General features: G+C 29.0%; 2 protein-coding genes and 1 long non-coding RNA gene across 7 annotated transcripts; all 3 read right to left on the bottom strand.

Moving 5' to 3' along the window:
- Positions 1-10,732: 10,732 nt before the first annotated feature.
- On the bottom strand, positions 10,733-11,168 carry LOC136078833 (52 kDa repressor of the inhibitor of the protein kinase-like). The gene is made up of 2 exons (XM_065794648.1): positions 10,839-11,168; positions 10,733-10,750 (listed from the first exon to the last, which is right to left on the bottom strand). The coding sequence occupies exons 1-2, from the start codon at positions 11,166-11,168 to the stop codon at positions 10,733-10,735; spliced, it is 348 nt and encodes a 115-aa protein (XP_065650720.1).
- A 16,670-nt stretch (positions 11,169-27,838) lies between these two features.
- LOC136078340 (uncharacterized) lies at positions 27,839-30,796 on the bottom strand. Its single transcript, XR_010637731.1, has 2 exons — positions 28,622-30,796; positions 27,839-28,301 (listed from the first exon to the last, which is right to left on the bottom strand). It is a non-coding gene; the product is annotated as an uncharacterized LOC136078340 (long non-coding RNA).
- Positions 30,797-51,859: 21,063 nt separating this feature from the next.
- Positions 51,860-141,288, bottom strand: LOC105846404 (uncharacterized). 5 transcript variants are annotated; one of them, XM_065793976.1, is made up of 11 exons: positions 141,201-141,285; positions 109,182-109,400; positions 108,965-109,064; positions 105,945-105,985; positions 105,728-105,827; positions 90,453-90,491; positions 89,829-90,048; positions 85,200-85,298; positions 66,407-67,076; positions 57,399-58,778; positions 51,860-52,334 (listed from the first exon to the last, which is right to left on the bottom strand). In XM_065793976.1, exons 2-11 carry the CDS (start codon positions 109,206-109,208, stop codon positions 52,314-52,316), a joined length of 2,697 nt encoding a protein of 898 aa, XP_065650048.1. In that variant the 5' UTR covers positions 109,209-109,400; positions 141,201-141,285; the 3' UTR covers positions 51,860-52,313. The 5 variants fall into 5 exon arrangements, with proteins under 5 accessions (XP_065650048.1, XP_065650047.1, XP_065650050.1 ...); XM_065793975.1 differs by having other exon boundaries at positions 109,182-109,222; positions 141,201-141,283; XM_065793978.1 differs by lacking the exon at positions 90,453-90,491 and having other exon boundaries at positions 141,201-141,288.
- Between the last annotated feature and the right edge of the window lie 2,891 nt (positions 141,289-144,179).

The raw sequence follows: 144,179 nt of genomic DNA, 5'->3' as shown, positions 1-144,179 counted from the left end.
GATTTCTCTCCAGCCATCATTATGTCGGATTTTGAACGAGGACTACAGAATGCTCTAAGAACAATTTGGAGTTAAAGCTTGGTGAATGGTTGCAGGTATAAGTTATTAATTTGTTATTACTTTGTCCCAGTTTCCAACATATCAAAGTTTCTTATAGTTTGTTATCAATTAATGATCTCCTTTAAATCCTTATTTTTAGGTTTCATTTTGAAAATGCAATCACCAAGCAATTAGCAATTCTTGGTCTTCAGAGGGAATACCGCCACCAAATTCAAGTAAAGAAGTGGGCACGAAAAGTTATGGCACTTTGTCTCCTTCCTGCAAACAAGATCTTGGTTGCTTGGGGATCTCGAGTTATTGAGATTGCAACATTCAGTGGCGAAATCAAAAGTAAACTACTTAGTTTTAAAAGGTATTTTGAGTGGTATTGGCTCAATATAGTGACCCCACAAGGGTTCAGTGTTTATGGCTTGAATCAAAAAACCAATAACAATGCAGAAGGCCTCAACAGACGTCTGAAAACAAACATGGGTAATCGGCATAGAGGATTTTGGCAGTTTATGGAATTGCTTAATCAGCATGCAATAGTGCATACAATTCAAGAGCTTCAACAGCTTGCTTGCAATCAGCCAATCCACCGTGACCAACGCGACTATAGTGCAATTGAAAAAATGCGTTGTTTTGAGAAAAACCTTCGAGACGGAGTTCGGACAACTGAGAGATTCGTATCAACAGTATCATATCTTTTTCAAAACTTCAAAGCTATGTAAGATAATTTTCCAAGTTTTTGTATAACGCTTCTTATTTATCAACCTTTTTTAACCTTTTTACTAAACCATTTAACTTAACTTTATTTGATAACCTGTCTTTTTCAATGAAATATGGAAAATTGTATTTGAAGTATTTAAACAATTTTAGTGCTTTGGATGAAAACTTAATGGACGAGCTTGGTGAGAGTCTTCCTTTGCCAACTTCCACTTCAACAGAGTCACCAAAGTGCATTGTTTGCACCGTCAATGAACGAAAGCTTAGATAATGCCTTGCAGACATTATTTTTTTTTGTCAGCCATGCATTCAACAAGTCCAGGAAAGCAACACACCTCATTGTCCCACTTGCCGAGGACCAATATCATATATATAATTGAACCTTTTCAATGATTCAGTAAAAGTTTCCCCTTTACCTACATTTCGAACACTAGAATGACACACAATTGTTCAAATTTATTAGAATAAATTTATTATATAAAAACGGTATTAAATTATTTCCAATTACTCTTACTCCGCCTGGGATAAAAAACAATCAATAACGTAATTTCGTTAGTTAACACAAATGCATTTTTTATCCGTTTAAATGGTATATAAAATTTAAGTGACGCAGTTACAAACAATGTTGTTTATCTTGTCTTTCTGGTTAAAATTTTTTAGTACTCGTGTTTTAGTAACTCTGGCTTCAGAACTTGGTTATTTTTGACAAATTTAATTAATAAAACTTAATTAAACTTAAAACAAATTTAATTTAAGAAAACTTAACAAAACTTCTAACAGCATCATTGGAGCTAATGACACTACCAGTGAAGTGAATTGTAAAAGTTATATAATAACTATGTATTCGCGATGTAAAAGCCATATATACAAAAATATAATTAGGTTTATATTTCGACAATCTGAACGAGTTTTCACTAATTCATACTTTCGTCTCAAAGTTTTTTAATAAGATATTTCATGTCAATTTTTCATTTAAAAATTTGCAAGAAAAGAAAAATTAGAAATTGTGATCTTCAAACGTCATTGGTATTAAACAAAGATAAAATTTGACAATAATGTTGACAATATATCATAAAGTACTGTAAAAAAAACTTCCGATAATATATAAAAGTTAGTGAAGATGACACAGTTCTTACAAAAGCTGATACATGCGGACATACAGCATTAAATTAAAACTTTTATTTGGAAAGCACATGAATCAGTCTATAAATAAACTTTATTTAGAAAGCTCATTAAAACAACACCCCCTACGTATGAATGAAGTTCGGACCAGAAAAGATAATTTTGTTACTTCTAATATTGATACCGTGAGCAATTTAAAGGTAGTTACTGAAAACTGTATTTTATTTAAGGTTGCTAGATTTTAACTATCTTTGATAAATTAAGTAGGCTGACATTAAAATAAATAGGTGAACAAACGTCAAAATATGCAAACATACTTCATAGAACTAAAATTAAACAAAAATTTTTTTTGCATTTTGAGGGAAGTTTTGTAAAACATTTCGTCGTATGAGAATTATAGGGTTCTATCTGCATTTTTTTATGTTGTGAGAACTTAACTTTCGATATTTAATTTTAAAATGTTTTAATGCTATTATTCTTTATAGTTATAAATTACAAGTTGTTTATGTTATTATGGTTTCATTATTAAAAATATATTATTATTCATAATATTTTTAAAGTTGTTTGTTTTTATTATTAATTATTAATTAAAACTTTAATTATTAGATTCTTTGAAAATAAAAAAATGCAGATAGAACCCTATAATTCTCATGCGACGATTTGTCACTGAACATTTATCACGAAAAATCAAACTAAAAAATTTTTCAATTTTTTTTATACATTTATTTATTAACTAATTGCTTTTAATAGAAAACTCATATCAATGACAACTCTTCAAACAAAATGAATTATAAATATACGGCCAATTTAGGATGAAAGAACCATTTTTATAGCTTTTTTCAGCTTTTTGGTCTGTAAAATCTGGGTCTGTGTTTTATATAATCTATAAAATGTTATACTTGTGAAGGAAACATTTTCAGCATATGGTTTTTGCATATTTTTTGTTCCGCTTGACGAGCTCTTTCTGATTATATAGGTTTTTATTTAGTTTCCTAATTTTTTTTTTGCTGGCTCTACTAAGTTTGACGTCATGGGTCCTGGCCCCAAATGTGAAAAATTTTTCTTCTTAGTTTTAACCTAATAATAAAATTAAAATCAAAAATTTGCCCTAACACGCTTGCACACACAAAGTACACAGTGACCCTCACTATTATCCGTAACCTTACATGTTTTATATTATTTTTTTTCAGCGAAAGTACAATGTTTAGAGCGCAATATGTTAATCCAATTCTTTTCTATGTTTATAAAATATTCTCTCCTAGTATTATTACTGAATAATTTTGTGTTATTAGCACTATTATTCCGAAACACTTGTTGAAGCTTGATTATCGAATGCCTTTAGTTCTAGGCGAATGGCTTCGGGATTGAATTCCCGTGGTGTTTATCTTTTATTTTTGAAATGAGTATGTGGTCACTGCCCCTTCTCTTTTCTTTTCAGTCCTTAACTCTCATCTATGTATCACATGCTCAGCACAAAGTAAGTTTTTATTACGCAAAATAAATTCAAAACAAACTGAGCAGCTGTTCAGAATGACAAATCAGTATTGATAATAACATTAAAAGTAAAGTCTAAAATTGAAAAAGATTTACAAACATAAATTGTTAATATATTGTTTATCTGTTAACATTTACTAACCGTTTGTGAACATTTTCCTTTTAACCTGTGATATGGAAGATGACTTCTCTAATACTTCTTATTGGTAAATTTTTAAAGAGGATAACTGGAGTCAAAAATTTGTTGAATTTATATATTAAATTGTTAATTTATTTAAAACCGTCATTCTTTAAATAAAAATTTGGTAACTCACAACGAAACATCTTTTAAGTAACCAAAAGTTAATGCCACTCATCTATTGACACTGACCTAAATTATCGACACAGTTATAATCGTAACTCAAATGACCTTTAAATAAGAAGTACTATTTCACAACTGCAAAGGAGCACACAGATTTGTATTAGATTTTTATCCTCAATGCACAATATAGCTGTTTAAAATTTTGGTTTTTATCATTTTATTTAAATTTTCCTGGATTCAATACTTTATTTGCAAGTTTTGAGATTTTATATAAATCTGCTGTCAAAATACTTGCCTGTTTAACTGTAACATCATCTTTGAACAAAGTATACTCAAATAGGGAAAGTCTGGACAGTTTATTGCTTATCGTTTATAGATTAAAGTAAATCAACAAATCCATAAAATAAACTTTTTTAAAGTTATTTTTATCTTCTGATAGCAATCTATCAAATCTTTTAAAATTACTTGCATGATTGCAAAATTATGCTAGTAATTTTAAAAGATAGTCACAGTTTTAATGGTTTCATTTCTCAATAAATTACTATAAATTTTTACAACTGAGGCAGTTTTTATAATCGACGGAATGTTCCTATTATTTAATGAATGTTCTTAACAATTTTCTATCATATACCCTTTTTGAAAAGTCCAGACTTAAGTTTTTTTAGTTCAAAGCTCAGAGTATTCTGTATATTTCTGTAAATAAATTTCATTAAATATTAAACAGATATTTTGCAACATTTTGGGCCAATTTGGAGTAATGATTTTGCATATTATATTGTGTTAATATTACCAGAATGTGCTTTCGATAAAGAAAGCAAAGGAAAATTTTTCCAAATAATTTTTAATGGTGTTATAATGTATGCTTTAAATACATGGAAGTATACACTATAATATTGCATACATATTAGTATTTTGTAATTTCTACTTTATTTATTTTTAAGTTCTTCAAAAACCAAACCAAAAAGATTCTGCATGATTTTGTAATTAAGTAGGAAAGTGTTCAAACATACATATCGTCGAGGATAGTGCAAAACCGCGTAACTAGCATTGGATAATACCGTGTATCTACAGTACATTTTTTTTACTGGAAAAGTTTAAAATTCATATTTTTTTTTATTTTAACACATTTTGGTTTCATTTTAGTATAAAGAGCGTTTTTTGTAATGTCAACAATAGATATTTGTTGTTAAAATTATTAATATCCAAATATATTAGCCAATGCTAGTTACGCGGATTTGCACTATCCCCGACAATATGTAGGGCATTTTTATGACTATTACAAAACATTATGTAAAGATAATAGACAACTCTTGTAAAAAAACTTCATATAGGCTCTCAGCAACTTGTATAATAGCCTCAATAACTTCTAGTATGAAAATTTTATTAAATAGCATCTTGTAAAATAAAATATAATTAATTTTTAACATTTGGTAGCTACATATCGTAGCAGCAATGTATTTAAAGTTGTGTGCTCAATATTTTTTTAGTATTTACAATGTTAAACATTCTGAAACAGAATGACCAGATGACTACTTGTAATAGTAATTTTTCCATGACAATTGGAGGAAGAGTGGGTGATGCTTATAATCTTTTATTAAAAAAGATCTTTCAGCATGCTCTTCTTGCTTAATTAATCAGGGTTTTTTAGCCTGCTTTACTTGAATTGTAACAAGGGGTTTTGTACCAATAAAGAAGTTTTATATCATAAAATTTCAAGAATAAAATTCTTTAAAACAAGGCTTGTTTTAAAGTATTTTTTTCTTGAAACTTTTGTGCACATATAACAGATGACTTAGTTGGCATATAGTTTTGAGTATTTACAAATATCTTTATCCTTTAAACATTTTATGACATTAGCTGTAAATAAATCAATACATCTTGTTTTAAATCATTTTATAAATAGCCAACAATACAGCATTTATACAACATTAATATACAATATTTTTTGTTCTACTAATCGAACTTTAATTTCATATTGTATAAATTATACAATTATACAGTATAATTACTACTCTTTAATTCACAACCGCAAAAAACTGGCCTTTCTACTTATTCTGCTTTTGGAATTTTTAAATCCATTCCTTTTTTTCACATTTTCAATATTATTGCGGAGAGTCCCTTTTCGATTTTATTCCGTTTTTCACAATTTCGATATTATTCCGGAAAGTCCCTTTTCGATATTGTTCCTTTTTTCACAATTTCGATCTAATTTCGTTTTTTAAATTTTCGATACTATTCTTTTTTTCACAATTTCGATATTATTCCGTAAGTCCCTTTTCGATACTATTCTCTTTTGAGCTACTTCGAGATTATTCTGTTTTTCGGATTTTCGATACTATTCCTTTATTTACAATTTCGATGTTATTCTTAATTTCGATGTAATTCCAGAAAGTAGCTTTTCGAGATTAATCAGTTTGACTATTTTTGATACTGTTACTGCTAGCCTAAAAAAGTAACGCTGTTAAAAGAACGCGGGAAACTTGCAGAAGACCATGTGGTCTTGTCATCAAGAAACCGCTTTTAGTTGCGATATTTTTGTATACTTAATTTATTAAAAAACTTCAGTTTAGCAAAATCTCATGATGCCATTAGAGTCATACATAAAAAGCTATTAGCTAATCAAAAACAGAAAAGAGTTGAATTTGATACACATAAATATATAACTATATGGCTTGTTAAACTTAATATATTGACAGACCTATACGAAATATAAATAAAATCTAACATATACTTTTTATTTTACGTTGTTATTTTTTTTTTTAGTTACTTGTTTTTATTTTTTAATATACGTTTGTAAAACTGTTTATGTTTATAACAAGTTTTTTTAATAGTATTTTCAGAGAATTTGGGTAATGCAATTTTGTAATTGTAGTATTTTTAGATATTAGTTTGTTGTAGAGGTAAGGGCCGCGATACGAAATAGAGACCCATGATGGTCTTTTTTTTTTTATATGGTACATTAAAATCTCCTACTCCTCGAGTGTCTTATCTATTTTTATTACATTTAAAAACTCTTTTAAAATGTGATAGGGGAATTTCAAGTTTATATTTAAGCACGAGCAATAAATTTTCATATATGTTAATTTTACAGACGTTTAGTGCATTAAGAAGTTTTAACAAAGATTTATCATAAGTAAACATATTTTATTAAATACTATTCTTGCGGTATATATTTAATGTCAATAGAGTATCTAGGTCGGATATATGGGTACTTGCCCATGCTATATTACCATACGTTTAATATGTTTGAATGAAAGAAAAATAAAGTTGCTTTAAATTTTTTGGGGTAACATCACCAAGCTTTGTAAAACATACAAATGTTGTTTCTTATTTTAATATTTAAAAGCTTATGTGGGCTTTCCATGAACTACTCTCGTCAATAAGTATTGCTATAAAATTTTGTTGCTTTGGTTCTCTTGATAATTTTATTTTATATTTTTAGAAATGGTAATACATTTGGTATAGATTTTTTTCTTTGATTAGAATGGAATTGAATGTAGTTGGTTTTTTCTGTCTTCAATGATAATTTGTTAGATTTAAACCAAGTATTAGGTTTTTCAAGTTCAGTACTTGAAGTTTCAGAGAGTTCTGTGATAAAAGTAGATGAAAAAAATAAATTAATATCATCTTCGAACATTATGGCATTGAGTTTGAGACTTTTAGAAGATAATTGATGTATAGCAAGAAGAGTAAAGGAGCTAGAAATGGAACCTTAAGGAATTAGAACGGAACCTTAAGGAATTAGAATGGAACCTTAACGAATTAGAATGGAACCTTAAGGAATTAGGCATTTAATTTTAAGCAACTTTGAATGAATATTTTTATCCATAATAACACATTGCTGTCTGTTTATAAAAAAGCTCTTTGTTTATAAAAAATGTTGTTTTTGAAATCCGAATTGTTTTTTATTCAAAATATTGTTATTAGTTAGGTATTTATATAGTTTATTGTAAACTATTCGTTCTTGAAGTTTAAAAAAGACAGGAAGGATTGAGATGGGTCTGTAGTTAATAAAGGAAAATGGCTCCCGGTTTTAAATATTGGTACGCCGTTTGCAACTTGTCTGGAACAGTCCCTGTTGTAATTGAAAATTTAAAAAGTTCGAATATATGTTTGCTTACCACCGAGAAAACACAATGTTGTTACAAACCTCATCGAACCCTAATGTTTTGTTAATTTTTAGAAAGTTTTTTGCAACTTCCAGTTCATCATAACTTAGTCCATTGAACTTTAGTTTGCTATGTAGATCTTTAATGCTTCAAAAATAGGTAAGGTTTGTAAAATCCGTAGGTTTCAAAACAGGTATTTGGGTATAGAGTTTTGGACGCCATGTTAGGGTCGATGTTTGCAAAAAAACTGTTGAAATGTTCGGCGTTTATTTTTTTTATATATAATATTGTATTACAAAATTTATATACTTTTAATATTAAATTTAAATTTGTAATGGAAAGTTAATGTAATGGAAAGGTGGTCTTCTGTTTTATCTTATTTATATAGTAGACTTTTATTTTTTTTATCGTATTTAACTTTTATCTTAAATTAATAAAATTTCATTACAAACTTTATATACTTTTAATACTAAACTTAATTTTGTAATAAAAATATATATATTATTTTTTATATAAACATATAAAAAATAATAACAGCAGTAACATTGAAAAAATAGTAAGACAATATATACAAAAAATGAAAATAAAAAGATAAAAATAAATGGATGCATGTAAATGAATGCATGTATATCGTCAAATATATGTGTGTATGCTACTCTTCAAGGTGAATTATCAATTGGCAGTGGTTTGGCATTCTTGTCGGCGAAAACATAAATGCACCAACGTTTGGTAACTATCGTATTGCTCATTAGTTTGTTCTATACAACCTTTTTAGATTTTTTTTCTGTACAACCTTTTTAGATTTTTTAGATTAGATTTGAAAAATAAAATTCAATTTATTTATAAGAGTCAGGGTTTTGAAGGCTCAGTAGTTCGATTCATGCATGCAAATACCCTAACAAAAGGAAAGTTTAATTTTTTTAATGTTATAATTTCTTGAATAACGGTTTTCTGTAACAAGACCTAATGGTCTTCTTTGAGTATCTTTGTTCTTTATTTTTAACAACATCTTCACTTAAAATATTTCTTTTTTATGTATTTTTAATTTTAACTTAATTATTGTAATAAAGAACAAAAATAAAAGCATAAATTTAAGGGGTTATAAATTAGTATAGTTACCAGGGGGGCGGATCTAGCTTTTTTTTTTGAGGGGTGCTGAGCAAATATGTACTGCGAAGATATGTTCATTACCCACCCCGCGGGCTTTTCGAAGGGTTGGGGTTATAAAAAAGGGCGGGGGTCATAAAAAAAGGTTTTTATAAAGTACGGGGGAGGGAGTCACCAAAAAGCGTACAAGTTTGTTCAAGAGGTGTTCAAGGCAACGAATACGTACGTAGTTTGACTATACTTTTCATCAACTTTTTAAATTTTCAACTTCTTTTTTAACAAAAGAAAAGGCTATATCCCTCTGGGTCTTTTACCTGTCTGCCCATCTTTTTATACCCTTTAAACCCGTATTTTGATTAAATAATCAGATAAGAAAGGTTACAATTCTTATAAACATATCTATTTTATTTCCATAATAGTATTTTGTATGCAAAATAATGCAGCAACTTAATTTTATTAGCAGTAATTGAAATTTATATCATTAACAATTCAATAACAGAGTTACCGCTAATAAAAATGATAATAAAAATAATTACTCTCGCCTGCCGAATAAACGGGGTTTAATTTCATGAACCCAAACATTAAATACACAATTATTTTTATGACATATAACATAAACTAGGAATTGCATAAAAATTGAACAATAAAACCCAGTTTTGAAATGTTAAAAGTAAACAAATTTCTTACCATAACTGTGCTAAATTTCTTTTTCTAAACTGTTAGCTTATGACTAATATAGTAAATTTCAAACCATGAAACTTTACTAAATTAAAACCATATTTCAACAGTAGGAAAACTAAAATAAACTAGTAGAATAGTTACAAAACGTAGAACTGATAAAAGAAACTGCTAAAAAAAATCTAGTTTCAATGGAACTATTTAAATTTTGCTTCTAATATGATTTTTAAATAGAAACTTAGAAATATATAAAGTAACCATCTAGTTTAACTTCTAAAAACACCTGCGTCATGCACATTATATTGCAATTATAACACAATTGTATTACAACTCACTATTAAAAATAATTATTAATACTATGATATAATAAATTTATGCACATAATATACTTAAAATATATAATTATGCACAATAATTATTTATAAATTGTAATAACAATAATAATAAACTTTTACACAAATACATAAATATTAGTGAAAAGATTTAATAACATTACATAACACTGTTTATAAACAAAATTATGTAACTGTAATAAAATATAAGTTTCATGATGTTCTGGGACCATTTATTTTCCAAGAATATTCCCTAAAAATATATATATAAAAATGTAATAACAGACTTATTTGTAAATCCAGTTATAATTAAACTTTAATAATAATTAAACTAATTATTACTATCAATAAATTAGTATAATGAAAACTTTATAATTAAGTCTGATAAGTCAAACTTTTACTAAGTAAGATTTTCAATTGCCATTGAACTTTCTATACATACTCTGACATTCGCTAAGTCTGACTATTTATCTATTCCCCTTGTCTGACTATTTATCTATTCCCCTTGTCTGACTATTTATCTATTCCCCTTGTCTGACTATTTATCTATTCCCCTTGTCTGACTATTTATCTATTCCCCTTGTCTGACTATTTATCTATTCCCCTTGTCTGACTATTTATCTATTCCCCTTGTCTGACTATTTATCTATTCCCCTTGAGAGTCAGACTTAACAAGATTCTACTGCATATATTTTTTGAACTATAACTTTATAATTAAAAAATACAAAAAAAAACTGCAGAACTTTCTAGGACCACTATTTAAATTACAGCATTAAAAAAAGTTCACTTTTTAACTAAAGTCATGCATCACATTAGTACGTCATTTAATACGCCATAACACTCTATTAAATATATAAAACAGTAAACAATATATTTATATTATATTATTAAATAAAACAGTTTAAATTGGATAAGAATTTAAATATATACAAATTTCATTCTATAAGGATTTTTCCTAGCAAAACAATCAATCACTTCATTTGCATCAATGCTGATATCTTGGTGAACGTGCATTAAAGCAAGACTATTAAATCTATTCTGTGACATTGTGTTACGTAGATAGGTTTTTAAACGACGAATAACAGAGATTGATCTTTCGCAAGTGCATGTTGTTACTGGAATGGTTGCAAGAATTTGAATTAAGGTGAATATATTAGGAAAAGTTATTCTATCAATAAGAGGAAGGAGTTTGGTTAGAGTAGTTGGAAGAGAATTTTTAAAACTACGCCAATAATCTTCCCACATGTTCAATTCGGTCATGATATAGCGTAGTTCCGAAAGTTCATCCTCATACTCATTTAAAAAAAAGAAGAAAGTTGCTTCTCCATTCAGCAACATTTAAAACGTTAGTTGGCATTGCAAAGAATTCATTATAAACAGCAATGTTTCTATTAAAAAAAAGTAATTGAATCTGGGATGATAAATGGTCAAGAAAAGGAATTGTAATAACATTCTTGTAATACTCATTAATAGATTCACTAGGACAATTATTTTGATTTAGCTGTTTTCCTATTGTACGAGGCTTGTGCTCATAAACACCAACACTAGCTGCCAATACAACTGCCTCACTATACCAAGCATCGTGACTGTGTTCAATTTCTGATCTTAGTCGCTGTAAAGCAAGATATAACAAATTTACTTTTTCACGTGATGCAAAAACACCAAAGTTTGGAGATTGAAATTGTTTTGTAATTGGTCTTGTTACTTCTAAACAGCAAGACACCACTACTAAAGTAACAAGAAACTGGAAAGATCTAGTAGCAAAGAAATAACTATTTGCATCACACACTGAGTCATGATTCCAAGACTTTTCATCGTTATTAATCATTAGCTCAAAGCATTTAATTATATCCGGAAGTACCTCTATAAACACATCTAAACCATCAATTCTGGCAATCCATCTTGTACGACATATATCTATTAGACGAGAGTGATGAGCTTTTGGAAACATTTCTTCAATTTTTTTTTCAGAACATCAAAACGCTTTGGACTAAAATTAAAGAACTGAGATATAACTCGAACATTTGACATCATATTGCTAACTATTTGTATGTTACAGGCATCTGCAACACAAAGATTGAGGACATGAGATCCACAATCAACATACAAAGCTTTGGTATAAATAGTTTTTATTCTTTTTGCAGCACCGGAACAGTTCCCAGCCATGTTTCCAGCACCGTCATAACCTTGACCAACACAAAATTTCATTTCTAATCCCATATCTTTAATACTATTCAAAATTTGGCTGGCTATAGCTTCTCCAGACAAGCCTGAGTCGCATGGAATAAAGCCAAAAAATAGTTCACAAATTTCACAATTATCATTTACAAAGCGTAATACAAGTGGCATTTGTTCCATATTGCTAACATCAGATGCTTCATCTGCTAATATTGAAAAAAAGTTAGCTTTTTTAACTTCACATTTCAATTTAGAAACTATAATGTCATTACAAATATTAATCAACTCAATTTTTAATAGTTTTAGAGCGATATGTTGCATTTTTTGGAGTAGCAATTCGCCCATTCACCAAATTGTTTTCTGCACAATTAGATATTAATTTCAAAATTGATTGAAGAATGCCAGAGTTACTATATTCATTCTCATAGTAAAATGAATCATCTTGTGACCTCGGAAAGGTATGTGTTGTTTTCCACACATAATAATTGCCAGAACTATTGGTTTTAATATTTCTCTATTTTTCTTGACTTGTTCATCAACTACTTTGTTGAGATTTAAGTCAATAAAATTTATCTTTTGCTCCATACATTGGCGAAAATGAGTTGCAGTTTGGTGAATTGGTGAACTTTCAGCATGTTTATTAAACTTATTAATGGCCTTTGAATATGCCACAAATGGAGATATATAAAGCTGAACAAGTTTACTTGCATTATGACTTGATTCCTCCGATTCAAAAAAAACACAATTAACACAATAAGCACCTTTTTTAATTTCTGAATATGCAAGCCAAGAGTATAATGATAGCCAAAAAAATTGAAAGGAACGACCTGATTATTGGATTCAAAATGAAAACTAGAGCTTGGTTTACAAACATTTTTTAATAAGTCATACTTATTTTCATTGCCTAGTTTATTAATTCCATAAGATTCATAGAGCCCGATATTGTATTTGTTTACAAAGGATAGTTCACATTTATTTCCAAAAGCAGAAGGACTACTTTTAGAGTTTAAATTTGCCTTACTCGGTGAATGGATAAATTTTGAAGAACATTCTGCAATTGATAGTGTGAAAGAACTTTTTGATTTGATTGGCGAAGATACAACACAAATTTTTTTGTCTGTAGGAAAAGGTGACTTAATAGTAAATTGATCAATTGTGAGTTGTTTTCTTTTTTTTAAAGTGGAAAGGATTTTAACTGAATCTAGAATATCTGTTTCCTGAGTAGAATCAGGAAACAGGATATTAGATTTTGAAGAAGTAAGTTGATTAATTTCAGGTAATTTTACTACTTTAGGTGCAAAAATATTATGAACTTGGTATTTTTTAGGAATACATTTTAAAGATATTAAAGGAATAAAGAGATCTTTGTTTACAAATATATTAGAGGTCTGTTTAAAACCTGCAATAACTGAAGAGCAACAAAGTATGTGTATTTTTTTTACAGATGTGTTTAAAGAATGTTCAACACGTGGTCAAACAGTGCAATTGAAAAATATTTCATAAACAGATTTTTCTATTTCTTTTCTATCCAATTCTATAGGATAATATGATTCGATTGGTATTCCAACAACACTTGAGAGAGCACACAAAGTAAGAAACGAAGAATAAGAATAATTTGTTGCAACATTGATAGACTCTGATATGACACTTAGCGTTCTATTATTTTTACAAAAAGAATTATATGCTTTTTGGGAAATAATAATAGAAAAAGCTGTGTTTTCATCAATTCTTCGAGATTTGGTAACATCAGTTTCAGAAAAAATATGGCTTGAATAAAAATCTGCATTTGTATATAATTCGATACCGGTCAAACATCTAAAGTATTCTGACAAAGATTCGTTTCCAATTAATGATATCGAACAAGCATTAAATAAACAGTTTCCGTTTGGAGAAGTTCTAATAAAAAAAAACAAAAAATTAACATGAGCGAGGTAACATAATTTAATAATGTTATGCCACAAAATAATTATTACACAATTTAAGTCATAAAATAACTTACTGGTAAATCATTTACTAAATGTAATTTTTGTATTATTCAAACATAAAATAAATTATAACATAATTGATTATTTTCTTCTTGAAATATGATATAAATATATTATACTTAAGCATGAACACAATTTTACTAGAAAAATATGTTTTTTAAATTTTAAGCACCTAGGACAAAATTTTACACATCTTTCAGCTTAAAATAAAAATAAGTTTGTAGTAAAATGTTTAAGCAAAAAAAGTTATATATGATTTCTTTATTTGCTATTATTTGAACCATTAATCAACACACACACACACAAACACACACACACACACATATAAATATTTCGTTTGTTTTTTTATTTTTATATTAATATAATTATTTAAGAAACAAATTATTACCTCACTGGTTGAAAATCGCTTTCTGCTCGAAATGATTGAGGTAAGGAAAACTGTATATTTGAAACTTTGCATATTTTATGCAATACACTTAGTTTAGATTTTTCATTAAACAAAAATTTTTCTCTAATAGTATTATGAGCTTCGACAATAACATTAGATAAAAACGATTCCTTTTCTGATTGAACCCTATTTTCATCTAAAATACATTTTAAAATGATTTGAAGCATTGAATCCACCATGTTTAGAACTACCACTTAACCTACGAGTAAACCAAATGTTTAGAACTTACCACTTAACCTACGAGTAAACCAAAAGCTTAGTGAAAACCCTTTTTTCTGATTTATGCGTGATTGGCTTGTACCCTTCAGAGATCTTTCTGATTGGGTCAGCACCCCTCAGAACCAGTTTTGATTAGCTTAAGAAACCAAGCCAATCAAAAATAGCTTCTGAGGGGTGCAGGCCAATCAAAAATAATTCTGAGGGAAGCAGGCGAATCAGAAAGCGACTATACTGGAGTTTCCTAGTCGAAACATAAATATATATAAAATACGCTAGCGCTAACACAACAACAAAGATAATTATTTTCGACATCCTTCACAAAAAATTAAATAGCAAATTTTGAGTTGAATAAAATATTTTAACAATTTAATTTTTATATATAAAAAAATGCAACAAAATAGTAAACTTTGCTTGTTGAAAGTTGACGGGTGCTGGAGCACTCTTTGAACCCCTCTAGATCCCTTCCTGGCTACCAATTTACAACAACTGTATATTGTGCAGTGAATCTGTTGTTTTAAGGTGATTGAGTGCAATTAATATAAATTCATTTTACTTCGACCAAATTTTGTCTTCACTTTAGCTATTTATTTTGTTGAGTCTGTCTCAAGATTAATGTACATGAAGTGAGTAATATTTAAAATGCTTCTATTAAAATGATTAAATCAAATAAAGCAGTAGAGCTTGACAATGTAACACAAACATTTTTATAAATTTATACAACTTTATTAAAAACATTTCTTTTTAAACTTTTTGACTTTAGTTTAACAAGGAATCTTCTCAGATTTAAAATTGCCAAAGTGATGGCGATATTCAAAGGAGAATATGCAATTAATGTAAATAACTATTGCCAAATGTCTTTTCTTCCCGTATTTACAAAAATCTTAGAGAGAATTTTATATAACCAAATCAGCACTCATCTTTCTATAAATATTTTATTGTTAAGTAATCAATATGGTTAAAAAAGAAAACTCAACCGAAGATGCAAAACTTCAAATTACACATAGTATTAACGAGTTATTAAAAGTCTAAATATACATTAGACATTTTTACTGATTTATTAAAAGTTTTTTTATACTCTTGACCATCAAATTCTTATAAAAAATTCCAATTATATGAAATCACAGGAATCTTTTTAAATGGATGAAAAGTTTAGTTCATGACCTCTTCATATCAAGAGATCTGAAGAGGTTTTAACCAGAATCATGCATTGAAGATGCATAGAACAAATTAAAAGTAATTATTTACAGATTTATAAACTTTTTTAACAAAAAAGGCAAGGAAAAAAAGCTATTAAATATCCTTTGACACCATATTAATTTGCAATTCTGGTTCATTACCTAAGTCAAACAATAAAAAAACCGCCCTGAAAATTTAATATAAAAGTTAATATAATGGTCTCAACCTGAAAATATCGTGTTTTAAAATTGACATATTTGCTAAAAATGGCGTTTTGAGAAAAATACAAGAAAAAAAAAAAAGTTTGTTACATTACAAAAAGAAGCATGAGCCAATTATAAACCATCACTAAACATAAAGCACATAATAAAGAAGAAGCTGTAGTATAAATAAGATAATGTAGTTTAGAAGTTTAAACAAGTTGGAATTTTTCTTTTTAATAATGCGTTGCTAATTACCTCAAAATTTTATATAGCCAAAGTACACACATTTTTAAGTACTTATTTATTTTATTAAAAAAAAAAAAAAATCATAAATATGTTCTATTAACTAAAAATATAAATATTTAAAAAATTACTTTTTTTGAAAAAATTTCAAAATTAATGGCGGTGTACCACCTTAAATAATTGTGCTCAATATCTGCTCATTGACGCTAAATAACCAAAGACTTTACTCGTGGCTTGTCACAAGGTTCTATACTCGGATTGCTTATTTTTCTAATATATGTCGATGATCTCTATAAACTATCCAGAATGGGGACAAGAGCGGATCCAGCTTTTTTTACTGTTAAAGCTAAACTTCAGACATGGAGCGAATTCCCAAAAAGTTTGATTGTCTACTTTTCAATATTTTTCATTTCAATTGATCGGTGTTGATCGGCAACCTTTAAGTAACCCGATCTCTAGCGCTGATGGAGAGTTTGCATCAAAAATATAAACAATAAAATTTTAAAATGATTTGGAATATTATAAAAATCAAAAATTTTTTTTTATTGTCTATAACAAGACAAAAAAATTTAAACGAGTTACAAAATGATGATATTTAGATGCAGTCATTTCGAAAACTTAGTCAAATTTGCATATCATTTCATGGAGCTTTGATGATAACACGTATATATGTTAGACGTCATTTTGCAACAGTTCACCTCAACAAGATTTTACGGCCTTCCACGAACTTCCACGTTCTTCTTTTTTTATAGTACCAATCAATAAGACCGTTATTAAGACTATATATATTTTCAGATATTACAAATAAAAAGAAAACTCATGATCGATTTAAAAAAGAATCTAAATGGTTGTTCTTATTTATGGATTTCACTATTCAAAATTTTTTTAAAAAAGTAAAGCTCTAATAAAAAATTAAGATAACTTAAAAAAAAAATATTTTAAAAGAATGTTATTATCACAATCCGCCATAACAAAGTTTATTAATGAACTCTCGCAAAAAAATATATATGTATATTCTCTCGCAAACTCTCGCAAATTCTCTCGCAAACTCTCGCAATAAAAATATATATGTATATTCTCTTTTTTTCATCTTTTTTTTTAATTCAAGTATATAATCGATTTTTTAGAACTGCAGCTGTCTTCTTTTTTCTTTGCAACTGCAGATAATGTAAGTATTTTAGCAGTTACTAATTACTACTTTGTATATTTACGCCAATATAAATATGATATTTATTAATCACGATTTTATAAAAGTGGGGCTCCGTGATAAAAGTGAATTATGTCTTTTTCTTGTTCCAGTCATTACTTATTTTATTGTATCTATATATATATATATATATATATATATATATATATATATATATATATATATATATATATATATATATATATATATATATATATATATATATATATATATATATATATATATATATATATATATATATATATCAAAATTGTATTTATTGTAGAAGACAAAATAAACATATTAAAAAAAACAAAAACCAATTAAGACCGTCATTAATTCTCAAAAGAAAAGTAAATCAAGAAATGTTCAAAACTTTTTTGATTTAAGTTCTTCTAATGTTTATAAACTTAATATACACTAAGTTTTGCTGTTCATGTTTAAAAGAAAATATCGTATATCTTCTAATATCTTTTATTCTTACATTAGCAAAATTATATCTTGCACCAAGATCTTATTTAAAAAATAGTTCTTTCCAAATACAGTATGCATTTTTTAAATACAGTATGAACCATTTCTTTTGAAAAAGTTTTTAAAAGACAAAAACATTTTAAAATATGATAAACTAACAAGTTCATCTTTGATTACTTGTGGAGTGCTCCAGGGATCTTTTCTTGGGCCGCTTCTTTTCCTTATATATGTGAATGATCTCTGGAAAGCGTCAAATATATATCAACATTTATTTTTGCTGGCAAACTTGGATTTCCAAAAAAACGCATTTATATAAAATCGCAGTTTCGGTTTTAATTTAAAAAAAACCGGTTAACCGCGGTTTTCAGTTTTTCTTGTTAAATAATAAAACTTATGTAAGTTTATCTTGCATTATTTATTAAAAGAGTTATTTAAACTATGTGTTTTAACATTATGTTTATATTTCGAAATAAAACTTATAATGATTTATTTTATTGCAAAATAGTTTTAAGAAAACAAAAAACTTTAACAATTCATCAGATAACCGTGATTTTTGTTCTGGAACTAGTGCAGCTCAAATAAATGCGACACCTGTTAATATGGGCTTTATAGAGAGAATTGCATTCTAATTTTTTTCAAGGTTTACTGCTCTTTTGCCCGTGTTTCGCTACAAAAAAAACTCTTGCTTAATCCATTTGAATTATTCAGTAGATTTGAGCAGGTGTGTAATGCTTTATTGAAAAGTGCGTTTAATTTATCTTTATGAAAAACAAGTGAACTTTCCAATGTTATAGATGGTGCTTCAGCTAGTAATGGTTCTTCATCGTAAGTAAATCTAAAAAACCTAAACGCATGTTTTCCAGACAAATTTTAATGGAACAACTGAAGGATCTTCTATGCACCATAACAACTGCATAATATTTCCGTTAATTCTTTCATTAACTTTATTAAATCTAAACGTAATAAAGATGCGATTTCTGTATTCATAGCCAATAGTTTTGCAAGCATGAATTCAAGAACAGTATCTGCTCTCGATAACGTTGCATCTTCTCTGCTAAGTTTTGATGACTTTAAAGCGGCATGTAATGAAGCTAATGACTCAAAATCTAGCTTACTGATTACATCAACAAGAGTATTTAATTCAGTAAGAGTCTGGAAAAAACATTTCTTAGTTTTTAACAAAGGTGCAGTTATTGACAAAAAGTGAATTGACGATGACGAATATCCAGATGCAGTTCGATTTCTTTACCAAATTCCTCAGTAACTTTCTTCTAAAAAATTTAATTACGTGAAAAAATTTAATTACGTAAAAAATTTGATGACATTTTTATGAATTTTATTACTTTTTGTGCATTCGTCAAAATTTCAGAGTAGCCAACATTAATCTCCTTGTTTACTGATTCAAAACTAAAATTATCATCGTAAATTCCATGCTAATCCTCTTCTGAATCATTGTCCGTTTCCTTGGGAACTGGTACGTTTGTGTCCATTTTTCTTGTATAACGTGTTGCATACCAATATGAATTGCATGATTAAAGCAAAACTGATCAACAATGTCCGTTAATTGCATAAACTTCTTGTTGATTGCTGCACCATCTTGAGAAGAAACTACTACATCTCTTTCCCTACAGACACCAAATGAATTCAAATGTTCTTTAATATTTTGTATTAAACTTTCAACTGAACCATAAATCCTGATGAAACCAGTTTTATAGGTTTTCTTATATTCGCTTTCATTCATGCAGGTTGACACCGATATACCTAATGTGCCTCAAAGATGTGTATTCATCATGCGTTAGGCTTAGCTTATGTCTCATTTGAATTTTTGCAATAATTTCTTGTTTCATCACTTCCTTTTATATCAGAAAAATCTTGATAGATTAAATTCATCACAGTTTTTTGAACTTTTGGGAAATTGATTCACCTCTTTGTCGAATTCATGGTTTTAGTATTTTTTTTCGGTGGTGGATTTGAGCTGCTGCTTGATTCTTCAGTCGAAGGACTATTGGTAGTAATTCCATAACGCAAAATATGATTTTGCAAAATTGTGAATCCACCAAAGCATGTTACAACAGAACTGCATCTATTACAGATTGAAAACCCTTCAGACAACAGTAACTTTTTTATCTCAGGAAAAGATATACCTCAACTCTTTCTTCAAACGAACAATGAGTAAGAAAATATTTTAATATGGTTTAGAGCAAACAAAATTTCTATTAATTCTAAAAACAAAACTATTAGTTCTAAAAAAAAAAAAATTCCTATTTCTTTTCCAAAACTAATTATTGAAAACACAGAAATTAGTAGTGAAAGCGTAATAAAATTTCTTGGTGTTCTCATCGACTAAAAAATATTACCAGGAATAAACATATTGCCTATATTGGCAATAAAATATCAAAAAGTATTGGAATTCTATACCAATCAAGAGATCTACTTAACAAACATTATCTGAAACAAATATATTTCAGTTTTATACTAAGTGACTTAAATTACGCAAATACCGCATGGAGTAGTAATTCTAAAGGCAAACTAGAAACATCAAATATGTTTAGCTCATATATTGTATAGATTTTTTATACAAAAGTATGAATATTTATACAATATATGAGCCAAACATATTTAAAATTTTATGTCTCATATAGAAAAGTAAATTTCAAAAATGTTCTTCAATTTTTCACAGTCTCTATGAAGTTAAACCCTAAATATTTTAAATATACTTTGCGCATAACAAACACCTTAAACGAACCTTTATGCAAAACTAAACGGGAACAATTTAAAATTACATATCGTGCTCTATTTGGAATAAAATCTGAGCAAAAGATAATATAATAACACGTGTAGAAAATATAAATTGTTTTCAAAAATTAATCAAAAATTTTAGAATATACAAATCTTATTAATGATTTCTTAAAAATTACTTTTTGTATTTTTATTACAACTTTGAGAGCTTTTTTATTTTTATACTATTTATTTATTTTATATACATTTGTTAAACACCCACTTAACAAGTAAGGTAAATTAAAGTTTTGTTTAGGATAAACAAAAAATCTAGAAATTTCCACCCCTCAACTGCACATTTTAGAATTTGAAGATCCGTTTCAGTAATTACATTTTTTAAGCCAATGATTTTTTTTTTAACTTTGCATTATTTTCTCTAGATTTAGTTCATTACTATTGCATAAACTCTTGACACAATCTAAAAAAAGTTGTTATGCTGTTTTTTTTCCAGCTGTGACTTAACAATATCATTTTTTTTTCAGGCAAATAAATAAGTTTAACTTGTTTTGTTGTGCAATTATTGATATACTCTCAATAAAAAATATGTTTCGAAACGTTGAGGAAACGTTGAGAAATGACTTCAATGCGTTTCTTCCAACTATATCAAGCTTTTGCATTATTATTTTTTTATGTTCAAAGAGCTCAAGACTATAAGTTAGTGTTTAAACAGCCAAAGTTTTATATAACTGGACAATAGAGTATGGGTGAGTGAAACGGATTCCTAATTGAATTAAAGTTTGAATTACTGTCCGGAAATAGGTTATTCGGCAATCAATATTTAAGCAATTAAGTGAGGCTAAAGGTGAACTTTTTGTATCTCGTGTAAAGCCTATATAACTAAGTTCATCGTAAAGTTTTATTTGTTGATTGTTGAGTGTAATTGTGCAGTTTTTAATTTGCTTTTTTCCGGTGAGCAAGAACTCGGTTTTGTCACAATTCAACTTTATGCATTTTTTTTTTTATGTATATACTATTTATTGATGTTCTTACAATGCATTCATTTGATAAGGTTTCTAGTTGGTTTTGAGTGTAAATGTTATACAAATGAAACGAGAGAAAAGATTCCTGTCTCACTCCTTGCATTATACAGAATGGACATGATTTACAACCTAGATAAGAAACGGAAGCACTGTCACATTGTACCGTCTCTCAAACTGAGTGTCCCACTTGCAGCTTTCAAACTCTTATATAGCATCTAGGGAGCAGAGATAGACAGGTGAGCTGCTATTTTTGTTGTAGTGTTTGATTGTTTAGCTAATAATAAATTTAGCCTGTAGGGTTGAGCTGTTTTTAGTAAAACCGAATTAAAGAGAATGAGCTCTTTTTATTTCCGGGCAGATTAATAGGATTAGATATTCTATTACTTATGTAAAAATGGAAAGATGCTAATCCAGCGATAGATATGTGGATCAATTAAGGATTTTTTATACAATTTAGCGAGTAGTTTAGTAAGTGATGTGGACATCAATTTTGAGGTCTGTCCATAATTAATAAAAAAGTTAAAAAATTTTCTGTTAGTGCTTCACAGCTCGCATTCTTTAAACGTTTAGCATAGATTTCAAAGGCGTCCTTGGATTTATTTAATTTTAGCCGAGAAATAACCATTTTCATATTTTCATGTGATTTTATTACCTCGTCGAATTTTGTACATAGTGAAATTTTAAAATTTGTAGAAGTAAATGTGATTTCTTTAGTGGTTAAGCAATTTTATAAACTGTTAGCAAATTCTTTTGTGATTGAGTCTTTATCTTTTTTATTGTTCTTTGTGTACAATTTTGAGTTTGTATCGTTTTTTATTTTTTTGAAAGTATTCCAAAAACTTTTTGGATTTGTATTTTTTAACTTTTCGATTTTTATGTATTATTTGTACAGATTTTTGTTTTGAGCATTTTTAACAGCGTGGCGGAAACTTTTACCGGTATCGATTGAAAATTATCGAGTTTAAATCTTTTATCAAAATAAAATGCAAGAATTTTTTTACTACGGCTTAACTCGGGTGTCCACCAAGATTTCGAATGTAAAGACGGATTTTTCTTGGATAAATATTGTGCCTCAGATGCAGATTTTGTAATAATAGTGCATACTTTGATAAGTTCTTCATTGTAATTTTCATTCGTAAAATTGTGTTTAAAATTAGTACTTAAGCTTTCATTATATAAATGTAACAAATCAATGTTATTCCAGGCATAGTTTGAAATGCTGTACTTGCATGTTATTTAATGAATGTTTTTTTTTGAGGAGAGTGTCCAATTATTCCAATTTCAATCAATACTGGTAAATGATCACTTATATATTGAGATATAAAAAGGGAATTACAAAGCAAATGGATACAGAAAAACGTATTCCTTGAGAAAACTATGTCACCTATGTAAGACGCGTTAGGTAATGTATTAAGGTGGTACGTTATCTCAGGTCCAAAGCCTTTTGTTAAGTGAGGAAAAAAATGAAAGTCACCAAGTGCGATAACTTCAGCAACACCCTCGTACCCCCAAAATTATATCTAACTGACTCTTGTGTTCCTCCAGCGATGTTTGATTATTACGCAAAGATGAGAGAAAAATGCCAAAAATGGTAATGCTAGTCTGATTTTTTTTAAGATTTGTTGCGAAGATATTATCATCTTTATAAAGAATACTAATGTTTTGAAACAAATGTTTTTGAATAAAATCCAAAAAACGGTTGACCTTGTTCACGTTTTTTAGCCTGATGGAAGAATAAAGATAGGGTAATTTTACAGATATTTTTTACAATGAAATGTTCTAGCTTTGATAACCAGTGTTTGCATATAAAAGTTGTCATGAGTTGTCAACGATATTCAATGTTTGACTTAACCCCGTGGCTGTTAAAAGTACATAAATTAAATATTGTTGGAAGTTTTTCTCCATTTAAAATGTTCCCTAAACCCATTTTTATTGATGAAAATTTTTCTGTTTTCCGTTGGTTTACAGATTTTGTGATATGTTTGTATAAAAACTTTTTTTTCGGTATGGTTTAACTATTATATTGTGATTCCATAAAGCAGGGTTAAATATTATATTTTTTTCTTTACTGAAACTTTGTATGATCTGTTGTATTTATTTTTTTATTTAATGTTACAGTTAAGGGAGTGGTTCCTAATTCTGTTTCTAGATAATTTCTAAAAAGGTCTTAATTAATTTGATTGCTCACCTCTCCGATAAAAGTGTCAAATTTACAAATTATTCTTTCTCATGTAGTTGTTTTATTTTTAGAAATTTTTGTTCCGAAAATGGAGGAGGCTGAATAAGTGCGAATTTCATAACTGCGAATCTGTATAAGTGCGAAGCAGTTGCAAAGACTGGCACAAGCGCGAACTGGCATAAGTGCGCCGAAAGAATTTGCAAACATTGGCATAAATGCGAACTGGCATAAGTGCGAATCAATGTGCGAACTGGCATAAGTGCCAATGTTTGCAAATTCTTTTGGCGCACTTATGCCAGTTCGCGCTTGTGCCAGTTCGCACTTATGCCAGTTTTTGCAATTGATTCACACTTATGCCAGTTTGCACTTATGCTAGTTCGCACTTATGCCAATGTTTGCAAATTCTTTCGGCGCACTTATGCCAGTTCGCGCTTGTGCCAGTTCGCACTTATGCCAGTTTTTGCAATTGATTTGCACTTATGACAGTTCGCACTTATGCCAATGTTTGCAAATTCTTTTGGCGCACTTATGCCAGTTCGCGCTTGTGCTAGTTCGCACTTATGCCAGTTTTTGCAAGTGATTCGCACTTATGCCAGTTCGCACTTGTGCCAGTTCGCACTTATGCCAGTTCGCACTTATGCAGATTCGCAGTTATGAAATTCGCACTTATTCAGTCGCCCCCCGAAAATGTGCTCTAGTATTCTATGTTTTTTTCACTAATAGACGATATTGTGTTAACTATATTTACACTCGAGGTCACAAATTCAAATTACGCAAACTATAGTGTAAACTCGATGAATGTAAACATTATTTATCCCTCAGGGTTGTTAATATTTGAATAACTTGCCGTCTGACTTCGCCAAAAACATCAAGAGCTTTAAAACGAAAATTAACTTCATCAACTTCGTAAAATACTTTTTCTGCTAACTAATTTTTGTTTTATAATTGTGGTATAAATTATATATATACATATATATATATATATATATATATATATATATATATATATATACATATATACATATATATATATACATATATATATATATATATATATATATATATATATATATATATATATATATATATATATATATATATATATATATATATATATATATATATATATATATATACATATATATATATATATATATTTTTTTTTTTTTTTTTTTTTTTTGTTATTTAACCTCCTCAAGGCCCAGAAGGCCACTACAGATAAGGAGGCTACTTAATTGTGGTTATAACCCTCTCTCAACTCTATAACTCCGAAACACGAACCTTAACGAACAAGGCCGCTGCGCGGAAAAACAAGTTGAGCGCGGTACTACCAGGGACGTGGTGGGGATCGAACTCGGAACCTCTCGCTTATGAAGCGAGCGCTCAACCACTACACCACTACCGCAATAATACCGCAATAATATATATTATAATATATTATAATTATATGTAATATATATTTTTTTGTAATTTATTGATAAATAACTGCTACCCAGTGGGCACGCGTTGTCCGGAGTACGTCCGCTTGACGTCCCATGGATGTCCAGACATCCGTAAGACGTCCGGCGGACGTTCTTCGGATAATGCATGCCCACTGGGTATTAAGCGCTAATTAATCAAAAGTTATGTTAATAAAAATAAAAGATTATAAGTGAAAGAGAAGTGCAAAAAAAAAAAGGTAGTTCTTATCAACTGTAGTGCGAATAAAATAAATAAAGTAAATAGGGCTTTGTGGTTATTAACTCCACAACACTCTTAGACTTATATTAAGAAGTTTATTGGTTGAATTTTAAATTTAAAGTACCATTTAAATAAATAGTCACAGCACTTAAGGTTAATGTTTATTAAAAACTTCTTTTGAGATACCCGGTGCCGGGTACTGCAACATAATGGCTGATTCCGGGTACCCAGGAAAAAAGCCGGATTACCGGGTCCCCGAGTCCGAACCGGGTCACTAACTAAAAGTATTTTTTGAGAAGATGAGTATCAGAAGTTTTTATCAAATGATGTTTTTGAAGATCTTAATTCTGTTACAGTTGCTGATTCACCAAATGAATATTCATTTTCAAAATTTAATAATTGCGTAGTGTTCCATAAAATTGTTTAAAATGAACTACATATACCTGAAGTTGCTGAATGTATTTTTTATTCACAAAAATCTTCATGTCAAACTTTTTATAAAAAAGCAGCAAAAATAAATAACAAAGTTGTCTATTCTGGAAACTACAAGCAAAATGTCACTGTTGCTTAAGGCATCTTCCATGAAAGCCTTTAGGTATCTTCCATGAAACTACAGGCGCAGCAATAAAAGCATATTTTCCTAACCATTAAAAATTAATACTTTATAATAGATAAAGGTATTTTTCAATAAACGTTCCACAATTACAAATTCAAAAATTAGTTTTCTAATAACTGCTATTACTAATAATAAAAAAATTTTTCAAGCTTTTGCCGACTGGTTAAGTAAATGGAAAAACACTATCATTCCAAATTTTGAGAAATGTACATTATCTCCTGAAACATAATTAGTACTACAAAGAACTGTACTATGTCAAGACTTATTAATAGAAGATCTGTTGGAAGAAAGTTATAAATTTATATTGATTTTTTAAAGTGACCAATTAAAAAGAAGATTGGGACAAATGAGTGGTGGCAGGTGAGGATTAGGACAAATGGTCGCAGGTTCCTAGTCAGTTTGAAAGATATTATTTATAGTAAGAAGATAATCCAAATAAAAATAATAAAGAAAGGAATTTAAATTTTTTGAATATGATGTTAATGCTTTTAAAGATACACAACATGCTAGATCCTTGATGCATCAGATTGAAAAAAGAGATTCAGGTTGTGTGACTTTTTCAGATGATTCTCATTAAGTTGCCAGTTATATTGCTTGCTTAATTGCCAGAAAACTGATTAAGAAGTTTGAAATGTTGCATGTTGCTTTGTACTCAACATTGTCAACAGGAGTCAAATGGTTATAATTATTAAAATAAATTGTTCAGAGGCGGGCTAACAACTCCATCATAACCGCTTTTAGAACGTCTGTGACAGTTTTGCTATTCACAATCACAGATGTAATCACCTTTAAAAAACATAATTATATACAATCTATACGGCCAACAAGTGCGGAGTCCGAACAAGCATTCTAAGCCGCTGGTTTTTATGTTTAAAAAATTGAATAAGATTAAGCGACGAAATGATTGACGCTTTGATTTTTAGGGTGGTACTTTCAAAAATAAATATATTTCATGTATAATCATGTATATTTATATTATTTTTAGTTATTATTTTAATTTATACTGTTTTATCATTTTATGGTATTTTTTTATAATTCAAATTAGTTAGGTTCATTAATGAATGAATTATTTTAGTTACAGGTATACGTACCGCAAAAACAAACATACCGCAAAAACCACAATGTTGGCTTAAGTGACTTAGCATGAAGAAAAAGATTCAGGATTCAAAAAACTTGATATATTATGATAGCTAATATGTCAGCCTATAAATTAAAGCAGATTTAGTGGGTTTTTTATTTGTTAATTTAGTGGTTTTTTTATTTGCACGAGAGTAAAAATTTTAATTATAAAAGTGTATATTTTTTTGTTTTGTCGAAGCCTAGAAGCCGAGAGAATAAGTTAGCAAAATATAGTTTTTCTATTACCTATGGATTATAACTAGATACTGAAAAAAGTTTTTTTTTCTCAATTAGTTATAAACCTTTATAACACCCTCATAAAGAAAGGAAATATTATTGTTGTTTTTGGGGTACATTTTATAGAATTCACTTTATAGACTTAATTAAACATATTATATGTTTTGAAAGAAAATAATATATATTTTTCATAAAAACAGTATTTGAACACAGCAGTAATAACATAGACATCTAAAATGGCTGCAGACTTTATTAAATTATTATAACAATAGGTTACTACAACAATGTTAAGATAACATAGATAAATAAAATAGTAACTTTAACTGATTACTTTAATTCAAAAAAGATTATTGGTTGTCGTTGCATTCGTTATAATGGTCGTATATCAGTCTTTTAGATGTGGAGAAGTGCTGGTTTGCTGGTAAAAGCATAACCGGTTTAACACCATCAACTCTGCAACTCACTTTGCTGCAAATTGAATGGAGAACATCAAAACAATTAGGACATTGCTTTAGGCCAAAAGCTTGACATTTCTTTTTTTTGCAAAAACATTCAACTTTACATTTAATAAATTTTTCTTTAGTTTCTTCTTTCTTTCTTTTGGCTTCCTTCTTTTGCTGTATCTTTCGTCGCTTCTCTTCTTTTATATCTTTCACTTTTGCTGCAACATCTTTTGCACGCATTGAACCATAGACCTGAATAATACGAGTAGATATTTTTTCAAGGTTTGATTTGATTGATACTAAAAAACAACTTTCAAGTAAAAAATTAGATTTTGCTCTAGGTTCAAACACAAAGTAAATTTTAATAGATTCTTGCAATCATTATGTTCTAAAAACGTTATTGATTTTTAATACGTAAAAAACGCGATGCAAATTTTGTTTAAAACACTGCAATGACATCTTTAGAATCAAAAGGTTACTTAGAATCAAATATAATCATAGTAAAAAACGAGAACACATGTATAGCCTATAAAATGTTATTTTAAAAACAACAATGTTGTTTTTAGGTATACCTATCTTGTGGTTTTTGTGGTGCAACGGGTATTTTCTCCAAGATTAAGTTATTAGTAACTGGTTTTATTTAAAGCAGATCAAATAATATTAGGACACGCCAAATTTCAGCTTCTTAGGTTCACTAGCTGCAGAGATACAATCGATAAATTGAATGCGGTTTTTGGGGTAAACATACAAAAAACAACAAAAGTTCAGTTAACAATAACAACAAAACTATTTCTTAAAAATTAATCAAACTAGCTGGGAAGAACTAAGTTTAAGCAACTCTAAACACAATCAAAACAGTTTTTCTCGAAAGCAAATAATAAAAAAGTTATTGAGATGTGCTTTTTTTGGTGTTTTTGCGGTACGCATACCTGTATATTATCATTAAATTAATCATTTTTAAATGTTTGATGAGTACTAAAAAAGTTAGTTCTACTTATGCTTTACCTGTTATAATTACGTTTTTTTCTATTCAATCCCAGGATTTCCGGGATTTCGCGGCGACATACTTTTGAATCCCAAAATCCGGGATTGAAAATGTCCGGGATTTTTGCCATTCCTAAATATATTTCAATTAAAGCTATTTTGATCAGATTCGCTAAAAAAATTTGGAATATTTTGTTTGGAACCTGTAAAAATAAAAGTTTTACTTTTTGATTTTTACCGTATTTTTACCGTCAGGGTATATTTTACCGTATTTTTACCGTATTTTTATCGTATTTTCACTGCATTTTTACCGTAATTTCGTACTTTTCAGGTCTGTCTATAAGTACATTGAGAAGACTCCGTGTCTTCATCTTGTTCTAGCCATTTATATATATAAACAATTATTATATATTATAAATTTATATGTAAACAGTTACTATATTTTATAAATTTAAACGAAATATAATATAAAAAAAAGATTTTATAGCAACTATTGTTACATGACAAAAGAATAGATATAAAAAGAAAAGATAAAAAAAAAGACTCAACTTGTAATTGTTTATACTTTATATTTTAGTGATTGTGATTATTATGAAATATTAACAAAATGTTTTTAAATATTAAAAAACATACAAAGACAACAACAAAAAATAAATTTTCAATGTTGTAGCTTATTTTGAAGCATGAATAAATGTTTTAATAATAAAAGAAAAATGCTAATTAATAAACGTTATATAATGTAAATATATATTATAAACGTCAGCTATTTACACAAAACGCAAAAATGTAAAACCTGTATAACATGTAAACTCCATAATAAAAAAATATAAACTTTGTAATATATAAATTCAACTTCTATAAAAAAATTTCAAGAAATGAGCTCACAAGATTTTGCAAACTATTTGCCATAACCTCAGCCATGATGATGTTCGTGGTGACAATCGTGATTGTGGCCATGACAGCGATGGTGATCGTGGCATAAATGATGATGTTTTCCACATTCATCCTGGTGGTGCTCAGTAACATGACAATGTTCGTTACCATGGCAATCAATAGAAGTATCGTAATCACAATGATGATGATGACCTAAATCATCTTTCCAATGGTGATGGTCATGCAAATGCTTTCCTCCATGACAATCGTGGTGTTCACTATGATGGTGATGGTCATGATGATGCTTTTTAATAACCTCTAAGTGTGAGTTGTTTGTAACAAATTGTGTTACATTTTTTGCCGAAACTCCTAACCCCATTTGGTTTGTTACGATTATCCTTTGTCCGTTTACATTAGATATTATCTGATTTGTTGCAACAAACTTTTGTTGGTTCTCATATGGTGCCATCTGATTGGTCACATTATTCTTTTGTTGACTTACATTTGATGCCACCTGATTGGTCACATTAATCTTTTGTTGACTTACATTTGATGCCACCTGATTGGTCACATTAATCTTTTGTTGACTTACATTTAATGCCACCTGATTGGTCACATTAATCTTTTGTTGACTTTCATGTGATGCCACCTGATTGGTCACATTAGTCTTTAATCCTTTTAATTTAGACTTTACTTTTGTGTTTTCAACATTTGTGGATTTTTTCAGTTTCTTTTTGGTCGGTTTACACAATGTCGTAGATACAACTAGCACAAAAATGAATGCAATCAAAATAAATCTACTTTTCATTGTTTCAAGAATATTTAAACAAAAAATAGTGAAATATAAAAAGAAGTTCTCAAAATAATGTTCAAGACTTCTTAAATTTTAAATTACAAACTAAACCTAAAGTGTTATTAATATTAATGCCTCATTGGTTTTGTTTACGTGTTAAGTGCAGTTAAGTGCAGTAAACAATGTGTTGAATGATAAATATTTATTTAAGCGTTTACCCAGTGAGCACGGGATGTAAAAAAGACGTCTTTTTAACGTTTTGTACGTTTTTTGTACGTTTTGGACGTCTTTTGAACGTTCAACAGATGTCTTTTTTAGGTCTCGTGCCCACTGGGTAATTATCTTCATTCTTAAATATAAAAAATTATGTATTCACTTTTACATGCTCCTATATCATCTTTATAAGTATTCAAATTAATACTATGTAATTTTTTCAATTAAATGTGGAGGGTAGCTTGTAGAGTATCTTGAAAAGATTTATAACTCCTATAAGGAGATGCTATTCCATTGGTGGGATTATTTCCGAAATTAGAACATTGTCAAGCCCACTGATTATGGTATTCAAATGACATTGCTAAACAACTTTGCACGAAAAATATTCAAATTATATAGTAGTTTGTAAATTCTATATAATAACTTTATTTCTGGCCTATAATAGATTATAGCCTATTATAGACCAGAATAAAAGTTAATATATTTTGTGCTAGTATATAGATGTGCTATAGCACATTTGCTGGCTAATTATATAAATTTTGACGGCCATCTTGAACGTATCGAAAATGTATTATATTAATATAAAGAAACCTTATTAGTTAACAAATGTTAAACAATTTGTTTCATAATTACGTAAATTTTAAATTGAGAGGGGTGTAAACTTTATAAGGTCATAAAAGCCGAACAATAAGAGATTATTGAATAAAATTTGAAATTTGTCGATGAATATAAATTAAGTTTAAGATTGAAAAAAAAATAACAAACTTGACTCATTACCCTCCTATTTGGGGTTGGAGGGCCAACGTTTTGGGTTTCTTGTTATTACCAGTCTCTAATCACCGCAATTTTATGCATAACATCCTCATTCCTCATATATATATGGAGTTTTTTTCATGTTTCAAAGTTGCTTAGCTCAAACATCAAAAAAAGTTGTCTACGGCCTTGAAATTATATACTATTTTTGTTTCTTGTACTATGTATTTTGTTGGTTGTAAATTGAAATTTTGTCGATAACTATTAATCATATGTACTCAATGGCGGTTTAGGCAAAAGCTAACATAGGTTGCAGCGTATGGATGACACGAGGACATGGGGCGCCATGAGAAAAAAGAAATAAAAAAAAGAAAAAGTAGAAAAAAAAGTAAAATCATCTTTTTTTTTTTAATTTTATTTTGCTTACATTAAAATTTCACAGCACAGTTATTGGTTGTCGTATATATGGTGTTATAATTAAAAAAATTCCAAATCCAGGATAATTAAAATTAGAAAAACTCTCACATATAAAAATATAAGCATGTATACACTTACAAATCTATAAATGCGCACATACATAAACTGCTAATAATTAAACATAAGCTATGATCTGAAAGAAGATTACAAGATCTTATTGTCCTTATAAAAATCCAAGTAAGCGAAATAAAGACAAGTATAACATACTAAAAAATAAAGACAAGTATAACATACTAAAAAATAAAGACAAGTATAACATACTAAAAATAAAGACAAGTATAACATACTAAAAAATAAGACAAGTATAACATACTAAAAATAAAGACAAGTATAACATACTAAAAATAAAGACAGGTACTAAAAAATAAAGTAAAAACTAAAATAAAGAAAGAAAAGTTGAATAAAATAAAATTTAAATTCAATTCAATTGAATAAAATCCAAGTTGAATAACAATTTTCAAAATATTAGAAGTATCTGAGTATATTATCAAGTGAAAAAATACATTTTTTTAGATTGAGCTTGAAAAGTTAAAAAGAAGTTTGTTGATTGAAATTCCCCAAAACAATATTATTTTATAGGTGGGGTCCACGATAAGCAATGCGAAATTGATTAAATTTTGTGTGACAAAACAGCTCATTTAAAAAATTTATGTTTCTCATATCGTATTTGTTGTTAAGTTTGAGTTTGAAAATATTATCAAAGGTGGTAAGGGATAAACTATTTCTCCATAAATATACAAAGCATAAAACTTTAAATACATTAAGTTCAAACAAATTTAATAATCTCATTTCAGTAAAAATAAGTTTTGTATCTGTAAAGCGATCAGCATAGTTAATTATGTGGATCGCATGTTTTTGACGACAATAAAGATGTTTTAACTTTTTACAGTACTTCCCCAAGCAGTGTTTGCATAATTTATGTAACTGTGGATAAAGAGTTATAAATTTGGCTCAAGCAATTTTCATTAAGGTAGTTACAAGGTTTATATAGAATCCCAATGTTTTTTGAAATTTTAATAGATACATAATTAATGTGTTGGTTCCAGGAAATGTTTTCATCGAGATAAACGCCTAAGAATTTTGTAACAGAATCGTTTTTTATTTCAATTTCGTCTCTATAAAATTGCGGCAAGTTTGTTGGTAAAAATCGCTTTTTTGCATACAAATGGAATAGAGTCCAATTGGTTTTATTAATATTTAAAGTTTATCAATGATAAATAAATTTATCTAAAGTAACTTAACATAACTTTAGCTTTACGAATCTAACGTTAAACACTCATAACGTTAAATTCTTTATGATTTAGTTTGCCTCAAAAACAAAGGATCCATAGTTCAAACCCCATCTCTGGGAAAGTTTTGCGACATTGGTTAGAAAAGAGGCGTGAACTTCCAATTAAATGCTCATCCACGGTGCTCTGTGATAAGACCGTGAGAACTTATTGAGGCACTTAAAATAAAAAAAAGAACAGCAGTTTAAATGAGTATTTAATTTGCGGGCGCAATCGAATGGAAATTAATTCGATTGTGATTTTCTCATATTAGACTACCGTACGGAACATACTAATTCGCTACATCATCCCACCTGTTGATATCAACAGTCTCTAGTATCAGTAAATTAAGTATTTGTTCTTTGTTGCATCTAAACACAAAAGCGCTAGTTGTTTAAAGCGCTAGTTGTTTCTCCCCCTGACACCTGAGCATCTATACTTTGTTCTTCTACTTCATAAAATTTTTGCCACTCCTTTTATACTTTTTTATGATTTTTATTTTTTATTCAAGAATACCATCTGTAATCTGTTTTTATTATCACATTTCCCAGGTCTACGTACTGGACGGCTTTGTTAATTACCTATATGCGATCTTTGTTTTGCATAAATAATTATCAATGTATTTTTTGTGGCTGGTAAGCCCCAATCTTTTCTAATGTATACCACAACAACAAAACGAACATTAGGTTATTCCACTGGATTTGGTTACGGCGCCTAATAACTTAATGACTACGCTGACAATCACGTACACGTTCATTTGGAAGCTCCACAACTCATATCGGATCAGCACTTGCTGACTATGTGCTTGATTTAAAATCTCACTTTATAACACATCATTCTACACCAGTATAGGGTCGTAGCTTTTTTCGCTAAGAGTGATGGCTTGTGGTCTACGATGACTGATGTGTGCTTTCGATCAATTGAAATTCATTCTGTAGATCTTACTTTTGGCTTTGATTTGTTTGCCCATAAGTGAAAGAAGTGAGTGTGTTTAAGTTTCTATTTACCGTATTTGAATCGGACAAAAACATATCAAGACATACTAGACGACCGAACGAAACATACTAATGCACTACACCATCACACCTTTTGACATCAACAGTTGAGGATATGCAACTATTCTAATTTTAAGGCTAAAAATTATCAAAAACTAATAACAATGCAATCATTGATGTTTTGGCATTGACTAGTTAAATAATGAAAAAGTTGCTATACTAGTCAATAGTAAGCAGCGATTAGCTATTTTTAGACTCCAACTTACAGCAGTGTTTTAGAAATATTTATTTTTTATCAATATTTAGGCTGGGAAGTTTAAAAGTTCTTTTTTATACATAAAATAACAGTAAATACTAAAAAAGACACCTATAAATAAAAAAGTTCTTCACTGATAATATAAATAAATTTAGAAAAGTAAGGGCGCCACTCAGGGTTGTTGCCCCAGACGGCGTGAAGGCTTTCGGCGCCCCTGTATATTATATTAGTTACTATATTAAATATATGAAACATAAGATGAAGTGAGCCGCCATGACCAAATTTCTCGAGTCGTTTTTTCAAGCCAGTCCAACCCTGCTTGTCATACTTATTGACAATTTAGATAAGAGTTTGATTACACACTCCTACAAAAGTGACACACTCCTACAAAAGTGACACACTCCTACAAAAGTGACACACTCCTACAAAAGTGACACACTCCTACAAAAGTGACACACTCCTACAAAAAATTTTTACTGCTCTTCAAAGGACTATTCTCCATTTCGCAAGAATTTCCTTTGACTGCCCCCTCCCCCTAAACTTTTTATTTGTCAACTATTTGAGTTATCTTATATAAAAATTTATACTTTATTTACGTAGGTTTCTTTATAAAAGCTTTTTAACCATTTTTTTAACATTTTTATGGATTTTGACAGTAGTTTATACCTTGGAAAATGCTGATTCTTTTACGCATTGCATAAGTTAATTCAAGTCACACTTTAAATAGCAAATCAATATTTGCTTTATAAATTGAAAATGGCAGTTGTAGCAATAAAACAATTGTAAGAAAAATTGTTGGTACTGCATAGTAGAAAACTCATGTAAACATTATTTTAAAAATAGTGATCTAATATCACAGTAATCACATTTTGAGGTATAAGTAGCAAAAAACTAGCAAAACTTAAATTAAAACTGCCATAAATTTTTAACCAATGAATCAATCCAACTAAAAGTTTATCCAGAGTTTGGTGCGACCATTTGCTACATTTGCACTAATTTTTATCAACTATATAAAGTATTTCTTATTTTACAATGTGTTTTTATTGTCGCACCATAAAGTCAACTTACTTAGTTTGAACAATTTACTTAGTTTGAACATTCAAATGAAATCATTTTCCTCGGAAAAAATAAAAAGATTTCAAAATTTGCATTACAGGGTACCTTGATGTGTACGCTATCACCTCATAAAAGTGGCGTTTTTGGGTCAGCTAGGTTGGTTTTATCAGGGTCCGTGCTGTTTGACACGGAACTAACCGCAGCCATTATATCTGAGTTAATGACGAGAAAGTGTCGCAACACTTTTTTTGATAAGAAAATGTGAACTACAGCCTATGCAAGTATCTAAATCATGCAAACTTTCGTAATATTGAAAATTATATAAAATTTTACAAATTTACTTTAAAATTGTATAGGCGACATCTCCTTTTTTTTAATTTATAGCATTTAATTGCTGTTTTATAAAGTCTTTTGTTTATTAAATAGTTTAAAAAAAACCTAAAATATTTATAAACATCAAAACATCTGTAGAAACTATTTGCGCATATGTCGCATTATGAGATATGTTATTAATCTACATAGATAAATTTGAAAAAAGTAAAAGTTTGAATGAAAAATTATTTTCTAATAAAAAAAAGTTTCAATTTAATGTGTGTTAAACACGCAGACTTGACTAAATCAAGTCTGCGCGTTTAGGTGAGTGTAGGTTAGGTGAGCGTTAAATAGGTGACTCTATTTCTATTTCAGGCAAGATTTACTTATTAGAAATTTTAAACTTATCAGATAAAATACTTTTTAGGCAAGAGATAAAAAATATTTAAAAAGTAAATGCCAAACTTATTCTAGGCTAGTTAAAAGCAACAAAAATTTTTACATAAAAAATGGAGCCCAAAGCCAAACCCTCAGCCGCTACATGTTCTGAACCCTGTAGTATTAGCCATCACGGAAAGACATCATTAAAATCACGTGATATAAATTTTCATTTATAAGCAATATAACAGCAGGAACTTTTCTAATTCAGGCAAGAGTTACAAATTTGAAAAGTCAAACTCATCAGATAAAATACTTTAAAGGCAAAAGATAAGAAAACTATCAAAAAAGAAATGCCAATCTTATTCTAGGCTCATCGGAGTAAAAAGTCAAGAAAGGGAAGTGCTGTAAAAGACAGTCATTAGGTGGATTCGTACCCGGATTCATTGGATTTTATAAAATGACCTAATTGCTTGGGCAATAAATAAGCACTTCAACATTTTTTTTAAAAATGTAAAACAAAAACAAAACAAACTCCATAAGTTAGAGCTAAACATTACCAGTTAAAAAATGACAAACATCGTTATATTATTATCAGTCGATAACTTACGCAACTTTTAAACCACAAAATTAAAATTTTTTTTTTTGTAAGACTTTTGAGGTTTTTAGCGATTTAACGTTTGTAAGTACCACATCAACGTTTCCGTTCTTTTACAAAAGTAACAATAAACAAGACCGTTATTATTCAAAACTAAGAACATACCAATAAAAACTATAGTAAATGGAATTTTAATGACTAGGAAACAATCCACCTTTGACATAATAAATCTGTGACAATACTTTTTTTTTTTAATTTAATTTAATGGTAATGCGAAAAGGGTTTTCCACAACAATAAACTGATTTTAAAAACTAAATTTCCGTTTTAAAAACTGACGAGTTGAGTCTTGAAAATTGACCAGTGTTAAAAAAAACTTTTTTTTAAATTTAACTTTGTGGTGGGAGGCATATTTTTATTATTTTAACTTTGTGGTGGGAGATATATATATATATATATATATATATATATATATATATATATATATATATATATATATATATATATATATATATATATATATATATATATATATATATATATATATATATATATATATATATATATATGAAGGGCTCGTTGTGAAACAATGACAAGCCACAAAAACAAATATTTGAGAAAAATGACTTTTACGTTTTATTTAAATCTATAAAAGCAGTGCTTACTTATTATTCTCTCAAATTTATACATCATAAAAATACTTATGGATAATAAATATTGTAAAAAAAAAATAAATAAAAATTGCGTATACTATTTATGATAATAAAAATGATAATGACTCATTTTTGAAAAAAGTGTGGCTTGTCATTGTTTCACAATAAGCCCTTTATATATATATATATCTATATATATATATATATATATATATATATATATATATATATATATATATAGATATATATGTAATATATATATATATATATATATTTATATATATATATATATATATATATATATATATATATATATATATATATATATATTTGATGATTAAATTTTAGTTTAATTTCTATGGAGTAGCTAAGTGTTTACCCAAACATTTATTAGTTGTATAATCTTTATTATATAAAAACATTGCTGTCCGTATAAACATGAATATTAAAAGAGACAGCCGTGAAAAAAAAGTGAATTTCGAGTGAAAATGTTTTAGTTAGCAGACTTAAACATTTGCGTTAGCTTGGTTTATAATAGAACATGTTGCTTTTTTCATTTAAATTGCAATGAGTGTAATCTATTAATATTTTGAATAGACTATTTAAAGTTGATTTTTAACCGAATTATTCATATATAACAACAGAAAACAATCATAAAAGTCAAAATATTTTTACTATAAATAATTTTTTGACATGTCATTCGTTTCTATTGTTTAATATAGGTTGCAAACACGAACATTTGAAAGTATGGCAAGGCAAAGACCTTTAAGGCCCATTGAGTTTTCGCGTTCTTTATTTATACTTAATTTCTATCATTATTTTAACATGATCTTCAATCGTAAACTTTTTAACTTTCTATATATTTGTATAAAAATTTTAATGAAATAAAGAACAAAAAAAAAAAAAAAACTTTTTCCTCGTGAAGCGAAATAGACAAACACGAACGTTTTTAACAACATCCCGCGTAACTTAAATTATTTTAAAAATTTAATTTATTTAAATTTTTACTAGCGCAATATAATTTATAATTTATAAATTTATAAAATATAATTTAATCGGATTCGTTGAAAAATTTAAAGCTTTATATATGAAACCTGGCAAAATATAAGTTCCACTTTTTATTTTCAAGCTTATGAGAGTGGCGTATTTTATTGTCTTTAAGTAGATAGAGAAGTCCTGAGGGAGAAAATCCTGAATTGTATCAAAACAGAAAAAGGTATTTTTCTTTGAACTGCCACATAATTAAAGGCCCTTCAAAAGAAATTTTGTCTGCTTGTACTCAATGGGCTAAATGTGTTCAACGATCGCAAGTTTTTACCAATTCAGCCATAAAACAGGTTTTATATGCTCATCAGCACGCCCATGTTACATGTTCATGTGACAACGTCCCATATTATTAGCACAAGTGTGACAGTGGAATATTGTTTGAGAACTTCAAAAAAAGGTTTGTTTGGATTATTACAAAAAAAACCAAAAGATTTTTCAAAAGTTATTGTATCTTGCTTTGCTTCGCAACATTGCCTTTCTATAAAATGATCTTTGGGTATACGATAAAATGTAAAATTATGAGGTAAAATATTTCCGAAGCATCTACGAAAGGTTTTGTCTGAGAAACAAAAATAAATTAAAATAATGACTTGATTCTTTGTGTAAATATTTAACATATCAAAAAATAAAATCATAAATAATCGAAAAGTATCAACAAAGAAATCTTTTTTTATTGATAAAGTAAAAAAAGAACTCAATCTGAAAAAAAAAAGTATTAGTATATATATATATATATATATATATATATATATATATATATATATATATATATATATATATATATATATATATATATATATATATATATATATATATATATATTATATATATATATATATATATATATATATATATATATATATATATGTATATATATTTATAATATCTTGTGAAATAAAAATAACATTCAAAAGCATAGAAATGCTCTAACAAAGTAATCCTTAAAATTGTGTTTATTAAAATCGGTGTATTAACATGTAACATTGCCAATACTTTTTGGAAACTTTCATTTTAGTATCATGTTGTGATAATGTAAATGCTATATGTAAAAAGCTAAATAAAATTGCTTAGTTTAATTTGTATTAACAGTTGTATCCTCAAAATGTATTTATAAAATAACCTTTAAGTTTTTTGAAAATTTAATAAAAATTCTATAATCGCATTATCCCCATAAAATTCTAAAATAGAATAAAATGATTTTGTAGCAATATTTGCAGAATGTCTCTTGTTATGATATTAGAGTTTGATTAGGCCAGTTTCGCTAGTCTTCTTTTCTCTTTTTTACAAAAATTAGATAAGTAGATATATTTATATAGCTAAATTCAATTGTTTACAATATATGCCTAATAAATGCGAACATTTTTTCTCTAATTCATATATTGAACCAATAGACCACACTCTTCCTGTCACTCAATGATAAAAGGCAGCTCTAATTAAGAGGCAAGTTTTTTTAAGGCGTTCTTATTTGACAGTATATACTTATTGACAGTATATACTTATTTGAAGTATAACCATATAAATCTTTAGAGTTTGCTCCGCGTGTGAAGGTTATCTAGCTCAAAGACTAAAAAATGCCGGATCTGCCCCTGATCTATACAGATTTTTGAATCTATCTTTCTACTGCAGACTTGCTAACCGTTATAACAAAAAGGTTTTGTCGTACATTCGATGAAATCTAACTTGTGTTAACCCTTTTCTTATTACTGATTTTGTTCTGTAGCTCTATACCCAGTAAGCACAGGATGTTTTTAAAACGTTTTAATTCCGTTCAATTTTCGGTCGGACGTTTAAAGAACCAATACAAACGTTTTTTAAACGTTTTTTTTTTCAAACGTTTTTTAATGAAAATTTCAAACGTTTTTTAAGCGTTTTATTTTTAATTATTTACTGAATATCCAAGTAAGCATTTGAACGTTTTTAAAACTTTTTTTTTAATGTAAAAAAAAAATGTTTTTAAAATGTACAATATCTAAAAATGGGGATATCTAAAGAATTAAGCAAATGATGCACATGATGGCGCGAACTTCGTTTAGGCGAATTGATATTTTAACAGTTAAAATTATATGAATCAATATGGTATCTTTTGTTCGACCAACAGTATTATTTTAAACTGTTAAAATTAAATTTTTTATTATATTGGAGTATTTTTAGTTTAAACCTGTTTACCTAAATGCTGTTTAACACTAAAAGTTTCTTAAAATTTTGAAGCTTCTACTAGAAGCTTTAAAATTTAACTCGCCTCAACTAGAACTAGAAGTTCCAGTTCTAGAAATTTTAAGTTTTACTAGTTCCAGTCCTAGAACTAGTTTAACTTAAACTTAGAACTAGAAGTTCTAGTTCTAGTTTCTTATAAACTCGTTTTATATTTAAAAAAAAAACTTGTATTCTAGGTATTGTTGTAGTCATTATCATTATTATCAATTTTTTTTTTTTTAAATAGATATGTAAAAGATTATAATATTTGTTTGTATGTTTTTATATTGCTGTTATTATATTTTATTTGTTTTGGCAACTCTCCTTTGCAGTACTTTTTCTTTATTTAGTTTTTTTTATGTTAATTATTAAAAACTTATCAATTTTTTCTGTTTATTTTTAGCTAACTGGTTTCATTTAATCGTATACTTATATATTAATATTATATTAACATTATATTAAATATAATACTCAATATATTATTTATTGTGGTTATGGTACTGTCATTATCAGAGGCGTAGAAAGAATTTTTTGGTGTTCGAGATAGGTAACTTCCAGACATGGAGCAAACTCCAAACATTTATATGTTTATACTTATGTCAAATAATGAGGGTTTGCAAAAAATTGCGATGATTGGAGGCTGGGAACAAAAAAGCCCCAAAATTTTTGCCCCCCCTGCCTTAAACGTAAGAGCAACAAGTTGATGAAGTATTTTTTGTACTATTCTTAACTAGACTTACATTCATCGATAAATTTTAAGTTTCATAGTATTATCTAATAGCGTTTAAAAATTATTACCATATAAAATTTGCAACCCCCTCAAATTGAGGGGGGTTTAAACTTTATATAGTCATAATTTTTGAACGCTAAAATATTTTAAAATGAAATCTAAAATTTATCGATGAATATAAGTCTAGATAAGAATAATACAAAAATACTTCATCAACTTGTTGCTCTCACGTTTGGGGCAGGGGGGGCGAAAATTTTAGGGCTTTTTTGTTTCCAGCCTCCAATCATCGCAATTTTTTGCAAACCCTCATTATTTGACATAAGTATAAGCATATAAATGTTTGGAGTTTGCTCCATGTCTGGAAGTTACCTTTCTCCAAACCCAAAAAATTCTTTCTACGCCTCTGGTCATTATTATATTAATTTAAGATCTTTGTTATTTTTTTTGCAGTAATTGTTTTTATTTCATGATTGTCAGTATTTGTCAACTACTTGTAACTTTTAATATCTGTGTATTAATACTCAATTTTTGTTTTAAATAATATTTAATATTACATAATTATCTTATTTTTATTATTATTGTCCTGTTAATTTATTCTGGTTTTGTTATCATTATTAGTGTTAATAATATTTATGTCAATAAAGGGGCGTTTACTTAACATTAGTTTTTTAACTATCTGAAAATGACGGTGGATGTAATAACATTTTCCAAAATATATTGAGTGATTGATTAATACCTTCATTGAAAGTAGGTTGAGTTTGTAATTTAATTTGATAATCTAGAACAATTAAAAATTCTGTCTCGTGTCTTTAGTAAATAAGTTTAATTAATCATCAACTTGGTTACTAAAGTTAAATCTAATCAGCTAGTGGTAGACTATTTAACTTATGAACTTTAACTACATCATAAAAACTTTATTATGTTTGCTTTTATTATAGTTTATTTTAGAAAATTATGTCAATTATTTTAGAAAATTATGTCAATTATGTGTTGAAAATTATGTCAATTATGTGTGGAAAAGAATAAATAGACAAGTTTTATATTTTATTGCACAGAATGTTGATGAAGTTGAAAATAATGAAGATCATATTAACTTTGAAGACCCACACATATAAAAATCTGATACGGTATTAAGTGATACAGATAACTTTAATAAAAAATCTGATACGGTATTAAGTGATACTGATAACTTTGAAGGTGAAGTTTTTTCTTGTAATTCTGATGATACCAGAGGAAGTTATTCAGATATAAAGGATATTGACGAGACTGTTGAAGAGTTTGATCTCTGCAAAGAATTAGCGTCTTGTGTGGTTAAAAACCAATGGTCTCATTCTTCTGTTGATGAATTATTAACAATCTTACAAAAGTCAGGGTTGAATTTGCCGAATGATGTCCATACACTGATTAAAACACCAAGGAAAGTCTCTACCTATAAAAAGTGTGGTGGTGAGTATGTTTACTTTGGATTGCTTGATGGTATTTTGGAAGTATTCAACGGAACACCTGAAACCAAAATTACTAAGACTTTACGTCTATCTATTAATATAGATGGAATTCCTCTTTTTAAGTCATCCAGTACTCAGTTATGGCCAACCCTTTGTTCTTTTGATGGTCATGATATATTTACTGTTGCAATTTTTTGTGGATTAGGGAAGCCTGATTCTTTGGATGACTACTTGGATGACTTTATTAAGGAATACAGAGAATTAAACCAATATGGTATTTTTATAGATGATCAAAGGAGAGCTGTAGAAGTTTTATGTTTTATTTGTGACACTCCTGCTAGGTGTTTTTTAAAGCGTATTATCGGACATTGTGGATATAGCTCATGTAAAAGATGCATTATTAATGGATCTTATAATGGTCGGGTTGTTTTTAACGAGAATGATCTCTTTTCATCTAGAACTGAAACAGTTTTTAGAGATAATGGTTATGATTCTCATCAACAAGGCATCACCCCTTTGTTAACTATTGGTATACCATGCATAAAATCTTTTATTTTAGATTATATGCACTTGGTACGCTTAGGTGTTGTTCGGAGGATTCTTAACTATATGAAAAAGGTCCTTCTGTTAAGCTTTCTTATCTTCAAAGAACGGAAGTTTCAAATACTTTGGTTAAACTTAATGGATGTTTGCCCTCTCAATTTTCAAGACAACCAAGATCATTAAGCGAATTAGACAGGTGGAAAGCCTCTAAATTTTGACTATTTTTGCTTTACTTAGGACCTGTTGTGCTGCAAAATATTATTTCTGAAAATGCCTATATCCATTTTCTTTCGCTGGTTATTGCAATTAGTATTCTACTTGCTTTAGACGGAAAAAAACGAAATATATTTTTAGATTATGCAAGAGGTTTGCTAGTTTATTTTGAACAAAATAGCAAAATATTTTATGGTAATACTTTCACTGTTTATAATGTGCATAATCTCATACACATTTGTGATGATGTCGAGAATTTTAACTGTTCATTGAATGACATCTGATGCTTTCCGTTTGAAAATCATTTACAGCGCTTAAAGTGTTTTGTAAGACGTTCTAAGAATCCTAATAATCAAATTGCCAAGAGAGAATCAGAAGATGGATTTTGCTTTACAAAACTAGCTCATAAAACTTTATGCACCAAGGTTTCTGCTAACAAAAAAGACGTTGTGTTTTCATCTGAAAAATGGATTAATAGCTTTCATATTGCAAAAAATTACAAATGACATTTATAAGTGTGATGTTTTAAGTCAGTGCTATTTAGATAATGTGTTTGTGAACCATGTTGAGTCAAAAACATTTAATATTTTCCTGTTAAGAACAGTGAATGTCCAGAAAGGTCGAAGTAAACAAATAGGAGTTCATCAGAAAGTGTGTATGTTTACCAGAAGATATATATATATATATATATATATATATATATATATATATATATATATATATATATATTTGAAGGGTGCAAGGGAAAAACTATATATATATATATATATATATATATATATATATATATATATATATATATATATATATATATATATATATATATATATATATATATATATATATATATATATATATATATATATATATATATATATATATATATATATATATATATATATTTGAAGGGTGCAAGGGAAAAACAGGGAATGTCAATTTTTCGCAAACTGAGAAAACTAAAAATTAAGTTTTGAAGACTTCTGCTACCTGTCAGTGAAGCGTACAGTATTTTTTTTTGTTTGTTTGTCCGTAATCAGTATCCAGACAAGGTTTGAAAAAAGTTTTTAATGCATTGTTTAGATTTTAGAGAGCGTTATGTCACCCATGTCCAAAAATGACATTCCCTGTTTTTGCGTTGCACAAAATTTTCTTCTCTAATAAGACTAAAGTATTTAGTGGACACTCATAAATGACAAAGAGACTTAACCAAACATGCAACATTGTCAGAAATAACAAGTATGCTACATTTACAGTCTACAATTACAAAAAAACTGAACATAAAATAGAATAAAAAATTAAAACATAAATTAAAACATATTAAACTCATTTGACTACAGAAATATTTTTAAATCAAAATATAAAAGGAAAATACGAAATAAAATACAAGGAATAAACAGGCCTTGAAAACAGGCAGCAGCTATTCATAATTAATCTTCCTCTTCATTGTCTATGTCAGAGGCATCAATCTTATCATTGTTGGCGGTTAATTGTCCATGATGTGAAAGACTGCTATAGAAATCTTGTGCCTCCTGTGGGCAAAAACGCTTTATTTTCTGCAGGTCTTTGAACTTAGCGGCTGAAATAAGTAGAGGTAACCTGTTGGATGGTTGAAGGGCTGCCTGTAAACTTCTACTTTTACCAACAGGCTTTTACATGACAGCTGTGGTAAATAACCTATTCCAGCTTTCACGAAACTGCATCAGACGCGGGTGGTATTGTGACAAGATCAATTCACGCAGAGGTTGTGTCTTGACAGGACAAGATGCTAAGTAGAAGTTGGAAATGTGATTTTCCACATTCAGTAGCATAGTGTTGGTTACTGTGACAACCTTAAACGGGGATGGGTTTTTTCTTGTTTCCCTGAAATGCTGGTACCATTCCCCTGGTGTGTTCACTGGTAGTTTTTGATTGATGACAACCATGTCCCTGTCACACTCCATGAAGGAATGTCCGCGAATAGGAAAGGTTAGTTTCACATTGGTGAAACGTCTTTTGTGGTGAACCATGAAAGGCAGGAATCGTATGATGGTCCAGTTTTTGTTTTGACCAGGGCACGAATCACAGAACAGTTCCAGCTTTGTAACTTCACCAGGTAGCAGCTCTGTGAAAAAATAAAGTAGTATAGAAGCCACGTCATTAGAGCCTTTCCTCCCCACAGTTTCATCATAGGAGAAAAGATTGACGTCACCACTCCCTAAATTGTGTACATTAAAAGTATACGTTGATAATTGTCGCATGTAGTAAATATCATTCGTTGTTATATTAGGCATTGGTAGATTTTTCCAGAAGTCAAACGCAACTGCAGCAGAATCTGGAAGTATCTGGGCTTTCCGCAATGCTGTAGTTTTTCGGTCATAGAAAACTTTACCCTTCCTCAAATGTAGCTCATTTTCTGTTGTCAGTCGCCTCAACTCCTCTTCTGAGTGATCTTTGGCAACTTCTGTTTTAAAATGGTTGCAAGTCAAGCAAGTATCCTTGCGTGGATACCCAAATCAAATGTTGAACTTATCAACAAAGTTGCGCCTGTTTGTAACAGAAAAAATACATTATTAACTTTGTTGTTTATTTTGTTTGTTAAGATAAGAGTTTCACACCCACCAAACAGAATAAAGTTATAACTGAGGCAGAACAGGTGGCTGAGCAATAAAGAAAGAGCAGACAACCTAGCTTATGGTAGAATGAGACATAATTTTATATTTGTTTTGTATAAGGTTACAAAATTTTAACAGTCAACGAGCCACAAAATAAAAAGTTGACAAAGTATAAAAAATTCATTAAATCTTTATTTTACTTAATTATCCACTCTGAGAATAGCTTAAAAAAAAAATTCTAACAATTCTTTAAAAAATAATAATCTTAAGTTAAATTATATAGAAAGCCAGAAGAGGAAATTTTTTTTAAACTAACAGTACTACATAGAAATCAGATACCTGTAAGTTTCTCTTAAACATGCTTCCCCTGGATGAGCTGTCAGGTACATGCATGCATTTTGGTCAAATTCAGCTCCTCTGGGAGGTACAGTTTTTTTGTATCCTTCAAAGTATAGAGAGACTGTCGTCCTTGAAATGAACGTATGTGATTTATAATAGAGGTTACTTTCTCCTCAATGAAAGATTTCGGTCTGTTGTTGTGCTTGCCTCTCTTGTCAGTGGGTGATAAGCCTGTGAAATAGATTTCAGATATAAAGGTGTTATTCTACACTTCTAATAAAGAAATTACCGCTAATTTTGATGATTAAGCATAAAAACACAACTTAAAGATCTAGATTTACTCACCTGATGATGTCAATATTTTCTGAATTCTCTCAAATCTAGATTTTGTCACTCCAAATATTGACAAGAGTGCCTTGAAGCAAATCTGCGTTCTTGAGCATAAATCTCCATCAGGAATCAGCAAATGATACTGATATGAGTTACTGTGCAGGTCGGCCTCATTCTCCTCTTTTCTAGGTCGTCTTTGTTTCACCGTTTTTGGAATTATGGCTGCAGCTATCATGGCGTCCTGTTCGTCTTTTATACCCAGCCCATTAAACCTGGACAAAATTGTTTTGCATTTTCTTCTTTTCTTCCATTTATTGACCGTTTTTTGGTTTTTTAGTGACCTCAGGATGTGTGTATATATATATATATATATATATATATATATATATATATATATATATATATATATATATATATATATATATATATATATATATATATATATATATATATATATATATATATATATATATATATATATATATATATATATATATATATATATATATATATATATATATATACACATAAGTGATTTTAGCGCTTATAAAACACTTATGCTTTATAAGATTTTGCATAATTTAAATTAAATTACATCATTATATTTTTAAGGACAGTTTTGTTTTGCCTTTCTTATGTTGTTGTATTTTTTATTTATTAAAAATGTTCTATTTCAATATTTTTAAAGGCCAAATAAGATAAATATGCTCCCCCCTGCCTACCACCCTGTATACAGATAAGTAAATAAGCATATACATTTGTTTATGTTTAACACCAATGGTCCCATGTGTGGTTTGATGGGGTTTTCATGAACCCATTTTCTTTTTTAAATGATGAAATGTTAGCAAATATTTTACAAAGGTGTTACCTAGGTTGGTACTTTTGATACTTATGTGGTAAGTTTACGGTTTGGACATTTAATTAATCTCTTAGCTTCAAAAGTATTTATACAAGGACACCATCTTACATTTTAAGTAGTTAAATTTATATTTAAGTTTTAGGTAGTGAAAACTATTTTTATGAAAATATGAAAACTATTTTTATGAAAAACCAGAATTGGAAGTAACATTTTTACTTTAGATGATGAGGAATTATGTCACACATATGCCTATACTGACACGGAGACATCAGCATCAGAGTTGGTATTTGACAAGGTGACTCCTGCTTCAAAATCTAAACCAGGTTGAAATTTATAGTACAATTATAGTCATACTTAATTTTGTTTAGAAATGTGAAAACACACATTGATCAAATTTTTCCTGAATTTTTTTTTTTTATAATCTTTAAATGGTCTTGTTGAAGTTTTTTTGGGTAAAAAACCAGTTAAGAGTTTTTTTTCTTATTAAACTTTCCAGCCACACTGCCCAAACATTCGCCCAAATATTCGCTTGAATTGAACAAAAAGGAACAACATTCTCAGAGTTTTTCTTCTTTGACTCTAAAAAGAAAAGTTAATCATGGCAGTGGTTGTGATGAAGAAAATAATAGAGGCGAAATGTCTCAAAAGAATAAATATGATGGTTTGTCTCGAGACAGTAGGTGTTTTAATTTAAAATTTCATTTTAAGATTTTAACTTTTTACTAAGCTTTACTAAGATTCAGGTAATATTATTGGATGAAATTAGTACTATATTAATGAAGCCTATTTAACTTATAAAATTGTTATTCTGTGAAAAATCTAAAAAATGTTAAACTTTTTGTGAGCAAGCTACTTTAGGCTACACTAGAAAACAAGTTTTATTTTCAAAAAAACTTTGCTGCCAAAAATATTGAAACATTCTCAATGCTTTTCTCCTGTAGGTCAAAAAATAATAAATGAAGATGATAGAAATTGTGATGAGGTACATTTTAAGACACAGCAATCTTTGTCATCTCCTTTGAACAAAAGAAATAAATATGATGGTTTTCCATTATCTCATGCAAGTAAGTCTTTAATTAAAAACAATAATGTTATGTTTGTTGTTAAATGCAATCGTGAGTTCACATTTGTCTTCCCAATATGTTATTTCATTGGAGCCACAAGGCAAGTTAAAATGAATTTAATAATCAACTGCATGAAATTCAGTATAACATAGTTTTTTAAAACTTTGAAACAGTCTTACTTGTCTAACCCTTAATATGAAAAAATTTAATATACACTAAAATACTTAATTGTGGCAATACTAATAATTAGTGTTGCCACAATAAAGTATTTTACTGTCTATTAGTTACTGTCTATTACTTACTGTCTATTAATGTCTATTAGTTATTCTCAGTTTTAGGGTTAGACAAGTTAGATTGTTAATTTTTTTAATTAGCATATTTTTCAAATTTACTTATTTACCTAGTTCTGAACTGACATGTAACGTAAAATTTAATTAACATAAATTTTAGACTTTCAATATTGTGTGTTGCATCTTTTAACTGATATAAAAACTAATGGATGCGGAAAACGTAATATAAAAGAGAAAGAAGAACAAATAATAACTGAAATGGACAATCTAATTGAGTTCAATAAGTTTGATTCAACTCTTGATAATGTTTCTTCTTGGAACTCTGTAGTATGTTTTTAGTTACTAAATAATGATTGATTATTTTCAAACTATATTCTTAACAAAATATAATTCTTGTTAATATATATTTCCGTTAATTTCTTTCTATCAGAAACAAAGACTTCAAAATATTGGCGGTAAGAGCTGTCAGAAGCTTGTGATAGCTATGATGAAGAGGTTGGTAACTTAAAACTGCACTAAAATTCCCAAAAATCCTCTGCTAAAGTTTATATTGGTATTACTCCCATTACACATATATCTATCCATGACCAGTGATGAACCCAGAGTTTATTTGATAGTCCCTGATTGTACTTGTGGGATTGAATAGCCCCTGATTGTACTCATGGGTAATTTTTTAATGGATTAAGATTAAATAAAGAATATTTTATATAATAATAAGTAATATATAAATTGTACGAAATTAACATGTTTATTAACAATTTGTGAATTTGAATTTGTAATTTTTTTGTAAAAATAAAAACTTGTATTTAATTTGTAATAAAATAACATGTAAATAACTTTTTTATCTTACTTATTTTTTTAATCAACAGATCATAATATTTTTAGTTTTATGACAAATTCGCTAATGGCCAAATTTAATATGGCAGGTGGAAAAGGCAAGAGATCGTTTCGTCAAACCAATATGTACAAGTTAATGAAAAGTACGTTTATATATATTCCTTTTACTGAATACTTTTTACTGTTCAGATTGCCTGAAAAAAATTAATATATGATTAATTCTTTTATTTTGTGCATCAATGGCTGATGAATCTTATACAGAGTCGGGCGTCGATGCGATAATTGCCGATTCTATGAAACGGGCACCATTTACACATGTTAAAGTGCCTAAAATCCACCAGAGATTATTTTTACGCAATTAACATGTTTATTAACAATTTGTAAACTTTAATTTGTAGGAAAATAACATCTTAGATCTTTTTTATTTTTCTTATTTCTTTAATAAACAGTTTCTTTCAAACAATCCAATAAACAAACCTATGTGTTTGAAAATCTTTCCTGAAAAAGAAAGTCTTTTAAACGTTTAAAATTCGTTTTTTAAACGTTTAATTTTAGGTTTTTTAAGAACATTTTTTAAACTTTTTTTTTTTAACGTTTTTTAGGTATTGCCGTTCCGAACGTTTAAAATATGTTTTATTTATTAGTTGAAAAAGCGTTTTAAAAACGTTCATGTGCTTACTGGGTATATATCATATTCGTCCTGGTACTGAAAACTGTTGTTATAATTTTTAATTAATTTTCTGCTCACTCCCAACGTAATTAGTGTTTGTGTATTTAAAGTTTACAACTTAATTAGTGTTTGAACAAAGGATTGCAGCCTTGTTGGAGTTCAACTTTTTGAAATAAAAACTTCGACAATAAAAATGAATAATTTAATTTTAAATAATAATAATTAAATAAATTTAATTAATAAAAGTTTAATAACAACCTTGTATTCGACATGTATTCTTTGCTGATAACCGCATAGCATATATGTCATTTGAATGTATTGTTATTGAAAACTGTTGTTATAATATTAAACCAATTTTCTGCTAACTCTCAACGTAATTAAAGTTTGAACTAAGGATTGCAGCCTTGTTGGAGTTCAATTTAAAAAAAAATACCAAAAACATTTAGACAAGAAAATGAATAATAACAACTTTGTGTTCGACATATATGCTTTGCTTATAACCGCCTTGAACTAAATAGAATGTAACACGAGCATCTTTAATTAAACACAGCGTTTTTTATTAAATATCAATTTTTAATAAAGATTAAATTCGTCAGTAAAAATTGTTATTTTTGCAACACCTTTTATTTATTTTTGTAATTTAATATTTCAAAGTATAAAACTCAATGTATAGTTAATTCCCTTTATTTAAAAGGTTATCCCTTCACAAATACTCTGCCACTATTAGTTGCCAACTTGCATTCCACTCTTAGATGCTGTTTTATCTAACTGTCTAATTTTCAGAATCAGCATAGTCGAATTGACCAGAGAAGTTGATAATTTAAATTTTGAATTTTTTTTCCAAGTATGTACCACTTTAAAAGAATACTTAGGGTTGGCATAATTCTGTATTATTTTTAAGAAAATTTGGTTTAATAACATTAACTGACTGTTTCAAATAGTGTTCATTTTTTACAAGATTTTAATATAATGCAAGAGACTATGTTGAACATATTTAAAACTTTTATTTTTTCTCTTAAAAATTAAAGAAGTCATACTATAACTAATAAATCTTAAAAGAATTCCATTTCTTGTATTTCTCAGCCTAACTAAGAAATTGTACAAAAAAAAAACTTTACAAAGAAATCGTACAAAAAAATAACTTTACTAAGAAATCGTACAAAAAAAAAACTTATTTATTATTATAATTCATTACATAATTTATCATATTTACAATACTTTAGAAAAATACTTATCTTAAAAATTTAACTTTAAACTACATCAACTACGGTTCGGAGACTAAGTTGGCTCTCTTTCCTAATTGGTTAAGGGCTACGATATACTTCGGCATTTCTTCGTTTGTTTGAAATTTTTTTCGAAAAACCAAACATGCTATTCTTAATGGAGCCGTACCAAAATGCGCAATAAATTGGCCAGAAATTCTACCAAAACCGGGTAAAGAGACGTCCTTTACGTTAGCATAGCAACTGCATAAAACGCCATCTACAATAATGTTTCCGCTCGCAGTTAAAGGAGCGTAAAACCCAACTAAAAACAAAACTTAGAAAAATTGATTGACTGAATCAAGTTAAAAAGTATTAAAAATTTAAACTATTATGTTTTTTTTATAAAAAGAATCAAAAATTAATTATAAGAAAATTTCGAAAAATCGCGATTTTGGTTGATCCACCAACCACGATATTGGTTGGTTCATCAACCAAAATATTGATTGGCCCATCAATCGCGATACCAGTTAGAATTGAACTCTCTCAACACAACAAATTTTTTTTTTAAATATTTTATTGCAAAGTATTTTATTATCGGGGTCGTCCATAAAGTACGTACGCTTTTTTTTTTATCCAACCTCCCCTCCCCCACGCATTTTGCAATACGCTTTTTTGAGTATTTCCACCTCCTAAAAGTACCTACGCTTTTAACCTATTTATCTAATATTTTATGGTATTTTTTTAATTTAGTGTCTCCTTTCTTTTATAATCGACCCACTGCCCTCCCATCTCATATACACCATATGCAGACCCCCTTTTCCCTCTGAGCGCACGTACTCTATAGACGATCCCATACGGATTTTGAATATCACCTGGAAATTTTCCAAAAAAAAAAAAGGAAAAAAGAATGACTGTGTAGAACTAGTAACAATAAACACTCTCGTTTTATATATAACCATATAGAGCATTTGTAAATTTTGGATTTTCGAAAATCTAAAATGAGGTGCAATTAAATACATTATTGTAAATGTTACATTGTAAATACAACCATGTATTTAATCAAATAAATGATTAAGTACATTAGGCCGGGTGAATAAAAATGAGCAATTGCTTTTATTCAGTAATTGGTCAGCTTTACGTGAATAAAAGCTTAATCAAAATTGCTAAAGTTTTTATTTACGTAAAGCTGACCAATTACTGAGTAAAAGCAATTGCTCATTTTTATTCACCCGGTCTATCATCGATATTTTTAATACTTTTTTCTACCAATAAAAATGCTACGTAAATGTAAATTTAAAATACGTTCAAACAATACAATATAATATTATTCATCTGAAAAGCTATATTTTTATAATCTAGCATTTCAAAAATGTAAAAATAAATTTTATCAAACCCAAACACAACCTTGATCAAAATCAATCGTTTGTGTCAAAAGAATTTTTTTTACATTTGTGTATGATCTCAAAAGACCTTTTCACAGTTCCAACATAAAATTTATGCGCGTGCAAAAATAGAAATAAAAACGTACTCTCGAATCCTTAATACAAGGGATAGGGTGCAGTGGGTGGGTGGGAATTTTAAGTCCAGAACTAATAAAAAAAGGAGGAGGGGTGGGGTGGGGGTGGGATTTTTTTCATGTTACAATATAAGTATTTTTTATAAAAAACTTCAGTTTATAAATCCAAACTAATAATTTTACAAAACACGCATAAAACTATTTAAATCTAGCGTGACTTGCGGTCAAATGCGCATTTTCTAGCAGCTGTTTTATAATAATTTCAATAGGATTTAATATGTTGATATAAGTTTTATACTTTGGTGAGAAATAAATTAAAAGGTCATTTTCGAATAAATCGAGATTTACTTGGTCGGTGATTTTTAAAACCTGTTTACACTGAAAAATTTTGTTTTTAGCAGTTACTGAAATAACTATATTCTAATTTTCAAGGCCAATTTTCACAGAGGTTTTTTGTTTTTTATAACAAGTAAAAATTAATTAACAGGGGGGTCTAAATAAGATTGGGATGGGTGGGAAAATTTTACAAATATTATTAAACTTCCCGCCCCCCCCCCCCTCTTTTATTAGTAACTCGAGAGAACAAACATTTTAACGGTTTCAAGTCATAGAGGTTTATAATGGAAAACAATGTAAATACTGAACCTATACCATATAGAAGTTTCAAGAAATCGAAAACATGCGCAGTCATTGATTATAAAAATAACGAACTCAATATAGAAATTTGGAAAGATGATTTGTGTATGATACACAATGTTAAACGAAGCTCTAACTTGTGAAACTGCAAATTACCATATGAGTAAGCATTTATTATCCATTATCAACACAAACACAGATATATAACAATATATAAACAATCACAGCTCAGAAAAAAATGGAGAAAACTATTTAACCGTTAAATTCCTACATTATCGCACCGCAGCAAATTATTTACCATAAAAAATAAAATGAGAGTAGGTTCAGACTAGGGTTGTTCGCCGATAAACAAAACTTACGAAAACTTCGCATTTTTATCTTCCGTGATTAAAATTGCTATTACGGAAGTTGTACATGCGCAAATTCACCTTCCGTAACGCATTATACAAAAAAAATTAATAATAATAATTCCGTAGTAACGCTTTACGAAAAGAAACTTGCGAAAAAATCATTTCGAAAGAATACTTCCAAAACAGTTCTATCCGGAATGAGCATTTCGGAATGTGAATTTACGGAAAACTTACGGAATGTGAACCTACGGAAAAGACTCGAAAGCATTCGTTAAACTGTTTAAAAAAAAAAACAAGTAAAATAAAAACAAATTTTTAAAACCCTTTATATGTAATTTAAACACAAATTTTGCAATAAATTTTTTCTGATATTAGTATTTCATTTTCTTTACATTTGGCTGTATGCGTGTGTAAAAAGACAAAAAATATTCAAGATAAGGCGGGTCTCGAACCTCCGTACATTCCGTTTTCGAAGTCAACGCCCTATCCAAATGCTTATTTTGGATAACACGTTGAAACACGCATACAAATTAGAAAACAATTGATTTACTTATTTTAAAAATTATTATTTTTTTCCATATAAAAAGTAAACATAATTAAAATTAACTAAATTAATTGACTTACTACAAAACTAATTATTGAATATTGCATTGTAATCAAGCAAGAGTATGTATATAAAATTTGAAGAAAATCTATCATCAGAAAGTGGCTCAAAAATTAATTGCAAGATTTGATGCTCACAGACAAACAGAGACGAGGAGTTAATAAAAGCATTGGGAAAAAATGTTATTATCTAAATAAGAATATTAATTGATTCTTCAATAATTTATAAATATATATCTGGTATACATATACATATACATATGTATATATATATATATATATATATATATATATATATGTATATATATATATATATATATATATATATATATATATATATATATATATATATATATATATATATATATAGATATATATAGAATTTTCCTCCTTCTGCCCCCTTTCGTTACACCAGTGTTTATAGATATTTATATATTTCAAGTACTTTTGGTTGATTGTTACTTTTGGCTTTGCAGAAATGGAGATTTACTATTTATACTCTCATATGTAAAAATCCAGTAAAATATTTGGTTCCATTACAAAGTTTAATTTAAATTCACGTGTTGTTTGGCTGTTTACAGTTCTTACTGAATCTCGCAATTAATTTAACACTACCTTTCAGACTAGCAACAGCCCTGAAACTTTCAGCGCTTGTATAGTCCTGGTGAGCTTCTATGTTAAAGATATGTTTTGTTTCTTCTATGTTGAAGATATGTTTGAAACTTTACCGCTTTTTTGGTACAAAATCTTGCAGTTAATTATTTACTACCCTTCAAAATAGGTTGAGCTTTAGAACTTTCAGCAGTTGTATAGTCCCAATAACGTTGGGATGAAACAAAGACATTGTTTCCCGATTACGCAATTGCATTCGTATGTTAACGTTGTTCAAGCTATCTTCATTATTTAGTTCTTATTCATAAAATGACATTTTAAAAAGTATATTTTATGAAAGTCTTGATTTACTTATAAAAGTTTACAACTGAAACTTATTATTATCAGTAATTATACGTATTTGATTCATAAAACGTAATTAAACATATTTATTATGCCGCGTTTCGTAAGTTTTTTTTCCGTTAAGAACTGTTTCGTAAGTTGCGGTGCGAAATAGTTTCGTTTCGAAAGAAATGTGGCTTTTTATCATTGATTCAAAAAAGAAAACCTTAAATTGTTATTATGATACAATACTGAAAATAAAATTTTATTATAAACATTTTGGTATATAAAAATTTTCTTTTTTTAAAATTATATCCGTTTGGCCAACAAACTTTCTTTATAAACTTCAAAACGTAGTTTAGCAAAAGAGCTCGTTTCGCAAGTGCAACTTCCGTAAGCGCTACTTTCTTATGTAGCAAAAAGTTTTATTTCGTAATTTAACTTGCAAAAGGCTCCATTTCGTAAGTAGCATTTGCGAAATGAACATCGCCGATTTTTTTTATTTTGCAAAATTCGGTATGAAAAAAACAACATTCCTTAATCTCAATATTCTCCCAAAAAATTTTTATTTTTTTGGAATTGTACAAAATCTTCCGGTTAACAACCCTAGTTCAGACGCTTTTCCTGACAGAGCACTATTGTTTGAAAATCGATATCCTTCGTTGAACTTAGGCTACAATGCTCAACAACTTATATTATTAAATTTAAATAATAAAACTTTTTCAAACAATGATCCATCAATTGAATTTAATGTTAAGCGTTGTTTTATAATAGAGTATCAAGAATTAAAAAAGGAAATCGATAACTTAAAAAAAGAACTTCAGCATGAAATTAAAAAAAAATAAAATTTATAAGAAAAATTAACTTCAACCAAATCAGTTATTTCTATGAAACCAGACAATTTTAAATATAAACATAATGCAAAGAAATCGTGTTATTGCAATTACCTCGTATACAAACATTTATTAAAAAAATGATAGTTCCGACTTTTATACCGGCCTTACCTCTGTCAGTGTGTTTCATGAGTTTCATAGTGCAAAATCACCATTAATTAAAAAAGATGGAGTGATGTTAAAAAAACATCTGCTGTTTTATGAAAATTTAAATAAAAAACATAACTATTTGAACCAAAAAAAAAGTTATGCAGCAAAGATGAGCTTTTAATGATGCGAATGAAGGATGGATTCACTGATAACTGATCTTGTTGGTAGGTTTAATATATCTTTAGGATATATATACGTATATATATTTATATCTATATACATATATATATATATATATATATATATATATATATATATATATATATATATATATATATATATATAAACAGAATAAAACAATTAACTGTTTTTTTTACATTAATTGCATCAACCTTGCATAAATTCATTTTCTCTAAATCGTCCATGCTTGTTGTCCATATTCCATCGCCTATTTTTATTTGGTCTGCATGTTTTACATTATAACGATCAGTATAAACAAGATGTTTTGGTGAAAGAGTGACAGAACTTCCGTTTTTGCAACTTATTTTGAGAAAATTCATTTTTTTGGTCTCATTTTTGTGTGCGAACATGTACACTGTGGAGTATATAAATTTCTTAGTTTTAGTTTCAAATGATAAAACTTTATCGCCAACATTTAATTCCTTTAATAACTTGGTTTCAGGGTAAACTTTCATAACAATTGTTTTTCCATTTCCAGAAAAACAACTGATGGTGTCAGGTTCTGCATCATTTGCAGCAGCATCACGGGTCTGAGGTGCTTCAGGACTATTATTTGTATTTTTTTTAATAAAAGGGCTACTTGTTTTTGAAATACCAAGCAAATGCTCAAAAGCAGTTCGGCAAGTTTTACCTTTTTCTTTGTCTATAGAAGAAACAAAATCTGCAATAGGTTGAAGTTCCAAGTTTGTTTTTAAAACAGAAGGTTTTAAAGTTAAAGAAGCTTTCCAAGATTTAAATGCGTTGGAGGAGTCAATTGTTTCAATGTTCTTCAAATTTGAAATTTGCGGTGTTGACACACCTCCAATCCAATTGAGTGCTATATCTGTTAAAGCTAGATTAAATTCAAAAATATCACCACAGTCTTGACTTTTTTGTAAGCCGTGTTTCAGTATCTTTAGGCCATATTTTAGTTGATCTTTACTCGCTTCTTCATCAATCTGGTTTGAATGAGTTTTTTTTAATTCAACACTCCCTCCTAAATATGCTGACATCACAATGTAATACCCCCATTTCTCAAAAAAGTTTCTAAAAAATTCTGTAACATTTGAATCGCTAGCTGCATAACAGGACGGAAAATCATTAGTTACAACAGCTTCCACAAAAGAATTGGATAATTTGAGTTTACTGGCATCAGGAATGCACAATTTGTGAGTTCTAATTTCATGAAGATATGACCACATTGATTTAATAGACAAACCATTTAAATTATTTTTCTTGCTTAAAAGAAATTTGGCTTCTACTTTATCACCTAATCCAATTGCATTCAGTCGTTGTGTTGTAAAAGATTCTGAATCTGGTTTCCAAAAATGTGAAGTCTCGCTTTGATCACAAGTGATCACAAAACCTTTGTTAATATTAAACTGTTGGTGGTTTTCTTGTTGATTTTTTTCTGATTCTTCTAATTCAAAGATACTGGTCTCTTTTATTTTATCATCAAAGACATCATAACCTTTTCCAACAAATATTTTGCCCAAAATTTCTGCATCACCAGAATAAGATTCTGACTGTAAAGTAATTATATTTTAGCTAAGTAATTTTAGAAATTTAATTGTTAAAAAAGCAGAATTTAATTTTCAAAATATAAGCCCTACCTACACATATTTTAAAAAACAATTCCATAAGTTATTGTATATATTAGTTATATAAGTTATTGCATATTAGTGAATATATATATATATATATATATATATATATATATATATATATATATATATATATATATATATATATATATATATATATATATATCGTATATATAGTTATTGTATTGCCTTGAGTATTCTATGAGTTATTTTTTGTATTTTATAAGTATTAAAAAACTCATGGCTTACAAGCAAGACAATCTAGTTAAAAAAGTTTACATAGTTTTTATATTTATTTTAAATACTTTATTTACAATACTTAGTTTTATTTTGACTAAAGAAACATTTACGCAAAAGCAATAAAGTGGCCATTAATTAATAGTTAATTAAGCAATAAAAAAAAAAGTGACCATTAAGTAAATATATATATCTAATACATATTCACCCAGGTCACTGACTCTCTGATAGTGCAACGCTGACGTAATGCTTACGTATTAATCATGCGGAAGTTATTTTATTTTAAAGTGCGTAAATTGCTTAAAAAAATCATGCGTCAAACAAATTCATTTTATTTAAATTTTATTAACTTATAGAGTTACAATATTGTGTGGTGTAGTGGTTAATAAATTTGTTCATGGTGCCTGCGCTCCGAGTTTAATTTCTAATGGAGTCTATTTTTGTTTTTTTTAGAATATTTTTTTATTAATTAACTAATTGATGTTTATATATTAATAATAATATTTATATAATAAAAGACATGGCGGTTAATAAATAGTTAAGTAATTCAGTTAATAAAAAACATAAATGTGCGTAACATGTCTTGCTTTTAAAGAGATACCTTATCGCTAATGCTCTTACTCTCGAGTCTTTAATACAAGGGAGGGAGGTGGAGGGGGAATAAAAGGAGGGGGAGGTGGGAGTTTTAGTCTAGATCTAATAAACAGTTGGGCAGGGGGAGGGGGTTTTAATAAAGGGGGAGTGGGAATTTTTTTATGATACAATATAAGTATTTTTTATAAAAAAATTTAGCTTATAAATTCGAACTAATATTTTTTACAAAATATGTTAAAAACTGTTTATATCTAGCGTGGCTTGCGGTCAAATGCGCATTTTCGAACAGCTGTTTTAGCATAATTTCAATGGGATTTAATATGCTGAATCGAGATTTACCAGGTCAACGATTTTTAAAGCCAGTTTACACTGAAAATTTTTGTTTTATTGATGACTGAAAGAATTATTTTCAAATTTTTAAGACAGATTTTCACTGACTTTTTTTTTTTAGTTTTAAGATGCCGACAACAATTTAAAATTATTAAACAGGGAAGAAAGAAGGAGGAAGGAGGGGGGGGGGGGGAGGGAGGGGAGGGAGGGGAAAGGTAGGGAGATATGTGAATTTGTCTTCATAAGCTTGGGGAGGGTGGAAAAATTTTTCAAAAATAAATGAATGCCACCCCCCGCCCCTTTTAGTAGGCACTCGAGAATAATATAATTTATAAAGAAATCCTTTAATAAAATTTTTTTAACATAGAACTTTTTATTTTAACATTTTTTTTAAGTCATTTAAATTTTTAATTTTAATTCTTTTTCTCTTATAAACACTCATTACAGGTAAAAGGACCTCAGAATGCAGTGGGACCTCAGAATGCAGTGGGACCTCAGAATGTCAGGTTTGAATTAAACCAACATAGAACTCGATTTTTTTAATCAAATTCTAAAAGCGTTGTATAATCTGATCAAAGAAAATAATGTTAAGTCATAAACAAAAAAATATTACGAATTACGAAGACGTTCAAAATAGTCTATAAGCAATAAACTAATTTTTTTTAAATAATTTTAAATATTTCAATCCCTTCTGAAATTAAGTTTGCAGAACCTTATCAGAAATGTTGCCTTAAGACTCCAAAAACAGTGCTAAAAAGATGCGTGCGCAGAATAAATCCAATTTTTTTAAAATCGCTTTTTTAAATACCTAGCATTTTGAGGTGCTGCACCTAACATTGTGAGGTACCAAATCAAAAACTATATAACAAACTTAAGTTATTACTTTTTATCATTTTTTTTTTATAACATTAACCAACTTAAAAAAAATGTGATATACAAAACATATAAATAGAAGATCCAGGAAAAGTTTAATTAAAAAAGAGGCGAATACAGAACGCTAGGTTGTATTCTAGATAAAATCAGTTTTAGGAACGAAGTTTTCAATGTTATCTTCATCAGACTCAAACTGAAGGCATTTTTTGGGTCCTATTTCACAAAAGGGTTTGATCATATTTGGTTTTAAGCCTGTTTTACCTCTGCATGATGCATACTACTTGTAGATTTCAAAACATTATGGCAACACGAGCATTCTCGAAGTTTATTTGCTGTGCAAACATTCTTTCCATATGAACACTCTTCCTTACATTTATAGAATGCCTCAATTTGTTGTTGTAGCTTGGATTTTCTTTCTTTATTTGCTTTCTCCTTTTTGGCTTTGTCTTCCTTGATTAAAGAAACTGTTTCCAATATTCCCCCCCCCCCCCCCCCTCCATTGAGCTGTGAACCTGGGTAACTCTAACATTTTCTTTTTTCAATTAGATGTTACTTTGGTTACAAGTTTGGCAACAAGTTAGGTATTTCTTTCAGTGATATTGATTTATCAGATATTGTTTGATAAGCTTCCATGGCACTTTCGTATTCATGTTTCCAATATCTTGCTGAGCCACAGCGAACATCTTTTAGAGATGAAACTGTTACTGCTGTTGATATATGATCTTTTTCGGTATTTTCATGAATACACAGCTCAGCTCGTAAAAACTTATCTTCCTGTATCCACTTAACACTTATCCACATATCCACTTAAATATACTTATCCACACATCCACTTAACTTAAGTCCTCTGCTTGAAATGCCAACTTTTTTACCTGCATTTATGATTGTTTGTTTTGATGCTCACTCTGGCCATAACTCTGCAAGTATATTCATGAAACTTTCTCTGTTGATTGTCATAAACGGAGAATAAAGTACAGATTTAGCACTTCTGTATTCAGAGTGCAATTTCTGGTTTCAATTCAATCAAGAAGCTGGGTAACGCCAGTTTTATCAGGTGGAGTGATGAAAAGTCTAATATTTTTGCTTCTTAGGAATGTCAATATCAATATCAACAATCACTGTCAAATCTTGAAGAGTGATCAGATAGGGCAACAATACGCCGCTTTATATTGTTTTTTTCTAAAAATTGGTCAAACATTTGATATACACATTGAAGTGTACCGTGATCCTGACTTCCACTCTCATTTGTGGAGATTAGAAGATTTGGAATACGTATAACTGCTTCTTTTGGAGACATGTGGGCACTAATCCCTTTTCCCTTGAATATGATTTGGCACATTGCTATATCTCCTCCAAAGGAAATAAAAGGATGTATAGTTATGCATTCTCTATTTTCTCTTATCATCTTTTGAGAACTTTCCCCTCTTCCAGCATACACTAAACCATTTGGAGTACCATCAACTCCATAGTTTATAAACTGGGGGGTTTCATCATGATTGTAAATTCTAGAGGTATCTATATATCCCTGGCATACACCTGTTTCTAATTGATTTGCATCAATGAAAATATTACATTCTATAAGTTCTTCAGCTAATTCATTGAGGTGTTTACATGCCATTGCATTTGTGTTTTGAATGAGGTTTCGTGACGAAACTATAGCAGAATATTCATTTCATAACATCGAGATGAAATTAAATGCAAATAACTTTTTTATTTTAAAGATAAGTGAACCAAACATTTAAAAATATATTCAGCATGGAAAATAAATAATTTATGCAGAAATTCATGATTCCCTAAGCAATATTGGCAACAATACTACCTACTAATTAACCTGACATTCTGAAGTCCCTAATGAAAAACAATGTCCTAAATATTTATCTAAAGAAATATGAAAACTAGTATAAAATTATTAAAACATTTGGGCAATCTAGCTGAAGTATTACATTAACTCATAAAAGTAAAAACAAAGTATATGCTCAAATATTTGGAGCTTAGCAGGATCTTAAAAAGCACCTAACATTCTGAGATACCTTTACCTGTTGGTATGCATAATATATATAAGATTTATTTACCTTCACTGGCTTCACTTCATTTCTCAAAATATTTATCTTTTATAAGTGTAAAAGGTTGCTAAAAACGGGTGCCACGGGCACATTAATTTTCTAGTATATATATATATATATATATATATATATATATATATATATATATATATATATATATATATATATATATATATATATATATATATATATATATATATATATGCTAAAAGAGAACTTAATTATCAACTTCGTAAAGACAGCAACACTCGTAATGATAAACTTTAAATTGATAACCCTGATTCACCCTTTCACTGGGATATCTGTGATGGAGCAGTCTTCAAGATACGCGGTACTCTTACTCCTACCAACCAAATTGCTCTAGTATCAACACAACTTGCTTACCAACCATCTGCACAACTAATATACGTTCAATCTGTGACAGAATCAAGATTTTTAATCAATTTCTTACAGATTTTAAAATTGACATCGCCTGTCTAACCAAAGCTTAGCTAAAACCTAGTGGTAAGCAAACTACTCTTTACCAAATCAATAATAATTACATTTACATAAGCACTGAACGTCAGGATTGCTTAGGTGATGGTACTTTTATATTCATAAACAAAAAATACTTATAAAATAGAACAAAAAAAAGTAATGACTAACAATGAAAAAAAAAAAAAATTTAAATTAACAATTGGTCGTGTATACCCAAAATACCCCCCTGTGGATACTCCTCCTGTCTAGTAATATGTGCCTATATTCCGGTTTGGACTCAAAGTGAGCAGTGCAATGTTCCTTATCAAATTGCACAACTTATTGAGCCAGCTATAACTCGCTGTACATTAGGCAACAAACTACTATTAATTCCTGCAGGAGATCTAAATGGCCCAGTTCCCCGCAAGGTTGCTTACCGGTCAGGTAGAATTGCTGACACTGCTGGACTGATACGGTCTTGAAACCTTAGTTGAAATATATATGTATGAAATACAAACTGCTTGCAACAATCTTTATTATTCTATACTCTCTGCTCAAGATAGCCTACCTCTAAGAGCAATAACGCTTATCAACCCCAAGCCTTGGATGACACTATTTATTCAAAGCCTTAAAAAAGAGCCTCAATGACTTTTTTTCTCTGGGCACTAAAATGAGTGGAAAGAACTTGCCAGATAGCAGATAGAGAACTAATCACCAACCCTATCTCTGAGACATAAGCAAATCAATTAAACGATCAATTTCTAAGCGTTAGGATCAGTAAGAAACTTTTTTACCTGCATTTATGATTGTTTGTTTTGATGCTCACTCTGGCCATAACTCTGCAAGTATATTCATGAAACTTTCTCTGTTGATTGTCATAAACGGAGAATAAAGTACAGATTTAGCACTTCTGTATTCAGAGTGCAATTTCTGGTTGATTCAATCAAGAAGCTGGGTAACGCCAGTTTTATCAGGTGGAGTGATGAAAAGTCTGATATTTTTGCTTCTTAGGAATGTCAATATATAACAGGAATAGCAGATAGAGAACTAATCACCACCCCTATCTCTGAGACATTAGCAAATCAATTAAACGATCAATTTCTAAGCGTTAGGATCAGTAAGAAACAATCTAATCTCTCGTTCTTCAACCGAAAAGTTAACTCACCTATTACCTACATTTTTACACTTAATAACATTCTCAACCAACTCAACAAACTAAAGACAGTATCATCAGAACCAGATGATCTTTTTCTGCTTTTACTCAAATCTGCTTGCTTTAAAATCGTTCCATCACTCTGTATCCTATTTAACCACTTCATAGAAAACAGTTACCTACCTGACCAATGGAAATCAGCAAACATAATACCAATTCCTTAAATTTAATGACTACCTCCTGATTGCCATTACATCCGCATTATGCAAAGTTTTTGAACACATCATTACCAGTTTCATTATCCACAACACAAAGCACATATGGGTCTCAAACAAACAGTTCGATTTTCTTTTAGGACGTTGTAGAATAGATGTTATTATTTAAATTATAGAGGACTGAAGTTATGCTATAGATAAAAACAAATCAATTTTTGCAATATTCTTTCATTTTGCAAAAGCATTTGAACTTGTCAATCATGATAAATTACTGCTAAAGTTAAAGTTAAGTTCTATCTAGCTGGCTTACTTAGATTGCAGCTAACTTATCTAACCATCACCAAAGAACTAAAACAGATGATCTTTCCGCTGACTGGAAATGTATTGAAGCCAAAGTACTTCAATATAGTATTCTTGGTCCAATATTGTTCATTCTCTTCATTTCTAATATTAATGCCTATCTACCACCTAAAACAATTCTTGAAAAATACGCTGACAACATCCTAACTTGTATAATCTACAATAAAGATCCTGCCAACTTACCTCAATCCATTGTAGATGGTGTTGCACTATGAACTGTTGTCAATGGAATGAAACTTAATAGCTCTAAATGTAAAACCATTAGAACTAATTCTAGGTGCTTCGAAATTCAAGTTTACCTTCTTTTGTACTTAACAATATTGAGCTTGAAAAAGTCAACAGCCACAAATATTTTGGAATCATGCTCAATGAGAATCTTAATTGGGATGAATAATGGACAAAAGTTTAAAACAATATAAAATTAGTGCTATATCTACTCAAACGCCTTAAGCAAATCAAACACACTCAGCTCAATCTTCTACAAGTCTATAAATCTTATGCTATTAGTCACTTGATATATAGTGTTCCTGTTCTAACTTAGTGCAGTCCTACTGCAAAAAAAGAGATGCAGCATTTCCATAAAAATGTTATAAACATTATTGGAAGTGATGTAACCAATTCGAGCAGCTTTAATATTAGTTTAGCCATGGAAGTGTTACTAGACAAGATCTGTGTTAATACCCATAAAAAGATCCGTGCTGACTCATGCCACTCTATAACCACTAACTTAGCTCACACTAACAGCAGAAACCTAAACAGATTTCCATTTGCTCTGAACACGTCAAAGACCACCACCTATCAACAATCTTTTATTCAAAAATGCCTCTGTATTCTTTAACTCAGCAACCTCTACCTGCCAAAAAACATTGGGAGCAACACTGCCTTTTCAATATATAAATAATGTTTGCCTGCATTTTTGGCAACCTTTTTTTTTAGTATTTAATAATGGATAAAATTGAACATTTCATTACTTGTAATGTTATTCAATTTTAAATAAAGATTTATAAATAAAAAAAAAAAAAAGTATAGATGTATTATATATACAAAAAAATTATTAAAAAACTTTTCGAAGTATTTTACAATATTTAGTTTCTATCATTCTTTTTAAATTTCTTTAAAAAAAGAAAGATAAGAATTAAAAAAAAGAATAAAATTGTTTATTAATTGGTAGTAAGATTGTTTTGTCACAAGTGAAGTGAAAGTAAAAGAGAGATTCAAAAACATAATCTCTACCACCCTATATATATATAAAATCAATTTTGCACTTACCATTGAATTGTCCCTTATCTCATCATTATTACAAACCACATTGGTTTTAATTGTATATTCCCTTGGAGATGCTTTAAAAAAACATGCTAATGTTTTAAAACCAAGAGGATCAATATACTTTTGTCCCTCTGGTTTGTTGTCAGTACCTTTCATTAACATTTTTGCACACTCAAACACATTAAAAGGCTGAAGAGTACCATCCGATAGTACAGTCCAGTCTCCTTGCTTTTTTAAATTTTTGTAATCATTTTCAATGTAAACCACAGATACCTTTACTTTTAACATATCAAAGCATAAATCAATTAACCTTTTTTTTTTTCCCTCAATAATTTCTTCTGAACCATTTAAAAAAAATGATGCGTGAGTAAAAAGGCAAACAACATTAGGATACGATGGACAAACTATATCAAGCTTTTTAAGTTTTTTAAGAAACTTTTTTAATGGACCATTTAAAAACCGATTGTCAGAACCTTGAATTACAATAAAAATTAGATTGGGATAATAATCTTTAAAATTTTTTTCTCTATATTCTTTTAATGTTTTATAGTTTCTTTCATCTTGATTGTCGCCATCATCATCAAAATATCCTGGAGTGTCAACAAACGTCAGTTGTAAATTAGAAACATCAAGTGAAGGCTCTTTCATAGTTAAAACAACCTCTTGAATATCTCTAAAAAAAAAAAGTTTTTGAAATTTTCAAAAAAAAAAAAATTAGCATAATTAAATCATATATTTAAAATTAATCAAGCCCAGCTCAAAGACTCTTTGCCAAGGGCATTAATTTTTCTATCATAAAATGCAGCATTAAAGCCACAACTTTCTCAAAAAAATATTTATGTCTATTTTTTGCAAAGAACAGAAGGACTGGACTGTTAAAATGTGGTGATGTGATAAAGTGCAAGTTGATATATACAATGATATTATACTTGTGCTATATGAGAGGCAATTCACTAGGTTTAAACCCCGCCAAAAACATTTGGATAAAATTGAAAGAAGAAGATTCTAAACAAAACTTAACTATACTAGTAGATCTGAAAAAAGTCATAACAAAGCTATGGTTTCAACCATGTTCAACCTATGGTTCAAGAACTGTTTAACGAGGGAATGCCTTTTTTCAAGATTAGGGACATTCTAATGAAGTTGAGCTCAGAATTAATTTAGCATTTGTGGTTGTTCTAAGAGATTCAAGTAAGAAGTTGATTTGCAATCTAAAAGGAGTGGAAAGCTTTTTAACTAAAGATTAGGCTGAAATTCTCTTGAAAAATATTCACAATTAGCATGTATTAATACATGCTAATTGTGTTACATAGAGTATAGAGGCTGTAACTGCTGCAAAAAGTGGATCTACACCATATAAAAAAAATCAAAGAAATAATACAAGAATGAATTGTAATATAATGTAGTGATGAGTTTATTGGAGATTTATAGACCATATAAAAGTCATATTAAATTTATTTTTTGAGAATCAAAGAATAATAGCCATTAACACTATGATCTAAAAATCATATAAATCATCAAATTGAGTGTTGATGCTAAAAATGACAGCTAAATTTAAATTTGTCTCACAAAGCACAAGTAGGTCAGTTGAACTTTGCAAATGCTAAGATTCTATACATAAAAAGTTAATTTTAAAGATAACAGTTTTAGTGAGATCATGTAATGATTTGAAGCACCTAAAAGGCAACAACTAAACACAAGCTCAGGTCAGTGAGAAGGCTGAGTGAAATATTGACAAATAAAAAAAATTTAGCTCTAGGTGCAGCAGTAGTGAAAACTTTGTGCTGAAAAAAAATTGTTCAAGGTCTGCAATTGAATGCTGACTTTATTTTTCTAATTCCAAGGACTACAACCCAATAAATACATTGGATTCTTTTACATTAATGGATGGTACATAGAGTTTATGCTTGAGATTTGTGATAAAAAACAAACAATGTGAAGTTAATGTAAAAAAAAAATTAAATTTTAAAAGAAGAAATGATGCAGAATAAGGTGGTAGGTTCTGTTTGACAAAGCATTATGTCAAATAATTCCTCCAATAATCAATATTAAAGATAGAAGTGCTTGTGTACTTGTGTTTTATTTCTACATCACTTCTTCTTTCTACTGATTTTTTTTACTTTTTTTTTTCACTTTTAATATAGTTGCTTCTTTTTTATTCTAGTTTTAAACTAAAAAAGTATTACACTCAAAGAAACATGTCATAAGATAGAGTATAGAAGATAACATGTCATAAGATAGAGTATAGAAGATAACATGTCATAAGATAGAGTATAGAAGATAACATGTCATAAGATAGAGTATAGAAGATAGAGTATAACATGTCATAAGATAGAGTATAGAAGATAACATGTCATAAGATAGAGTATAGGTTTTTTATATAAGTAATAATAATTACAGAACCAGCACAGTGCAGAGTTTCATAATTAATTTGAATTATTTATGCTATGCGGCAAAGTTGTTTAATAGGCTGCTGCATAAGTTTAATAAACTTGACAAGTGGTCACACTTGTCAAGTGGTTATTCTAAGTAGAAATGCAAAGATACATTTTAGGTACTTGGATATACAAACTGTTTTTTTTGTTTTGGTTTTTTAAGTCATTTACCAATGTACCAAAAACAATGTTTACAAAAGTAAAATAAAAAAAAGTGAACTTTCACTAGAGACTTTGTTTTTGGTACTAGTTAACTTATTCATGAAAAACAATATTTTATAAGCCCAACTACAGAAAATTTTATTGAATCAAAAGTTTTGTATTGCTGCATTGATAATAAATATTTACCTTTGTTTTTGTGTTTTATGTGAATAAATGTGAGTGATGTTTATATTAAACTTTATTTTTGATATTATAAGTGTATAGAAGTAACACAAACTTGCCTTTAATTAATTATGGAACTGTATAATTTTACTAAAATTATGCTAATTTTAATCAAAACTTAATTTTAGAATTGTGTTTTTTATATGGTTGGTCAAAATTTGAAGCAAGTCTCAGGTGGTACCCATGGATCCATTAAGTTATATGATATAGAATGACTCCCATTGAAATAAGGAATGATAACTTTTATACCAAATTTAATAACAATATCAACAAGAACATCAATAAAATAAATAATAACAATAACATGATTACCGACAATGATGACAACAGCAAAATTATCATTGTCAACAACAAAAACATTAATAACAATGTCCAGTTTATAATAAGACGTTGCTTATTATTAAAATCAGACAATGATTACCATTATCAAATCAGACATTGATACCAAATCAGACATTGATTACCATTAGTGTTTAGTTAAAATGAAGAGCCTAGAAGTAAAAATAGAAAGTATACTCAAATTGCAACAAAGTTGGTAACAACAACAGCTCTGCGTGCCAACAGTTATCTGAAGAAGAAGGGGTTGATTTTAAAACATACTCACAATATGGAATTTACAGATCCACTATTATACAAGTTTCTAAACTTAAATTGTGAACTAAATGAAATTTATTTTTATAAATAAGTAAAAAAATATATGGGCCTTAATCCTAACTTCAATATTGAACACTTCATAAACTTAGGGCTGGTCAAAAAGCTAAATTGAAAAAGATTCATTATGTGGGGCAAAAATTTTTTTTGGTTAATTAATTTAATCAAAATACTGTCGAAATACTTTTGGCATTATTTAATTGCTTTAAAAGTTAATTCAGAAAACATCTTTTTAGAAACTTTTTTTCAAGAAACTCTTATATATTAATATAAAAACATCTCATGATTGCAAACATTAAAGCTACTTAAGTATCTTGAAATTTAAAAATCTTTATTATCATAATATTAACTCTTAATATTAACAGGACAAACTATTTTCTCTCCAAAAAATATAAAAATCATTTTAATTTTTGGCAGACTGCATATATTTGGGATGTGTAGAAAGAAATAATAAAAAGATAGCAATAGATTGTAGTAAGATCTGAACAACTTATCATGTAGAAGTTATGTTTGGGTCAAGAGTAGGAGCAGAAACCACAAGATACATAGGAGGAAGCACAAGGCAAAGAAAAGCGGTTTATATGCATTTAATAAGAAATAGCATAAAAGTACAGATGACTAGGTATCAATTTTTTTGTTAAAGTTTTAAAGATTCTGTTTTTTTATATAGGTGGTCAAAATTTGAAAAAAGTCTGTATAGCGTTACCAACAGGTCCATTAAATGATGTAATATGGAATGAGCCCATTAAAATAAAAATAAAAAACTTTTCTAACAATTTTAACAACAATATTAACAAAATAAGCAATAAAAATTATTGCTATTTTAATAAGAGCCATTTTGATGCTTAACAATGGAATAGCCTGTGTATCTAGAATGCCAGGAAATTAGTGGTAATTAGTTTTATGAGATAAATTATAGGAAATGTTCTTTGTAAATAACTTTGCCATATCTTTAAAATATAAGATCAGATCTATGTATTAGAGACAGAGTGTTAAACTTGCCCTTTATTAATGACACTGTTAAAGATTTTCCAAAAGTTTAAAACCTAACATCCAAGATAAAATATAAAACTTAGTAATTTAAGAATAAGATGAATCTGAGAATCTAAGAATAATGGAGCTTAGCGTTAGACAATAACTTTTTGCAACTATACTTCTTTAAACAACTAGATTAACTTTTTGGACATTTAGTCTAAAAAGTTGTTTTGATGAAAAAAAGAAAAAAAATATTATAATTAGATATAGCAAGTTGCCCCAAAAAAAGAAAACCATGGGATATAATGAGGCTTGACCTAAAATTGACTTAATGAGCTTGACTTACAAATGAATCAATGAGGCATGAAATATAAAACCATTAAGAAAGAAAAAAAATATTTTATGCCTCCCTAAATCCATGAGATTGTATAGGAGGCACAGTTTTCAGTAGAGACAAAAAAACATAAGCCCTAAAACCATCAAAAAGCAAAACCACAAAATAATTTCAGTAATTCAGCCTTAAAGTAATTGTAAGAAGCACAAGCATATGATCAGAGACAAGCCAAGACGATAAAGGTTAGTGATTAAAAGTCAGAGATAAAATACAATCAAGAAGCTAAAGGTAAGTGATTAAAAGAGTCTTGTAAACGAGTCATAAAGCTCTAAGTAAGAAAATTTTAGATATTGAGAATAACAAGTTTCAAGTACCAATAAAGACAAAAATTGCAGATCGATAAAGAAAAAGTACTTAGTCAATTTAATTAGAATTAAAACCAAAATGAGTGCAACTTTGGGCAAAAGGAGAGCAATAAAAAATGTGAAGAGAATTAAGTGAAATGGTATTACAAAAAATCACATAAAAAACAATAACCATTAAAAGAGAGATCCAAAAGTGGAAAAGAAGAAAAATCTAAACTAATATCGCAAAGAGCAAGCAATAAAGTGAAACTTTTGGTATTATAGTCATGATTTAAAATATCAGAGGACTTAACTTAAATAAAGATAGTACAAGGCACCTTTAACAATAAGCTATGCTCTCAGCCGTATATCTGCTCAGCACCCGTATTCACATCCCTCCGTAAAACTCTGAGATAAGCTATTATATATTAAGCAGGTTAAAAATAAATCAGCAGTTTTTATCCACAGCGTAAAATAAACTCATATTCTTATGTCTCCATTTGGTTAACGGCAGGAGTAAATTTAGTTATTCGAAGGCTGTTAATGCCAAAATCTAACTCTGCTATATGCTATGTATTTTGCATTTGATTATAATGGACGCACTGTTGCGCGTATATATGTATGTTAAATACATGCACAAAAATGTATGTGTGTACAACTGTATAACTTTTAAGGGTTTAATTATGTATAAAAGCAAATTTACATGAACTTTGAGTAACAAATAAACAAGTACATGAATATATACATACATACATACATACATACATATATATATATATATATAAATATATATATATATATATATATATATATATATATATATATATTTTTATATATATACATATATACACACACACATATATATATGTATATTAGTACATGGTTGATGATTGTCGTATAGGCATGAAACTAGGGCTTGCATGCGATTAAAATTTTTAATCGCAATTAATCGCATGATTAAATTTTTTGATCATAATTAATCGCGCGATTAATCGAACACTATAATTTAAATAAATAAAAGAAACAAACAGGAAAAGTTTTAAAAATCATTTGATCTATTTACATGCAAATGATAAAACATCATAAAAAAGTTCTAATTATAGTTTATACTGTTTCTAATACAACAAATAAAAATAAAATATTTGAAAAACTTGAAATAAAAAATTTCTTAAAGCCAGTCTTTTAAACATAATAACATGTTCAATGAATCTGGCAGCAGAGATGATCTGTGCTTGTCTGCAATGAACCCAGCGGTTGAAAACAGTCTTTCGCATGGAACTGTAGTCGCTGGAACTGACAAATATTTCTTCGCAATTGTTGCTAATCGAGGATATGAACCTTGATGTAGCTTCCACCACTGAAGAGGATCTGAATCCATTTTGGCGCAGGGTTCTTTTCGATATCGACTCACTTCATCTTCACTTGGGGAATCAACTTCATCCAGATCTGGTAGATTGATTACCATTTTAAGATTTTTTGCTGATGCCTGTTGCAAAATAATTATTCAAATATTACCATATAGATAATATTTAACTATTTCAATTAATATTATAGTACTCATAGAATTTATCTATAAAAAAGGTTATTTTGATAAATGCAATTTTGAATCCATTATTATGCCATTAGAATTATTCAATTAAAAAAACCCATCAAATTTATTACTACAAAATGCTCAGCTCTTTTGGTTCTTGTTCTATTGATACTGGTCTGAGGTCTGGAACAGATTCAAGAAGCTTCGATAATCTCTGCCAGACATTTGATCTTTCATTTGAAGCTATAAACGATAAATTTTTAAATCTTGAATCTAATGCTGAAAATCATTAAACCTGCGCTCCATTTCATTTACAAATTTTTCTTTAAATAGCGCGATGTAAGGGGTCGTCCATAAAGTACGTACGCCAAAAATTTTGAAATTTGACACCCCCCTCCCCCCTGTTGCCATGCGTACTTTTATGTCCCCACCCCCCCTTAAAAGTACGTACGTTTCTCAAATACCCCCCCTCAAATATCCCCCCCTCCATCCCTATTTTATTTTTTTTTTCCAAATAAAAAAGTTTAATTAAAAAAAAAAAAGACGGAGGGTACCTTAGATACTTTATACGACCCCAAAGCTCTTTGCTTGCGCATTTTGAAAACGTCTTTGAGTATATATGCAAATAATAATTTAAATAAATTTAAAATTTTGTAATGATAAGTGCGTATTAAGGCGAGAGGTTAATGCGGCGGCAATAGTCATCGGAGATCCTGGTTCGATTCCTGGTGAAATCCATGGAAAACTTTTTTTTGTTTTAATAACGAATCAAATGTAAATAAACTATACTTAGGGTGGACGTTTTTTCAGGCACCCCTCTTTAGTAAGTAAAAAACGAGTCTAAGGTGAGATCAGTAATATTGAAAACAAAGGGTAAAACCCAGTGGGAGAGGGCAACAGCAAATTTTGTGCCCTTTTGCTAATTAAAGAAGCTTTTTATTTTAGCAAAACCTAGCGGTCAAATTTGGAAGATTTTGAGACGCCATTGACACGTTTTTTTTAGGGGTGACTCCGTCGCATCAATTACGGCCCTCAGGTCTTACTCAGGGCCGTAATTGATGCAGTTTGCCTCCCCCCTTCCCTGCCCAAACGTGAGGGAAATATGTAGCAAAATTTTTAACTTTAACATCTAAAACTAAATTTAAATTTATCGACAGATTTTAATTTTTGTAGAAAAATATTGTAAATTACAAAAAAGTTATGACCATGCAAAATTTACATCCCTCTTATTTTGGGGGTCGGGAGGGTAAGCATTTTAAGGCTTTTTATTCACAGGCCTCCGCCATCCCGATATTTTGCAAGGCCTCCTCATTTGGCATAGGTATAAACAAACTTAAGTTAGGAGTTTGCACGATGTGTGAAAGTGTCCTATCTGGAACATCAAAAAATTCTGAGGGCGCCCATACATGTATGTGCATAGAGGAAAACTATACCCTCTACTCGATATACCATACATCTTTTTATGTTGGCAAACTAGAATCTTTAGTCAGAATGTAACTTTTCTATTGATTAGCTGGTTAATTGTGATAAATTAGAAAATCGAAGTACGTACTTTTAAATTAAACCCTCCCCCCCCCTCCCATACGCTTTCGTACGCTTTTTGAAGACTCCCCCCTAACGACGACCCCTAACGAGGATCATCATCTTGAATAATCATTTCACGTGATAAGTGGCATATAATTGGTAAAACCACTGAACTAGATACGTATTTATTACCACCTAACAATTCTGAAGCCACTTTGCATGGTTGCAAAACATCAGCAATTTTTTCCATTTTTTCCCACTCTCTTTCTGTCAAAGTCTGTAAGTGATGGTTTTGCTCATCCAGTGTTACTGTGATGGCTTTTTTATGTTTCAACATACGTCTCAGCATATCATACATGCTATTCCACCTTGTAACAACATGCTGAATTAGATTTTCTTGTGGCAGGTCGAGGTCAATCTGATTTTCATGTAATTCCATATTATTTGCTGGACTATGTTTAAAATGTCCAACAATTCTGTGACATTTAGCTAGTGCTATGTCAAATGCAGTCTCCTCAATGGCAGATTTTATAATTAGCTGAACGGTATGTGCAAAACATGGAAGATGTTTGAAGGGAAAACTTGATACAGCCTTTACAATGTTTCTACCGTTATCAGTACCAATAGAAAATATTTTTTCAAATAATCCCCATTTATCTGCAATATTTCTGATGTGGGTTGAAACATTGTCACTTGTGTGTCGGTCCAATGTTTGATGAACACCTAAGGCAAATGAGTTCAACATCCAGTTGTTATCTATTAAATGACATGTTAAACCAAGATAACTGACATTACCCATTGAAGACCAATGATCACAGGTAATTGCTATACTAGTAGCCATGTTTATGAGGTCTATTTTTTTTTCTTCTCATCTTCATAGAGTGTTTGCATTTTTATTTTAATTGTGTTTTGACAGGGAAGATTGTAACTGTAGTCGGACGTTGCTGTTTGAATGACATTCGTCAAACCTGAATCTGTAACAATGTTGAGTGGTCGACAGCTACTTGCAACCCAGCAAACAATGGCTTCCGTAATTTCCTTTGCAGAAATTTGTTTATTTACGCCCTTTTGTGATTTAATACTGTCCTCAATTGTAAGTTGTTTTGATGAACTCGCGATCTTGCTTTGATTTTTACTAGTAGTTGCGAAGAACACGTGTTTACTGTTCAAATGATACTGAAGCGTTGTAAGACTTCAGTATATCACTGAAATTTTTTGGAACAAATTCTTTGGAACAATATTTAGAGATAACCAATTTTTTTGACTCGTCTTTAAAAATAAAGGCTCCGTTGAGGATAGATTGATTGCCGTTTGAACCCATAATTTAATTTATTAACAAATAAAGTTCATCAGGATAAGATATTAAAAATTTGGAAATTTAATAAATTTATTGACAAAACAACAACGCGATCAAAACAATTTTGAAAACAAAAAGTATAAGGTAAGAGAGACATAATTGAGACAAATAAAACAAAATGGCGTCATCACAGGAGTAAACATTGATTAGAAATAAGAAAGTGGTATAGAAATTTCTTTATTGCTCAAAAATTAGTTTTTGATGCTAACCAAAATTAGCATTGCCAAAAAAATTTATGATCTAATCTAATCGCCAAAAAATTAATGAGTTAGAAAATTTGATCTGCGTTAATTTTTTTTAAATTGCGTTAAATTATTAGCGCTTTAACGCGTTAACTTTGCAAGCCCTACTTATGAAAAAAAAGGAATTTTATTTATTTATCAGCACATACTTCACTGTTTTAAATAAATAATAATTATCTAATTAACATTTTAAATTGGTATATAAATCAACAATTTTTGATAAGTTCAAAAATTTGAGGACAAAACATTTATTTTTTAAATAACAAAAGTTTTTTAACAATAATTGATCACAAATTTATATAAAAGCAAAATCTCATTAGTGTTTTGTAGAATATCCTTTACAATCAAGAATCAAAGCTTCCAATAAGAGAACTTCCAACCTACAGACAAGTGATTCAATATTCATATCTTATTTGTAAAAATATGTATGAAGTTTTTTTTTTTTTTTTTTTTTTTTTTTAAAAATATTCGCTTCCAACAAGGCTGCAAGCAGCCACTAATTAAAGTTGGAAGTTACTGTAAGAGAAAAGATGAAGATTGTAGAGCAAGATAACGATTGACGGACGATTTAAAAGATTGCAAATTATATGAATCAGGAAAGCAAGATGAAGGAAGCGAATTCCAAAGAGCTGATGTTCGAGGAAAAAAACTAGACGAATAAGCGTTTTTGGAGCACTTAGGAACAGTCACAGAAAAAGGATGACACTTAATTGAATGACGAGTAACACGAGAATGAATTTTAGTAGATGGCACAAGAGACGTTAGCTCTTTCGAGCAGTGCCCATTATAGTATTTGTAGAAAAGAGAAAGAGAAGCAACATTACGACGATGTGATAATGGTTGAAGGTTGGCTGCAAGAGCAGGTCCAACTATGTTTACAATGCGTTTTTGCACCTTGTCTAAAAGAGAAAGGGCATCATTAGAAGATCCGCCCCAGATATGGCAACAGTATTCCATACAAGGCCGGATTTGAGATTTATAGAGGTAGAGAATAGAATCCAGAGTAAGAAAGTGGCGAGCTCGATAAAGAGATGCAACCTTAGCAGATGCTAATTTTGCAACTGATTTGATATATGGTTTCCAAGAAAGATTGGAAGTAAGAGTTAATCCTAGAAGATGAAGAGTAGGTGACTCATCGAGTACATCACCGTTCATAAATATAGGAAGATCTAAATTATTGCGATAACGATTGGCTGAAAAAAATTGAGTTTTATCTGAATTAAAGTTCACCAGCCACTGTGAGCCCCATGCTGTAGCAGAAGTGAGATCCTTTTCAAGCTCAAATGCCCCCTCCAGGCAATCAGAGGGTGTTGGTTTCTTATCACGACAAGAATAAATGGTAGTATCATCAGCAAACAATGCCACCTTAGATGTGAGAATATCTGGAAGATCGTTAATGTAAATTAAAAAGAGTATAGGGCCAAGGATAGAACCTTGAGGAACCCCTGAAGTTACAGAATAAGAAGAAGAGTGTTGTCCATCGAGGACAACTTTTATGCTACGATTGGAAAGGAAGGATTCAATGATCTTAAAGATGTTGCCGGATACACCATAAGAAGAAAGCTTATGGAGAAGACCAGCATGCCAAACTTTATCAAACGCTTTTGAAATGTCAAGAGCGATGGCCTTAACCTCTCCACCTTCATCTAATGCACGATAAAACCTGTCAGTTATTACTGTTAGCAAATCAGCTGTAGAACGAGAAGATCGAAATCCATATTGATGGTCAGAAAGTAAGTTATTAGATTCAAGATGAGAAATTAAGTGTTTGTTAATTAAAGATTCAAAAACCTTGCTTATGATAGGAAGAAGACTTATGGGACGGTAGTTAGACGAATCAGATCGCTCCCCAGAATTTTTGAAGATAGGGATAACAGATGCGGCTTTCCAGCAGGCTGGAAAACAAGACTCTGATAAGCACTTTTTTTGTTTCAAACTAGTTTTGAGAGTATAGACGACAGCTCTGGAGAACACTTCTGCAAGACAATAACAGGTATGTTGTCTGGGCCACAAGCTGTAGAAGAGTCTAGACAGGAAATCACTTTAGATACAGATGCTGAAGTGATATGAATGTCAAGCAATGAATCAACCTGTTTGTTGGCAATATCAGGTAGAACGCAATTAGTGGAATCAAGAGATGATACTGATGAAAAGTTTTTAGCAAACAGTTCGGCTTTGTCTTTAGGTGAGGTGACATGAAGTAACAAGTATTAGTTTTTCAGAGATAATTTCAAAAGTAACATATGATTTGATTAGTCTCTGGAATAGAGTAAATCCTAAGCTTCCTCTGATCTGCAAGAAGTCAGTAGACAAAAAAATTTCTAGACTTCTTAAGAGAGTTTTATCTGCTGAAGGAAAGTGCGAAAATGCAAACAACTTTGAGCATTTGTTTGATTTGTCTTCTTGTGGTTGTGAACTTTTAGTAGTAGCTTTCAATAATAGGTAAGGAAAATTGTAAATTTCATTTTTATATGCAATACTTATTTTTAGCTTGTGCTAAACTTTATACAAATAATTGTTTATAACTTGATATGATATTTTTTATAAGTTAAATGCTAAATTAAAAAGATTGTATTGGATAATTTTAAATAATTTTATAATTTTAATGATATGTTTTTGTTTTTAGTTTTTCTGTAATGCTTTTTTATAAAAATGATATTAAAATTATTCTAATAGATTTTAAATATTTTTATAATGCATGCAATTTTTTTATGCATAGATCTGTTAAGTGTAAGAATCCTTTGGATTGCAAAACAACACACTTTGCTTGTCTCTGTGAAAGCGGCAAAAAGGTAAATAATTTTATTTTTAAAAGTTAGTAACAATCAAATACACGTCAGAGTGAAAAAATAAAAATTTCTTCCATTTTGTCAGCAAAATACTTTATTTTGTTTTATTATTAATAATAAAAAGGCCTGAGAGATGGTTTGAACTGTAATTTTCTTAAGTGTTTAGGATATTGTATAATATATTTGAAACTATTTTATTGTATTCATTCTATTCTAGAGTTACTTTAACAAGTTTATAATTGAACTGAGTAAACACCTTTTTAAAAAAGTTTAAAATTGTTTTAGGTACCACCATTGTATAGAGAATATTTAAAAAAGATCAAACATCGAAAGTTGGAATAACAGGAAGATTTTAAATTGGTACAGTAGATATAAAAACAGCTGCCAGAGCAAAAAGAAAGCAAGAGAGAGAAACTAACAAGAAGATAAATAGATGTATTAGGCTGCTGAAATTCAATGTGATTCCAATCTGGATACTAAGTTATTTGATAACAATAATAAGTTTGAATCTGTTCCAGAAAGAGAAAAAAATCTAATAAATCACAAATAATAACTGAAAAAAAAAGAATCAGCACTATGTTAAGTTCTAAACACTTAACTGATGTTAAATAATTAAAGGTTATTGGAATTGATAGAAAAATTGACAAGTCTACATTAGTACATTCTGTCAGTTATAACACTGATGAAGATCCTATTATTGTTGCTTCAACCAAAGAAGAACATCATCTTACATTTACAGCAGAATATGGGTCAACAGCACAAAATTATTTGACTCGTGTAGTTATACCTAATGGAGCTGGCGCTACCATGGCAAATGTTTTAACAATATAATAGTGTTCAGAGCTTAGTCGCTGTTATTGTAGATAACACAACTTCTAATACAGGTGCAGATAACGGTTTGGTTATAAAACTCGAAAAAATTCTTAAAAGAAGTTTGACCTTTTAGGATGTATGCTTCATCAAGTTAAACTTCCACTGCAACACATATCTGAATTAGATGGAAACACAAATGGTCCTAAATCTTATAAGGGGCCTATTGGAGATGCTGCATCTCATCAAACTCTTCATAAACAGTTATTAGTTGAGTTTGTTTCCATATATTCAGAAATAGAGTTGTTTATTAGCAGTGAGGTTATAAGCAATCTTAGTACAGACCAGCAAAAGCTTTATGAGTACTGTGTGGGTATCTCAAAATGATATCACATCATGATAGATGGCTAACTCTAGCCTTAAGAATAACGATGGTTTATGTTAGGAATGATAAACCATCTCCTGAGTTATTAGTAATAACTAAATATATTGTTCAAGTCTATTGTGTAATGTGGTTCGCTATTAAGCTCTCCGGAAAATATAAAGATGCATGTCAACTTCTGTACAAAACCATTCAATTAGTCAAACTTCAAGACAGCAAGATTCAGAGCATTGTTTTTAACAACTTACAAGGACATTATATTGTTATTTGCAAGAAAATTTCCTGTACTGCATGCTGCTGGATGAAAATATAAATATAAGAAATCAAGTCCTCAACCAAATCCTTAAAATAAGAGCATTGACAGAAGACATTACTTTTAAACCAAAGCTTAAGCAGAAATCCATAATAAAAATAAATTTTGATGCTGAGTCTTGCGATTATCTTGTTTCTGTTGATGATATTCAGGTTGAGTTCCCAACAACTCTTTGCATAACGTCAGAAAATCTGAAAGAGGTTATTAAATCAAACCTAAATCTTTAGGTAATAGATATGCCTAACAATTCTCAATCAATTAACCTCAGAGGCATCTAAACAAGTTTATGGTTACGAAAAGAGACACAAATTCATTTTGACTAAAACTCAAAGTCGAAGAGAGAATAAAAAAAACATAAAAAAAGTGTGACTATTTTATAAAATGAATATCTAATATATTAGTTATACTTTTTGTTTATTTGTTTTTTTCTATAACTGCTGAATGAAATATTTACTGTAGTCAATAATCTAAGTATAGTTCTATTGATATTAAATTCCTAATTACATATACTTCCAGGGCCGGTTTTCTAGGGAGGGGGCAGTTGGTGAAATGGACACAGGTTCCACGATTTAGGGCCCCCAAACGCTAATGAACTTCCTAATTATACTTTTTTTTTGTAATTAGTTTAACAACTATTCAAAATGACTAAAAATACGCATAAAATTATTGAAATTCTTAAAAATTTGGTTTAACCTTAGTTTCAATAGTTTTTCTGTTTTTAATCTTTGGAACCTTTTTTTTCAACCAACTGCAAAAATTCAAGAAGCCTGTTACTATAAAATTATATTTACATCTGTATAAAAATTATTATAGTACCCGGGCACCAGAAGTAGAAAATTGGGCTTTTAGACCACTAAAAAATAGGCTATAAAATATATCAAAATGGCTAAAAAGTGTGATTATTAAATCCAATTTCCCGAAGTGAAAATAACTTTGAAAAGAGTATATGTTATTGTTTTGTGTTATTAACATTGCAATAAACAAATGCCAGGGCGACTCTTTGTGATTTAAAAAAAAAAACACCTAGTAGGCAGTGGCCTAATATATATGTATTTATACATATATATTCAAATTTATTTATTTTGTAAATTAAGATAATTAAGATTATTACTGACATTTTATTGTCAGTAGTTTTTGAATGTGTTTGAAAGTTAATAAGTGCCATGTTTTACGAATGACTTGCAAGCACCGGTCCCTTATTGATACTTTAAATTCAGATTAAATGCATTCTTATATGGATTCAATTGAAATGTAGATCATGAAACTAGTCTTTTTGAAAAAATTACAATAATTAATGGGATAAACTCTATTCAAGTTAAACTTTTTAAGAATAATGTTATTGATTAAAATTATATTACTTTTCAAAGCAAGACTTGGGCATAAGTCAAGTAAATTTTAGAAATCTTTGGTTATGGTGCATATGACAATCTCATCAGCATACAGAAGATGATATATATATATATATATATATATATATATATATATATATATATATATATATATATATATATATATATATATATATATATATATATATATATATATATATATATATATATATATATATATATATATATATATATATATATATATATATATATTAGTAGTAGAAAATCACTTAACAAAATTTTTTTCCATTTAACACTGTGTTTCATCAACAAAGATTCATCAGAAATCTTCTGATGAATCTTTGTTGATGAAACACAGTGTTAAATGGAAAAAAATTTTGTTAAGTGATTTTCTACTACTAATATAATTGCTCTGTTCTTTTAAGAACATTGAGCACTCTATTGTGTAGAATACTTTTTGAAGTTGTTTAAATATATATATATATATATATATATATATATATATATATATATATATATATATATATATATATATATATATATATATATATATTTAAACAACTTTAAATATATATTTAAAGTTTGTTGTTTAAATATATATATATATATATATATATATATATATATATATATATATATATATATATATATATATATATATATATATATATATATATATATATATATATATATATATATATTAATTATTTTTACTGTTGCTGATTTCAGAAACTCTTGGATAGTAATGACTAAAAAGTTAAATTCTTTCTATTGAAACATATAACTGGTTTTATAAGTTCTTGTTTAGTTTTATAATAAATGATATAAGGCGAACGTATCTAACTTTTTTTTAGTTTGTATATATGTTTTTTAACTCAGCTAACAATATTAACTTTATTAAAGGCACATGGTAAAGGGTATTTTATAAAAAGCACATGGTAAAATTTCTATGCTGCAGCCAAGGTAGCAGCATGGATTTTTAGAGGCAAAGCCTTGTAAGACAAAGCCTTGTAGAGGTTTGATGAAACTTTCTCAGTTAAAATGATACCAAGCATAATTAAAAGAATATGGGCACAATTTTTTACAAAAACATCCATGTTTTTTTGTGTAGCACTTTATATTAAATATTATTTAAGAGTTATTTTTAGATGTTTTTGAGATATTGTTTTTTTTTGTTTTGTTTGTTTTTTAGAAGATATTATTATAATTAAACATTTTTTGTATGTTTATAGATTCATTTTAGCTTAAAAAAAATTTATTTTTAAAAGTAAAAAAATTTTTGAATAATTAGTTGTCAATTTATTAAACAAAAAAAAACGCAGTATAGGGTACACAGTAAAATAACTCATTTTGAAGTTAATATACAGTTTAAACAGTAGAAAAATCTCCACTCTGATGCGATAGAGATGATTTCTTGAAATGAGTCACAATAAAATCACTTGGTTTTTGAATTTATCAGCAACCATTATTTAAAAAATCACAGACTGTAATTTACCAATTAAACAAATAATTGTCTATTGCCATCGCAATGTTTAAATATGATGAGAAAAACAGCATGAAAACTAGTTAACAGAGCTGGCTAATGGAAGAATTTTAACTAAAAGAATTATCAGAGCAGTTAATAAACAGAACCTAAACAGAAGGATTAGAATACCATTTACTTTCTTCCGTTTTATAACCAGCCATTAAGAGTTTTTTTCTTAACAGACACTCAAATTCTCTGTTAGTTTAACAGAGAGATGTGAATACAGCAGCTGATAGCTGGACCATCGTCTCAAGTTGGAACAAGTTCTTTGGCATCTGTTAGTTTTATAAGTTTGCCAAAACCTTGTAAGAAACAACTGCTGATGTCATCATACAAAATATCAATTCAATATCATTGAAAATCTAGCAATATTTAGAAAGGCTAACAGCCTTCAAACCTAACTCAAAAAAGTTGGTGTTGTTTTAGAACCAAGTATTAAACACTTTATCAAACATTTCTATTACAAAATATGTCTAATTTTAGACCTAAAGAAAAAATATTAATTAAAAATAGAATTAAATAATAATAAAAATATTTTTTTCCATAGGTAAAAACCCAATGATTGAAAATAAAGACAAGGCAGAAAATAGCTTTACAATTATTATCCTGATTTTGTACCTTGGTTGATTTTGCTTAAATTAAAGGACTGTGATGGGTTTTATACTAGGATATTAAGCGATCAAATTTCATAAATGTAATAATTTTTATCAAAGTATCCTAAAAAATCTTATTGAATGAATCTTCAATTTATTTGGTTTCCAAAAAATCATTATGAAAAAACTTTTTATTAAAAATATTGTCTTTGAATTGAAACTTTTTCCTTTATAGCTAGCTATAATAATATGTTTATGTTTTCAGAAATGTTGGTCATAATAGCTCATAAAATAAATAATATTCTTTAGAAAACACAATATTCTTTAGAAAACCCAATATTCTTTAAAAAACCCAATATTCTTTAGAAAACCCAATATTCTTTAGAAAACCAAATATTCTTTAGAAAACCCAATATTCTTTAGAAAATCCAATATTCTTTAGAAAACCCAATATTCTTTAGAAAACCCAATATTCTTTAGAAAACCCAATATTCTGCAAGTTTTTAATTTGAAAAAGTATAAACATAGTTTAAATGAGTTATTGAATGTTTTCTATAGAACATAATCTTACATAGCATAATTTATAATATTGAAAATGGCTTCTTTTCAATTAAAAGACAGCAAAGGAAAGAAAAGAAATTTAAAAAAGTTTCCTTTTTTATTGTTATTTTATAATATAAATATTATTGCTATTATTGAAATGATTTGATGTTACTTTTTTGTATTAAAAGATTCCTTTTTGTATGGTGCTTTAATTAAAAAAATTTTCTCAGAAAGAGATCCACAGATTTGTGTTATAAGGTAGATAGACACATTCTGGGCATAATAATTATAACATATAAATAATATAATACCCAATATTATTAACCATTATTCATTTAAATAACTTTATAAAGAACTTTCTTAACAAAAATTTTATTTTTTGCAACTAAAAAAAAATATTTTTAATTTATTCTTATTATTTACTAATCATAAAATTTGTCATATTTTTAAAAACTAAAACTCGCATTAAAAAACAACAACAACAACAACAACAAAAAACATTAAAAATTAAATCTTCATAAATCAAATATTAAACTTTTATTCATACACTGAAAATTATATTTATTATTATTTTATTTATACAAATAAAACTAAATTTATCAACTTTTTTTCAATAAATTTAAAATTAAATTTATTAAACTTTTATTTATACATTTAAAATTAAGTTTACATTCATACATCTGCTATAAAATTTTAAAAACAAAAAAATAAAAACCTTGTTTCTGAATAATAAGGATTGGTTTTTAATAAATCATGCCCAATTAAATGATTAATAAACGAGGACTTTCCAACACCACTTTTTCCAAATAGCATGCTAAAAGATACAATATTTAAATCAAAAATTTTTATTGTAAGTAAAATTGACTATTAAATAACCCATTCACTCAGAATAAAGAATATATGAAATAATAAATATATAAGAAACATATAACAATGAAAAACGGATAGCAATAAACTGCAAAATATTCTTTAAATTTTTATATATTTTTCAAATTTAGGAACATCGGTTTTACAAAATTCACACAAAATACTAATAAATCATGAAAATAAAGAACACATGATAAAATTGAGTCCTTCATTTTTAAATTTATTATACGAGATTGTAAGTAAGATATTTATTTTAAATTATATCTTTAATTATAAATAATAAATTAGATTTTATAGATTTTATTAGAATTATAAATAATTAATTAGAATACACAACTTGTTGAATACTCTTAAAATTGTTTGTGAATAGAAATTTTGAGTGGCATCATTTTTTTGCATAAAGTGGAATTAAATTATCCAAATTTAATTCCACTTTATGCAAAAAAATGATGCCACTCAAAATAATAAATATAAATGAGCCACATCATAATTTAAAAAACAAAACAACAACAAAAAAAGTTTGTCTTTTAATAAGTTCCAACCATCACCTAAGATTATGATAATACATTTAAAACTTTTGAAATTAGTAAAATTTTAGAACAATAATAAATAAAACATATTTGATAATCAATGAAATAATAATATAATAAACACTAATAATGTAAAAACCACTTAAAATATAATAAACACAAACAATGTAATAAACATTTAAAGTTTCAGCAAAAAATATTTTTTTTTTTATAGTTATGAAGGTGCTCCAAGAAGTCCTTATGGTCATATCACAGAGCACACCCTGTAAATATCCATGGCTAACATCATCCGAAAGGACCGAACAAATCCTTTTAGATGGGCATTATATAGACCTAGTGTGAACATTTAGAGCTGTTTTTGAAATCTTTTAACTACGTCCGAGCCATTTTTTTCATTTTTAAGTTATATAGTGAAAATAACCAAAATCCAAGATTTTTTAAAAAAATAAACAGCTCAAAATCATAAATTACAGTGATTTTTTTAAGTTGTAGGTATATAGATATCATAATAAAATAATTTTAAGTCATTTCAAACATCCAAAAGTTTGTCAGAGCCATTTTTCTCATTTTAACGTTCTATGGTAAAATAACCACAAAGTGTAAAATTCCATAAAGTATATTTTCACAACTTGCTTGGTCTGGACAATATTTATGATAAAAAATAAACAGATTCTTACATATTGCAAATTTGAGACTAGAATTAAAAATTTTCTTCACAAAATGCATAATCCAAAAACAGTTTTTAAATTTCTCAAAATATTCTAAAATTTACAAGTTCTAACTTTTTTTAGTCCAAAACATATATTTCTGAAAAAGTTGAGTTTGTAGGTGTTGTTTGTTACAGATGCTTGCTGTTATAGTCAACAACACAATTGAAGAGTTGTTTTCCATATTCTGGATGAGTTGGGATGCGCTTGTACCGCTCCCAGTGAACCTTGAACCTTGAATGCATTGCTTCGGTTGCTTGTTCACTGAAGATTCCGAGGGAGGTTTGATGTTTTTCTACAAATTCAGAAACATGGTAGAAAACAGCATGAACCTTAGGTGTCACCGATATTGGCAAGAATAGGAAAGAAGTTTTAAACTTCTGAATCGTTTCTTTATAATTTTCCTGCAGAGTTGTTCCAAAGCATGAAGTGACAACTTCTTTGAAATGTCTTAGAGTTTCAATGAAACCAAATGCTTGATAGGCACAAGCTTTTTCTGCCATTCTTTGGAGAATGTCAAGGTTTTGCAAAAGCTTATGACATTCATTGCCAGCAAAGTGTCCGCTATGGTATGGCTGGAGCTGAATGTGCAGCAAAGTTGGCCATTCTTTGGCACCAGGCCATAACTCAGAAAGATTCTTGAAAAGATGATTGACAATTCCAAGAAGAAGATGGAGTTCCATTGGTGGAATCACATCCAAAATGAGTGTTGAGTCATCCATTTTAATCAGTGGTGGATGGATTACATTGTCAAAATCTTTTGCTGATTTTGTATTCGATCCAGCTGCAACATAGGCTTCAAATCTCTCCTTGATTGATCCGAAACTTCTGGATGTTCCACATTCTGAGAGATTGTCAGAATCAATGTTGCACCAGCAACAAGGGTGTTTGCTTGAATGGGATTGAATTCCGCAAATGATGTTGGCCATCATGAGATCGCATGAAATGCAGAAAGAAACATCATTTAATTGAATGATGTTCATCATCAATTTGACGTTCTCATATGTTTCAGGAACATTTTCAGCGATGGCAACTATGAGCTGCCGTTTGACACCTGTGTCTCGGGCAGATGAGCTTGTCAGCAAGCGAAGACTTTTTTGTTGAGGACTTCTTGTTCCATCATCTTCATCAGTTACCTTGATAACTGCTAAGCTCATTTTCAAGAATGATCCTTCTCCATCAATGCCAAACTTGACAAAATGATTGGAGCCGTATTCCCTTGACAACAACACCTTGTTGGTTAAGTCCTCAATATTTTTGCAGTGAACGATTGTTCTCTTCTCTTCAGCTTTTCCTTTTTCTGCTGAAATGTTGACAACTGATAGTTGAAAGAAATCATTCAACGATTTTCCTACAGCAGCAAACTTTTGCTGGAAAAATGGCTCAACTAGTCGAGTTTCTGTTGCTTTGTTAAGTGTTGAGGCAAGTTGTTGCATTCCCGTGTTGGATAGTCCTGTGTTCAACTGAACATTTAACAAGCTTTGCATTGTAAGTGTTGAACTGGTTGATTTGCGTGCAGATGCTGGGCCTAAAAAGCAAATGAAATAAATTTAACAACTTTTTGTTACTTGTGAATGATTACAACAACAATAGTTATGAGTAAAAGTGATTCCCACAGAAGTTTATTATTACCTGGTGTTAATGGAAATAACTGCCCTCCTCTTGCTTGACTCAGCCGGACAGTTCCTCCAGGAGATGCATCCTTTGAGCTGATGATGGCAGATGCAATTTGCTCAGCACCAACAGGATCTGACTGGACCAATGCTTGCAAGTTTTGGTGTCTTGTTCCGATTGTGCATGAATGTCTGAAACCTCTTGCAAGAATGGACAAACATTGTGCGCATCTTTTCTCTGATGACTGTAAGCGGGACTTTGGTGAAGGGCCAGGCTTAGAAGATTCACCTTGGTCAAGGTTTCTGTTCTGTTCTTTTGGTGCCAAGGGATGTTTCTGGTTGAGCTTGAGTTTTGCTATTTGGCAAATGAGGCAGTCACATGGACCAGATGTTCGTGTCAAAGGCTTGACAATGATTGCAGAGAAGTTGTAGATTGCAAGAAGTGAAACACTCATGTCCCCAGCATCTCTTTTTTGCAAGAGAGTTCGGCAAGCATTGCAAATAGCCTGTGGGACTCTTTCATCTGCAAAGTCAATGTCTGTTTTCAACAATTTGTGAATTCTTCCAATGATAAAGTCATTTAACTCTCGGTCTCCTTGAAAGAAAACAAACAGACTTTCTGCATTCTTCATGTGTTTTTGCTTTATTTGGCATTTTTGATGCTTTATGTCTTCATTTAAAAAAATGATCTTCATTCAACAAGGAAAAATAATTATGAATTTTTTTTTATTTCATAAATTTCATGATAATCTTTATGTGTACACAATTTTTTTGTGTACATAATCTTATTGTGTACTTCATGCCAATTGAAGGGGGATGACAGGGAAGGATTTAACCCTTTTTAATTTGAAAAGTTAGTGCATGCATGCGTGCGTGCGTGCGTGTGCATGCGTACATGTACATAAAATCATTGCTGATGCTTAGTCATTACAAAGTAACTAAATTCAAATGAAATTCATTTTTTTTAATTTCCAATAATTATTTGACCTTCTGGGATGTTTGAAATGACTTAAAATTATTTTATTATGATCTCTATATACCTACAACTTAAAAAAATCACTGTAATTTATGATTTTGAGCTGTTTATTTTTTTGGAAAATCTTGGATTTTGGTTATTTTCACTATATAACTTAAAAATGAAAAAAATGGCTCGGACGTAGTTAAAAGATTTCAAAAACAGCTCTAAATGTTCACACTAGGTCTATATAATGCCCATCTAAAAGGATTTGTTCGGTCCTTTCGGGTGATGTTAGCCATGGATATTTATAGGGCGTGAGAGCACCGCAGAATGACATTTAACCAGGAAGTTCACACCTCCTTCTTTAACAGTGGTGCATATATGGCCTGAGCCGGCTTCGAAACACAGACCTCCGGTTCTGAAGCCAGAACTCTAACCACTGCACCATGGCTGTTAATAGAAAATAAAAAATAAGGTATTAAAGTATTGGCTGCTAATAGAAAAAAAATAAAAAAATAAAGTAACAAAGTGTTGGCTGCTAATAGAAAATAATAAAAAACAAGCAGACCAAGCATTTAAGAGATAAAAGAAATGAAAACATTAACAAAATTAAAGAAATAAAACCTTTATTTTATAGAACTTTTTACATTTAACTACAAAATTTTGTACCAAGTAGTTTTAAATGGACATCGATTTGATTTATCAGATTGATACATATACGAAATGAGTTTTTGGCGGGGATTTAATTGACCTGTATATCCATATTTAAAGCCAAGTTGTTTTGCCTCTAGCTGCATCCTCTCAAAAGTTAACGGCATTGGATCAAAATACTGTTTGTGTAAATTAAAAGTAAAATCTCTGTTTTCATCACATATCACACCACTTTTGCCTAAATAAATTTTAAAATTAACAATATAATTACATCATTGCATCAGTAAAAATCATTATTCTTAAAAAAAAGTTTAAAGCAAAACAATTTAAAAACAAACAAAAGCAAAACAAACTTAAAATCATTAAAATAAGTTTTGTTATACAATCATATACACTTACAGATATCTTTTTAGAGCAACAATAAATATTATACACTTACAGATATCTTTTTAGAGCAACAATAAATATTTAAACATTTTGAACTGTCAAACAAAGTCATTAAAACAAAACCATAAACCCACTTTTATTACACTATAAACTTTTATTATAATATGTTGTAAACATGCACATGATTTCAGAAAAAGTGTTGTAAAAAATTAATATTAAAATTGTAATTAAATTGGTGTTAATTAATATAAAAACCTTGCAATGACTCTAAATCCAAATTTGTATCCAGTTTGTCTAAATATAAAACAATCTTGCAATTTTATTTTATTGTTATTTTACACAGCTTCTTACATGAAAATTTTTAAATGCATTTAAAATGCATTTAGAAATTATACAGATATCATATATATTATTTAAATATATAATTAGAATGACATCTGGTAAGAAATTCTGAAGAGTGACATTTTTTTGAAATAGAGTTGTAACCAATAGAATGCGCTTTTGCAAGCAGCAGTTAACGCTCCATCGATCATTGTTTTACAGACACAATTGTGTCTGTAACTTTTACAGACACAATTTCTGCTTTGTCTGCAGTTTCTGTGTTTTCATATTTGCTAGCAAATAGGGCCTGGTGTAGGACCTCTTATTCAATTATAAATAAATTTATTGTAGTCATTTTTTGTTCACTGGGTAAAAATTAAAATATGTTGGGAAATGATAACTATATCTGATATACTTTGACTATTGTCTGTCTGTCTGATTTTGTTAAAAATTGTAAGGACATTAAGGACGAAGCTTTAATGACATAGAGTAGAAAATTTGTTAAACCAGATTTCTGTGATAACATATTTATAGTTAACATTAAAAAGCTCAGAAGTTTGATTTGGTTTGGAGATGTAGCATCTGAATACAGGAAGTCTAAAATCCAAAAAAATTAAAAATCTATTATGTCAAGATTTTGGGTTTAAGGTTTAATGTGTGTCTGATACTTCGTTAGAGTTGACTGATATATTGACTGGTAGTTGTTGATTATGACAAATCAATAGTTTTAAATTTCTTGCACTTGCTGCCCTATTATTGTTAACAAAAAGGATGTTTTTGACTGCATGGATAATAATTTTTTAGGTGACATCAATGAATGGAACGGTATCATAGACAACACGAAAGGGTTGATTAAGATTAAAGGCTTAGAGTTAATCATTAAGTTTCTTCTTTTCTAAGTTAGCCTTGTTAAAGTTAGCCTTGTTAAAGTTAGCCTTGTTAAAGTTAGCTTGTTCAGATGGGGTACCACCAGATCAAATAAAAATCTTTCTGTACTTTGAATCAGCTAAGTTTCTTGCCAAAGAAATTACTTTATTATGAGCCTCTACAGTGTAGTTCTGCAGCTAAACGAGTCAGCTTGCTAGCTAGAGCTTACAGTTCAATTTTGTGTACCTTAAATATAATAATATTGATAAATATAAACTCTATTTGTAGAATACACTAGTATAATTTATATTATGTATTCTACAAATAGATTGCTTAATGTTCTTAAAGAACAGAGCAATAATAAATCAGTAAAAACAATTATCTAGTTTTTCTTTTTTTCTTTTCTTTCTTTAACAGTTTGTTTCTCAATTTAAAGGTTCATCAAGAATGCCTAAATATAAAAAAGTTCAAAATATAGGAAAAATATTTTACTGAAAGTTGGAATTGTTATAATTAGTTTTACAGCAAGTATAACTGTTTGTTAATTGTTTGTTTTGCATCCAGGAGGTTACATTAGCTACATTAGTTTTTTCAAAAATTAATGGTGAAAAAAATTCAGAATTTTAGATTTTTGTCAAGTAAATTTTCTTGGTCCAGTAAATTTAAGTAAATTTTCTTTTTTTTTTTTAAACACCTTCACTTCCAACAAGGCTGCAGGCAGCCACTAATTAAAGTTGGAAGTTACTGAAAGAAAAAAGATGAAGATTGTAGAGCAAGATAACGATTGACGGACGACTTGAAGAATTGCAAATTACATGAATCAGGAAAGCAAGATGAAGGAAGCAAATTCCAAAGAGCTGATGTTCGAGGAAAAAAACTAGACAAACAAGCGTTTTTGGAGCACTTAGGAACAGTCACAGAAAAAGGATGACACTTAATTGAATGATGAGTAACACGAGAATGAATTTTAGTAGATGGCACAAGAGACGCTAGCTCTTTAGAGCAATGCCCATTATAGTATTTGTAGAAAAGAGAAAGAGAAGCAACATTACAATGATGTGATAATGGTTGGAGGTTGGCTGCAAGAGCAAGTCCAACTATGTTTACAATGCGTTTTTGCACCTTGTCTAAAACAGAAAGGGCATCATTAGAAGAACCGCCTCAGATATGGCAACAGTATTCAATACAAGGCCAGATTTGAGATTTATAGAGATAGAGAATAGAATCCAAAGTAAGAAAGTGACGAGCTCGATAAAGAGATGCAACCTTAGCAGATGCTAATTTTGCAACTGATTTGATATATGGTTTCCAAGAAAGATTGGAAGTAAGAGTTAATCCTTGAAGATGAAGAGTAGATGAATCATCGAGTACATCACCATTCATAAATATAGGAAGATCTAAATTATTGTGATAACAATTGGCTGAAAAAAATTAAGTTTTATCTGAATTAAAGTTTACCAGCCACTGTGAGCCCCATGCTGTAGCAGAAGTGAGATCCTTTTCAAGCTCAAATGCCCCCTCCAAGCAATCAGAGGATGTTGGTTTCTTATCATGACAAGAATAAATGGTAGTATCATCAGCAAACAATCCCACCTTAGATGTGAGAATATCTGGAAGATTGTTAATGTAAATTAAAAAGAGTATAGGGCTAGGGATAGAACCTTGAGGAACCCCTGAAGTTACAGAAAAGAAGAAGAGTGCTGTCCATCAAGGACAACTTTTATACTACAATTGGAAAGGAAGGATTCAATAATCTTAAAGATGTTGCCGGATAGACCATAAGAAGAAAGCTTATGGAGAAGACAAGCATGCCAAACTTTATCAAAAGCTTTTGAAATGTCAAGAGCGATGGCCTTAACCTCTCCACCTTCATCTAATGCACGATAAAACCTATCAGTTATTACTGTTAGCAAATCAGCTGTAGAACGAGAAGATCGAAATCCATAATAATGGTCAGAAAGTAAATCATTAGATTCAAGATGAGAAATCAAGTGTTTGTTAATTAAAGATTCAAAAACCTTGCTTATGATAGGAAGAAGACTAATGGGGCGGTAGTTAGACAAATCAGATCGCTCTCCAGAATTTTTGAAGATAGGGATAACAGATGCCGCTTTCCAGCTTTTGGAAAAAAATGTTTTTAAAATATTTAAAATATTTTTTAAGATTTTGTTAAGTCGAGGCCCTGATTTTTTTAGCATTATTATTAATTGATCATAGTGATAAAGGCCTATTTGATTAGATTGAATTATTTTAGATAGGGAATTTAAAATATCCCACAAGGCAGAAGAACCAAGAAGTCCACAAATTTGCAATTTTCTGTTCCGTTGTAACTTCCTATTGTTACATCGAAGCATTTGGGTGTGGTTTTCCCTTTCATGCTTCTTAATGAAAATATAGTAAAGTTTTTCTTCAATGTTTAATTAGACAAATAGTTTTCTCTCTAATTTCTGTAAAAAAATTTCTGAATTTTTGATTTATTCATTGATTATTATTTCTACTTATTAGTTCTGCTATAATTTAGGGAAAAAATCATTAACATCAAACTCTATAAACATGCATTTATTTTTTATAGTAATTTTAGAAAACCAATTTATAATATCAGTAATAATTTTCTACTGATACAAATTTTATTTTATTTGAATAATATTGTTTTGTCTAATTTTAATTTACTAACACTTTCTAGCTCATATTTTGAAGGAGTAGTCTTCAAGGGAGTTTATTTGAAAATTTGGTTTGTGGTCATTTAGTGTAATAACGCTTGCACTATTTCTATTCCAATTAACTATTATATAAAAGTTAATTGGAATAGAAATAGTGCAAGCATTATTACACTAAATGACCAAAAACTAAATTTTCAAATAAACTCCCTTGTAGGCTACTAGTTCCTTCAAAATGTGAGCTAGGAAATGTTAGTAAATTTAAATTGGACAAAATAATTTCCATGATTCCATGGAATCATTGAAATTATTTAAATATCAAAATTTTGTATTTTGATATTTAGACACTCTGATAAACCTACAGGTGGAGAAACAGACTGTTGAAGAGAAGTTTAGATAGTAATAGCAGGGCTTGAATTAAAGCTAAAAAATTTATTGGTGAAAAAAAAATTGATGTCCTCCTCACCCCTTATTCATGGCGCTACTTTGTGGTAAAGGGAGGGGGTTACATTGGTATAAAATTGTATCTTTTGTAAATTAGTTTGTAATTGTTATTTTTTTAACATATTATTTCTCATATTTAAATAATATCTTATAAATTTCTCATTTTGCAGAGTTTAAAATAGCATAAGTTACTGTTATAATTTACAGCTTAAGTTATAATTTTAAATTTAAATTGCAGTTATTGTAATGAAAAACATGCTGACGATACAATATTTGTTATTTTCAAAGAGTATTGAATTGCAAAAACCTCTAAAACAACTAATTGTTTTGACAATATAAACAACTTGGCGAAAGTGTTTTGTTGTTGTTTTATACAGTTTATAACATTAATGATATAAAACGAGTTTAAAATAAAATTAAGTAAGTAAATAGAATTCTTTTAATTAATAAATTAAAACATTAATTAATATATAAAACTTTAAACTTCATATTTATGCAGTAGTGGTGTAGTGGTACAGCGCACACTCCATAAACAAGAGGTTCGGAGTTCGATCCCCATCATGTTCCTAATAGTATTGCACTCAACTTGTTTCTCCACATGGTGGTCTTGTTCCTCAAGGTTGGTGTTTTGAAGTCATAGAGTTGAGAGAGGGTTAAAACCACAATTAAGTGACCTTCTCAACCTTGCAGAGTTGAATTAACATAAAATAATTAAATAAAATTGCGTAAAAACATGCTATATTAGGATGTTTCATTTCCGACAATTTTTCATAAATGGATACGTTACATGCATAACGGGGTAAATATTATACCAAAAAAAAGTCTGTAAATTTTTCAAAATTTTAAAATATCATCAAGAGATCACTGTCTTTAAAAAGTAGTGTTTTTATTTTTAAAGGTTATCGGATGAACATTTGGCCAAATTTTTCTAAAAAATTGGTTAATGTCTAGAGGTCGCCATATTATAAAGTTTAATTTTTTAACATTTTTTTGCTAAATGCTTTAAAAAACTTAATACTTTAGATAAAATGCAAAATTTAAGCTTTGAGCATAATTGACCACTAAAAGTCGTTGTGTGATTAAATAGCAAAATAAACATCTGTATGTATGTATATAAATTTCAAAAACTTATTAAAAAAAAAGTTGGTTGTTATATCAACTAGTTAAATTGAAATTTTAAAAATAATTTTAAAACTAGATCATTGGATAAGCATATATTTTATTATAATGATGAACCTTAGAAAAAGTAATCAAGATTGGTTAATTGGTTACCCTGAAACCAATAAATTATCAAGCTTCAGTCGCCTACCAACAAAAAAACATTTATATTCAAAAAGTGACACTTCTGTAAGAGATATTTTAAAACTTGTTCTTGTTGAGCTTAAGGAAGCTTAGGAAAAAGCTGGAGTATCAATTTGATCAGATAACTCTTGTCTTTCATTGCTTACAAACTGTTGGGGGAAAAAGTGAAAATAAAAAAATTGATCAAGCAAGTCGAAATGTTAAAGTTGGAAAAGAAAAAACTGTCAGATTTTGTAATGAACTTGAGCAACTTTGTGACATGTCAGCAGTAAATGCATGTGAATAGTTATTAATATTATGTAGACCAAAATGGAAAGAAGATTGGGCATTTTATGAAGATCAAAAGAGTAGCAGAAAGACACATGACAGGTAGCATTGATCTAGGTGTTTCAAAATTTTTAGAACGTCAAGAAGATAGATTAAACATGGATTTTTGGAGAAGGTCAATCGAAGATCAAAAATCTAGTGCCTTTGAAGTCAGTGAATTAGTTGAAAGTGCTGACAAAGAAGATCAAAAAGATACAGAGTTTACTCCTTTACCACCAAAAAAAAGAAAGATACCTTTAACAAATTCACTCGAAATATCAGCAAAGAAGCTCACTGAAGTAACGGCAGACCAATGTTGTTTACCAGTTCGCCAACAACTTTTATTTCAACCCACTATTATCTACAAAAGCAGAGGCAAACTTAATGATATGTCCATGTCAGTATTAACTGTGCATTGTCAAAGACAATATGCACGGGAGAATATTGTTCTGTCGATTAAAGCTGACTGTGAGATAAACAAACATAAAAAGGCCATTTTGCACTGGCATTCGAAGCCTTTTCATTTAGACATAGCTCATAATGAAGAACGTGTAGCAGTTCTTATTAGCGAATCTATTATTGGGTACTTATTTATTTATTTATATAAATCCTATATATATTTTATATTTTTGTTTTCAAGGAAACTAACTTAACTTGTATTCGCAGACTGAAACTTTTTGGTGTACCTTTGATTAAAGATTCAACAGGTAAAATTCAATGTAATGCGGCCGTGAAACTAGCACAAGATTGGAACATTTTGGAAAACATTGTTGGTATATGCTTTGATACAACAGCAAGCGAAAGGTAATAAAAAAAAGGGTAGCAACTTAATTGAAATTGAGTTAAAGAGACCTCTCGAATGGCTAGCATGTCGCCATCATCATAATGAGCTAACATCAAACATGCATTTAGTGCATTTTGAGGAGATAGCAAGAGTCCATATGAACCCATTTTTGAACATTTTAAAGCCGAATTTTCAAGAATTGGTATTGATTACTCAAACTTTAATTTTTTTGAATGGCCTACTGACATCAAATAAAAAATATTTAATCAAGCAAGTTTAGTTTTGAAATGGGCTTACCAATGCCTCGAAGAGAAAATCTTTCCACAAGAAGATTATCTTGAGTTAATTGAATAACCTATTATCTACCTTGGGGAAAAACTATCAATGGTCAAAATATACAAAATTCACAAACCAGGTGCAATTCACAACACGAGATTTATGTCACATTCTATATATATTTTAAAAATGGAACTCTTATATGATAAATTTATTATGTCTTTTTAAGTTTATTAGTCTTTTTTATTTGATGCAATTTCTCCCCTCGAGGATTTCCGTATTTGCTCCAGTCGAGGACTTCAAATTTTTTGTTGCAATGAACTGGTATCAAGAAGAAGATTCAGATATCGCAACCACTGTGATTTTGTCAATTAACCGGCACCTTTGGTATTTAATAGAAGAGCTTGTTATTTTATCTTTATTTAATGAAAAATTGTCATTTACCAGAACAATAATGGCTAAGAAAGTTTTTTCTACCCCAAGACCAAAAACTTCTTTAATTGGGAAACCAAAAATTTCAACATTAAATTCTTCAACCTTTATTTATTATTTAATTAGAACACGGTCTTGGCTTCTTTTTAATTTATTAGGACTAATAAACAACCAGGAATGGCTCCAGATGAATCCACATAAATGGAAGCTCTTCCAAGATTATCAAACCACAGAAAATTTTGTTACACATTTAGAGGTAATAAATGATTGCGCTCAAAGAGATATCAAACTTATTGGTGAATTCCGCGAGTGTGCGCAAAATGAAGAACAGCGACAATTTATTTTGCAAGTTGTTGAACAACACAGAAAGCAAAATCCATCCTATTCGAAATCAAAACTAATTAATACTTTATAGTATTTATTATATAACTAGTATCTTCTTTATTACTTATTATTCTTATGAAAAGCTGAAGCCTAAAAATAGCTTAATTGAATTTTCATTATATTTTTTTTTTAGATTTAAAAAAATAAAAGGTTTTGTAGCTTTATGTTTTAATACGGCAACCTCTAGACATTAACCAATTTTTTTGAAAATTTCACCAAATGTTCATCTAATAACCTTTGATATATACATCCAGTAATGTAACATGAAATTAATTATTTTTTAAGTTATTCAAATTTAAAGTTGAAAAAAGTGTAAAAAAATGCTATCTTTTCAAGATGGCGATCTTTAGATGACATTTTAAAATTTTGAAAAATTTGCAGACTTTTTCTTGGTCCATTATTTACCCCATTATGCATGTAACCATTTTTGAAAAATTGTCAGAAATGAAACACCGTAATGCTATATCTATAAACCAAACAAGTAAGATCAAAGAAAAAAAACATTAGATACCAAGATTTTTTCTAATTTATTGCTTTTTGATCTAGCCTACTATTAAAAGTTTAAGTATAGTTAATTTTTTTAATTATAAACAGTTTTTACTTTGATGTATTCATTCAAAAAGATAAAATTTATTTGTTCAAATAGATTTCTTATTATAATAATTTTTAGTTAGAAGCTTATTAGGTGCTGTCCATTAATTATGTCAACAGTTTTTTAGCAATTTTTACCTCCCTCCCCCATATCAACAACTGTCAAAAAGTTTTTTGCGAGTCTTTGAGTATATTTAATAGTTGAGTAACTTAATTGTAGTAACTTAACTAGATTTAGTTATTATTAGATTTAGTTTGATTTTGGCAAATTTACTGCAATGTACTTGATCCATTAAGATGACTCACCACTAAAAAAAACTTTTTCAAATTTGATGATTTTTTATAAACAGGGCATTAAAATGCAAAAACTATTTTGAAATAATGGGTGATAACTAAAAATCTGGGCAAAGTTTAAAGGATCATAACTTCCTCATTTTTTAATGTTTTATAAAAGTAAAAAAAATATTTAATAGAGAATTATTTAAATCATTCAATATAATATTTAATTTGATTCAATCACTCCATTTTGTCTGACACGGTCAATCAAACCCTTGGTGCCACTAACTGTTTCTTGGATAACATTAGGATCAACTTTGCTCAAACAATACTTAATTTTTTCTTCAAGTTGTGAAAGTTTTTTTGCTTGCCAATTATTCTTATACACAAGACCTTTCAATATTGACCAAAAATTTTCAATGGACCTGCATTCGGGTAAATTTAGGGGATTATCTTTTTTTGGTACAATTTCAATATTTTTAGCTTTTAAATATTTCAATACACTTTTAGCATCATGAGCAGATGCAAGATCTGGCCAGAACACAAAATTATCATTTAAATGATGCTCTTCTATAAACGGGATAAGTCTCTTTTGAACACAATGCTCTAAGTAAATAAACTGGTTGATAGCATTGCTAGATTTTTGAAAAGATGGTGTTGAGGTACCCAAGGCCAAAATAGCAATCCAGATCATTATTTTTTCTGGAAACTTCTCTTTTTGGCTGTATTTTGCATTTGGTGGAGTCAATAAAGTATCACTGGAGTAGTTACTAGCATTTCCATTTATCGAACTGTTATTTAAAGTAAAATACGATTCATCGTCAATGATCCATTCAAAGTCTCGGTAATTTTGGTAAAGCCGACTGCAGCATGTTCGAATTCTTAGCATCATTTGCTCATCTCGCTTCGGAATCTTTTGCTTTTTATAACATTTGATAGCAGACTGATTTCTGAGTATTTTATTCACATACGGCTGCGAAATACTGAATTTACGAGCTATTTGCCTCTGTGAAATACCATCTTGATGGTCAAACATGGTTTCAAGCTTAGAAATATTACTTTTTGGCATTTTTTTTGGATATACTTCCAGGCTTTCCTTCATGTCCAAATTTGTTTTCAGCGTGTTTTAATATGTCATAAATGGTAGTTTTTGGAATATTTTCAGCAAGAAAATGCTTTACTGTGTATGTTTTGCCGAGATTTATATTTTCCAAATAAAACTCATACACACGTTTCCGCTGCTCATCTTCATTTTTTTGGTTCACCTTCATTTTTAAATGATTGATTCAAATACTTTTTATGTTTTTCTAAAAAAAGAATATGTGAGCTAAATATTCTTTAATTATACTTATTTCAGCACGAAGCAAAATTAACTTTAACTTTGTCCAGATTTTTAGTTATCACCCGTTATTAACTATTTTAAAATCATTGCTTGTAATTAAAATTGTAATTTTTGATTTTTTTTGGAATAACATTAAAAATTTTAGAGACAGCTAATGAAATGAAACAGAGAAATGTTAATAACTCATGAAGTACTTTGTATATGACATCAGTTTTGCTACAGGCCCTCTACCATTATATGCAGAAGAAACTCTGCAAATTTTAAGCAAAAACCTCCAGTCATTTATAAGTTATGATTTTTCAAAAATTACAAATTGCACAAAAAAGCAAAAGCTAAAAAACAACAATAAACATTTCATAACTAAAAAAGTATTTTTGAGTTGTTGTTTTTCACCCTGTCAAACCTTATTAATGGCTTCCAATTGCAATCTTCCGCTTTTTTTTGTTTGTATTGGTAATGCGTTTTTGAACTTTAAAAAAAAGAACATAGCGGTTTTTAAACCACTCTCAAGGTTGAAGTTACTTATTATTCTCAGAACATCAGCAGTTCTCTCATTAAAATACAACACAACTGAATTCACTCTTCATTTAAATGAAGCTTTGTGAATAAAAATGTTTTTAGGTAACATAAAAAGTACAAAGCTTTGCTAATATCACAAAAAATTATCACAAGATACTATCTGAATTGTCAGGTCAGGTTATCCTGCTACTGGTAACATGTAACCCAGTACAACCTGATTCAGGTCCTGCTGCCTTATAGGATACACTTTTTTAGGCAAAGGCTAAGAGAAGCCAACTCCAACTTAATAATGATAAAATCTGAACCATACAAGAGAGGTGGAATAACAGATTTGCCCTTTGTTATAGATACTGTTAAAGATTCTCCAAAAGTCACAAGAGGCTAAACTTTGTAATTTCTAATGAACAGTTTTCTTTATTTAAAGAAGTTCAACCAATGAACAATCTCTTCCTTTTTAGTCAGTTTAAAGTTAAAATAATGTTAATTGTATAAACTAACTTCTGGTTCACGATATCAATTAATAGTATCACAATTGTTTATGACTTTGTACATTTAGATAACTGAATTCTTTTCTATAAGATTTTGTAAATCCATTTCCTCTAATCTTTGTTTGTAACTGTCTCTCCTTTTTTCTTGTAGCTAATTTTTCGTTAAATTTTTTCGATTAAATTGATATCTTTAATAAATATTAGAAATTGACATTCACAAAATCAATTTTTAAAAGTTTAATCTACAATGTAATTATTTTTGCCACACTTACCTTTATTGGAGTTTTTATTATTATTATTGGTGTTACATAAGAGTAATATAGCAATTATCTTAATTTACTAATTTACTCTCTGACAATCAAGATGGATTTCCATCTTTTTGTTTCACTACTGACTTGTTAGCCATTATATCAGAGAAGTAGTATCCCTCATTTGATGGAAGTTTTGAGACAACCCTCTTCCTTGGTGCTCTTGGTTGAATAAAGACTAGAGATGGTGTCTCAATAAAAATACCCATATTGGGTAGTTGTTAAACGCATCCGGCTACTATCTTGTGGAAGGCTTTCTATGCAAAGAGACTTAAGGGGCAAACAGATTTTATCTGCTGACCTTGCACCCTTTCTTTTCTTAGGCATAGATGTATTAATAATACAATTTTTCCAGTTTAAGATATTTTATGACAGGGCAACTCATTTTATTATCTCCTAATGAGGGTACAGTTCTAAAATTCAGTTTTATGGTTCTGAGGCCGGCTGGTAGTCAGGCTTCCTGAACTCTGTAGTAGCTCTTAGAGAAGCTGATTCTATTAACAGCAGTAAAATAACAGAGTACTAACAGTGCCATGTTGCGCATGGTGTCCCTGTTTGTTCTTTTAGTGTGCATTGTCGAGGCCACATTTACAACCCTTTGTTACGGCTTAGGGTTTATTAATAGTAATGAGCAATTGCTTGGACTATTAAATAGTGTACTGAGTACTAACCAGGGATGCGGAGTCCCAAAAAGGACTCCGGATTTGAAAGTCACAAAAAGATTACTTCATCCTAGTTTTTGGTATCCAGGAGCTCTATAAATATAAATAAGTTTATGGACTACTGATAGGAAAAAAATTAAGACTTTTAGATTAGAGGAACAATCATTTTTTGAACCCGGAGTCCATAGGTATAATGGCGGCAAGGACTCTGGGACTCCGGGCTTAAAAATGATAAGTTTCAAGTCATTAAATCTCATGAATTTTTTTCTTATAGCAGATCATAAGTCAACAAACATATTTAGAGCTTCTGGACACTACAGACTTGGAAAAAGTAGAGATATAAAGCCGGAGTCCTTTTGGGACTCCGCATCCCTGGTACTAACTGTGCTTTGAGTCAAGTTTTTTAACAAATTTAAAAATGACCAAAAACTATAAAACTCAAAAAACCATTGTCATCACTAAGTTCTCTGAATCTATCATTCACTAATATTCATGGTTTTCGAAGTAACTTTTCTTCTATTGAGTCTTATCTCTTGAAAATTTCACCAGATCTACTTGGTCTTTTTGAGACTAATTTGAGTTCAGCTGTCTCATCTTGTGATCTTGGTGTTGATGGTTATCTTCCTTTAATTCATAAAGACTTCAATAGTCAAATGCTTGGCCTGGGCATTTACATTCTTAAGAATTCACCCATTTGTTAGGAAACTAGGTTTGACTCCACACACAATTCTTTAAGGCCCTCAACTTTTTCTCTAACTCAAATAGTCAATTTTCCAACTCGCTTTCCAGACAATCCAAATCATTTACCTCCTCTACTCGACTTATGTCTTGTTTCTGATCTTAGTCAGTGTTTAATTTCTCCACATTTCTTAGATACTTCTGGCTTGATCTCTCTAAAACTATTATATCATTCTTCTTCATCATCAGAATCCCCTTATCATGGTATCTTTTACAACTACCTTAAAGCTGACTGGAACTATTTGTGCAATTTTCTTTGTGATGGCCCTTGGGTAGAAATCTTTTGTCTTCCTGCTGACAAACGTGCTTCTAACATGACTTCTTGGATTCAGGCTGGCATGGAATCTTTTATTTGCTCTTCTAAGTCAAGCCTCTTAACTTGCTGCTGATACCAAAATTGCTGCTGAAACTAAATTGTGAAGTTTAAGAAACTACAAGCTGGTTGACCTCATTACGTGTTTATATATGAATTCAACTTTACTAAATAATTAAACAGAGGAGTTCTAGACATTTTGTAGTGATGTAAATCCATTATTATCAAAATTGAATCAGACTCAGTTCTAGGAAATATTAAAAGAGGGTACTTTGTTTTAAGTTATATTAAAAGAGGGTACTTTGTTTTAAACAAAATGTTGTTAGATCAGAAAGGTTGTATAAATGAAGGAGTCTGGTACGAGATTAAAATAAAACTTTGATTTAATTAATAGGTTGTTTTCCGATGTGGATTGGTTAATGTGTTTTAATGGCAAATCAGTCCAGGAAATTTGTGATATATATTTACATGAATATGGCATATAAACTAAACATTCCATTTAAAAAATTAAATTATAATAAAAAAAGTTGAAAATTTTGAAAAAAAAATTTAAAAAAGATCCTTAGATTTTGCAATTGTTTCTCAGAGTGGAAAGTTTCATCTCTTGTGAATGAATACAAAAAAAATTTGCTAGTCAAAACCAAATCAAGAAAAGCTATACAAAATTATGGAAAAAACTTAATGATATTGAATAGCCAACAACAGATCAATAGTTCCATTATAGCATTACATAATGAAAATGGAATAGTGACAAATGACCCAAATCAGATAGTAAATTTACTAAATAACATGTTTCAAGATGTATTTATTCAAGAGAACGATTTTAATTTGCCAGCATTTGCTTGGCAAATTAAAATCGTTAGTATAAAAGTTGCAAGGATAACTTTTGTTCTACAATTGGTAAGGAAGGATTCAATAAACTTAAAGATGTTACCTGATACAGCGTAAAAAGAAAGCTTATGGAGAAGACCAGCATGCCAAACTTTATCAAAAGCTTCAGGAATGTCAAGAGCGATAGCCTTAACCTCTCTACATCTATCTAATACATGATAAAACCTATCGGTTATTACTGTTAGCAAATCAGCTAAGATTTAAAGACGATAAAATCAAAATTCAAAGTTATGAAATTCAAGATGATAGGTTAAGTGTTTGTTAATTAAACTGAATATTTTGATTATTTCAGTATTTCTATAAAAAAGTTGGTTTTATGAAAACTTAAATTTTTTAAAAAAAATATCTATAGAGTTATTAATATAATACCATAAAAAAAAGTTTTTAGCGAAATGTAAATAGCTTAACATAAAATCGATCTTCGCCTACACGAAATGCTTTACGCCCAACGTTTCATCACAAGGCCTGCATATTTATGTATATACCCAACTATCTAATACAAATATTATAAACTTACGTTAAATTCACACCAAAAATGCCAGCATTTTTAAATAACCAGACCACATACAGACCACTAATCACCAATAATAAAAAAGAATTTAAAGAAATAATGTTTTCAATTTAAATCTAATTTAAATATTTAGATACTAAGTATCTAAATATCTAAAATAATTTGGAGACCTTCATTTGAACCATAATGAAGGTCTCCAAAAAAAAAGGTTATTGCCCCCTTTATTTGTGCCTCTACTATAAAAACCAGATCAAGAACCAAGGGCAACCAACTATACCTTTGTTTTTATTAAGAAATTACTTATAATTAGTTGCACCCTTCACATAGCCCAGTAGGTAGATATGAGGGGCACTGGTTTCTAGTAACACATTCAACAGTTGATAATTGAAAAATAGGGTTATTTAAAAATGCTGGAATTTTTAGTGTGAATTTAACAAGATATAATGTTTGCATTAGATAGTTGGGTTTAATGGTCATTAATTTTAGATCAAAACAAAGTGTCAGAAAATTTACAAGCATCTCAAAATGGCTAAAATTGGATTTTTTAGACAAATAGGCATTTCGCTTTTAGATAAATATAGACAAGTTGTCTATATTTTATCCATTTGTAGCAGAGAGTAGCAGCTAATCAGGAAATCTGTAAAAACTTGTAGATGAATAGAAAAATGCTTCAGTTAATTTTATTTTGGCATATTTTATCAATTTTAGGATTTTTTCCAAAGTTGAGGAGGTCATAACTTCTCTCTAATTTAATACAAGTTAATAAAAACCACTTTTTTAAAGAGAGAACTATCTAGAAAATAGTTCTAGAAAAAATGAGACACTTGTTCAAAGTTAGAAAAAAGTTATAGATCTCTAAAGTAGTCTGTTTTGACCATTTGTAAATTGAGGGGGGCCACTGTGTCATGTTTCTAATCTCTGAACTGTTGTACTTGGAAGTCTGAAATTTCAAATTTAACCTAACTACATGATGCACAAAACAATATGTAAAAGTCAGAATAATCAGAGATGACCCACAGGCTATTGGCTGAAGTATAATGATTTGACCCATACTCTGAAATATATTTGGAATGCAAGTAAATATTACAATAAAAATAATTGAATAACTCAAATAATACCTTTTGATAAATTTTTGAAGCAAGCTGAGCAATAATAATTTCTTTCTGGACTTCCATAATAATCACAATTTTTATTCAAACATTTGACTAAAGTATTTCCCTAATTTTAAAAAAATTGTTTTAAAGACAAGCAAAATACTTAAACTATTACTTTAACATTTCAACAATATGATATATAAATATAAATATTATAATGATATTAAAATATTTTGCATACCAAACTTGTATTTTTACTAGAACCCATTGTTTCATTACACTCTAAACAATTTTGAACTATATTTGAAAGTACTCTGTGTTATGTATGTATATATATTATATTTATATGTATGTGTATGCGCATGTGTATATATATATGCATGTAAATATACTTATATATAAAGATGTAAATGTCTATATACAAATGTATATCAGGGTGTTATAAAGAAAATCTATACAGGATTTTTGTGATCTTAAGAATTAAGTTGTAGCCTTATCAAAAAAAGGTCATTGCATTCTTACATTGGTTGCAACTCATTTGTTGCGCCCATGGTTTTCAAATTTAATTTTTATTTACACACATTGCATATATTTTTTTATATTTATTTTTATTCTTAAATTATAAATGTAAAAACAAAATGCCTAATAGTATTAAATTTTTAATGAAACTTGTTTGACGATTTCCACAATCCTCTTATAAATATATAAATTTTTAAATAGCTGAAACTATTTATAACTGATGATTATTGATAAAAACACTGTATATAGTATGAAAAGTTTTTGAATATTAAAGTTTTTAATTACTTTAGTATTTTGAAACTAAGAGTTTTAAAATACCTTAAATAGAACTTCAAACTATTTACTTTGATATTCATACTTTTGTTTATCTAATTCTACATTATAACTCTTAACATTAAATAAATTTTTGTGTAAATTTAAAAAAATTTATAGCAATTTAAAATTCCATTAAATATGATATTCAAGTCTTTAAAATGTTGTCAACTATAAGTAAAAAAACTTATTTAAACCGATAGCTTTTAAATGAGAAATTTTTTGATAGCTTGAAGCTTTTTAATGAGAAACTTACTTGGCTTGCAATTTCGATTGCATAGAATGTTAGTTAAAAGAACTTTTGTTTTAATATGCAATTTTTGAATTAACCTAAATAAGCAACAAAGGCATTTAGGGGGCAGAGTAAAATTAGTCTTTTGGCACGAGGGCAGCAAGTAAATTTAATGGGCACATTTAAATATCTAGTATACTAGGTATTAACATAAAAAATATATATTTAAATACAAAAATTAATTTCTTTTTTTATAATTTACAAATATAATGAAAATTATTTTATTATAATATTATGTAAATTTTTTATTTGCATATTTAAAAAAAAAATTTAGTTTTTGTATTTATAAACAAATTTGTAAATAAAATATAAAAATATTATAAAAATTTATTTTTATTTAACTTATTTATCTTTTTTTATGTTTTACCCAAATATAACATAAATGATAAATTTCATTGCAAGTTTCACTATTTAGCGAATGTCCAAATTAAGCAAAGCTCTTGTTGTGTCGGAAACTTTGAAAATGTCTGACTTATCGAGATTATATTATGCATGTAGAGATTATATTATATCGTGTTTTGTTCTTTCGACCATCTAGACAATGTTTGCTATGAAATGCCTTTTTTTTCTTCCGATTATTAAAATGGTCCCAGAAGTCCTTATGATCTTATCCCAGAGCACCGGTGAAAAGCATTTAACTAGAAATTTCCTTTTTTCCTTTTGTCGCTTATTGGGCTAGAATTTTAAATTGCGTAAAAGTTTATATAATAACAAATCTTGGACAATTTGTTATTATACAAACTTTTACGCAATTTAAAATAAAAGCCCTTGTTATGTGAAGTTTTCTGCTGAAGGGACCCTAAAAAACTGTCTGAGTTAGGGAATGGTCTGACTTAATCAGATAAGACTTAAGCGGATAATTTTATAGTAAGTTAATAGAGAAAGTTCGAAGGGAATTGAAAATCTGTCCAAGTTAGTAAAAGTTCAACTTATCCAGGTTCTGAGTTGACAAGATTCTATAAATACGAATTACTATAAATAACTATTGATATGTTTGAAAAAAAAACAAAAAAAAGTTCTAAATAGGCTCCTAAAAATTTCATTAAAAAGTTCAGTAAAGTAACAATGCACTAGCCCACGAGCTTTTGGAGCATCGCCAATAACACTCATCAGAAAGTAAACTATTGGGTTTAAATGCATAATTTGGAGAATCCAACAAAAGTGCAGACTATTTCCATGGGGTAGTGAAAACAACCAAATATTTTATATTTAAATATAAGTATTAATGACTTTATATTTTTTTACATAAAATACTTCTTAGAAAATTTTTTTTTTTTTAAAATAAATAGCAATTAGTTATCTCGCTTTTCTGCTCATTGATAAAATACAGTGAAGTTTTGAAAAAACAAATTTAAAAATTGTCAATGTTTCTAGCACAAATAATAAAGTATTTCCTTAATATACTGATTGAAAAAAGTTGCAAAAAATTTGTATATCTAAATATGTTTTGTTTTTGTTATACTTTTATCTGCTTTTTTCTTCAACTTGTATTAATTTTGGTAGTGGAAAAAAACAAACGCCCTAAAAATAAGAAAACAAAAACAATAAAATATTTTAGTATATTAATTTTTTTTTAACATTTTTTTTTAATGTTTAATTTTTTTCAACTTATTTTATCCAGATTTTCTATTTCGTTTAATCTGCAATTTTATTTCTTTGAGCATTGCTGTTTTACTCACTATTTTCTTATAGCTTTATTTTTTCGCAAATTCTTAAAATGCTTACTAAATAAAAAAGTGGTCAAGTTGTCTAAAAAAATTACTTTAGGCATCGACGAACAACGCATGCGACTGCACGTGCTTCCCAGGAAGGCTTGATATATGTATATACAAATATATATATAAATATCTTAATTTATTGTATTCATAAATAAAAATATCTATATAGCTATTAAAATATGACCATAAAAAAAAAGTTCTTAGCGAAATGTAAATAGCCTAGCATAAAATCGATCTTTGCATACATGAAATGCTCTGAGTCCAACGCCTTATCACAAAACCTGCATATATATGTATATATATTTTATGCTATTTATTCCCCATGTATATATAGTTTATACTGTTTATTGTATACTCTGAAATATATTTGGAATGCAGGTAAATATTACAATAAAAGTAATTGAATAACTCAAATAATACCTTTTGATAAATTTTTGAAGCAACCTGAGCAATAATAATTTCTTTCTGGACTTCCATAAAAATCACAATTTTTATTCAAACATTTGACTAAAGTATTTTCCTAATTAAGAAATAATTGTTTTAAAGAAAAGGAAAATATTTAAACTATTACTTTAACATTTCAACAATATGATATATAAATATAAACATTATAATGATATTAAAATATATTGCATACCAAACTTCTATTTTTATTAGAACCCATTCTTCCATTACACTCTAAACAATTTTGGATTATATTTAAAGAATACTTTGTGTTATGTATGTATATACAGGCTTGGATAGGAATGGAGTGCGATCGAGTGCTATTGCTAACCACACAAATGATTTTATTTTTTGACTACTTGACCATGACTGTTTTTATGTTTAGATGATTTTTAAACATTTTAGAAATGCGCTGAAAAAAGAAATGCTAGCTGAAAAAAAAATAATGAAAAAAGAAAACAACCCCTTACAAAAAAATATATATATAAGTACTAAAATTAAACTCAAACAACTCAAACTTGAAGCCAAAATTACTTTTTGTTACTTTTTTAAATCATGTTTAAAATAAATTACTCAAAACTTATCTTTTGAAAAGTTAAGCAAAACGCTTTTACAAATTACTTTTAATGATGTTTAATGAATATACAGATTTTATTTAAATTATTAAAAAGTCTATATATATAGACTTTTTAATAATTTAAAAATATATATTATATATTTATATATATATATATATATATATATATATATATATATATATATATATATATATATAAAATATATATATATATATATATATATATAATATATTAAAAATATATATTATATATATATATATATATATATATATATATATATATATATATATATATATAATTTTAAAATTGTATAAACATTTACTTTTTCCAAAAAGTTGCAAAAAAAAAAAAAAAATTGCTTAAAAAATTGTCGTAGCCTATTTAAAATAGCAATTTTTAATCATTCATGCTCTGATCACTTAGTCAAGCTAAAAAAAAAGTTTTAATCAATTCTTGGTAAAAAAAAAAAAATAAAGCAATTAAATCATTCCTTTGCAACAGAAGATTTAATTTAATCATAACTTTGATTAACTTAAAAAATTCAAAATATTTTTAGAAAGACATGATTTGATAATTTTATGATAACTTTATCATAAAAATCACTATAAATAGATTTGAAAAAAAAAGATTTTATTTAAACCCTATGCGTAAAATAAAAACTTTAAAAAAGATCAACGATTAAAAGTTACTCATTAAATAACAACTTTTCTAATAGCATTTAAATTGTTAAAACATCAAACCGCAGTGGTCAAACTAAAACAAATGTTTTAAATTAGTATCTATTATAGCGCACTCATGACACTACGCTAATAAAGTTGCTCTTTATATCCCAACATCTATTGTTTGCACCTTATGGCAATCTTTTTTAACTATTTAAGGTTTTTATTTTTTCAACTATTTAAACAAGGTTTTTTTTTCAAGTAATATAGTATTTTTTTTTAAACTTAAACAAAAAAGCGATCAAATAAAAATGCAACTGTTTAAAAGTTCTTATTGATTTAATATCAAAGAATAATTTGATGATTTAATTTTTAGCTTTCATTGGTTTGATATTTTTATTTATTAATACTATGCCATTAACTTATTAAGAAACCGTTTAATGGTTTATATATATATATATATATATATATATATATATATATATATATATATATATATATATATATATATATATATATATATATATATATATATATATATATATATATATATACATATATATATATATATATATACATATATACATATATACATATATATATACATATATATATATATAAACATATATATATACATATATATATAAATACATATATATATACATATATTATATACATATATATATTTATATATACATATATATATATAAATATATATATATATATATATAAATATATATATATATATATATATATATATATATATATATATATATATATATATATATATATATATATATATATATATATATATATATATATATATATATATATATATATATATATTATTGACATCTTCACTTCCAACAAGCCTGCAAGCAACCACTATTAGAGTTAAAAGATACTGGAAGAAAAAAGATAAAGTTTATAGAGCAAAATAACAATTGATAGACAACTAAAAAGATTGCAAACTATAAGAATCAGGAAAACAAGATAAAGGAAGTGAATTCCAAAGAACTGATGTTAAAGGAAGAAAACTAGATAAATAAGAGTTTTTGGAGCACTTAGGAACAGTCACAGTAAATAGATAAGATTTAATTGAATGACAAGTAACAAAAGAATGAATTTTAGTAGATGGTACAAGAGACGCTAGCTCTTTAGAGCAGTACCCATTATAGTATTTATAGAAAAGAGAAAGAAAAGCAACATTATAATGATGTGATAATGGTTGGAAGTTTGCTGCAAGAGCAGATCCAACTATGTTTAAAATGCATATTTGCACCTTGTCTAAAAGAGAAAGGGAATCATTGGAAGATCCGCCCCAGATTTGGAAACAGTTTTCCATACTAAGAATGTTTGAGATTTACAGAAATAAAGAATAGAATCCTGAGTAAGGGAGTGTCAAGCGTGATAAAGAGATGCAACCTTAGCAGTTGCTAATTTTGCAATCAATTTGATATATGGTTTCCAAGAAAGATCGGAAATAAGAGTTAACCCTAAAAGATGAAGGGTAGATGACTCATTGAGTACATTACCATTCATAAATATAGGAAGATCTAGATTATTGCGTTAACAATTAGCTAAAAAAAAAGAGTTATATTTGAGTTAAAGTTCACCAGTCACTGAGAGGCCCATGCTGTTGCAGAAGTGAGATCCTTTTCAAGCTCAAATGCCCTCTCCAAGCAATCAGAGGGTGTTGGCTTCTTATCAAGACAAGAATAAATCGTAGTATAATCAGCGAACAATGCCACCTTAGATGTGAGAAGTTCTTAAAGATTGTTAATGTAAATTAAAAAGTATAGGCCCAAGGATAGAACCTTGAATTTACAGGATATGAAGAAAAGTGCTGTCCATTGAGGACAACTTTTATACCACGATTGGAAAAGAAGGATTCAATAATCTTAAAGACCTTAAAGATAATACACTGTAAGTGGAAAGCTTATGGAAAAAAACAGCATGCCAAACTTTACAAAAGGCTTTAGAAATGTCAAGAGTGATAGCCTTAGCTTTTCCACATCTATCTAATGCACTATAAAGCCTATCAGTTATTACTGCCAACAAATCAGCAGCAGAACAAGAAGATCAAAATCAATATTGATGATTAGAAAATAAGTTATTAGGTTCATGATATGAGATTAAGTGTTTGTTAATTAAACTCAAAAACCTTGCTTATGATAAGAAGACTAATGGGACGGTAGTCAAAATTTTAAAAATAAGGATAGCAGGTGCTGCTTTACAGCATAATGGAAAACTAAACTCTGATAAGCACTTGTTAAATAGTTTTGAAAGTATAGACGACAGCTCCAGAGAACACTTCTGCAAGATTATAATATACAAGAGTATAAACAGAAAATTAGTTTGAATGCAGAAGCTAGAATGATAGGAAAGTCAGGCAATAGACTAACCTGTTTGTTGGCGATATAAGGTAGAATGCGACTAATGGAATCAAGAGATGATATAGATGAGAAGTTCTTAGCAAATAATTCAGCCTTGTCTTTAGGTGAGGTGACAAAATCTGAACCATACAGAAGAGGTGGTATAACAGATTTGCCAATATTATAACCACTGTTAAAGATTCTCCAGAAGTCATGAGGGCCTAATTTTAGAGATGAAATGTGAGATTTCATGACCTGAGAATAGCAGGCTTTGGCATTAGACAAACCTTTTTACAATGGTTTCTAATAATAGTAAATAGTCATCTGTTTTCAGGAGAATTATTTTGCTTACAGATATGGAAGTATTGGTTTCAATTGGAAATTGCAGCAGCACAATGAGAGGAAAACCATGAAGAAGAGTGAGGCTTGACTTGGAATCGTCAATAGAAGTTATGTAAGAAACACATTTGTCAGCAGCAAGGTAAAAGATTTTTCTACCGAAGGGCCATCACAAAGAAAATCACAGAAAGAGTCCCAGTAAGTCTTTTAGGTAGTTGTAAAAGGTACGATGATAAGGGGATTCTGATGATGAAGAAAAATAAAATAACAGTTTTAGAGAGATCAAACCATGAACAGAAGCACCTAAGAGTAAATGTGGAGAAACTGAGCACTGACTAGGTTCATAAAAAAGACAAAAGTTGAGTATAGAAGGTAAATGATTTGGATTGTCTGGAATGCGAGTTGGAAAGTTGACTATTTGTGTTAGAGATTGAGAAAGGCAAAATGACCTTAACCCCTGCAGAGTCACTGACACTAGAGCCAAGCCATTCAGCATGATAAGCATTAAAGTCACCAACAACAACAATATTGGCCAAAAGATAAAGAGAAAAAGCTTGGTAAATTCGATCAGAAATAACATCAAAAAGAGTGTAGTCTTGAGATGAAGGAGAGTGATATAGAACAAAGAAAATTTGATAGAGCAAAGTGGTGCCAAACAAAAGCACATAAAAGAATTGTCTGTGGAGTCAAACCTAGTTTCCTGAAAAATGGGTGAATTCTTGAGAATGTAAATGCCCAGGCCAAGCATTTGACTGTTGGAGTTTTTACGAATTAAAGGAAGATAGCCATCAACACTAAGGTCACAAAATGAGACAGCCAAACTTAAATTAGTCTTACAAAGAGCAAGTAGGTCTGGTGAAATTTGCAAGAGATAAGACTCTACAGAAGAAAAGGTACTTAAAAGACCACATAAATTAGTGAATGATAGATTTAGAGAACTTGGTGATGATTGTTTTTTGAGTTTCATAGTTTTTGGTACTCATTTTTAAATTTGTTAAAGAACTTGATAGCTGTTGAAAGCACAGATAGTACTCAGTACACTATTGAATAGTCCAAGCAATTGCCTCATTACTATTAATAAACCCTAAGCCATAACAAAAGACTCCAAATGTGGCCTGGTAAATGCACACCAAAATAACAAACAGGGATACCATCCATGCACAACATGGCACTGTTAGTACTCTGATATTTTATAGCTGTTAATGGAATCAGCCTCACTGAGAGCTACCACAGAGTTCGTGAAACCTGACTACCAGCCGGCCTCAGAACCAAAAAACTGAGTTTTAGAGCTGTACTCTCATTAGGAGATTATAGAATGAGTTGCCTAGTCATAAAAACAGAGACACAAGATAAACCTATACATTGAGTCAAGAAGATCCAGCATTCAACATCCTAAACTGGAAACAATACATTATAAATACATCTACACCAGTCTACAAAGCAGCAGGACATGAAACAGCTTGTACTGGGTTACATGTTACCAGTAGCAGGATATCCTGATCTGACACACATACATAAGTTTAAATTAAGTTTTAGTTAAGTTAAGCACTAAATTAAGTTTAAATTGACTTAAGTTTTTTAGACTGCATATTTATTTATCGTAATATTATCTACACATGCACTATCTATAAAATTATAATCTATAAGCAGGTGTTTTGGACCCATATAAGGTTTTTTTCATGACATTATTTTTGCAATTTTCCAGTAAGAGATGATCAAAAAATAATACAGAACTTTGATCTATTTATTACTGCCTAATTTTCTTATTTTCTTGTTGGACTCTAAATACAAATTTAAATCAAGTTTGTTTGAATATACAACAATATCGCAATGTTACTTTAATGTTATTATATTTAATGTTACTTTAATGTTATATACAAATAATATTTTATTTTAGATAAAAAAAATCTATTTTTTTTATTTTATTATTGATTTCTAAAGAAATGAATTAATAAATGAAAATAAAACCAAATTAATAATAATAATAATAATAATAAATAAAAAAACTATCAAAGTAACTTTTATAACAATTTCACTTTGAAAAAATAATTTGTCAATGTTCTCTACTTTACTACAATGCATTAGATCTACTTTTATCTAAATTGACCAGCAAGTTAAAACTCTCATCACTCCTAATTATTTTGCATTTAATTAATTATAAGCAGGCTTTGTTTTAAATAAAAACTTAAACTTAAAAGCCTTAGCTCATTAGCTCGGCGTGATTTTGATGTCATAAAATTATCTATATTTCTATTTAAAGGAATCCCAAAACTCCGAGACATGTTGTGTTTATATTAAAGAAAATGACAAAAAAAAAAATGTTTGGGCTAAATCTTTTTGATTAAAACAAAAGAATAAATGCACACCAAGAAAAACTATTTTTTTTATTTTAGTCGAAACTCGCCTTGTCCGTTTTGTTGTAGGCCAAAAAGTCAGCATAATATACGCCACAATTTACAGACTTCTCATTCAAGCACGTTTTATTCCTAAGAGTTCCAGTACATGAAGTTATTGATTTTTTTTTGTTTGCATAAGAGATCGATTATGTAAACGAACAAAAAAGTCAATGACGCATGCAAAATGCATTTATTCATTTGATTTAATCAAAAAAATTTAGCCCAAACATTTTTTTTTAATCATTCTTTTTAATATGAACACAACATGTCTCAGAGGTTAAGGATCCCTTTAAGGACATTAAATTTTTTAATTATCGTAATAAAATAAATTATGACAAAACAAGTTTATTTTACTAATTAAGAAAAACTAATCAAGAACTGTTATTTTCTAAATGTACATATTGTGGAATGTCTGTTTTGTTTCTATTTTTTGTTTTGTTATTTAATATTGAATAATTAAATTAAATATTACATGTTTTATTATTATTTAACATAAAATAATTCCTTTTTTTTCTCGTCATTTGTATAAATGAATTAAAATATCTTGCCTTAAGGCAAAAAAGTTAATTGTACCCTTAATGAATATTTTTGACGCAATGTTATAAGTATAACCGTGTCGCATAGCCAGGGCCGTACCGAGCCAATTTTGCGCTTCGGGCAAGAAAAGAAAATTGCGCCCCCTCTTCCCCTCCCTTCCCCCTCCCCCTCCTTAAAAAAAAAAAGAAGAAAATTAAACGAAAAAAATGATTTATTGATCACAAAATTTATCACATCAAGTTATAAGTAAAATTTGTCATTAAAGTTGCACAAACTTTAGTTCAATGCCACTTTTCTGGCTTTTCTTGAGGCAAATTCACTAATGACATCATCAAAATCAATGTTGTTTGCCACTTCATTTTCAATTGAAATTATAGCCAAACTAGACAAACGTTCTTGGCCAATTGTTGACCTCATATAGTGTTTTATGAGCTTAAGTTTACTGAAACTTCTCTCACACGTAGCAACTGTGACTGGTATGGTGAGGAAGATGCGAATAGCAATTGTTGTGTTGGGATAAGCATCGGTCAAAGAATATTTATGAATGAGCTGCAAAATGACGATCGGGCTAGATTTTTCAAAGTTGTCCATCATTGCGGCAGCTTGATATTTAAAGCTTGCCATTTCTGACTGGAAATCGGAAGAATCTAAATCTGCCTTGTCAATTTGAGATAAATTTGCAGCTTTTTTCTTGAGTTCATCCACTGAACTTTTAGAGAGTGAATGCCCACTGAGGTAGCCAAAATCAGAGGATACAGCAGACATCAGCCTCAAACCGCCACTCTATTTGTGTAATAATGCTGTCAAACACAAAGTTGCACTGAGATCCGAATTCTGTTTCTGCTGTGAGAAGGTGAGAGTCATCTTCAGCTTCATAAAGTGCTATTCGCTTCACTTTGCGCTTCCTCTTTATTGGAAAGCCACCATCAATTCCGCTCTGGTTAGCTTTTTCTGTGGATAATATTGTCCACCCCAACATCTCAAAAATTCTGAATGAAAGCCTTCAATCATTTCATTTTTTTACGGCAATGTCAATTAAAATGGTTTTTGACTGAAGCAGTTTGTTTTCCCGGTCAATTAGAGAAAGAATTTGACACCAGAAATCCAACAAACACAAAAAACTGAAATCAATATGAATGCGAAGTTCTTTTGCACTGCTAACTGTGACAGCATTTGTCATGGGACTGTGGATTGTGGATAATGGATTCCAAAACTTGAAGAACATCTTTGATTTGTCTGTGCAATGGTGTAATTGCTTCTTTTTTGGTAGACCATCTTGTGTCACTATTTCCCTTTAATGAGATGGTCAACATTTTCATCAGTTTTTCCCATCTTGGCGTGAAGCTTGAAAAAAAGGTAAAGATGGCTTGAAAAAAAACGTAATCATGAGTGGGGAAAAAACGTAATCATGAGTGGGGAAACCTCACCAGCATGAACACCAGCAAGATTTAAAGTGTGAGCTGCGCATGGAACAAATCTTGCTGACTCATTAAGAGAATGGATGTGAGCTTTGACGCCATTGTATTTTCCAGACATATTGGCTCCATTGTCATAGCCTTGGCCCCGGCAATCGGTAATGCTTAGACCATCCTTCTCTAATTTTTCACTTATCTCTGTTGCAAGACCTTTTCCGTTTTTTTTGAGATTCAACGAAGTCCACAAAGCTTTCCTTAATTGTGCAGGTTTCATCACTGATGCGGACATACCTGATGATCTGAGTCATCTGCTCTTTGTGGGAGGTATCTGGAGTGCAGTCAAACAGAACAGACTAGTATTTAGCTTCTTTGATGTTTGACAAAATTTCTTTCCTGACTTTCTGCCGAAGTAACTCAATCAGCTCATTTTGAATTCAAGGAGAAAAGTAGAATGTTGTGTTTTTTTTTGCTTTAACGAACGCAATGTGTTCAGCCACTAAAGGATAATAATGGCTAATCAACTCAATTAAGCTCAGAAAAATGGCACTGTTTTGTTGACCGATGTCTTCTGTTGTTCCCCGAAGGGCAAGATTGTTCTTGGCACAGAAAAAAATTGCATCAACAATCACTTTTAAGATATCTCTCCGCTTTTTCATCTCTCCACTAATAACTCTATACAGATCAGAATTCAGGGTCTTTCCTTCCTTGAGGTTTTTTTCAAGAGTTTTCCGATCAGAATAGCATCTTTGGTGTTCATTGTTGTTTTCTTGGGTTTAGTTTTTTCCAGTCACAAAACCCTTTAGAAATTTCTGAGAAATTGTTGGTTTTTGTTGTTAAAAATAACAAACAGCAAAAACAAAATAAAGAATCTTTTTTATTGCTGTACTGCAGCCAAGTGCGAACAAATTTTTTTACCATTGGGATGAATTTTTTCATACCATTTTGAGCTGAAGTGTCGCATTCTGTTGTCAAAATCACACAGCCTGTTTGGGAAAAATTCTCTTCTGTCTTGCTCTGGCCTATGCTCAATCAAAAAGCATCTTGTTTTGTCCGTTATTTTAGGCCATGTTGCTGGATCCCTATGTTGAAAATTTTCTTCCGAGGCCACTGGAATTTCTGAGATTTCTGAATGAAGTTCATTCTCGTCCATTTCAGCTGGGCCTGAAAGCTAGGCATTTTCATCTTCCCTGGTTGGTTCTGAATCAGTTGTGCAAAATTCTTCTTGACTTTGGCTGATGAAAATCTCCTCTTTAATTAATTCCAAATGATGATCTGAACTCAATTAAAGTCAATTATAGGATCTGTTGAATTGTCATTAATTTCAATACAAATATCCTCTGAAATAATTTGTTTCTCCACTGAGTTTGTTACCAACCACTTTTTGAAATACTTTCTTGGCGCTGTTTTCTTTTCTTCTTAAATTCAGCACCAGATAACTTTTGGGTTCGACTCATAATAGAATTATAATGCTCAAAAGTTATCAAAGGTATATTAGTGTTATAGGGCGCTTTTTTATTCAGTATATGAGCTTTAATATTTAAGAGTTTGTGTCAAGAGGCGGAATTTTAATTAATTTTCTTATCAACAGCAGCGACGCCGTAAAAATTAGTTTCATAAACTGATTATTGTTTTTTTAATTTATTAAAGTTTGCGCCCTCCCAATTTTGGCGCCTCAGGCCGCGGCCCGGCCGGCCCTGCCCTTGGTACGGCTCTGCGCATAGCTCAACCTATAAAAATCTGCACCTACAAATTTGACCTACAAAATAAAACATCTACTAAAAAGTGGAAACAATTTTTAGATGTCCTACTGAGGCCTAAATTGTTTTCAACCTATTATAGCCTTTCTTTAATTCAACCGATTTATGACATTTTCATTTTCGACTGATTTAAGAGATTTTTATTTTCAACCGATTTGAGCTAATTTGATTTTCAACCGATTATAGGCGATATTCATTTCAACTTACTAGTCTATGTTTTTACCGTCCCCCCTGCCCTCCCTCCCACACACACACCTTGTATTAAAGACTCGAGAGTAATTTATAAAAAAAGAGGTCAGATAAGCGACATTGGTACAAGAAGAGACGTAAACTTCCTTGTTAAATGTTTTTCCATGTTGCTCTACGATAAGACCGTTAAGTCTCCTTGGAGAATAAAATACTGCTATTTACATCAAATGTTAGAAAATATATTTTTTTCTTTTTCTTCTAATTATTAAGGTGCTCCAACAAGACCTAGCAGCTTTGTCAGAGAGCTGGGCGGAAGAGCACTTAAGGAGAAATTTCACACTGCCTTACATACCAAGACCAGGCATCAAACTTTGGACCTCTCAATTATAAGCCAGCACTCCAGTCACTGTGCCACAACTGATTAAACTCAGCTCTGATTCAAATCAGCGGCAAGTAAATAAAATACATACCGAAAAAGATGCAGTTATAAAGTTGATCCAAAACACAGTAGGTTGAAAATATAGTAGGCTGAAAATACAGTAGGTTGAAAATGCAGTAGGCTTAAAAATTAGTAGTTCATGTTTTAATTAGTAGTAAGGATGAAAAATCAAAAGTTGTAGGTTGAAAATCAAAATTGTCATATTCTATGATTTTAGAAATTTTAAAATTAGGTCCAGTTATAGGCCACTGTTAAAACATGTTTACAAGGAATTTTTTTTTTTTGTAAAAAATAAAAAAGGAGGAAGAAAAATTGAGAAAAAAAAACCTAATTTTTTATTTTTAAAGGGATCCTTAAGTGCCGAGACTCATATCATAGATAAATATTAGAAAATAAGTTACAAGTTAATTAAACTTTCCAAAACAAATTATTGAATGAGATATTAACAAAATCATTTATTGTTTTGCCATTATACTTCTGGTGAGAGCCTAATTTTAGGCTCTCACCAGAAGTATAATGTCATTCAAGGACGGTCTGCAAGCAAATTAGAGCTGATAAAATTTTAGTTTCAAGAAGAATTGATATTGTTCATTGTTTAATTTTACAATAAAAATTAAATAAATTATTGTTTGTTGTTGGTTATTTGTATTTTTCTAGTTTTTATAGCTTATTACCTCTTCTTTAAAAAAAATAAGACTGTTATTTGTGGACATGTAAGTGTATTTACATAAATATGCGTATATTTCAGTATATTTTATATTTCTCTGTATCTATAAGTATACTTTCTCTTAGATAAAAAAAATAAGGTATAGAAAAAAGTAAAAAAAACTTGGTTGGAAGTTGTCAAAAAAATGTTGTGTTATGCTTCTTTTTAAGGTATCTGAATATATATTTATATTGTTAAATTTGTTTTAATAATTTAGATAAAAATATACTGACTGACATTGCCAAAAAAATATGGATAAATCCTAAATTAAGTTGCTATAGGTTTTTATTTTAAAAATTGTTATTTTAAATAGTAATAATAAATTATTTTAATCTTTATTTATTAATTTTCGACCTCAATGGTAAACCAGTTGTTAAACTAATAAGTTAAATTGTTGAGGTTTATATATTATATATTCTAAAGTAATTGCATTTGATTTTTTTTAATATATTGCTTTACATTATATAAGGCATTTTGATTTTTTTTTCTTTCTTATAAATAGATAAATAAATTTGTTTTATAGATAATAAACCAAGTAAGATTCAACATTATATTTTTTTATTATTAAATAGTATATTTGTTTTTAGGATTGCAGGTTTTCGTTGATTTTTACTTAAACATTATTATTTATCTTTTGATAGACATGTTTACTACTTTGTAGATGGCCAATTCCATAGTTCAGTAACGCATCATGCGGAGAGATTTTTTTAATAGAAATTTTTCTATAACTCAAAAATAATTTTTGATTACTCTAAATCAATCTTGAATTAAAATTTTATAATATAAACTAAACTCAATTGTATTAACGTAACACTGCTACATAGCAAAAATTAAAACATGAGTTCAGTGACGCAACACGGAAAAAAGTGTTTTTTCATCAGCATACCTTTAAATGGAGTTTTCGCTAAAATTTTAATTCTTGCTTGACTTATTAGATTTTTTTGTTGTAATTTATTCATTTGGCAATAAGGTAGTCATAAAAAAAGCCACAAACAATAAAGTTTTCATATCGTTTTATTTTACAGAAAAAAAACTATCAGTTCAGTGACGCAACGTTCAGTGACGAAACAAAAAGACGAAATTAAAATCATTTTAAAAAGTTTTGTTATTTTGTAATAAATTTTAATTATACTCAGGTGAAAATAGCATCAGAACAACGTTATCATTCTGAACATAAAAATAATGTGATTTTGATATACCTTTGATTTTTCTTGAATAACTTAAAATTGAACTGAATCCAAGTTCATTTTTTTGTTGTCTTGTATCGTTTTCTGACATGTGAATTACAGATATTTGCAAATCTTGTAATGCTAACGCAAAATCTGCTGCTGACCTGATTTCGTATTGACTAGTTTTAACTCTCAGGGCTACGATTCGCTTAACAGTAGCTCCTATTCCGTCAACCACTCCTTTCCCGTGCATCGCTGCAAAGAAATGCCAGCAGAATTTTTTATGAAAACGTTTTTCAAACACAACCATTGCAGCCATAATGCTTTTGTTTTTCAACTAAGAAGTGGCATTATCGCTGAACATGTGGACTTCTTTGACTTGATCAGGAATAAAGTGAAGGATTTTGTCAATGTACGGTATACCGGAAGACTTAGTATGATCAGTTGAATCTGAAACTATGGCAAATGTTTTTAACTCAATGTTCCAGACTGCTAGGGTCATGATAAAACTTGATTTTGACCAAAATGAGCCGCTTGTGGCTCATTTTGATAGAAACACCTAGCGTTTTCAGCCCAGTCAACTTGGATTACCGCAATTTCAGAATTAACATTTATCGAAACCTCCTTCAGTTTATTAAAAATTGTTGATTGGTTTTTCTTTACAAATGCGTGTTTAACGAACTTATCATGCATCGCTGATATGTGTTGGATGAGTTCTGTTACAGTAGACTTTTTTGAAATTTTTTCAATATTTGCATGTTTTAGTTTCAGGCTTTCTCCACTCGTCCCAGGATACTTCGAAACCAAATGTATTAACAGTTTGCAAGTGTTTATCGAACTGTTTCATACCTTTGCATGCAACGCATTTGTCATAGGCACAATCGTATGTGTACGGTTCACAAACAAAGTTATTTATCATTTCAGATCCAACTTTGATTGAAGGAGCTTGAATTGATTTTGTTAATGCATTTAAGGCAAATTGCATATTTTCATGCAAACTACAAACACAAACATTATGCGGAAATTTTGTAACTGATTTTACATTGCATGGACAAAGGTCGCAAAATTAGCTGAGTCCAATTTTTATGTGCAGATGCTTTTCCTTGAATAACTCGAAAGCTTCTTTTAGCGTATAATATAAATGACATATCTGAATATTGTTTGCTTTTCCGTCAGATAATTGAATTCAAGTGACATCTTTTTTGTTTGGTGATATTTGGGAAACTTCATCTTCATTATAAAAGTTTACAACTGCTAAAGCATCGCTTTCAGAAAGACCATACAGCTTTGAACATGCTGGAGGTAGACCCGAATTATCTTTACAAGCAGAGCTATTTGAAAGAATAGAAAGAATTTCAGATTGTTTCTCCTTTGAAGTTGGTAGTGCTTTTAAAACTTTTTTCAATGCTTTTCCTCTTTGTTGAACGTTTCTAAAAGATGAGCTTGGTCTTTGATATTGATTTAAAAGTTTTCTTTTTAAAGCGCGACTTTTTAAAACTCTTAATTTTGCTTTAGCAGCATAAGCTGCTTTTTTATTAGGATCGCCTTTCAATTTTTCTTGATATCTCTTAGATCTAACTCTGGACATTTCTTTCTTTTTATCAGCATTCCGAGAAACATAATTAGCTTGGTATTCTGCATAACGTTTTTTTTTTACTTCTAATTTTGATTCCATTTCTTAAAAATTTACAACTTTATAAGAAAATGTTAACATAAATCCAAAAGTTTACTAATATTTACTAATAGCTCTTCACAATACTAAAATGCAAAAATTTATTCGAATTTGAAAAATTTGAAAACCCACAACGAAATCTGAACTTTTAGATGATATTTTGACTTCCTTACCGCGCTATTTTATAAAACGCTAATTATCCCGTCGATGGGTTCAGTGACGCAACAGCTTTTAAACTATAACTATATGTTAATATGCTTTTTGACCAATTTTTTTTTTAGTAATGATTAGAAGTATTTTTAAAGAGTAAAAGTTTTTTTACTCAAGACATATATGTAATCTCAAAGATTCTTTCTAAACAAAAATATGGATATGTTTTGTTTAAAATATTGCAATAACTCGCCCTCAAATTTTACTCACTTTTTCGAATAAAAAAAAGAACAAACAGTTGCTAACATTCATCAAATTTATCTACTCGGTTTAGACATTTTCTACTCAAAATTTATTTTAACAATAATTTTAAGGAGTTTAAACTATAATTAAAGAAATAAAACCTTTTGAAAAAAGAAATTTTTAAACACGAAATTTATCTCTTCCATCGTGGAAATAGCCAGATATGTTTACATCTTTAGACTATTAATATTTTGATATTTTTAATTCCTTTTTTTTTTTTTCTTTTTTTTTTTTTAAATAATGGCGATTTATCAAAGTTGTTTATTTTATTCTTATATCAACTTAAAATACTAGTATATAATTTTATAGAAAAGATCATAACTCTTGAAATTCTTTTGTGTTTATTTGTTACTGCAGTAGTAATACCACTGTTAATATGTTTATTAATAATAGTGAAACTTAAATGGATGATATTAGGCTTAAATAAGATCTTAGAAGAAATACTATCAACTTAAAAATAATTGACATTTAGTGAAATGATTAGGCAAGCTGAAATTAATTGTTATCAAAATGTAAGAAATGCTGCTCGGTAAAAAGAAATTAATTTATACCTAAAATAGAACATCATGGTTAGATGAGTTGAAAGTAATAATCACATAATTGAAAAAGATAGGTCTAGGCAAGATAAATCATTCTCAAAATTTATGAAATGCTGCTAGACAAAAAGAACTGTATAACAAGAAATGAAACTATTCTAGATTATAATTATTTAGGAGAAATGAACCAGATCTGTCAGCATTGCTGTGCTAAAAAATTTCTTGATGAAGCACATTTTTTATGTTGCTATAATAGAAAGGTAGTTTTGTTTCCATTTTCACTATTTCCTCAATCTTTACAAGCCTTACAGAAAGTTATATATATATATATATATATATCATAATTCCAATATGAATTTTTTTAAATATATTAGAATTTAATACGCCTATCTTTATTTTGCTTTAATTACTGATAATGCGGTTTAACCTATGAACCATAGGTCGCCATGTTTTAAAATATATGGTCAAGTTTTTTATTGTGTAGGTAATCTTAGGCCAGATCAAGATATTTCCCCAACATTAACAACTGATGATCTCTGCCCCATTTGCAGAAGTAAATTTTAGAAAACAATAACATCGCAATCAACTTTACTTACATAGTTTAATGTTTTATTTGCAAACTATAGTTAGTGAAGTTGCAGTTGTATTCGTTGGAGAAGATGGTGTTTCACCTGCTTCCAGGGAAGTTATTTACCCAAAAGGTCATTTAGAAGTTATATTGAGTATGTCAGCTAACTTAGATCCTACAGCTTATTCACTTTTTTCCAAGAAATAGCATAATTAGATCACAACCCTGAACATGCAACATTGGTTAGAAATCATGTTAAACCATGACAAGAAACTATTTCAGCAATATGCTGTTGATGCATATGTTAAAATTGAAGAGCAGTGTCTTGCATTCATAGAAATAACCAAAGCAAACTGAGAAACATGCAATATGATGACTTACATGAAGATGTATGCAACCTTGGTAACAATCATATTGTTAGACCAGGGTGCGTTATAGTTTTCTATTTACTTAAGAAGTCTTAAAAAAAACTATGAAAATATTATGGTTACAATTAAAAAGTTACAGTAATAAAAAGATTTGGTAAACCAAATCTTATTATCACTTTTACCTGCAACCCACTACAATGGTGTGGTAAAAAAAGTACACAAAATTATTTTCAAATTTTAATTAATAGTTTATGATAGGTATGTTTTCATGTGTAATAGAGTAAATGTTAATAGTTTATAAAATATAATATCTTTAAAGCTTATATATGTTTATATTCTGTTTTTTATTTTTTTATTTTAATGTTTTAAAAGTCGTGTTACTTAGTAGTGCGTAAAGCAAGATTGTTATCCTTGCCAGTCAAGAGATGTTACTAAGTTGTGGTATTACTTGGCACTATATAGTACTGGGTGGTCTTAATTTTTGTTAATTATTTTTTACTTAAGAATTAAGACTAAGTATAAATCTTACTATAATCAGTATCAAAATAAAAATACTAGAATTTGTTAAGCTACAAATCCTTTTCTTTTTTTTTCTTTTTTCAAAGTTACCAATTATAATTTCTTGGACCCATCAGATAAGTACTAATATTTATATTTTAATTGAAATTCAACCTTACGTATATCTATTGTTAATTATACTCAACTTTGTTTCTCATTACTTTCAGATATTCAATGATATCACGACTGATAATTTAAAGATTATACAATAACTTTTTTTATAATTATGAAAAATTAGACTATTATCAGATTTGTTATATATATTTTAGTTCTAATATTAGTCACCGCATTTTATTACTAATCAAATTTTATTATGTTTTCAAATTTCTGATTATAACTATCCTAAAATAAAATGATTATTTTTTTTTTTTTGAAGTTCAAACATAATCATATTTGTTTTGTTTTTTTTAAGTTGTCATCGCTTTATTAGTTTACTTACTGTTGAAACATGGTTTTAATTTAGTAAATTCATGATATGAAATTTACTGCATTAATCATTATTCACAGTTAAGAAGAAATTGGGATTCTAAACTAGAGGTAAAAATAATTTTGTTTAGTGATAACATTAAAAAGCCTTTTTTTTAATGGTTAACTGTGCTATAGCTATTTTGTGCTAATATATATTTTTTTGCTGATGTCATTAAAAACAATAACTTAAGTTGTAAATATAATAACTTATTAATATATAACACAGTCTCCTCACTGTTTAACGAAAGTTTATTAACAAAAGGAGATCACTGTTGGAACACTCTGTTATTACAAAGCTCTAATGTATTTTTTGGTAGCATAATTGATTTTGACCATGTTGAAGAAATGTTTTACGAGTCACTAATTCATGAACACAATAATAAATATAGAAAATAATGCTCCCCTTTATTAATAAAGGGGAGCATTATTTTAATTAATAAAGGGGAGCATTACTTACTTATTCTAAAATACAATAATAAATCTGTAAAATAATGCTTTTGTAGTTTGAAATGATCTTTTTTTTTTTTTGGTATTGGTAAGTTGTACTTGGCTTTCCTTCTCTGGTGTTTGCTGTTATTAAAAAGAACCTAATATCTAAAGTTACGTGGTCTTTACTAAATGCCAAGACCAATAAAAGCTTAAGGCTGCCATTGTCCTGATTTTTATGGAGAAGAGCACAATGCTAAACTAAAACTTTTATAGCATTCTTCAGCGAAAAAACTGGGACAATGGCAGCCCAAATAGATGAATTTGTATTATATATTTTTCAGATAATACATCAAGTCAAATTGTTATTTATTTATCACTAACCCATATTACGGGTTGCTTACTGCTAGTAATTAGTATTTTTGTAGCAGGTTAATCTACCAATTGGTAATTGATAATGCAAATTTAGTTAAATTTTTTTTGTAATTATATACTTTTCCTTATATATTTTGTTTTGTTATTATGTATAAATAAATTGATTTCCAGTTAATACATTTTTTCCTTTTTTAATTCAATTACTTTTTTTAGATAAACCTGATGATGTGTTAGTTCAATATAGATTATTTTATCACAGAGCACCGCAGATGAGGCATGAACTTCCAATTAAATATTGGAAGTTCACGCCTCCTTCCTAACCGATGTCATAAAACTTTCAGAGGGGTGGGGGATGTGAACCATGGATCGTTTGTTTCTGAGGCAAAGTGCGCTATGGCTGTGCCATGGCTATTCATTAAACAGTATTAAAAGATAATATTATAGCATGCTAAAGTGGTTGAAGTGCTTCACGCGGGTTTAAATCCTTTCATTTTCACACTAAATTTTTTTTTCTCACTAAATCTTTTCCAATTTTCTAGAATACAAAGTAAAACAATTTTAAAGGTCTATAGATATTATATGCATATCATATATAAAGATATTATATACTATAACAAATGAACAGAGAGAATTTTTTAAAAAGCTTTTTAAAATTTCTAAAAACATAAAAACATTGTTAGAAATTTGTTGCGCATATGTCATGGTAGAGTTTAAAGTTTTAATATGCTTAGTAATAGATTAAGTGTACGCATTAAAGACACAATATCTTTTTTTATAGAAAAAAGATTTTACATGGAAACTAAAATTTTCTTAAAAATTAACTGGGCAGGAGTCCTAATAACAAAGATCATCTTTTTTCAGATAATTCCAGATTTTTTTCAACTTTTAGTTTTTCTGGACAGCCGAAATATTTTCCATACCAGGCCTTGTTACAAGATTTTGCTGCGTAAAGAAAACACATAACACATTTCAAAGTAACTCAACTCAGCAAATATATTTTGTTTTGTTAGAAGTTATATTGTGTTACTTGTGTGTTTTCAAGTACCCCATTGTAATTAAAGTTATTTTATTAACGCATTAAAAATCAGACAGACAGTTTTTTTTTCTCACTATAACAAAAGTTACTAATAAAATCTAAGTTCCTATTTAAAAAATCATTTTTATCAACTTTTTCAAATATGAATTAAATTTTATTTTGAAAAAAATATTTTTTTCATAAAACGTAACAATATTTGTTTATTTTGTTATAATTTTACATTTGGTTTTTGGTTATTTTATTAACTGCTAATAAATTTTTTCTTATTTATTTTGTGAACTCTTTTTAATAATGTTTTTAAATAATAAAGAGTTTTATCAGCTACCGATAACATATATGTGATCATAAATTATTTCCATAAATTAAACGAACGTCATTAAAACTTTACGTTATTGAATTGACAATAAACAAAATATTTAAATTATTAATAAAATATTTACATCAAAATAAATCGTGCATTTTTTAAACTGTTATGACAAAAAATAATTTATATATTTAAAAGGAATTTATATATTTAATTCCTTAAGATAAAACTTAAAACACTTTGTTTTCTTTAACTAATTTTTAACAACAATGAAAAAATTATTAAACAAACTCTATAATAAAAAATCTATTAGCTTACAATTGCGGTTAAATGCTTTTACTTACGACTTTATATCTTCTAAATAAACATCACATAAACGATATCAAAAGATAATTTAAATATTTTAAAAGTTTTTGCGTAACGCAAAACTGCTGAATGCGTAGTCAAATCACCTTTTCACAGGCAAAATGCAAGCTGCGTAACGCTTCTTAACAAGGCCTGCCATACATATACAAGTTTAGGAATATATTTTTGTAATATATTTGTTTTTTAAGCTTTTTCACTCATACTAAAGTTAAAAAGAATTTGAAGCAACTCAGCTAAAGGCAAATTTAAAAGGAAAATATATTCTGGATATTTTACCCAAACATTTTTTTTTAAGTTTCTATTAATTTTTTTTCAGGAAAAAAAATTAATATAAACTTATTAAAGAAAAAAAAAAAAAGGTCCGTCCCCGTTTTTTATATATATATATATATATATATATATATATATGTATATATATATATATATATATATATATATATATATATATATATATATATATATATATATATATATATATATATATATATATATATATATATATATATATATATATATATATATATATATATATATATATATATATATATACACACACACACACAAAAGTTTGCAGAAGTTATTGAAAATTAAGTATTGAAAATTATATATATATATATATATATATATATATATATATATATATATATATATATATATATATACACACACACACACACAAAAGTTTGCAGAAGTTGTAAAGTATTGAAAATTAATCATAAACTTAAAGCAAAGATTTTTATATTTTGCTTTTTTTTAAAAATTATTGAAATAAAGCGAAATTTTTAAAATGGTAGGTGTTGAATAGAATTACCATGACCAGTGATATATTGTTATTCAGTTATAATTATACGGGACATGGTAAGTCCGTTATTCCACATATTTAGGTCATCTCATGTTTTTTGAAACTTTTTATACCAATGGTATTTAATAAACACATTTCAAGCGGGTATTCTAAATATTATTTAGACTGGTACTGATATCCAATTTGTTGATAAATTTGCGATTCGCACATGTCTACTGAAACATTTAAAGTTTTTAAAAATTAAATATAATAGAAAATTTACTTTACAGCTTTAAAAAATAAACAATAAGTATAGTTTTTATATATGTATTTAATTATTTTTCTACCTCTTACTAAAATATATTGAAGTAAGGAATAAGTATAGAAGAGGTCAGTGTGGAAAAGATTTACTAAGACTCGTCTTTTATGGGTCATGACAGCTAGTTTGAATATTAATCTAACAGCAATCATATAGAAATATAGAAAACAATACATAAATATATAGTAACAAAATGTTTATAGGTTACTTCTAAGTAAAGTAATAGAACAACAGAAGTAAATGTGTTTTAGAAATATTATTGGGATATTTAAAGAAAAGCATTATTAAGTGCTTAATCTAGCAAATCTTGAAAATATCATTTAAAATATCACTTAATTATTGTGCGTGAGTGTGTGTCTTTTATATAGCTAGAGGTGATTTAGTTACTGTTTTAGCTCACCTGTAATTAGAGTTGCCAGATGTCCGGCTTTTACGGAGAAGAATACAACGCCAAAACTGTTATTTTAAATATTTTTCTTTTACTGTGTTCTCCATCGTAAAAGCTAGACATCTGGCAACCCTACCAATAATCTACCTTATATGTATGTTTGTGGCATGGTGTTGACTCACCTGTAATGTGGTACTTGTATGCTCGTGTTCAGTCTGAACCTTTGGCATGGTGCTCACTCACCCATAAGTTGCTATCTGTATGTTTGCGTTCTGTTTGTTTATGTTTATATGTATGTTTCTGTTCTTTCTGAATCTCTGGTGCGGTTTTCACTCACTAGTAAGTTACTTTATGCATGTATGTGTTTTGTTTAAATAATGAAATGTTCTGTTTAAATGTTTAAACCTGTTTTGAGCTCATTAATTAACTAGACACTCTAACTGTAAAACCTACACTCACTCTTATCTCTAGTATTTTGTTGGGTGTTATATTTTTCCTAATGAATTTCCAAAATTTCATGACTGATGTTTTAAGGTGCTGTTTGCAGGAAGTAGCTTCTTTAATTACTCCAGATCAGGTCAGGTTCAGGATCATCATGATCACCCTGCTACTGGTAATATGTACCCCAGTATTACCTGCCCCATGCCTTGTAGAGTGTGCTTTTTCAGAAAAAGGCTGGAGAAACAAACTCCGACTTAAAAATCTGTACTCAACCAAGTGCTCCCTGCCTAGGAGCTCTTGGTTGAGTAAAATCTGCATCCAGCTACTGTCTTAAAGGGGGCCTCCTAAGCAAAGACTTTAGGGGTAAGCAGAATAATTCTTTTGCCCAGCTTTGAACCCCTTCTTTATCTATTAGGCTGGCATAGATGTAAATCTGTGTTACAATGTTTCCTGGCTAGGATGACAAGTTCTGGATTTTCTTGACTCTTCTCATAGGTTTTTGCTTGTGCCTCCTTGATATTGGCTATGCAGCTCTTCCTGTTATCTTCTAATGAGGGTACAGCTCTTAAACTCAGTTTAATGGTTCTGAGGCCGGCTTGTAGAAAGGTTTCCTAAACTCTGTAGTAGCACTCAGAGGCTGATTCCATTAACAGCTGCAAAATATCAGAGTATTAACAGTGTCATGTTGCGCATGAATGTTTTCCCTATAATGATTTTGGTGCGCATTGTCGAGGCCACATTAAGAGCCCTATGTTACGACTGAGGGCTAATTAACAGGACTGAGTAAATTGCATAGCTCATTGCTTAGGAGACTGTGCCCTATGTATGAATGAATCAAGTTCTCTTCAAACTTAAATTATGCCAAAAGTAAACCAAAATATTAAACATAAAAAACCATCCCCACCACCTAACTGTTAATATATGTCTTTTACTAATATTCGTGGTCTGCGAAGCAACCTTCCATCAGTTGAATTTTACCTCCTGCAAAATTCACCCGACTTGCTTACTTTTAATAAGAATAATTTAAATTCGGATATTCTTTTTTCTGATCTCAGTTTTGATGGGTACTATCCTTTGATTTGCAAAAACTCCAATAGTCACATGCATGGCTTAGAAGTATACATGCACTTTAATTCACCTATTTGTTGTAAAATCAGGTTTGAATCCTTTGACCATTCTTTTATGTGCGTCCACTTAGCACCTCTTCACTCTATCACCTTTCTCGTTGTTCTTTATTGTTCTCCCTCTTTCCAAGACTGCGCTCTTTTAGGTATAATTTCTGATTAAATTGACCATGCTTTCTGTTTTTACCACTCTACCAATATTGTTGTTATTGGTGATTTTAATATCACACTGAATGGCTTGGCTCTAATGCTAGCACTAAAGCCTAAAACTTCTGCATTTCTCAATCTCTTACTTATATAGTTAACTTTGTGACTTGTTTTCCTGACAACCCTAATCATTTACCTTAACTCCTTTATTTTACAATCTTTTCTCTGATCCTAGCTTGTGTTCAGTTTATCTTTTTTCTCCCTCAGGTGGTTCTGACTATGAAATGATCCCTTTAAATCTTTTATTTTGGACTTCCTTTTTGGACCCTATCATCGCCCTACTTACTGCTACCCTAAAGCAGATTAGAATTCTTTTTGTGATCCTTTTGGTGATGATCCTTGTTCTGATGTCTTTTCTCACTCAGCTGAAAAATGCGCCTCCTACATCACCTCCAGGATTCAGGCAGGAATGGAAACTTTTATTCCTTCTTGTCGGTTCCAAGCAAAGCAAGCTCTTGAGAACTAACAGCAATTTATTATTGCAAGAAATCAATGTAAAAAGGTGCTGTCAGGTGCTAAGCTCCATTATTTTTAGTTCACTAAATTTTTTACATCCCATCTTGAGTCAAAAAACTTGCTGTCAGACAATCAATACAGTTTTCGATCCTCTCGTTTTACGACTGACTTGCTAACTGGTGACTGAAATATTTAATTGTGCCTATATTAATGAATGACAACCCTCTCACTGAGTCTTCTTCTTAATGTCTTCTTGGACTATTGTTTACAACTGACATTTCATGGAAACCATATATACAATCGATTGCTAAATTAGCATCTGCTGAGGTAGCTTTTCTTTATCATGCTGCCCATTTTCTCTCTCCTGATTGCATTCTCTACCTCTACAAATCTCTTATTCGTCTCTGTATGGAATACTGTTGTCATCTTTGGGCTGATTCTTCTAATAATGCTCTTTCTCTTCTAGACAAGGTCCAAAAACAAATTGTAAATGTAGTTGGACCCGGTCTATCTGCTAAGCTTAAGCCTCTTTCCCATTGTCAAGTTGTATCTCTTTCTCTTTTCTACAAATACTACCATGGTCGCTGCTCAAAGGAGCTATCATCTTTAGTTCCATTAACTAATACTCATTCTCACTTGACTCGTCATTTATCAGTCTCATTCTTTTACTGTATCGGTCCCTGCATACTCCAAAAACTTTTATTCATCTAATTTTTTCCTGTACTTTACCTTTTGGAACTCTCTTCCATCTTCACGTTTTCCTGACTCACACAACCTTCAACTTTTTAAATCTTCTCTCAACCATTTCCTTGCTTTATAACTCCCAACTTAATAGTGGTTGCTTTTAGCCTTGTTGGGAGTGAATCAGAGTTAAAAAAAAAAAAAAGATAAAATAAACTAATTTTCCTGTAAAACAAATCAATATAAAACATTTTTGAAAGAAATCTTCAGTAATGTATTACTTTCAGACAATTTTTTTTGGTTTGGTTTATTTTAAATAAAATTTAAGATACCCCATTCTATATATAGGATGGGGTATATTTTGTAGAAATAACTTGTCAAATTAGAAATCTTTTTTCAAGTTTATGAACTTTTAAAACAGCTAGAAGGTATCTTAATAAATAACTCTAACAGCTACTTTTCCATTTTACATTGTTCTTTTTAAATATTTTCTTTGACAACATTTTTTGCATTTTTTTATTTTACAGCTAATGACAATTTTTGCAAAACCATGGCCTATTATAGTGGCAGGCCGAGTAAATCTATGGCTTTTAAAAAAACTTTAGATGAGTTTTTTAAATATACATTTGTAATATGGCACATTCCAGAGAAAGAACGTGGTCTTTTAATTTATTATATGATAAATTTCACTTACATGTATATTAAATTTGCTTTTTTTTAGAGCTAAATAATTAGATTGTTCTAATATGGTTTTTAAGTGTTGTGTCACTGGATGCAGAGGTAACTACGATGTTACAAAGTCTGTAAAAGTTTTTTGCCTTCCAAATAAAAAAAATGTAGATGAACAAAAAAGATGGATAAGTGCTATACCTCGTGAGAATATTCCAAATAGCCCAGGCCTTGTTAAGAAGCGTTACGCAGCTTGCATTTTGCCTGTGAAAAGGTGATTTGACTACGCATTCAGCAGTTTTGCGTTACGCAAAAACTTTTAAAATATTTAAATTATCTTTTGATATCGTTTATGTGATGTTTATTTAGAAGATATAAAGTCGTAAGTAAAAGCATTTAACCGCAATTGTAAGCTAATAGATTTTTTATTATAGAGTTTGTTTAATAATTTTTTCATTGTTGTTAAAAATTAGTTAAAGAAAACAAAGTGTTTTAAGTTTTATCTTAAGGAATTAAATATATAAATTCCTTTTAAATATATAAATTATTTTTTGTCATAACAGTTTAAAAAATGCACGATTTATTTTGATGTAAATATTTTATTAATAATTTAAATATTTTGTTTATTGTCAATTCAATAACGTAAAGTTTTAATGACGTTCGTTTAATTTATGGAAATAAATTATGATCAAAAATATGTTATCAGTAGCTGATAAAACTCTTTATTGTTTAAAAACATTATTAAAAAGAGTTCACAAAATAAATAAGAAAAAATTTATTAGCAGTTAATAAAATAACCAAAAACCAAATGTAAAATTATAACAAAATAAACAAATATTGTTACGTTTTATGAAAAAAATATTTTTCAAAATAAAATTTAATTCATATTTGAAAAAGTTGATAAAAATGATTTTTTAAATAGAAACTTAGATTTTATTAGTAACTTTTGTTATAGTGAGAAAAAAAAAACTGTCTGTCTGATTTTTAACGCGTTAATAAAATAACTTTAATTACAATGCGGTACTTGAAAATACACAAGTAACACAATATAACTTCTAACAATACAAAATATATTTGCTGAGTTGAGTTACTTTGAAATGTGTTATGTGTTTTCTTTACGCAGCAAAATCTTGTAACAATGCCTGAGGTAGCCCAAATACTTTTATTGGCGAAGATCATTGGCGTAAAGATTATGGAAAAGCTTTAGTTTATGGCAAGTTAAGACCAAAACATCCATCATCAGTATTTTCTTGTGTAAATCCAAGTCAAATTCCGACTCCACACGCACCGCCAAGATTAACAACTAAATCATTGCCATCTTAAAGAAATATTGTGCCAGATGAAATGAAGGATTTTTTGAAGGCTTACAAAATTTCACCCTTTGAAGATTTGTGCAATAAAATAATGTCTAAAACTATATCTTTTCCATTTTCAATAATATCAAATATTGATGAAAACTGTTTACATCTTCAATCTGCTGATACATTTACAACTTGGGTGTTCTAAAGTTTATTTTGAAAATAAAATATGATTTATCCTTTGATAGCTACCACTGTGGTGTTAAGTGCACCATGAAATCTTTTTCTCACAACCATATGAATAATATTGACTGTTTTAGTTGGCTCCATGCTGCTATACATTATCTGAATTTTTTACCAATTGATCACAAGAAAAGTATTATTATGGAACAAATGTTAAGTATGAATTCATTAGTGTTCATTGGGGAAATACTTTTCATTGTCAAGAACTCTTTATTCTCACTTACGTGATGATTATGAACTACCAAGTATATCACGGATGACAAAATTGGCGTCTAAAGTTAGAAATGTTGGAGATGATGATTTTTTAAAGTTTTATTTTGATAAATGTTCTATTTCTCAAAGACAGGTAATTTTACTAATTGATGAAATTTATGTTAAACCGCAGTTAACATATCAAGAAAGAAACATTTTTTTAAATCTGTACACTCCCCAAATGAATTGGCAAAAACAGTTTTAGGTTTATTGATTTGTTCATTGTTTGGTGGAAAACAGTTTTTGTATAAGGCTTTGCCAGTAACAAGTTTAGATGCTAGTTTTCAATATGATCAAACAATGCAAACGATTGAAATGATAAAAAATTGTGGTGGTTCTGTTGTTGCTATTATTTGTGACAATAACAAAGTAAATAAAAAGTTTTTTGGAATGTTTAATCTGCATAATAATTGGTGCACTAATGATAACATTTTTCTTCTGTATGACTTTGTTCATTTGAAAAATGCCAAGAACTGTTTTACTTATGAAGGTATTTCAAGAACTGCAAAATGGTCAGATCTTAAAAAGTTTTTTCAATTTGAAAAAGATTCTATTATAAAGTTGACTAAACCTAATGAAACTGCAATTTTTCCTAAACCAATTGAATGTCAAAATGTGTCAACTTGTTTAAGAGTATTTTGTGATAAGACTTTAGCTGCTTTAAAAACTCATCCATCAATGGAAAATGTTAATGATACAACAGTTTTTTTTATCTATTTTTATCAAATTTTTCAAAATTGTTAATGTTAAAAGACTTTATAAGGATATCTGTACAAGAGATAAACATCGTGCAGTTTTTTTCATCAAACAATGATAAGCGAATGAACTTTCTTTTAAATTTGGCTGATATGGTAAAAAAAAAATGGCACCTGATAAACAAGGTCAAAGAATCTAATCAGAAATACCTCTCATGCTTTTTCTCGTATGTGTTGTGGAATGGTTGAACATTTACTAATTATGAGTCATAAGTATGTTTGCCTTGGACATTTTACTAGTGATCCTATTAAGAAAGCATTTGGAAAACTTCGACAATGATAAGGCGGTACCTATTTTATAAATGCTCAGCAAATATTGCAAAAAGTTGACATTAAAAAAACAAAACTTCACTTGAATATTGGTATCATTGTTAATGATTTAGAATCTTCATCGAGCCAGTTGTGTGACAAATGTATTTTGTAATGCAAGATTATACTTTGTTCTATGTTTTTCATAATCTTCCAGTTATTGAAAGTGATTTATGTAAATAAATTAAAATGTGTTTGGTTTATATTGCTGGCTATATCAGTAGAGAAGATCCTTCAGTTGAAGATACATCATTTTGTTTCAAACAATTCGGAGAATATGTCAGAGAAATTAATCGTGGTGGCTTAAATTTGCCTGGCAATAACATTTGTCATTGGCTATTTTATTCATACATTTTGTTTCACCATTTTTACATTTTTGTCTGTTGTGTTGGCTTATTTAACTGCTTTTTGATGGAATCTGACTTTTATGGATTTACCAATGCTTTAAAAAAACATTGTAGAATCCTTGGCAATATACTTTTTAACAATTATTGCCATCTTTATACTCCACAATCTTCAAAGGAACCCAAATTGAAAACTTTGAAGCTATCTTAAATGTGAATTTTATATATATATATATATATATATATATATATATATATATATATATATATATATATATATACATATGTATGCATATACATACATATGTACGTACCATATAGATACATATGCATATATAATACATAGATATGACAATATTTGATAACATGCATATGACAATATTTGATGACATGTATGTATATATATAATATGTAGCATATATATCTATATATAATCCATACATATGCATATGACAAATTTGAAAACATTATTTTTTCATTACAATCTGCTGTTATACCCTAACTCTAAAATAAAGACTTTGACGAGCAAGATTTCTGAGCAGAAAAAAAAGTAAATCAAAGAAAGAATCAATTATTTAAATTAATACTGAACAACAGTTTTGAATTTTAACTCATAACCCAAGTTTCTATTCCACATATACTCTGCAATATATTTAGAATGTACTTATTATTCAATATTACAATAAAAGTAATTCTATAATTCCAATAATACCTTTTGATAAACTTTTGAAGCAAGCTGAGCAATAATTATTGCTTTCAGGACTTCCAAAAAAAATCACAATTTTCAGTCAAGCATTTAACTGAAAGATTTTCCTAATTAAAAAATAATTGTTTGATGGACTATAAAAATCTTTGAAAATATTACTTTAATATTTTAACTTTTTGGTATATAATTATAAATTTTAAAACGATATTATATATAAAAATTTTCCATATCACAAAGTGAAAATTTGCAAAACAAAAAAAACGGAAATTAAAAATGGCGGTCGGTGGTATTTGAAATGGCGATTTTATTTAAATTTATTTGTGATCGTATTTATCATATTAAATGTTTTTTGGATTCGATGCTAAATTTGATTATTAAAACTGATGGTCGATGATTGCAGCTTTTGAACTAATTTATCCTAATCATCTTTATTCATTTTATCAAAACTCGATATTTCAATAACTTTCATTTAAAGTTTGAATAAATTAATTATACTTAATCATCTGGTGTAAATTACCTTGATGACTTAGTTTTAACTGCGGGTAAATAAAATCAGACAAAATAGTTGAAAAATATATACTGTTTATTTGGATAAAAGTACTTCGAATATATATACGTTTATAAATTTTATTCAACTTTACTCCTATGGTGTAAATTAGTTTTATCTGACATCATACTTAAAGCTTCTTTAATCGCTTGATATTACCTGGCTTTGTACTTCTTGCATTTGATGCAAATAAATAATACTCTTTGTTTTGCTGAAAATCTGAAGTTAAAGAATATAGCAAGAAATTCTTTTTACAATTCTGTAAGAACATATAATTTATTTTCACTCTAGTTAAAATATTCTTGTTGTATCTTAAATACGATAATATTATACTATAATATTATAGTATTTTATTGTATTGTATGTATCATAATATAGTACTTTATTTTTCCTATTTTGTATTGCTTTATATATCTTCAAAACTAACTTAATATATCTTCAAAACTAACTTAATATATCTTCAAAACTAACTTTATATATCTCAAAACTATCTTTATATATTTTCAAAACTAGCTTTAGTCTCTATTTAAATATATTTTAAAGTTTCTTAATTATTCGAGAAATCTTTTACATTCTTCAAAATACTATTAAATTATCTTTAGTATTCATTATAAACTAAATATACTCAAAAAATAAGCAACACTTAAATTATTGAAAACTTAATACTTTAAGTTTCCCTGTGGTATCTGTTTTAAATCAGTTTCAAGTAATCATAAAGCCATACAATGTGATTCTTGCAACAAATGGATCCATATTAAATAAAATGGGATGACTAATAAATGCCACAATTATCTTGTCTCAGAAACAGGCAATTGGTACTGCTACATATATTTGCAAAACACTCTACCATTCTTAAATTTTTGTGATAATGAACTCATGCTTACTACGAATGGTGCAAATAATTTCTTACACATCTCACAATATGAAACACCTCCTAATCATAAGAATCTTTTTAAAAATCTCAACAAACTTAAAATAAATTGTATATACTATGATACAACGAATGCAATCATGCCATTAATAAAGGTTCTAAAACTTTTGTTCATGTTAATATATCATCTTTAACATTCTACATTGATGACCTTAGATGTCTGCTAGCCCTTATGAAAAACAAGCCAAATATTATTGCAATATCTGAGACCCGTTTAAAGCAAAATCAAATTCTTAGAACTGATATATCATTAAGTGGCTACACCGTTGAACATACAGAATGTTATTTCAACAGAGGAGGGACACTTCTGTATATAAAATCAGACTTGAAGTACAAGTTGAGATTTGACCTTCAAATTTTAAAACTAAAAGAACTTGAATCAACCTTCATTGAAACTTATATCTAAATGAAAAAATATCATAGTGGGATGTATTTACCATCACCCTTTTATGCGCACAAATGAGTTTAATAATCAATTCATACAAACTCTACATGACAAGTTATCCTTCGAAAATAAAAGTATAATGATCTTAGGAGACTTTATTATTAATCTTTTGAACTACAACTCTTGTAATGTTGTATCCAGCTTTCTTGATTCCATGTGCTCTTTTTCTCTACTCCTATTTATTACCCAATCAACTCGAATTACACCCCATTCCAAAACACTGATAGATAATATATTTTTAAACTTTTATGACCCTAATTTTGTATCTGGTAACCTTACAGTACCTCTTGCTGACCATCTTATGCAGTTTATAGCTTTTCCAAGCAAGAATATTAAACAACCATAAAATAAATATATTGTCGCTGTTTTAAATTCTTTAATGAAAATCTATTTCTCAAAGACCTAAAATATGCTGAATGGCTACCACTAAGTCATCAACTCACTTATAGTATCAATAATTTTTCATTAAAATTTTTAGAGCTGGTAAACAAAATACTTGAATATCATGCCCCTTTAAAACTGTCTTCTAAGAATACTAAAAAAATTATATCAAAACCATGGATTACTATTGGCACCATTAAATTGATACGTATTAAAAATAAACTTCACAAAAAGTTTATAAATTGTAAAAATGAGAAATTAAAGGAAGAATACTTTTTTAGGTTCAAATATTATCGAAATCTAATAAGCAACTTGTTGAGGTATTCAAAAAAATTATGCTACTCAAAATATTTCAATGAAAATTTAAGCAATCTTAGAAACACTTGGAGAGAAATAAAAACGATTATTGCTATTAAGCCAAACAGCCACAACACCATCGAAGGTTTAACTATAAATAACCAAGTTATACCTGATAATGCTCTAATCACTAACTCATTTAATGATTTTTTCCACAATTGCAGAAAATCTTTCTAAAACAATCATCTCTCCTAGACATAACTTTAACCACTACCTTAAAAACAAAAATCCTAACTCTTTTTATATAACCCCTGCAACACCACAAGAAACAAATGATTATTTATCCAGTATGAATCCTAGAAAAAGCAGTGGGCCTAATAGCATTCCTACGCAAATAATGATTTTAGCATCGAAAGATTTAAGCTACCCTTTGAGCATATTGATAAATAAATCATTCGAATCTGGAGTGTTTCCTGACTTGTTTAAAGTTGCTGAAGTTGTGCCTATTTTTAAAAGTGGATCTAAACTAGATCATTGTAACTATCGACCTATATCTTTATTTTCAAATATTGGGAAACTAATTGAAAGATTCATGTTTAACAGACTAGAAAACTTTTTAGATCATTCTAATAGTCTCTATAGCCTTCAATTTGGCTTCCGCAAAAAGCACTGTACAAATCAAGTACTCATTGATATAACTGTTAATACGACAACTTTGTTTTACTTTTAATTTTTGGCTCTTTTTTATTAAATTCTATTTACAACTTTTATAAAGAAACAAAAATTCTCGAGGGTGTAATTATATACAAAAAATAACTAATAAATGACTTGACTAATAAATCACATCAATTAACTTTAATAATATTATGACAAGAAATTTATTAACATAACAATAAAGTTTCATAACGATCAGCTATTATCATATCACCCCAAGAACTAAAGTTCTTACGTAACATAGTCATTTAGATATGTCAGCTTTCTCCTTTCTCTGGTTGATCATCTGATTGCTGGTAATAAATTATCGACGATTTCTCTGCCGTCAGCTTCCGTCAGCGAAAATACATTTTTGGTATTTTCGGAACCCATTTTAATGTGATGTTTATATTATATTCTTTTATTAAGTCTTGCAATAAAGAAAGTCTTCTTTTAATAAGCATTTTTGATAATGCATTTGATCGAATCCTATGACTTTCAGTCAGCATACTTTTTAGCCATCCATAAACTGTTACTGAATTAGTGAATACTGAAAAATTCTTTATATCCCACTTAGCAGCTAGGTTTATCCCACGCACCACAGCATCTAATTCAGCAATATTCATATGCATAACATCATTTATACTTCGAAGCCAGGCTGCATCCTCAATTATTACGCCATCATATTCTATAGCAACCCCTATTGTCATGCTGTTTGCATCACACCACAATGTTGCCATTTTGAATCCCTTTAGCATTCCATTTCCCTCTCACAGAATCACAAACTTCTAATCGGCGTAATATTTCGATCAACCATGACTGAGCTTGATCTCCGATTAGATCATCCCAAGCATTTCCTTGACTATGACGTTTTATAAAACTCCAGGCAATTCTGAGCCACCCTCCAACAGGATAGTGACCTAATAAGTGTCCACATATTGAAAAAAGTTTTCGTCGTGTTACTTTTTCAGTTTTGATATATCTGTGATTTTGGAATGATGTTTCTACGTTTCCAACAAAGCTCCTTTTTTTAATTTCTAAACAGTTGCAAACCCAACACTCGTGCAAGATCACATTCTACCGGCTCTTTTGTTACCAATCCATAAGGCGCTAAATGATTTACGACCTTTTCAACTGATGTCTTTTCCAAATTAACAATTATGTCGTCAATGTAGTGGTCAGTTGCTTTACTAATACCTGCATTGAGATTCAACACACTGCCTAAGACCGAAGACATTATTTTTGGGGCAGAATTTAACCCAAAACCAGGACGTGTAATATTTTTCTTCTTTGTAGACTACCTGCTGATGCTCCCACAAACTCGGATCGATGTGTATTTGCATATAAGCGCATCTAAGATCAAGCGTTGCAAATTTGTCACCAACAGTTTTCCATTTTCTAACTTTTTTATCACATGCGTCACTTGAGGCATTATGTGAATTAACATACTGATTCAATTCGTGAAAGTCCAGAACAGGTCGTATCTTTCCTTTATTTTCCTGCTCAACAGCCATTAACGGGATAATCCCTTTTGTACTTTTTTCTTCTTTTTTGCATGGTTTCAACCAGCCATTTTTTAGCCATAAGTCCATCTCGTCATTAAATTCATGTAACAACTGGGGTTTTTGTCCTTGGACTGCGCAACAGAATTTCTCAGTTGTGGTTGACCTTGTTTCCATTTATATTTAGCAGTCCCTTTGTACCAAAAAATAAGCATCAAAATTTTTGTCCTTTATACCAAAAACTTGTTTCTTTGCATGAATTGAAACAAAACCAAATTCAATTTTTCCATTGTACAAATGCACTCCTCCATAGCGATTAATGACATCCATACCAATAATAGCATCAATACCGTTGACAACACTTTTCAGAATCATTACTGATGTTTTGAGTTTTTTTCCTTCAACAATCAATGTTACTGTAGCTTTTCCCTCCGTTTTCACAAGTTCTCCATTAACAGCCAACACCATTAGTTCATTTCTTCTGATACGAACACCGGTTTTCTGAGCCATGTTGTTTAAAATAATAGTTTGAGTACATCCGCTGTCAACCAGTGCACAGTACATATTGGAAGCGCCATTAGTTGTTTAGGGAAACAGCTGGCGCTGGCGATTCCCTATTTAAGTTTCCCTGATGCAACAAACAAAATCTTGCAATGTGTCCAGATTTTCCACATCTAAAGCATTTTATTCCATCACTAACAATTCGTTTCTTCGAATAACAGGTTCGGGCTTGCCACAATTGTAGCAGTTAAAATCAGTAGTGGATGGTTTTTTAACATGTTTATAGAAACCAGAGATTGTTGTTGAAACATATTCTTCTTTTGTTTTTTCCGTCATGAGTACTCGTGCATGGTTTAATGCATCCTGTAAACTGATCCCAAATATTTTCACTTGTGCTTGTAGCTGCTTTGAAATTTCACCCAGCAATCCAGTTATGAACGCTCTTAGCAATAATTATTCGCTTTCAATGTTGGCCAAACCCATAAGTTGACGCAAACTGGCCAATACACATCAACAGATTCACCGTCATTCCATCTCCGAACTCTGAACTGCTCGTAAGCTTGGAAACCATTGACTGCAAATGCATCTAGTAGAGCTTTTTCAATGTCCGCAGCGGAGGTTTTTTGGCTCTCCCCAAGTTGCTCATATAATGCGAACGCACTACCTTCGAGAAACAACGGAATGATCAATGAAAGATCGCCCATATTTTGCAGCTCTCCCACCAGTTTGATCTTTTTCAGCCACACTACAACATCTCCAGATCCATCAAATTTTCCAATCATTTTCGCCATAGATGCAATACTGCCGAAATAGCTTGTTAATACAACAACTTTGTTTTACTTTTAATTTTTGACTCTTTTTATTAAATTCTGTTTACAACTTTTATACAGAAACAAAAATTTTCGAGGGCGTAATTATATACAAAAATAGCTTATGACTTGACTAATAAACTACATTAATTAACTTTAATAATATTATGACAAGAATTTTATAAACGTAACAATAAAGTTACGTTTATAAAATTCTTGACAACTGAGACAATCCGCGAAGCCCTGGATCAAAAACAGTTTGCTGCTGGAGTGTTTATTGATTTGCAGAAGGCGTTTGTTACTGTTAATCATGAGATTCTGCTGTCTAAATTAAATCATAATAGTGTCAGAGGAGTTGCTCTCAAATGGTTCAAGTCGTACCTGTATATGCGCTCTCAGTTTGTAAGCATTAGAAACACTTCC

This window comes from Hydra vulgaris, chromosome 03 (assembly GCF_038396675.1).
Source record: "Hydra vulgaris chromosome 03, alternate assembly HydraT2T_AEP".
NCBI lineage: Eukaryota > Metazoa > Cnidaria > Hydrozoa > Anthoathecata > Hydridae > Hydra > Hydra vulgaris.
Note: the sequence above shows the minus strand (reverse complement) of the source record. Positions and strands in the feature narration are given on the sequence as shown.

Bases quoted from the DNA above. Each gene is read 5' to 3' on its own strand.
- LOC136078833 (XM_065794648.1), bottom strand. From the start codon at position 11,168: ATGACCGAATTGAACATGTGGGAAGATTATTGGCGTAGTTTTAAAAAT.
- LOC105846404 (XM_065793975.1), bottom strand. The intron at 85,299-89,828 runs GTACAAAATTTT...TGTATCTTTTAG, and splicing joins TGTCCATTTAAAACTACTTG to CATGCTATTTGGAAAAAGTG. The intron at 58,779-66,406 runs GTAAGTGCAAAA...ATTACTTTACAG, and splicing joins AGATAAGGGACAATTCAATG to TCAGAATCTTATTCTGGTGA.